Source organism: Ascaphus truei, chromosome 6 (assembly GCF_040206685.1).
Source record: "Ascaphus truei isolate aAscTru1 chromosome 6, aAscTru1.hap1, whole genome shotgun sequence".
In the NCBI taxonomy this organism is placed as follows: domain Eukaryota; kingdom Metazoa; phylum Chordata; class Amphibia; order Anura; family Ascaphidae; genus Ascaphus; species Ascaphus truei.
The window spans coordinates 34,133,585-34,277,763 of record NC_134488.1 but is presented as its reverse complement, the minus strand read 5'-3'; the positions used below and the strand labels follow the sequence as shown (position 1 = coordinate 34,277,763).

At 48.7% G+C, this 144,179-nt stretch overlaps 3 protein-coding genes across 4 annotated transcripts; all 3 read left to right on the top strand.

Annotated features, from left to right (window-relative positions):
• Positions 1-26,458: 26,458 nt before the first annotated feature.
• LIN28A (lin-28 RNA binding posttranscriptional regulator A) lies at positions 26,459-39,171 on the top strand. The gene is made up of 4 exons (XM_075603117.1): positions 26,459-26,489; positions 27,125-27,303; positions 37,456-37,640; positions 38,979-39,171. The coding sequence occupies exons 1-4, from the start codon at positions 26,459-26,461 to the stop codon at positions 39,169-39,171; spliced, it is 588 nt and encodes a 195-aa protein (XP_075459232.1).
• Positions 39,172-69,619: 30,448 nt separating this feature from the next.
• On the top strand, positions 69,620-126,559 carry DHDDS (dehydrodolichyl diphosphate synthase subunit). Of its 2 annotated transcripts, none has more exons than XM_075603935.1 (9): positions 69,620-69,776; positions 72,317-72,400; positions 72,832-72,948; positions 73,041-73,183; positions 73,642-73,758; positions 76,469-76,570; positions 124,050-124,164; positions 124,291-124,398; positions 125,139-126,558. In XM_075603935.1, exons 2-9 carry the CDS (start codon positions 72,338-72,340, stop codon positions 125,367-125,369), a joined length of 996 nt encoding a protein of 331 aa, XP_075460050.1. In that variant the 5' UTR covers positions 69,620-69,776; positions 72,317-72,337; the 3' UTR covers positions 125,370-126,558. The 2 variants fall into 2 exon arrangements, with proteins under 2 accessions (XP_075460050.1, XP_075460051.1); XM_075603936.1 differs by lacking the exon at positions 69,620-69,776 and adding an exon at positions 69,800-69,818 and having other exon boundaries at positions 125,139-126,559.
• A 936-nt stretch (positions 126,560-127,495) lies between these two features.
• On the top strand, positions 127,496-130,977 carry HMGN2 (high mobility group nucleosomal binding domain 2). The gene is made up of 6 exons (XM_075603934.1): positions 127,496-127,649; positions 128,661-128,708; positions 128,830-128,859; positions 129,882-129,935; positions 130,019-130,117; positions 130,198-130,977. Exons 1-6 carry the CDS (start codon positions 127,635-127,637, stop codon positions 130,231-130,233), a joined length of 282 nt encoding a protein of 93 aa, XP_075460049.1. The 5' UTR covers positions 127,496-127,634; the 3' UTR covers positions 130,234-130,977.
• Positions 130,978-144,179: the final 13,202 nt, after the last annotated feature.

The following is a 144,179-nucleotide window of genomic DNA, read 5'->3' as shown; positions in this document are numbered from 1 at the left end:
GTGCTCCCCGGAGAGGGCGCGGTGCTCCCCAGAGAGAGCGCGGTGCTCCCCGGAGAGGGCGCGGTGCTTCCCGGAGAGGGCGCGGTGCTCCCCAGAGAGAGCGCGGTGCTCCCCGGAGAGGGCACGGTGCTCCCCGGAGAGGGCGCGGTGCTCCCCAGAGAGAGCGCGGTGCTCCCCGGAGAGGGCGCGGTGCTTCCCGGAGAGGGCGCGGTGCTCCCCAGAAGCACCGCACTCTCTACTCATTCTGGTAAAAGCACAAAAAAGCCGGAGAGCCTGTTTTTAATATAGTAAGCAGAGGAGGAGCCCCCCGGAACAGGAATGTGGTGCTGCTGCATTACATGGGAGACAGGAGTGATACCCCATACAGGATACTTGTGGTCATGCAGCTTCTTAAGGAATCCCCTTCTGGGAAAATGACACCCATTTGAAGACCTCTAAGCTATGGAGAGCATTCAGGGCGAGCCCCATCAGCAGGCCGGTTATAACGATCCTGTTTAGGAACAAAGCCATCCCAGAGGTGGTCTGCTGACTGCTCAGGTAATATGATGTGTGAGAATACCCAGAGAAAATCATTGATGGAGAAGGCTTCTGGTCAGGAGGATGGGCCTTGAAAAAAAAGGTTATTTCAACAAGACCATATCCATATGACTAAGCACCTCCCAAACTCCTTTTACATTGGGGTGTGAGAGAGGCACCGGCTTTTACCCAGGGCAGACGAAAGTGTGCCACAAATGTGGCTTCATACGTCACCTCAGTTATACCTGTGACATGATCCAGTGCAATGTATGCCAGAAGAAGTTGGGACATTGTATCATTACCTGCAGTGAAATTAGATGCCATCTTTGTGACATAAATGGGACATGCGTTTCAAAGCCATTCTGCACCCTCGCATACTATGGAGAGGAATATGGCCGACATGGCCAGAGAAGAGAGAATGAATGACCTCCTGTCTGGTGCGGAGGACGTGACACAGGGAGACCCCACAGTGGGGAATCAAGAGTCTGCTGCCCTCACTACACACACCAGGACGGAGGATACAGGCCGCGCTGCTGAACAAATGGACGATGCAGAGTGAAACTTCCAGTCCGTCTCACAGGAAGAAAAGCGATGCAAAGTGACGGAGGAGAAGGTAATATATCACACGTCCAAGAAGCAAAGAGGTGGGCGAAAAGCTGGTAGGACCTCAGAGGCTTTGAGGAAGAAGAACGTCCCTGGAGGACACCCGCAGCTGATCAGTACATGGGTGCTGTACCTACTCCGAACAGGTTCTCCCCATTAACGAGAGAGTAGGACCCAGTTTATAAAGAAGAGCAGCCCTTCCCTGAGAGAACCTCTCGGACACCAAGGTGTCTCCTCGCTCAGTGTCTATCAGAAGATGGGGCTCCCAGGAGCTCAATGGCAGGAATAATAAACGTGAAAGAGAAATGGGTCTGTAAGAATTCCAGTTCAGTTACATTATCATATTGTAATTTAGGTTTGAATCTGGTGTGCAAAAACAAGATGCCACGCATGATATTATTCTGATTTGCAACGATCCTTTTCTAATCCAGATTATGTTGCATACTTGCATTATTCTAATAAGGGAATTGGTATCTTCTGTAGAATCTGCTACATTAGGAGAAGGATCCGAAGTTATAATGGGGATTGCAGCTGTGTTGGGTTTTCTGAGCAAGAAGGGCCCTGTGGGTGACATTTGGAGTTACCATCGACAGACAGTTGCTATTGATAACTGATGGTGTGCTTGGGTAAGCAGGACTGATGATATAGGTTTATTCCCTCGTATGGAGGATGGCAGCTCCTTATCAGATATGACCTCAATTTTAAGCTGGAGGACACATATAAAAGCAATATTTGGTAATAGAATTAGTAGAAGGAAGTGCTGACTAAGGGATATTATCTGCATAAATACTGATAGATGTAGGTAAGGGAGAGGATAAGAGAAGGATTACATCGAGAAGGGTTAACATTGGGCGAGAAGATATACCACCAAGATCAGACAGAAGATTCCACTCCGGAACAGAATAATATGCAGCCATCTTTGAAGTTATAACTTATTTGATGTCACCGCCATTTTTGTACTATTCTTGTACGTGAGTATTTATCTTCAGAATAAACGTTTCTTTTGATGTGCTAAAACCAGACTGCTGAGGTCTGTGATGCTGGAGTGATTGTAAAAGAGACTTAAAGACATTGTACTGGGTCATCTCTGCCTGTTTAACTCAACAGATCGTTGTGCCCTGTGACCTGTGCCCTGTGACCTGTGCCCTGTGACCTGTGCCCTGTGACCTGTGCGGTCAGATAGGTTTGTACATCCAGATAAAATAAAAAGAGAAGCAAAAATGCGACAAAGTCCTGGAAGAGACAATGGACAAGGTTTCATCGAATGTGCGTATATTTTGTCTGCTGGGGATATACTGTGCATATAATGTATATGTTGTAATTTTGTTTTGTTTTTTCTATTTCTGTGATTTAAATGTATTGTAATTTTGTTTAATGTCACCAAATAAAAACAAACATCCAATATAACCCAGGGCAGTCTGAGCCTGTCCCTATAATCTGCAGTCAGGGGTCACCCCATATAACCCAGGACTGTGTGAACCTGTCCCTATAATCTGCAGTCAGGGTCTCACCCTATATAACCCAGGGCTGTCTGAGCCTGTCCCTATAATCTGTAGTGAGGGGGTCACCCTGTATAACCCAGGACTGTTTGAGCCTGTCCCTATAATCTGCAGTCAGGGGTCACCCTATATAACCCAGGACTGTCTGTGCCTGTCCCTATAATCTGCAGTCAGGGGGTCACCCTGTATAACCCAGGACTGTGTGAGCCTGTCCCCATAATCTGCAGTCAGGGTCTCATCCTATATAACCCAGGACGGTGTGAGCCTGTCCCTGCTAAATTGGAGCGAGCCTGGCTAACACAAACGTGTAGCAGAGCTTTCCTGCCTCAGTGATCCTCCCATGTGCTTGTGAAGCCTCCGTGTTTACTGTCACAGAACATGAAATGGGCTCTTCAAAGTAATCCCCCAAAGCTCAGCGCACAGAGCCGCTCTCATAATTACACCGTGGCTGAAGCACTCGGGTGTGACCGTGGCACTCGGACCCCTCCCTCCCGTCACAGCATCTCTGGGATTTGCTGGACACAGCAGAGATTCTAACAAGTTGCAGCAAATACCAATCACACTTGTGAGCACTCACACGTCTCAGCCAGGTCTGCCACGCTGCCTTTCCCCATTATCTCTCAGCTGTGCTTCCACTGCAGCAAGGGATTCTGGGTAATGGCATGCAACTGAGCGCACAGTGTCCCCCTTTTCTTCAAATCCATTTGAACACGGACCCCTACAAGCTTATGCCTACCGCATTACACAGCTTTTCAGCACAGCCTGGGTTAAAGAAGCGCAGAGCCAGTAACCCTGCTCACAGACAGTTGGTTGGACCTTTTGGGTCTCGGCAGTGTGCGGCGGGTTATACTGGCTCTGCAATGTGAAGCCATGGTAGGTTTCGCCACACATTAAATAAGTGATGGTGGGTAAAAATAAAATAGCAAGTTGCAAAACTTTCAAACAACGATCTATATCTCCGGGATTCCAGCTGCATTCTGCACTGACTGGCATTTTTATTTTCTACTTCCTCGGAGAGATCTATGAGATTTATTTTAGGGACCTGCCAGACAAAGGGTTCAAACCCCCACTTCAAGTTCGCCGTCTCATGACACCGGTAACGATGCTCTGTGGAAGGAATGGTGTTCGAGAGCAGGTCCCTCAATAGACGCCAGGTCAACACAGGAATCACACGCATGCTATATCCCTCATGTAAGGACCCCCGGGATGGAAAGGCTGGATTGGATTCCCACCCCTCCCCCCCCACCCCCCCAAAAAAGAGACCAGAAGCCACTCTTGTTGTCACAGCCTTTGTGACAGTGCAGTGACATCCAGGGGACTTCATGTCATGGCCTCTTATGCATGGAAGAGCCTGGCGGGGTTGGGACGATGAGCTGAGGGTGACATACAGGACTTCAGGACACGCGAGACTGACAACAAGGGGAGAGAAGTAAGGCAACTATATTTTCAAGCGACTATTTAACCCGGAACGCATCCTGTACAGGGTGCCAGGTGGCTTCTCCAAATATGCTGGACACAATGGTGAAAGGTGCGACGCGTTCGAGACACACACACACACACCTCTCTCCGTTCCACGCTGTTTCCTCATCTCCTTGGCCCCACCCCCAGGCTCTGACACCTCCTCCTGATTGGCTGCATTACCCAGCAGCAGCCATTCAGGGTGGAGGAAGCTGCGCAGCCCCCTACACATACACGTCATGTATTACCTCTAATCTTTTACTGGACAGATTGTCCAAATACAGGACAGTCCGGTTCAATACTGGATACCAGGCAACCCTAATCCTGTAAGAGAACTAGGAAATAATCAACCGTGTGTGACAAACAGGAAGGGACAGTGTCCGCTCTGATGATGGCGAGTGGCGGGTAGCAGCGGGTTGTGGGTGATGGGACCGGGGTGGTGGAGTCCCCTGGGGGTAGAGTCCTTGCAGCAGCTGACGCGCTGGTATTACCTCTTGTGCAGACTGAGGAGGTGTAGGGCCTGACACAGGCCGTCCTCATGTTACTGGCACTGCTCCTGCCACACCGGACGGGCCAGGCTAACTACATGGTGCTAACACTTAACGCGCTCCTGGGAGCTGAGACCTGTGGCCTATCGGTATCGCTGTCTGCATCCGTTTTCTCTCCTTCTTATTGTCTTTCAGATCCCTGTACTGCGCCGCGGAACATGTTGCTGCTTTTATTCTAAAAAACGATCAAAAGAAGGTGCTGATAACAACGCTGCTTAGTAGACACGGCCGGTGTGTGCCGAGGACACTCATTTTCGCAGGACCCTTCTGACAGCGAAGAGGTTCAACACCCCCCCCCCCTCCTAATCTGTACCCTATATACCCATTTAATTGCATTAGATCTTCACTCTTCCGTGTGGGGATCAGCCGTGTAATAAGTAATCGCGCTCATACACTGAGGATAATACTCCGAGTAATAAGTAATCGCGCTCATACACTGAGGATAATACTCCGTGTAATAAGTAATCGCGCTCATACACTGAGGATAATACTCCGTGTAATAAGTAATCGCGCTCATACACTGAGGATAATACTCCGTGTAATAAGTAATCGCGCTCATACACTGAGGATAATACTCCGTGTAATAAGTAATCGCGCTCATACACTGAGGATAATACTCCGTGTTTAACATGATTTTCAGGCAGCAAACACCCATCTACAAGGAATGTCTCCCGGGTTATAGGACGGTTAAGGGCACCACAGCTATAAAAGACACTATAAGCTGCTTTCTATACATACTCAGGGACCGTTTGTATCTGACAAGATCTTTCTTGTGTCCAACATAACTTGGGGAGGAAGTAGAAAGATTGTTAATGTAATATGGAACAAGTCCAAAATGCTTGGGAGGGGCACAACGGGATCCCTAATATGGATGAAGCGAGGTCGAAGGCTTCGCAGGACGTTGGAAAAAATGAAGATGAGCGGTTATTATTCTGCTGGCTATTTATGTTTCATATGTTCTGGGTAAACTGGAGGTCCCAGTTGGAAGGACTAAGGTTCTTGAGTTGCACTTTCCATACAGGCTATCAAAATGTGTCACATTTGGCCCCTGCTGGCACGAGTACGGTGCATGGGTGAGCTTTGTGGTGACTGGGTACTGGTGAGGCCTCTCCCCTGTATGGACCAGGAGATGCTTCTGTAGATGTGCCAGGTTGGTGAAGCTTCTCTTGCGGACAAAGCATCTGCAGTGTCTCTCTCCATTGTCAATCCACATAATGGGTCTGCTGGCTACTCGATAAGAGAGAGAGACCATAGGGCTTGTTGAGTACAGCGCTGATTCAGGTTATTAGGATTTTCCGTGCAGTAGCGCAAAATCGTCTCTCTCGCACTTTATTGAATAAGGCTGCAGCCAGGATGACGCTGAGCGGGCGTGCGCGCTCTTGCCACAATGAAACACATTGCTACAATGTGTGTGAATAGGTGAGCGCGCACCAGTGCATGCCCGTGAGCGCACGGCGCTCAGTTGCTTGCAGAGACAAGTATATTTGTTTCTGACGCGTCACGTGAGCAGTTCACCCAATGAGGGCGAACTTGCTCCGTGACATCATGGCTGTGCCCCCCGACACGCCCCCCTTCGCGCGCAACTAGCTGGGCAGGAATCGCACGGCCAAGCAGAGCGCATGATGTCACGGCGCTCGAGCACTCCCAGCCTGGCCACAGCCTAAGCCTCCATGAATCACCCCTGTACGCACCTCTGGGCTCACGCACATCTGAGCTCGCGTCTTTGAGCTCCCACCTCTGATCTTGCGCATTTGAGTTCGCGCATCTGAGCTCGCGTCTTTGAGCTCCCACCTCTGAGCTCGCGTCTTTGAGCTCCCACCTCTGAGCTCGCGTCTTTGAGCTCCCACCTCTGAGCTCGCGTCTTTGAGCTCCCACCTTTGAGCTCCTGCCTCTGAGCTTGGATTTCTGTGTCTGTTACAATACAATTCTTTGTACACCTGCCTCTGAGTGCTGCCTCTCTGTGCTGTTCCGCTGCCCTGCTGGATGGTAACGTACTCTTTACATTATTTATGGGACTTGCACCAGGCTTATTTGGATTTCAACGTTGGAGTGCTTGCTGTTTTCCTTACCCTTATATGCTTCAGGGATCAATATGTTGTGAAGGACTTCAGAGATGTTGTGCTTAAGTTTGGTGAAGTATGTGGGTGTCTTCTTAATGAAGGATATCTAGGTGGTCAATGGTAGATTGGATGATTATTGGGAAGGTCCTTCTGGGCACTGAGGTTGGAGAGTTATCCTTAGAATTTGGAACAGATGTTACACTTGTATTTCCTGTCACAGCTCAGCTTCTTCTGGACCTTGGGGGGAGCCCTCAGAGTGCAAGGAGGGACCCTGAGCTTTAGATGAAGCCTGGATGCTCAGACACAGGTACCCTGGGTTGGCTTGAAGTCCGGATAAAGTCTCTGTCTTTAGAGTGGTGTCTTCTGGTCTGGTTAGGAGTTTGTATGGAGGTTCTGTTCTCAGTGAGGTACTCCCAGGATTGGATGAAGTCTTAATGCACAGACACTGGTTTCTGGGTCAGACCTTCAGTCCTCTAAGCTGGGGGGTTATCTGGTGGAGGGCACAGAGGGGGCAAAGCTGGCTGTTGGGGTAAAGTCTACTCCTACATGTGGGCTTCACTGACATGGATAGGTAGGAGCAAAGACACGTGCGCAGATGTGGTTGATGTTATTGTAGAGTGGGCAGGGTCACCATACAGTGAGGTATGGGGGTGAGAGAATTTGACATTTGGATACAGGCCGTTTCGCAGTGACCAAATGACCACCGGCGTTCGTCCACAGAAGTACCCTCCACCGCAGCCAACCCTCCGCTGGAACATCCACTGCCGGCCGCTTCTACAATAAGGTATGTTTTAGGGGTTTTAGTGGTTGGGGTAGGGGGTTAACTTTAGGGGTTGTAGTGGTTAAGGTAGGGGAGTAATTTAAGGGGTTTAAGGTAAGAGATTAAGGTTTTTAGGGTAGGCGATAGCATTAGTATTAGGGGTTACCTAAGCGGCAAAGCAGAAAGTGGTGGAGGATCCCTGTGGCGAGGTCAGTTGCGGCCAAGCGCCGGCGGTCATTAGGTCTTCAAAACCTTTTTGGAGAAAAGTGAGAAATTTCCAATTAAACAAATAGAATTTTTAATAAAATGTATAGAATTTATTCTCCATAAGAATTTCTTCTGGTTCGATGACAATTTCTACTTACAATGGTGTGGGACCGCCATGGGGATCAAGTTCGCGCCCAGCTACGCTAACCTACTCATGGCCATGTGGGAAGATCAATACATATGGTCATGGGAGGGCCTAGACGCGAACTTGGTCACATGGCGGAGATATATAGATTACATCATCTTTGTTTGGAAGGGCACAAGACATGATCTCAACATGTTCCTTAATTATCTGGATGCCGTTATCTTGAATTTAAAATTTACATCTATGATCAGTGAATCTACTGTAAATTTCCTGGATCTGACAATCTACATAGAAGATAATCAAATGAAAACTAAAAATTTCTTTAAAGATGTAGATTCAAACAATTTAATTTTACAGTCCAGTTGCCATCTTAACAAATGGATTGCAAACATCCCATACGGTCAATACCGTAGATTGAAACGCAACTGTACTGATAACCATATCTTCGAAGAGCAATCAGCTGTGTTATCCAGGAAATTTGCAGAGAGACACTATGATCCCAATACAACGCATCAAGCATTGGCTAAAACCAAAATGACATCCAGGGAATCTGTGTTGATTTCAAGTAATAAAAATACATCAGAACAACGTATTTTAAAAGTGCCCTTCATCACACTATACAATAAAGATGCAAACAAAATAAACACAATTTTAAACACCCATTGGCACATAATAAAGAATGACCCAATTTTGGGTAAACATCTACCAGATAGAGTACAAATGGTTTACAAAAAGGCTCCAAATATCAAAAACAAGCTAGCACCTTGTGCATTAAGGAGAATACCTGTAACCAATCACTCTACCTGGTTAGATCCACCAAAGGGTTTTTTTGACTGCAAATCATGTACAGCCTGTCAATACAGTTCAAAAGTGGGTGATAGTTTCATATCTACCACCACAAAAAAAATCATATAAAATTAAGAAGCATCTTAACTGCAGATCTAATTTTGTAGTGTACCTTTTAGAGTGTAGTTGTGGTTTACAATATATAGGCAAAACCATACGCCCCCTCAGAACCCGTATTTTGGAACACCTCACAAACATTAAAAAGAAATTGACCACTCGTAGTGTTTCTAATCATTTTTTATTATTTCACAATGCTAATCCAAAAGGTCTTACATTTAAAGCCATAGAACAAATAATGCCTCATTGGAGAGGGGGAAATAGAAATTCCGCTCTTATCAAAAGAGAATCCTATTGGATGTTTGAACTTCAAACAATATCCCCCTCGGGTCTAAATCTAGAATTCGATGTTAAACCTTTTTTGTAATACATTATCATGATATCCAACTGAAGTCTCTTGTTCTCCCTCAGATTCCTTCATCAGTTATAAGAATAATTAGTTTTACCTATAGATCGCTATACTATGTGTTGCTATAATATTAATTGTATAAGCTCAACTTATACCGGTTTATTTGAATTTTAATTATATTTTAATTAAATTTTTAATAATGTTTTAATAATTTGTTTTAATCTGTTTATATTCTGAATAAATCATGTTACCATTTTCTTTGAACTTCATATATGTATGAAATGGAGGTAATATTATTGGCTATGACTTAGCCATGTCACTCCCTCAATTACCCAATTAAATATCAACCTATGTGTAACAAGCTTAGAGTATGTAAAGTTCACAATCACCAGTTAATGACACTCCTGAAGAAACCAAGGACGGTGAAACGCGTAGAGTGTCGCTAGCAACTGCATCTCACAGCTGACCGGAAACCTGGACCCTGCTGACGTCACTTCCGGTATCGCCGAAACGCATCCGTGAGACGCACTCCACAGCAGGAAGCAGAGCACAGGGGGAAGCAGAGAATCAATCTATCCTGCAGCCGAGATCCAGTAGTGAGATCTAAATGCCTGTATAATTCTTTTATCATGTGAGTGTAATACATCTTACCTCTTCCACATAAATGTTTGCATACAGTCTACACTATGTCCGGTTTTCCTTTAATTTTATAAGGTACCCGTGGGCAAACAGAAGTTTATATCCATATCATCACAACTAAAGATACCCTTACGTGCACGTATTCCATCTCACACTTGTGAGTATTTGATGGAGTGGAAACCACATACAGCATCACCTCTCTTGGTACCCATCTATACGGACACGATCACCTTCACTGGGCGTCTTTCTCAGACTCCCCCTTGTTATCCGAGGGTGCGTTGAGCCTCATCTTTTCCTCGGTGCCCTTTGTAGTACTGTCTGGGAGTTTCTCAACGTGGCGATGATCAACTTCCCTCGTGTCCTTGAGAAGAACAAGCCCAGGTGCCAGTCTGTCAGCAGAGATCATACTGTCAGTTACACAGCACATCCCAGAGATATTATACAGGACATCGTGCGGGGAGCAAGAAGACAATGAGGGTGAAAGTGGTTCCTGCCCCAAAGGGTTTACAATCTAACTGGCGTATTGAAGACGTACAGAAGGAGACCAAGTAACAGATGGCTTGTTATCAGTCTGGGGTTTTTTCACGTTATATTTACCTTATCTAGTCACGTTAAAATGAAAGCTGCAGGGTTCGTGGCCTCACGGAGGGATCGTGGCCTCACGGAGGGATCGTGGCCTCACGGAGGGATTGTGGCCTCACAGAGGGATCGTGGCTTCACGGTGGGATTGTGGCCTCACGGAGGGATTGTGGCTTCACGGAGGGATCGTGGCTTCACGGAGGGATCGTGGCTTCATGGAGGGTTTGTGGCCTCATGGAGGGATCGTGGCTTCACGGAGGGATCGTGGCTTCACGGAGGGTTCGTGGCCTCATGGAGGGATCGTGGCTTCACGGAGGGATCGTGGCTTCACGGAGGGATCGTGGCTTCACGGAGGGTTCGTGGCCTCACGGAGGGATCGTGGCTTCACGGAGGGATCGTGGCTTCACGGAGGGATCGGGCTTCACGAAGGGATCGTGGCCTCATGGAGGGATCGTGGCCTCACGGAGGGATCGTGGCTTCACGGAGGGATCGTGACTTCACAGAGCGATCGTGGCCTCACAGAGGGATCGTGGCCTCACGGTGGGATCGTGGCCTCACAGAGGGATCGTGGCCTCACAGAGGGATCGTGGCCTCACGGTGGGATCGTGGCCTCACGGAGGGATCGTGGCTTTACGGAGGGATCGTGACTTCACAGAGCGATCGTGGCCTCACAGAGGGATCTTGGCCTCACGGTGGGATCGTGGACTCATGGAGGGATCGTGACCTCACAGAGGGATTGTGGCCTCACAGAGCGATTGTGGCCTCACAGAGGGATCGTGGCCTCACGGAGGGATCGTGGCCTCATGGAGGGATCGTGGCCTCATGGAGGGATCGTCTGTTCTGTTAATCAAACCTTTGGCATAGGAGATGATCTGGTAAAGCAGTTATAGCCATTAACCTCATAATTATCAAACTGCAGCACATATTGTTGTAAAATCAGCTTTAAACTAAGGCGTTACAAGTAAAGTATTTATTTATGTATACACTTATTTATACGTGTTCCTATATTTACATGTTATGTATGTATAGCTTTATTTATATACCGCCCTCTATGTACACAGCGCGTCGCAGCAGTAATACTCGGGACATGATCATATAACACATTAAGGGAATAAGCGCTTCAGACATTAAAGTAACATTAGGAAAAGGAGTCCCTGCCCCGAAGAGCTTACAATCTTAAGTGATAAGCAGGAAGAGCATACAGAGACAGTTATACGTCACCTCCCTCTGTACTGCGCCTCAGAATATGTTGGCACCATCTGAATAAACTATAGTAACAGTATGATAACGTTGGCGTGATTCTTCAACAGAAGCTAAGCTGCTTCGCCGCCCCAGTTATTATTAATGCAGTCCCTCCTTCCGCCCCCTGAGTTATGAGACTTGTATATGGCCCGGGGGTACCTCCCCGTCCCAGCTGTTAATAGGGTGTCTCCCTCTTCCAGAATCTCTGTGTTTGGGTCACCGGCCCTTCACATAACATGGGTCTTCTTCCCATTCATGCTTTTATTTCTGTATAAAACCATTACCCCGGCAGTAACCAGTAACTCCGGGAGGCGGCTTACAATTCACTCAGTGTTGTTGATAGAAACTGTTAGAGAATTAGCTGGGGCTGTGGTAACATACATATACTCATTCCAAGTCTCTTTCTTAAATAAACAGGAGACAAACTCCTTGCCCGGAGGCTTTTCTTCTGCGTGTGAGTCGGAGCCGGATGGCGGATGATATTCCTGGCGCAGCGGGCGAGTGAGAGTGCGAGCCTCCGACCTGCAGAATCGGCTCAACAGACGGGGCTTCTGAGGTCACAAGGCCTGGGAGTGATGTCACACATTCCTCTGGCAGCGCCGGGGTTCATTGTTATTTTTAGTGAGCTAATCTTGTACAAAAATCCGCCACTTTTGTAAGTCCCGTGTTACCGTCAGTTTGTGAACACGATGCGCTGAGGCTTGGGACGGGTTTGATATCCTCTGTCTGCTCCCATGTGGGTGATATTACTGCACGCTAAAGAAGCGTTTCCACAGGCAAAGCCCCCCCCTGTTTATCGTGGCTCTGACAGTGCAGGCGTATATAGGACAATATAGGAGTATAATATATATATATGTATATATATATATATATATACACAAAATATGAGTATATAATATATATAAGTATACAAAATAGGAGTATATAATATATAGGTAGTCAATATAGGAGTATATAATATATATATAAGTATACAATAAATGAGTATATAATATATATATAAGTATACAATAAATGAGTATATAATATATAGAAGTATACAATATAGGTGTATATAATATTATGTATACTGTATACAATATAGGAGTATATAATATATAGAAGTATACAATATAGGAGTATATAATATTATATATACAATATAGGAGTATATAATATATATATAAGTATACAATAAATGAGTATATAATATATAGAAGTATACAATGTAGGTGTATATAATATTATGTATACTGTATACAATATAGGAGTACATAATATATAGAAGTATACAATATAGGAGTATATAATATTATATAAACAATATAGGAGTATATAATATATATATAAGTATACAATAAATGAGTATATAATATATAGAAGTATACAATGTAGGTGTATATAATATTATGTATACTGTATACAATATAGGAGTACATAATATATAGAAGTATACAATATAGGAGTATATAATATTATATAAACAATATAGGAGTATATAATATATAGAAGTATACAATATAGGAGTATATAATATTATATAAACAATATAGGAGTATTTAAGAAAAACACTGTTAAGTTCTTTTCAAAATGCTGCTTGTTTGCAAAGTAACACAGACTGCGCTTCTGGGATGCCGTGTGGGCCCTTCTGGCTCTCAAGGGGTTAAGTGAATTAGCCAGCCATGATCCGGCTAAGAAATCCTGTGATCTAACACTACAGCTGTGACCCCGACACCCTGAGGTCCACATGTCACCTTCCCAACTTCTACCGGGTGGGAACACAACACAAGGTCCCAGACTTCCAAACTCACACCTACAGAGGGGGGAAAGTGTCAGGGCTCGGTGTTACCAACCCCACACTAGGGGACCGAGGCCACCTCACATGCACATCTCTTTACCTCAATAGATCAGATGTCCGAAATGAGAACACACTCACCCTCCCAGCCAAGAACCAATGACATGATCCTGGCAGCCGCCCACACAAGCTCTCCCCCTAATGCTTTCATTTATATTCTGTGTGTGTATGTCTTTATTTATACAGCACCGCTCAGGTACACAGCGCGTCACAGCAGTGATACACGCGACGTAATATTCTAACACATCATGGGAATAAGCGCGTCAGACAGGAAACAATAGGAAAAGGAGTTCCCGCCTCAAACAGCGTACAATCTAAGAACGTATCCCAATCCTGTAACATTATTATTATTATTTGCATATATTATATAGGAGTGGCTCAGTGAGTAAAGACACTCACTCTGACAACACGGCGTTTGAAGCAGGGGAACCTGGTTCAATTCCTGCTGTTGGCTCCTTGTGACCTTGGGCAAGTCACTTTATCTCCCTGTGCCTCAGGCACCAAAACATAGATTGTAAGCTCCCCGGGGCCTGTAACATTCCTATGTGCTGCGTACCACACACTATACTGTAATTGTGATGAGCGCTGAGTCCCATTGGGAGTAAAGCGCTACATGAAATAAAGTTGTTATTATGTTTTATGTACTATCTGTATAGAGGGCTGAGTACACATGTATATAAAGTAAGATACTCAGGGAGAGTACGTGAGTTCTCCGGGGTTTAGAAGGCGCATTCCCATCACCTGAATTCTGTGGCAGACCTCAAAGCTTTTGTATTGAGAGGTTGGGAATCAAAGTCTCCCAGCTGAAAGACTAGGGCAGTTTTATCAGGGGAAAGATCCTATAGCAGGAATGGCCAACTCCAGTCCTCAAGGGTCACCAACTGGTCAGGTTTTAAGGATATCCCTGCTTCAGCACAGGTGGCTCAATCAAAGACTGAGCCACTGATTGAGCCACCTGTGCTGAATCAGGGGCTAATTGAGCCCCCTGTGCTGAAGCAGGGGCTGATTCAGCCACCTGTGCTGAAGCAGAGATATCCTTAAAACCTGACTGGTTGGTGTCCTTTGTGGACTGGAGTTGCCCACCCTTGTCCTATAGGATACAACAGGATTTTTCGCTTGAATAAATATGGTGTCGGTTTTTGCCCCAGTTTCCCAGCCGGGGGAACAAACCCCCCATATGTTTATGACAGAGACTCTGGACCTGATTAGGTTTCCTTATCACCTGAGATCTGACTCCAAAAGACTGTTCGTGGTCCCAAGGTTCAGCAAAGTATCCGGCCGTTCCTCCTTCTCTTACCGTGCACCCCAAAACTGGAACAATCTACTGGAAACTCTCACAGCCCACACCAGTTTAAGTTCTTTCAAATCTAAAGCTGTCACATTTTAATCTGGTCTGTAACTGTTACATACGCCCATAATATATATTATCTCTTACTGTGCATGCAATGACTTGTATATAATGTATAACCTGCTCACTTATGTATGTATGTCTTTTTTTATATAGCGCCATTAATGTACATAGCGCTTCACAGTAGTAATACACTTGACAATCATATAAATAACAAATAACACAAATAACAGATCATGGGAATAAGTGCTTCAGACATAAATGTAACATTGTGGAAGAGGAGTCCCTGCTCCGAGGAGCTTACAATCTAATTGGATTGAAGAACGTACAGAGACAATAGGAGGGCATTCTGGTAAGTGCCTCTGCAGGGGGCCAAGCTTTATGTATCATGTGTATAGTATTAGCCATGTAACTATGTAACTATGTAACTATGTATTTGTAACCGTGTATTATTTGTCATCATAACTCTATGCCCAGGACATACTTGAAAATGGCTGTGACCCATCTTAAGTGGCCCAGTTAAAGTGTGTGGCAGAGTTAATTTTGGAGTTGAAATTGGAGGTGAAGATTGGAGGAAGATCGTGACTCTGCACAACAACTTTGCAACTGTGAGAACTTGACATTCGAAAAGCTGTGATTCTGTGTACTCTTTCTATCCTCCATTACCTGGACTGCCTCCTCCTGTATCTCACTATGCCCTCCCTACTGCTTTTTTTGCTTACTGTTTCCTCACTTCTTGGTGAACGTCTCTGTTCTCTCCAACTTCCCCACTCCCCACTGCACCATTATTTATACACCTCTCTCCCAACAACTTCTTTACCCCTCAATAAAAAAACACCCACACAAATCCTCTATTCACACCCTCTATCTACTCATTCCTGCTGTTGGGGATCTCCCCTAAGCCTGACGCCAGCCATACACACCTGATCTCACCCACGCCTCCCTGCCATCTCTTTCCCTGTAAATGGTGTTAAACCTTTAGTTATTTGACTAACCTTAAAACATGCCCCACAAATCTAGGATCCCAATAGTCTGCACACGTTGTTACTGTCCCACTCTGTCACTCCTACCACCCATTGTGACCAAGCACTGCCATCTACAGCACTTATTCCCTCACCTGCTGTCTCTGTAAGTTCCCCATCAAACCTTCTAGATTGTAAGCTCTTCGGGGCAGGGATTTCCTTTCCTATTGTCTGATTTTTGCTGCACTTATTGTATTATTATAATTCCCCGTACTGTATTCTTTGTGACGTGCTGAGTACACTTTTGGCGCTATATAAATAAAGACATACAATACAATACAAGAGGTAACTCTCAATGTATTACTTCCTGGTAAAACATTTTATGAATGAATAAATAAATTATTCCCAAATAAATAAGGCGGAATACCTGGAGTCTGCTGTGAACTCCTTGTGATCAGCACCCTCTGGTGGTGAGAGTCAGCACTGCAGCCCAGTGAATATATCCTAATGTTCTCTCAATGACAAAGCCAGGGATACTTCTGACAAAGTAAAGTAGGGCTCTGTGACAATGACATTCTGCTGTCACGTGTATCTTGTTTTCCGTTGTTAACCAGACAGATTCTGACACCAAATAAAACCTTTTTTTCCCCCCATTTACCAATTTCTGCTAACCGTGTGGAATAAATTATATTCCATGATAGAAGAACCGGAGTGGGGTTTAGAGTCCTTCTCAGCTACCACCCACCTGGAGATGGGAAGGTATTTATGCAGGGAATTGCAGACCCCATTGGCAGCCTAGTCTTGGAGCACCCCGGATGGCTTATCTTGGGGGATTTAAATGGCTGGGGCGATGATAAACTCTCAATTTGGTCAAGACCTCCCCCAAACAATGAATGCTCTGGGCTTCATACAACTTGTTTGTTCTTCTACCCCTAGAAGGGGACACACACTTGATCTTGTTTCCCAGACCAGTTTAGAAATCTCTGACCTAACAATAGACCCAGTAGTCTGGTCAAGCCACCACTCAATTTTGTCCTCAATCCCAGCTCTCCCCCCCCCCCCCTTTCCAAAATAGGCCCTCTCCCATGGAGGTGATCAGGTGTAGACCATTGAGGGGTGTGACTCTCCCCAGGGCCTTATGTCAAACCTGGATTGCTCCAACATATTAAGTGCCTGCGTGGATCCCTGTGCTCTTGTCCATTACTACAATAGAGATGGATACTATCACTGCTGTTCGCATACGGTCCCTCGCCTCACACCACCATACCCCATGGTTTGACAGGCCTGTTAGGGAGTTAAAGAATAAGGGTCGCAGGCTGGAATGGCGATGGCGGAGGTCTCGCATGGTTCAGGGCAAGCTGAAACTTATTGACCACATCTCAAAATACCAGACCACAATTACTAGTAAGAAGTCAGAGTTCCTGTCACGTGAGATCAAGACCAGCTCATCTTTTCCGCACCGTGGAGAGGATCTGCAAACCAGCGCGTCTGCGGCCTGGTGAAGGCTTTTTATTGTCCCGCTGTGATGATTTCGCTCTATTCTTCTCTTATAAAGTAACCTCCATCCGGGCTGGGGTCCCGCCTGTGCTATCATATTGGCATTCGTCGCCTGTGAACCACTTCCAGGTCCGCCCTCCATCTGTTGACATCAGCTTACAGCTTGTCCCACTATGTGAGCGTGTGTCCTGGTGACTACTCTCTGTTCTAAATACATGTTGTATATAGAATTGTGCTATGGAGCTGGCGCTTCTTTTCTTTTTTGTTTTGTAGGTATCCATGTGATCAGGTTAGATCACTCAAGAAGCTACAGCCTACTCCATAACAGACTGTCTTCTGGATCTGGACATTTCGGCATACATTTTTATTGGGACTGGTTTGATTATTTATATTCACTTTCTACACGTTATATTATTATTAATAATTATTATTAACATCTATTATATATATATATATATATATGTTACATATTGTACGAACACACTTGATTACCATATAATCCCCACTCATATTGTTATCACATTAGGTTAGCGCTACTCTTTTTTGTGTTTATGTTCGATATATTTATACAGGGCCGCCAAAAGGGTGGGTCTGCCGGGGTTGGCGTCCCGGGCCCGGTGAGTCGGGTGGGCCCGGCCGGCACTGCAAGTTGGGCCCGACCTCTGGCCAGGACCATCTGCCGGTTCTCTCGCGGCTGGGCCCCGGCTCTACCTTAGCAGCAGCCTGCATGACTCTATCCCTCTGTCCTACGCCGCCGGGCCTCCCTGACATCAGCGCCCTCTGCTTCCGGCATGTTACGGCATGAGAGCGAGGCCTGTCGGAAGCTCGGCGTGGGACAGAGGGATAGAGGCATGCAGGCTGCAGCTGAGGGGAGAGTCGGGTCCGGCCTCGAGATCACCGTCAGCTGGGCCTGGCCAGAGGTCGAGCCCAACTTGCCATGCTGGCCGCCGAGCCCCCACATCCACTGGATCCCGTCTGATCATCCACAAGGTAAGTGTTTTTTATATATGTATTGTGGAGGTCTTTTTAATATGTATGGGGGGTCTTTTTAATATGTATGGGGGGTCTTTTTTATATGTATTGGGGCTTGGGGGTCTTTTTATATGTATTGGGGGTTTGGGGGAAAATATATGTATTTGGGGCTTGGGGGAAGTTTTATATGTATTGTGGGGCATGGGGGAAGTTGTATATGTATTGGGGGGCCTGGGGGTATTTTTATATGTATTGGGGGGTTTGGGGGTATGTTTATATGTATTGGGGGGCCTGGGGGAAGTTTTATAAGTATTGGAGGGGCTTGGGTAAAGTTTTATATGTATTGGGGGCTTGGGATAATTTGTATATTGATTGGGGGGCTTGGGGGTATTTTTATATGTATTGGGGGAATTTTAATATGTATTCGGGGCTTGGGGGTATTTTTATATGTATTGGGGGGCTTTGGGGAATTTGTATATGGATTTGTATATGTATTGGGGGTTTGGGGGTATTTTTATATGTATTGGGGAGCTTGGAGGAAATTATATATGTTTTGGGGGCTTGGGTGTATTTTTATATGTATTGGGGGTCTTGCGAAAATGCTATATGTATTGGGGGGCTTTGGGGTATTTTTATATTTATTGGGGGCTTGGGTGTATTTTTATATGTATTGGGGGTCTTGGCGAAAATGCTATATGTATTGGGGGGCTTTGGGGTATTTTTATATGTATTCGGGGCTTTGGGGAATTTGTATATGTATTGGGGGGTTTGGGGGTATTTTTATATGTATTGGGGGGCCTGGGGGAAGTTTTATATTTATTGGGGGGGCTTGGGGAATTTGTATATGAATTTGTATATGTATTGGGGGGCTTGGGGGTATTTTTATATTTATTGGAGTTTGGGAGAATTTGTATATGTATTCGGGGGCTTGGGGGAATTTGTATATGTATTGGGGGGCTGGAGGGAAGTTTTATATGTATTGAGGGGCTTGGGGGAAGTTTTATACGTATTGGGGGCCTTGGGGGAAGTTTTATATATATTGGGGGCCTTGGGGGAAGTTTTATATGGGTTGGGGTATTTTTTTATATGTATTGGGGAGTTTTTTTTTATATGATGTATGTGTATATATATATATATATATATATATATATATATATATATATATATATATATATATATATATATATATATATATACACATGTATGTATGTATGTATGTATGTATGTATGGGGGGGGTTATATCTATTGTTTTTTTATATGTATTGGGTAGATTGATTTTTTGTATGCATTTGGGAGAGGTGGGGGAGGTTGTATATATTTGGGGTGGGGGATTTTTTTTGTATGTATTTGGGGGTGGGAAGTTTTTTGCATTGGGGGTGGGAAGTTTTTTGGTATATATCTTGGGGGAATTGTGTGAGGGGGAGGGAATGCAATATTCGTAATATTAAGAGGGAATGCATGAGCGTGGGGTAATTGACGGAGGGAGAAGAAGGAGTTGGCTCGTGAGGAAAAGAGGGAGTAAGAGTGAGACGCAGGGGAGAGAAATACATGCAGGCGGGAGAGTGAGAGGGGGTGAGACGGAAGGGAGAGAAATACATGGGGAGAGATGGCTCGTGAGGTGTGAAATGGGGGGGGGACGGCTCACAATACCGCCAACGGGTGGGGGCCTGCTTAAAATGTTTGTCATATATATATAGAATTTTCTTTTCTCTCTCTCCTCTTTCCTCACTCAATCTCACTCTCCATTCATTCTCGGTATATCAGGTTCCCTGCCTGAGCTGTGCTGAGCTGTTCAGGACCCTGGACAGAGCCTCTCTGCTTTTCCTCAACTTTTGATTGTCTTGATGCAGCAAACAAATGTTTAATGTCAGTCCCCAAAGAGCCCCTGAAACATCCCATAATCTACAGCTGCCCATGTCTCTGAGTCAGGATGTGGGGATGGGGAGGGGGGGATGAATGAACTGGGCAATGTATTGTGTGGAAATAAGCAAGTCATTCATCTAATTAATATTACAAATTATTATTATTATTATCAGTTGCAGATGTAAATAACCCCAACATAATTACAGTGGGAGATACTTTTTTTTTTTGTTACTTAAATTTTTATTGAAACTTTTTTTATTGGACTAATCAAACATACACAAGACTGTATATTAACATTTATATATACACACACATTTGCATTAAATAAATATATATATCATCACATTTTAAGTTACGATGGGGCCTTACATACATTGACTACGTTATATATATGTAGGTCTTGTATTGTATGTCTTTATTTATATAGCGCCATAAATGTACATAGCGCTTCACAGCAGTAATACATGTGGTAATCATATAAATAACAAATAATATAAATAACAGATCATGGGAATAAGTTCTTCAGACTTAAAAGTAACATTAAAGAAGAGGAGTCCCTGCTCCGAGGAGCTTACAATCTAATTAGTAGGTAGGGAGAACGTACAGAGACAGTAGGAGGGAGTTCTGGTAAGTGTGTCTGCAGGGAGCCAAGCTTTATGTATCATGTGTTCAGAATATCCACAGTGCTATTCATATGGTTCTTTAAGCAAGTGTGTCTTAAGGTGGGTCTTAAAGGTGGATAGAGAGGGTGCAAGTCGGGTATTGAGGGGAAGGGCATTCCAGAGGTGTGGGGCAGAAAGTGAGAAAGGTTTAAGGCGGGAGAGAGCTTTAGATACAAAGGGGGTAGAAAGTAGACATCCTTGAGAAGAATGCAAGAGTCGGGATGGTGCATAGCGAGAAATTAGGGCTGAGATGTAAGGAGGGGCAGAAGAATATAAAGCTTTAAAAGTGAGGAGGAGAATTGAGTGTGAGATACGGGATTTGATCGGAAGCCAGGAGAGGGATTTCAGGAGGGGAGATGCGGAGACAGATTTAGGAAAGAGTAGAGTGATTCTGGCAGCAGCGTTTAGGATAGATTGTAGGGAAGACAGGTGAGAGGCAGGAAGGCCGGACAGCAGGAGGTTGCAGTAATCGAGACTTGAGAGAATGAGGGCCTGAGTCAGAGTTTTAGCAGTCGAGTAACAGAGGAAAGGGCGTATCTTTGTGATATTATGGAGGAAAAAGCGACAAGTTTTAGAAACGTTTTGAATATGAGAGGAGAATGAGAGAGAGGAATCAAGTGTAACCCCTAGGCAGCGTGCTGGGCTACTGGGTGAATGATCGTATTTCCAATAGCAATGTGGAAGGAGGTACTAGGGCCAGGTTTGGGAGGAAGTATAAGGAGCTCTGTTTTTGCCATGTTAAGTTTTCAGTGAAAAGGTGACTAAAAACCCGGCACCGTATAGCATATAGCATTTAAAAATATTACTTGTGAGCACATTCACATGTCATAGACAGGTCTGCAACCCTGATTCTCACCATTATCACCTAGCATGCATTGGCTTAAGGGTTTTCCATGTAATGTGGGCTTGAGACAAAAGGTGGCAGTGTGCTCATTTGCATGTCATTTCCCAGATTCCCTTGCTGCAGTGGGAACACTGTATGCTAGGTGATAATGGTTGAAAGGCAGGGTTGCAGACCTGTCTAAGACATGTGAATGTGCTCACAAATCATATTTCTATATGCTATATATGTATAGTTTTAATTATATAGCGCTGTCAATCTATGTAAGGCTTTACAAAAGGTGTGTATATGTGTATGTATATATATATATATATATATATATATATATATATATATATATAGATATAGATATAGATATAGATATAGATATACCATAATACTGAGTTAAGTTATGGTGAGTAAAAAAAGTGACAAAAACCCTCCACAGGAAAGCAAATATGCAAATACAACTGTATGCTCATCTGCATGTCTTAGGCAGGTCTGCAACCCCGCCTTTCCCCATTATCACCCAGCATACACCCACTGTCTGTGGGTGGTTTTCTGGGTATGCACGTTAACCCTGGCTGTGCTCAAAGCTGTGACCATGCAGCATGCTTAAGCCTATAGGGAACCATGTTAAAAATGGTTTTTGAGGCAAAAAGTGACACTGTGTGCTCATTTGCATGTCATTTCCCAGAATCCCTTGCTGCAGTGGAAGTGCTGTATGCTGGGTGATAATGGGGAAAGGCGGGGTTGGAGACCTGCCTAAGACATGCAGATGAGCATACAGTTGTATTTGCATATATAGATATATATATATAGATATATATAGATATATATGTGTGTGTGTGTATATAGATAGATAGATAGATAGATAGATAGATAGATAGATAGATAGATAGATAGATAGATAGATAGATAGATAGATAGATAGGTAGATAGATAGATAGATAGATAGATAGATAGGTAGATAGATAGATAGATAGATAGATAGATAGATAGATAGATAGATAGATAGATAGATAGATAGATAGATAGATACAGATATAGATATAAATAGATATATATGTGTGTGTGTGTGTGTGTGTGTGTATATATATATGTGTGTGTGTGTGTGTGTGTATATATATATGTGTGTATATATATATACATACATACACACACACACACACACACACACACACACACACACACACACACACAGGGCCCTCTGCGTATTTTGCTGTTATAGATCATCCAGGATGTATACTGTCCAGGTGTCAGAAAAGTAGCAGACATGTATAGGAAAAACAGGACTAGCCTCCAAAGTCTCCAATAGCTGAACTATATTCCTCTACGTTTCGGCTCCCAGTGGCTGATGACAAAGGCTCTTTTGTGAGCCGAAACGTAGAGGAATAAATATCACCTATTTGCAACCTTGGAGTTTTCTGAAGTTTTGCTCTTGCCACTTTTCTGAGCCGCCTTTAAATATAACTCAGCATAATTAAAGTGGGTGTGTTGTATAGAAAATAGAATAGTATAAAAAAAAAATATGAATACTAAGACCCCCCTCCCCCCATCTATGAATGGGATATTGATTATGTGATAGATGTATTGCTAGGGGAAATAACATGGCATTATAACATTGTTCTCCGCTCTGAAGAAGGGTGCAGAAATGTGATAACCCTCCCACCCCCCAGGCTCTGGCTAAGACCACCCATCACCTCCCCCCTGTGGGAGATCCTGGCCACTCTGGATCTGCCATGGGAAGTGCAGCCAATCCCTTCAAATTGCCAGGAATCCCAGCTATGCCATCGGTATATTTATCTTCCTTTCTGCCATCCGGCCCTCTGCTTTCCGCTGCCTAAAAAGGTGAAAGCAATCGGAAATACCCCCCTCCCTCTGTGAGAGGTGATCCGAATTCCTGACCCCCACCCCCCAGGGCAACACACACCACGTGATCAATACAAAGCATCCCCCACTAACATAAACCCAATACAGCAGAGGTCACCCTATAATGCCATTAGCTTGGGATTAATTAATGCATTCACTTGTATATTATAGGAAAGTATATAACCAATTAAATATGTAAATCCCACTATAATATCCCATACACTTAGACTGTAATACATATTCCCCCCATAACATGAGCCCAATACAGCAGGAGTAACCCTATAATGTCATTAGTTTGGGATTAATGAATTAATGCCATACATGTAATATCATTTTAGATAATATATACACTATAATTTCCCATACACTTACACTATTATATATATTTCCCACAAACATGATACACCAGTGATCACCCTATATTTTATCAGTTTGATATTTCAGTCATTCGCTTGTATTGTATTGTTAAGTAAACGACTTATTATTATGTATCACACTTCAGTATAATATCCCAGTTATTGACACTATAATATAAGTGCCTCACTGACACACACCCAATGGTTGCCCTACACGTCCATTAGCTTGGGGTCTATTTAATTAATTCACGTGTATTTTATGGTAAACAGATGACCTAATATATATCTAACTCCCGCCACTATATACCCTGCACTTATACTATAACGCAACCCCCTCAACATGCACCCAACATGTCCCAACAAAACCACATATGTAACCCTTTCATTAGCTTGTGATCTACTTAATTAGTTGACTTGTATCTTATAGTAAATGACATGATAGGTGGTAAATGTAACACCCACAGTGATATCCTCCCATGCATTCAGACTATAGTACACCATACACTACATCATACATCTACATCACATATCCCGGTGTCACACTGAATTGTTCTCCATATTGGGATTGTGGGGTTCCCTTGGAGTGGTTTGTTCTGCATATGTATGTATGCTACCCTTCCCATGGCAGTGCTGGGGGAATCCTTCCCCAGAACCGCTCAGATCTGTTATCCTGTTGGCAGGGAAACGGTTAAAGGTTTCAATTAGCTCCCGTGGCTGGGACCAGTTTAAACTGACCACCGGAAATTGAGGCTGAGTAGACAGGCTGGTGACACAGCCTTTGTCCCCCCTGCATGGGTGTGACACACAAAGATGGCCTTTTATTTTCCTCTCTGGGGGGGAGGCAAATCCGTGAATAATTAGCACCTTCTAGCAGAGGCTTCCCATTCTCAGGGCTCTGGCCAGAGAGAAGAAGTAACACTGATTCACAAAGGGGCTGAAGACCCTCTAAACAAAGCAGTGAAATCTCCTCCAGGACCCCATAGATTAAGCCCCCAGGTCCCCGCAATAAAGCACTTACCTCTACAACATCACTCAGTAACCACCACCAGTACCACAGCGCCCCCCTCACCCATGCTGTACCCCTCACTGGCATTGAGCTGATGACTCTCCATCAACCCTTTGGGTAAAACTGCTCCCTGGCACTGATAAGGTTAAAGTGGGCTAAGGGAGGAATGGGTCCTTATGGGCAGCTGTGGCTTGTGGGGTGAATTCAGAAAATCAATTGGGGGGGGGGGTGTTAGGAAGAAGGTTGAAGAGACATTTCTAATGTATTTAAACATATCAACGTTTCGGCTCCCTCTTGTGCAGTGAGCCGTAAAGATGATGTTTAAATAAATCTGATATTATTTCCTCAACGCCTGACACCTTTTTGTACTTACCTGGCACCCAGGCAGTTAAATTAACTTTAGTAAAGTGACATATATATATATTTTATATATATATATATATATATATATATATATATATAATCAAAAATTAATAGACAATATCTCAAAAGCTTGCACAAATAAAAGCATTTAGTTAGCCACAGAACGTATCATCTATTCATTTTTTTATTTTAAATATATATATATATATACACACACACACACACACACACACACACACACACACATCTCTTGTCTGGTTCTGCCGGATTTCATTGTGTGTGTGTGTGTGTGTGTGTGTGTGTGTGTGTGTGTGTGTGTGTGTGTGTGTGTGTGTGTGTGTGTGTGTGTGTGTGTGTGTGTGTGTGTGTGTGTGTGTGTGTGTGTGTGTGTGTGTGTGTGTGTGTGTGTGTGTGTGTGTGTGTGTGTGTGTGTGTGTGTGTGTGTGTGTGTGGCCCTACAGTCCCGGTGAATTTTCCCTGCCCCTCTCCAGTCAGGTATTCAGACAAGATAATTCATGGGCAGCAGCTGAGGGGGTGTCTTGGAGCCTCAATGTTAATGGGCCCCTCACCAGGAGGTCCTAACAGTAAACATTTCATCTGCAAATGTCCCGTCCCCCCTCCTCTCTCTCCACTGGGGGGGGGGGAGGGGTCCACATGGAATAAGTAAAGAACTCCAGGTCAGCGCAGCTCCGCATGGTCATCTTTCCACCACATTGTCCAGGGAGGTGGGATCCATTGGGGAGGTCCTCATCGTGTGTCTTAGGGTGCTGTTCATTGAATCCGGCTCTGACAGGTGGTCCTAGCCCCTGATTGGTCAGCTGGAGACCCCCAAACTCCTGGAGTGAGTAATTATTTCTCAGGGAGAGTTGTGATTGAATGTCCCGTGGATCTGACCACGGAAGGGAAACATGTGAGTGTAGGAAAGGGGGATATGACCATTTACAGCCATGGAGACCTGCGTGGGAGCTCAACCTGATCCCAGATAGAAGGCACAGGAGTCCTAGCCAGTACCCGCCACCCATACTCCAGGCTCAGCATGGCAGAAGGTGACTCAATTCATGGAGGGCTGGGGGAGGGTCTTGTGAATCCAATCTGAAAGGTGATTTTGCTGTGAGATTTCAAGGAGTGTTGAGGAGGAGGAGGAGGAGGGGGGTAGGGGGAGGCTTGTCTTGTGGGGACTGTCATTGTCTTGCAGAATTTGGGATCCTTTGAAAGGCAGCAGCCCTCCCACCTCTATTGTTGAGTGAAGATGTAGCAAACCTTATTTCCCCTTTCTGTCGGTTTAATCTCTTTGGATTGGGGGGAGGGGGAGTGTTGAGAAGCTGTAAGATCCCACGGTGCTGGGTGCAGCAGAGGCCTTCAGCTGTGTTACGACTTCCAGAGGGACCCTTAGAATGGGCTCTGTCTCCAACCAGGAGTTCACAGGTGAATAGTAATTCATTTTGGAGGGTTCTGCCCTGAAGTTTGATCAAGAGATGGGGCATTGCGTGGTGGTGGGGTGTGTGTGTGTGGGCTGGGGTTGGGTTGGGTGACACCAGTTGTACTGAACTAGTTGTGAGATATAAAGATCCCTTCTTGGAAGCATCTCCCATGGGTGTGGGAAAGACCTCCAGCAAACCGACGCACATTGTATTCTTCTGGCTTCCTCTTGGTATAAGAGTTGAAGAAGCACATGAGCTCAGGGCTTTTCTTGCTGAGGAAACCCCTGTATCCGGAGCTGACTCCCCCTCCCCACCCCCCATGTATTAGGATGGTCCTATAGACATGTGTAGGTGGAATATCACATGCATAGAGGTTGTGGTTTGGGGTGCTTTACAATTGTGATGTTACACACTCCTGATACTCAATTGTGCTCATTCATTTCTGCACCTTTCTATATCTGTCGGATGGAGTGACCCCGTTTTGGACTCTTGGGTTCTTATTCTTTAGGTCTTTTATTTCTTACATGTCCCCCTCCCGCTCCCCGTGATCTGCTCTGGAGTTCCCCTCTACTATCCGGATGAGACCCTGAGATCTTAACTGTTTGTGGGGTGACTCGGTTTTTTGTTTTGTTTGTACAGGACTTGTCCCTAAGCCAATAGGGGACTCCGTGGACTCCCCCAAGCCAGGGGAGCCTCAGATCCTCCAGGGATCCGGAGTCTGCAAGTGGTTCAACGTCAGAATGGGGTTTGGGTTCCTCACCATGACCAGGAGGGATGGAGCGGACTTGGAGCCCCCCGTGGATGTCTTTGTACACCAGGTGAGGGGTGCAGGGAGTTATTTGTCTGTGGGGGGGGGGGTGATTACCAGATGCCTTATTGCCTCCATGTTTGGGAATGCGGCGTTTAAGCCTTTGCAGGTGATTAATCCGGAGTCTTTGTGACCTAAGCATCTGAAACCCCTACAGATCAGTGTGTTGGTGAGAAGGTGAGGGAGAACTGGAAGAGTGGTGGCCACAATGAGCAGCCTCCCAGCAGAGGTGGGGATAAAGGAATCGAAACCGGTTGGGGACAGACAAGGAGGGGATCACCGAACAGCCACTTTCCCGTGTGTGTGTGTGTGTGTGTGTGTGTGTGTGTGTGTGTGTGTGTGTGTGTGTGTGTGTGTGTGTGTGTGTGTGTGTGTGTGTGTGTGTGTGTGTGTGTGTGTGTGTGTGTGTGTGTGTGTATATATATATATAATTATAATTATCACAGAACAGTTAATGTGATTAAGGTTTGAAGGCATATCCTTATATGGCATCTATGATCACCTTCAAAATAAATATCTCTTCTCTGACAATCTAAAGATAGAATATCACAAGGAAATGGGCACTTGGATTTCTTCCCCTTCAAGGCTATGCACTCAATGATTTTATATATATATATATATATATATATATATATATATATATATATATATACATACATACATACATACATACATACATACATACATACATACATACATACATACATACATACATACATACATACATACATATACATACATACATACATACATACACACACACACACACACACACACACACACACACACACACACACACATACATACATACATACATATACATACATACATACATACATACATACACACATATATATATATATATACATACATACATACACATATATATATATATAGATATATATAGATATATAGATGAACAGCCGGCACACCAATGAAGCACAATATGGTAGGTGCATGTCCCATAATAAGTAGATAAACATACGATACCGTTCGCACGGGAAGCAGCAGACAGCACTCAGGTTAAGATTTGTAGAATATATATTGTAGAAAAGACACAAATCACCAACGTTTCAGATCCACAAACCTGAGTGCTGTCTGCCGATTCCTGTGCGAACGGTATCGTATGTACTATATATATATATATACACTCATATGCTTATATATATGTTGTGGTTATTTTGGGGGTTCAATAGGAGCTTGTTAGGTGTCCAGTATACTATATATATATATACACACACACATGTATGTAGTTATGTAATCTCCCTTCTAATAATTATTTATATATACACACACGTCTGCTCCTATATGTAATGTCATGTGTATAATTAATTTCACACACTACACAATGCTGAGGTGTGAGCAGCATCCTCAGTATTAGAGATAATTCTGCACAGAGCTGTTAGTGGAGTGTGGGGGTTTTAATGTTTTCTGTCTATAACATTGTGTCATGGGAGACACAGACTGCCTGGGTCATAGGTCCCCAATGTTGGTGTCACCCTGAGGTGGGAGAGACTGCCTCCAAGGGCCATTGGTCCCCTCTGTCTGTGTCACCTTGCTCAGAGTCAGGGACAGTGTCCTTTTGTGGAGTGTCACTCACCCTCTCATAGTTGTGTATGTTTGTAGTGCTGATCACTGCCCCAGACACAGTTTTGTGACATTTTACAATGTAAATAGTCTCTGAAGACCCCCTGGTGACAGCCATGGGTGGGACCGAACCCTGAGTACCAATAGACAGGACATCTGAGAGGAGACCCCCATGGGAGAGGGGAATTGAGCCAGTTGTGATGGAACCTGTGCAATAGGGTCCTTCCTGGATAACCTCTGCCTGACCCAGTCACTCCCAAGGGATTCTGGGAGCGGGTGGGTGGGATGTTGGAGATATCTCTGAGGGGGGGGGGGAGGTTTATTGCCCTAACTGTCTAATTTCCTTATGGCAGCCACTAACATTCCTACATCAAAAGGCTGGTACTCTGTCCCTCACCTCCCACCGTGTGGGGTCACATTATTTCCTATCCTAATATCTTCAGCGTCCACAGGCCAGGGGCTGAGATAAGAAATGCTGCCAGTAACAGGGAGATAAGATACCACTTGCATTGTGTGTAATGGGACAGTGTGTAACTATATATTTATTATATAGCGCCAGCAACAAAAGGCAGAGCTTCACCAAATTACTGCGGGATGTAAATAATAAGGCAAAGCAAAGGGAGACCCTGAGCCGAAGAGCTTACAATCTATGACTTGCAAGCACAGGAGTAGAAATGCAAGTCAGGGAGGGAGAGCGCATCTGGAGTCGGTTGTACAGGCGCAGGTCATTTAACGAGATGCTTTCATAAGAGGCGAGTTTCCAGCTGGGTGTTACAAATGGAAAGAGAAGGATCTTAATGAATATTGAGTAGAAGAGAGGGGAGGAGGGTCCAAGATCGTTAATTGTGAGTGGAAGGATCCCTGAGGGTCTAACCCCTTCAGGGGGGAAACTCCCAGCAGTGCAGGGGTTAATACAGACACACAATATTGAGTGGAAGAGAGGTCCATATGTTAGGACAGAGGAAACCGGTTTAAGACGGGTGAAAGGTGCAAAGATGAGTCGTCCTCAGGTGGAGCGTGAGAGGAGTCGGGGCGTAACGAGAGATCAGTGGTGAGATATAAGGAGGTGAAGATGGGCGTAACGAGAGATCAGGGGTGAGATATAAGGAGGTGCAGAGGGGTGTAACGAGAGATCAGAGGTGAGATATATGGAGGTGCAGAGGGGTGTAACGAGAGATCAGTGGTGAGATATAAGGAGGTGAAGATGGGCGTAACGAGAGATCAGGGGTGAGATATATGGAGGTGCAGAGGGGTGTAATGAGAGATATGGGGTGAGATATATGGAGGTGCAGAGGGGTGTAACGAGAGATCAGGGGTGAGATATATGGAGGTGCAGAGGGGCGTAACGAGAGATCAGAGGTGAGATATATGGAGGTGCAGAGGGCATAACGAGAGATCAGAGGTGAGATATATGGAGGTGCAGAGGAGTGTAACGAGAGATCAGAGGAGATATATGGAGGTGCAGAGGGGTGTAACGAGAGATCAGACGTGAGATATATGGAGGTGCAGAGGGGTGTAACGAGAGATCAGAGGTGAGATATATGGAGGTGCAGAGGGGTGTAACGAGAGATCAGAGGTGAGATATATGGAGGTGCAGAGGGGTGTAACGAGAGATCAGAGGTGAGATATATATGGAGATGCAGATGGGTGAACGAGAGATCAGAGGTGAGATATATATGGAGGTGCAGATGGGTGTAACGAAAGATCAGAGGTGAGATATATGGAGGTGCAGAGGGGTGTAACGAGAGATCAGAGGTGAGATATATGGAGGTGCAGAGGGGTGTAACGAGAGATCAGGGGTGAGATATATGGAGGTGCAGAGGGGTGTAACGAGAGATCACAGGTGAGATATATGGAGGTGCAGAGGAGTGTAACGAGAGATCACAGGTGAGATATATGGAGGTGCAGAGGAGTGTAACGAGAGATCAGGGGTGAGATATATGGAGGTGCAGAGGGGTGTAACGAGACATCAGAGGTGAGATATATGGAGGTGCAGAGGAGTGTAACGAGAAATCAGGGGTGAGATATATGGAGGTGCAGAGGGGTGTAACGAGACATCAGAGGTGAGATATATGGAGGTGCAGAGGAGTGTAACGTGAGATATATGGAGGTGTGGAGGAGTGTAACGTGAGATATATGGAGGTGCAGAGGGGTGTAACGTGGGAGGTGTGGAGGAGTGTAGAGCCTTAAATGAAAAGAGGAGAATTGTGTCGTTTATACGCAGATTAATCAGAATACAGTGGATTCAGTGAGCTATGTATATATGCAGAAACAGGGATAAAGGAATCTCACAGCCTACACTAACTTACAGAATATCATATATACATTTGTACAATGACACAATTCCCACTCTGTGTGGAGAAACATCTTCCCCGCTTTGGAGAAGAGATCAGCGCTGTTCAGATGAATGGAACTGAACTCTTCCCCAGCTCAGGGGAGAGATCTCACAGCATATTGTATAAAGGCAGAACTCTTCGTATAGGATTAGTTAGGACACCTCAAACGCCCCTCTCTGCTGTTCTTCAAGCTACAGCCTCCGTGTGGACATACCCCCCCACCACACCTGTGTCTCGCCTGGACCCCTTACATTGCAAGCTTTGCGGGGCAGGGACCCATCTCTAGACTTTCCTCCCCAAAGTGTCATAGCCATTATCATCAGTAGAAGTCCAGGTGTGCGCTCGCCAATGGCTTAGTTTGTATGTGTGACACGTATCCCTGTATTGTCATTGTACACCTCTTTATTAACAATATACTGTAAGTCTGAGGTTTCACGTATATTTTATTAACTTTGTTAAGCTTTTAATGTTTCCAAATGCATCAGTGGGGTTTTACGATCTTTCCCTAATCTCTTCTGTCATCAGACTTTGATCTCCTTCTTATTCCCAGATTCACTATAGGGTGCTTAGGGTGGCACAGCTAACCTCCGTTTCAAATGAAAGGGCTAAAGTCTTAGCACCATTTAATGCATGTGGGCCTCTGTGCCAACGCGTTTTGCTGCCCCTTATTATTCCATGTTTATATTACAATGATTCCGGCCTTTCCTTGTCATACTGCACTCTGTAGCTTTCAGCTTTAATTGGTAGAAAAATGTATCTTGCGGATTTAATTAACCCCTTCATTGCCCCGTGCTGGTTTGCTGTTGGGCTTTTTTCGTGCGTGCGGGAGAACTAAAAAAAAAAAAAAAAAAAACCTGCACAGGGCCCTGTGCACTTCCACTTTTGCAGGACCCTTGCCGGGGCTGCCTGTGTGAAGGAGGGAAGTGTGCTGCTATAGAGGGGAAGGGTCACTCTGGCTGCTGTGCAGTTCATTCACAAAGATCTCCCCTTCCCATCCATCACTCAGCCCCCTCCCCCTTGCTGCAGTTTGAGGAAGTCCCCAGACTCAATGGGCATTTAGGTAAGAGGGAGAAAGGGGGGGGGTGATTCCCATTTTAGTATATGGGGGGAGGTGATCCCCTTCTCTTTAATCTCTCTGAAGGGACAAAGGAGCAACCTAACATGTAAATTAGATTGTATGCTCTCAGGGGGCCCTTTCATTGTATTTATTCCAAAGAGCTTGCAATCTAAACGCAGGCGGTATAGACGCAGTTCTGTATTGGGAGCAGCAATGGTAATAATAATTGTCACCAGAAGAGGATCCCAGAGATGAACAACTTGGTTCGAGTAACTTTATGGGAGCTAAGTGAGCCTCCCCCAGAGAGAGGCCGTCTGAGGGATAGACAGAGGGATGGGTGGGTGTGTGGGTGCTGATACACATACTGCGGCATAGGTGGATATATACAGATAGATTATATATAGATTAATGGATAGATAGATACACATACAGAGGCCCAGATGGATAGATACAGATAGATACACATAGAGAGAACCGGATAGATAGATAGATAGATAGATAGATAGATAGATAGATAGATAGATAGATAGATAGATAGATAGATAGATAGATAGATAGATAGATAGATAGATAGAGGTATGGATACATAGACAGAGCCATGGAACATAGATGGATAGCTATGGATACATAGACAGAGATTTGGATACATAGACAGATATATGGTTAGATAGACAGATATATTGTTAGATAGGCAGAGATATGGATACATAGACAGATATATTGTTAGATAGGCAGAGATATGGATACATAGACAGAGATATGGTTAGACAGGCAGATATATGGATACATAGACAGAGATATGGTTAGATAGGCAGAGATATTGATACATAGACAGAGATATGGTTAGATAGGCAGAGATATGGATACATAGACAGAGATATGGTTAGATAGGCAGAGATATGGATACATAGGGCCAGATACATGAAGCAGTGATAAGGAAAACTGGAGATGCAAGTTGACCAAAAATGTGCACGTTTGTGGAGATGACATCTGCAGTTTAACTTACCACGGCTTGTATTTGGGCCATAGATGGATAGATATTGATACACAGATAAATAGATATAGTTAGAAACATAGACAGGCAAAGATGGATTGATACAGTTAAATAGATAGGTGGGTACATAAATAGATACACACAGAGATAGCTACAAAGATAGCTACAAAGATAGATAGATAGATAGATAGATAGATAGATAGATAGATAGATAGATAGATAGATAGATACAAAGATAGATACAAAGATAGATACAAAGATAGATACAAAGATAGATACAAAGATAGATACAGAGATACAGAGATACAGAGAGAGATAGTTTTCCTTACCACTGCTTGATGTATCTGGGCCATAGATGGATACATATTGATACATAGATAAAGGTATAGATAAATATATATATAGAAACATAGACAGGTACAGATGATTGATACAGACACATTGATAGGTGGGTACATAGATAGATACACACACACACACAGAGATAGATACGCACACACACAGATAGACACTTCTGCGTGGAGCCTTTCATTCACCTCCAGCATGGGGGAGGGGCCGGGACACCCTTCACCTCTCCAATCTGCCTGCACAGCGGGATCAATACCAATTATTGACTGATTATTGGAAAATAATTTGATATATAAATACACTGAGATAGCAGGGCCTGCTGACACACACCTCCTTCCTAAGCAAACAGATAAGAGCAGAGCTTTGTCCCCATTGCAAATACTCACTATCCAGTCTCCTGTTACCTGGGTCTGTGTGCTCCTAATCGCATGTTATCATTGTTCTGGCACTTTATCTGTTTGGCCAATAACCGCAGCAGAATTAGTTAGTCTGGATCAGAGGTGGCCAACTCCAGTCCTCAAGAGCTACCAATAGTTCAGGTTTTCAGGATATCCCTGCTTCAGTGCAGGCGGCTCAATCGAAAACTCAGTCACTGATTGAGCCACCAGGTGCTGAAGCATGCACTGAGCCACCTGTGTGGCAGCAGGGACGGATTGAGCCACCTGTGCTGAAGCAGGGATATCCTGAAAACCTGACCTGTTGGTGGCTCTTGTGAACCGGACTTAGCCACCCTTGGTCTACATGAACAATCTCAGCCCACACCCCATGTTCAGGAGAAAAGGGACCTCTTCCATTGTTCACCATATCTTATATATTTCTTGTTCGATCCCCATGACAATGTGCACAATTGTAGCTGTTATGTAGATTAACACTATTAGAAGAAGCACAGTGTAGACAATCAACTGATGTGCACTAAATTGATGTCACTGTATTATGTTAACAAGTGCCAGACACACTGCAGGGGGCCGGGTCATTAGACGAGAAATAGGAGTTTTTCCTCCGTAGCGAGAAGATGTGTCAAACTGTTGTGATCTGAAACACGAAGATTACTATAAAGTTTGAGGTCAAAGCGTGTGTTCGTAATGTCCTCCTCCTGCTGCTGAAAGGCCCGGAGACGAGAGCACCGCTGAATGGTTGCATCATCGATCCCGCGCTGATCCAGCGCCTCCCGCTCCTGAACGATACATCGTTCCTCCCAGCGACCGTCCTTTATCAGGGAGCATTTTATGTCGGCGTTTTGGACCGTAATTCTTCCTCTGTCTCAAGCACTTTATAACGGGGGGGGGGGGGCTTATCTTCGCTAAACACCGTTGTGTAACTACGCAGTTGATGAGGTCATCGCGCCGTCACCAATTTCCAAAGAATATTTATTAGATGAGATCACTGTTAAATGTAATAATCTGCTGTGACACACCTATCATTGCATACATTGTCATGATAATGTGTGTGTGTGTGGGGGAGGGGAGAGTTAGCAAGATATGCCGAAAAATAAAAAGGGTCCGGTTTGTTCTGATCGGAGTGTATATAACTGCTTCATTCTGGTTGCAAAAGAGATTAGGTAAAGATTGTTGAAACCATTCAAAGTGTATTACAGAGACATGGAAAGTTTAACAGAATAACTTCAAAACACTTGTCTGGTTTCTTTAAAACACGTTGTCATCCATCACTTACATTTAAACCTGATAAACATGTCTCTGCCATTAGTCTGGTCCTAGGAGGGACTGACCCTATAATAAATATTTATTGCCCTATATATGAAGTCTTGCAAATCGGGGCTTTTAAAGCATCCAAACACATTTTGAATCCCAGTTCCAGCTCTGTGTGACCGCAAGCATTAATTTCATTTGTATAATTACGTTGTGAATGATTATCCTAAAACCCCATATACCGTGTAGTGTTGCGTGGAGTCGCTATCACTGTTAAGGTGACAGGCAGGCTGGAAACACAGATCCCACCACAGAGACCAGCACCTCAAGCACATGGCTACCTCTCGCCCCTCCCCCTCCCCTCTCTGGATCGCCAGGAATGTGCATGGCATTGAGTAGGAACCTCTGAGGTTCCTTTGTTCCTCTAACTAAAAGCAGAGAGAGAGGGCAGCCTGTCAGTGTTCCTCTCAGGCCAGGAATCTAATCCCCCCTCCTCCCAATCTGAGAAGGGAGGGGGCTTCACACACACATTAGCATCATGTTGATAAGAGGGGAAGCCCAGCTTTGTCAGTTCTCACAACTAACATCCATAAGAGAGAAAGGGAGGAGGTGGGAAGATACCTTTTTTTTGGACCCACACGTAGTTGATACGTTACAAGCTTTCCAACCTCTCGGTATACAACAAAATACGGAAATACCCAATGCTGCATCCAATGTGACAAAATATATATTAACTGGTAGTCCTCGTTATCCAACGTTTCACTTTGCAATGGATGGCATATCCAACGCTTTACAATGCAAAACTAAGGGCCGTTTTTCGACTCCGGAATGTTTTATCCAACGCTCACCGCCACTGATTAACATGGGACTCACTTTAAAATGGTTTCACTCTTCAACGTAGCGTTAGATGCTAGATGCATTGAATGGAAACCTAACCCTCTCTAATAGCGCGTCTGAGATCAGATGCATTGTAAGGAACCCCGACCCTCTCTAATAGCGCGTCTGAGATCAGATGCATTGTAAGGAACCCCAACTCTCTCTAATAGCGTGTCTGAGATCAGATGCATTGTAAGGAACCCCAACCCTCTCTAATAGCGCGTCTGAGATCAGATGCATTGTAAGGAACCCCAACCCTCTCTAATAGCGCGTCTGAGATCCGATGCATTGTAAGGAACCCCAACTCTCTCTAATAGCACGTCTGAGATCAGATGCATTGTAAAGAACCCCAACCCTTTCTAATAGCGCGTCTGAGATCAGACGCATTGTAAGGAACCCCAACCCTCTCTAATAGCGCGTCTGAGATCAGACGCATTGTAAGGAACCCCAACCCTCTCTAATAGCGCGTCTGAGATCAGATGCAGTATAAGGAACACCAACCCACTCTAATAGCGCGTCTGAGATCAGATGCATTGTAAGGAACCCCGACCCTCTCTAATAGCGCGTCTGAGATCAGATGCATTGTAAGGAACCCCGACCCTCTCTAATAGCGCGTCTGAGATCAGATGCATTGTAAGGAACCCCGACCCTCTCTAATAGCGCGTCTGAGATCAGATGCATTGTAAGGAACCCCAACCCTCTCTAATAGCGTGTCTGAGATCAGATGCATTGTAAGGAACCCCAACCCTCTCTAATAGCGCGTCTGAGATCAGATGCATTGTAAAGAACCCCAACCCTTTCTAATAGCGCGTCTGAGATCAGACGCATTGTAAGGAACCCCAACCCTCTCTAATAGCGCGTCTGAGATCAGATGCATTGTAAGGAACCCCAACCCTCTCTAATAGCGCGTCTGAGATCAGATGCAGTATATGGAACACCAACCCACTCTAATAGCGCGTCTCAGCTGAGATGCATTGTAAATTCTTCTGTGTTTGGTATAATTTCCAAATGACCTGACTATTGCAGGGAACTCAAGGGCTCCTAGGAACTCCTGTTGAAAAACACTGAGATAGACAGACAAACAAACATCAATGTTCCCAGGTGAAAAAGTGGTGACGGCAAGTTCTAATGACTTTTGTATATAGATTTTTCCAACGCCAGCTAATTGGGAATGTGTGTAGACCCTGTAATCTCCGTCCTCTGTATATACTAAGGGGGTTTCTGTTGGTTGATACCACCTTCAGGTTTGGGGTGACTCCCTGTCCCGGCCTCCCCCGCCTCTATAACATACCCTTCCCCCTTCTCTCCCGTACCCCAGAGCAAGGTGCACATGGAGGGTTTCCGCAGCCTGAAGGAAGGGGAGACGGTGGAGTTCACCTTCAAGAAATCTTCCAAGGGCTTAGAATCGACGCGCGTTACTGGACCCGGGGGCGCCGCCTGCACGGGGAGCGAGAGGAGACCCAAACCCAAGGGGCCGCAGAAGAGGAGGTCCAAAGGAGACCGGTAAATGGGGTGGCTGTCATTTTGGTTGTGATGTGGTGGACAAGAGGGCAATTAAAGATGACCAGCTATAAAAAGATACATTTTAAAAAGTTGATGATTTAATAATGGCTGCATGCTTACCGACATGTATGGGGGTATTGGGGGGGAGCTAGCACCCCAGGGAGAAGGTTAGGCAGGGGGGGGGGGGAGGGGGTCATATACAGATCTGCTCAGGGTTATTATTATATAGGAAGAAGTGTGTATTAGGGAGGCTTGGAGCCCCCTGGTGTTAGAACTGAGAACTGCAGCTGATTGCACTTTATTTTCAATGCTTATTCATAAATCATTCACTTCTATGGTTGGTATTAACACTTCTATGCAATTAACAATAATACACATGTTTAAATCGAGCTAATGTTTCTGATATCATAGGGATTAAATGAAGGTGTTGTTGTTGCCCCTGTGGCATCGATAGGGTTAAGTCTGGGCTAGTTTGCAAGTTAATTTCCCGCCTCGCACACACTGACCTCAGGCACAGCGCTGGGTATAATATAATCACTTCCAAATAAAACTGATCTGTGTAAATCTGATATCAATGTCATTGCATAACTTTAGAGCCGGCTGTGCTAAGGAGCGGCTGGAACTCCACCCCAGAGGCGGCTGCACACAATGCTTATTCCCAATCACTCTGGGATCAAAACCATTCATTACAAATAACTTTATATGATTAGCTCTGTAGCCAGATAAAAGTATTAATAATAAATATAATATACTCGTAACTAGGATGCTCTGTGTGGGGTGAGGTCCCTCTCCTAACCTAGTGTAAATTGCAGACCCTACGTCCCCCTGTTAGACTGCGACCCTCCCTCATGCATCCAGGTACTATATTCATTCCACAATGATTATATATATATATATATATATATATATATCTATATATATATATATATATATATATATATATATATCTCACATGGAAATATTACTGTATGCTCATTTGCATGTCTCAGGCAGGTCTGCAACCCCGCCTTTCACCATTATCATCCAGCACCCAGCACTTCCACTGCAGCAAGGGATTCTGGGAAATGACATGCAAATGACCACACAGTGCCACTTTTTTAGCTTCAAATCCATTTTGACATGGACCCCTATAAGCTTATGCTTGCTGCATTTCACAGCTTTGAGCACAGCCAGGGTTAAGATGCATAGCCAGTAAACCCACCCACACACAGACAGCCTGTTTCGGCCATTTGGTTATATGTATAGCTGCATGCAGTGCAGCAGTAAGTCTCTCATGTGTACTGCGCCGCAGTCTATGTTGGTGCCTTATCCTAACGAGATCACTCTCTCTGCCTGCAGGTGCTATAACTGCGGAGGGTTAGACCATCACGCCAAGGAGTGCAAGCTGCCTCCACAGCCCAAGAAATGCCACTTTTGCCAGAGCGCCAGCCACATGGTGGCTCTCTGCCCGGTCAGAGGACAGCAGCCCCCCAACTCGCAGGGGAAACCTGCCTCGGAGGAGCAGGAGATGAGCTCGGAGACCCTGGAATAAACCCTATGGGGAGGGTTGGGGGGAGCAGGGCGGGACCCGGGGTTACGGCACTAACTGAGAGCTAGGTCCACCAAGAGTGGAGTTTCGATCATGAGCATGCTGCGATGCAGAGTGGTACCGGGTATGATGGTGCAGTTAATCGCCGTGTCTAGATCAGAAACCTGGAAGACTTCACGGTCAATTTCAGGTGTTTTTTATTTTTTTAATGAGCCCGGAAGTGTATACTCGGCATCGCTGTGCAGTGTAGCATGTTCATTTAGCAGAGGATGCGTGTGTATGTGGAGATAGATGCTCAGCGTTACTATACGATGCTGCTTTCCTTAAACATCACATTCTGGTTGGACACCACGTTTATCCACGCAATATCGCACAAGTCATCTGAAATGCTTCACGTGTAAATGCCCCGGTTACTGTAACTGCCCCCAACTTCTGCCCCCGCAACAATCACAGATACTCCTTTTCATCTCAATCTTTTGGGTGGGGGGGTTTACATATATATATATATATATATTTTCCGCCCTCGCCCTTCTTCCCTCCTTTATTTTGTACATTTTAAGCTATAATTTTTTTTTATCGGCGACGCGTTCCGGGTTAAAGTTGATTTCTATTTTATTTTTTTATACGGCTGCTCTGATCGAAGTGAAATGCGTGGGTGGTTATTTCTCTCCACACCATCTCTTTCCTCAGCTTTTCCAGCAGGATATCCCATTCAGGTCCCTATTTATTTAGTGGCGCGCTGTTTAGTTCATTTGGGCCTAAGTGCACCGTTTTGGGTGTTTTTTTTTATTTTAGTTATAAAAGCCAAAAAAGAGAGGGGGGCGGAAAATGAATGGCCAATGAATAATGAACCCTTTGACCAATGAATAATTAACCCCTTTGTTGCTAGCGAGGCCTGCACCGCCATCACCCAGAGCACACTCCCAACGCGTTGCAGGCGGCTCTGGCAGTGAACTAGTGGAAAAAAGCTGCTGGTGAGGACTGGCAGATACATGCATAACATATTAATACACATTATATATATATATATATATATATATATATATATATATATATATATATATATATATATATATATATATATATATATATATATATATATATATACACACACACACACACACAGGGCTCGAGAAATGCACTCACCCCCTCGCCTGCGGTGATTGAATTTTACCTGCTCGCGAGTGTTAACAGCGACGGGATGCAGTGTCTCCCGGCATTCTCCCGATTCCTCCCCAGCATATTCCGTGTCTCCGCTATTTTTTTTTTTATTATTATTATTTTCCATGCGTTTCAGGCCTCACTGGCAGGGAGGGAGTTAAATAGTCTTGGGTCCTGGTGTCCTTTTCAGGACCTGAAGCTCTGGGTTTGTTATCTGTTTAAGAGAAGTGATAAGAAGTGCCCACATAAATATACATCATTCTGACCCCGGGCGCCAGTCGCATGTTTTATTAGTGGAGTGAAACATCCAGGGGGGTGTGGGGTCTGAATAAGGAGCGGTGTGTGTGACCACATCTCCTGGATGTGTGATAATGCCCCTCCAGCTGAGCGCCTCCTACAGGTAAGAGGGCGCCTAACACGGGGGGGGCTTCATCCCTCGTCCCACAGCGGCGGTCACATGCAGACTGCTGCAGGCCGACTGCGGCCTCCATCTCGGGGATGCACCCCCAGTTTCTGACTGCACTGAAAGGGTTGATGGCCGCAGCCCAGGGCCCCTCCCGCCTGTGTCTGCGCGGCCATCTTTAAAGTACGCGTCTGTCCGGGACAATGCACACTTCCTCCGACTTTGATGATGTCATAGGAAGTGAGAGTCTGCTGCTGATTGTCAGGTGTTGCAGAGAGAGAGTGTGTGTGTGTGTGTATATGCATGCGTGTGTGTTTGTGTGTGTCCGTCCCCGCAGTTTTAGCCTGGTGTGCTTTGCGTCGGGATATTTTAACTACTATACATACATAAGAAATCTACCTCAGGGATATCTGGCTGTGTATTGTACCCAGGCAGCTGCTGGGCTCAGAGGAGAGCTTCCTGTTCAGCTTCTCACAAGTTATAAGGATTTTAGCCTTTCTGTTGCCAGAGAGACCAGCAACACATTGCAGTAATAAACAAGTAATAATGACACGTAGCGCCAGATAATAACACGCAGCGCCACATAACATGCATATAGATATAATTACTCACAGAGATATATAACAATATGCAGAGCCTTATAATAACAGCAATATAGATATAATAGCATGCATAGAGATATATAATCTGCATAAATATAGTAACATTGGAAAGTATAAGAAACGGCTCCACGGAATTTTCAAGATAAATTTATTGCCAACAAATTGACTGACGTTTCGGCCACAATTGGCCTTTCTCAAAGCAGAATGGCATCTGCCATAGATATAGGAACATGCCATGCAAAGTGTCGAGGTGGCTTCTGGCAACAGAAAAGGTGAAAATCAGGGCTGCGGCACTAACCAATCAGACACCTCCACTGCACTGGACCTTAAACCTCTGACCTCGCGGTCTGCTTTGTCCTTCTGTAACTAACGGGGAGCGGGAGAGACAATCAAATGTCTACTACACATATTTACGTCAAAATATTTATCAGAGTGAGTGTCACTGTCCAGTCTCCAGGGCTAAGATCCGACCCCCCCCCCTCCCCCTAGTAGCACGGCCGAGCGAGTACGTGATCATCTTATTATAGGTTCGGGTGGTGCTTATAGTGGGGGAAGTTTAGTGATTATCTGAGATCCCCCGGGACATGTAGATATGTGCCTCTTTAAATATCTGTACAGGAGGGTCTCGCTGTATGGGATAAGGTGTCCTCTCTGAATAAAGCAGTGTTCTGATTGGTTAATGTCCCACCCTCGTGTAAGGATGCACAGTATGTGTATATGTGTGTGTATGCAGGATAGGATATATCCTAAATCTCAGGGACCCCCTTCCCCAGTGCCGCCTCTCTCCGCTCACCCCAGACACTGTTCGGCCTTATAACTGTACAGAAATTCTGTTTAGTTTAATATTCATTTTATTTTTTTTACAGCATGAAAACCAGGGCATCCTACGGACCTGCCCCTTAAGATCCCAATCAAAATGGCTGCCAAATCTCGCCAAACAATAGGAAGCCGCAATGCGATTGGTTGAGGCTTCCTATTGGATGACCATTTAAATTCCTTTAAAGAAAAACAGGAAGTAACACCGGCGAGTATCTCGGGAACCAGGAGCTGTAAATAACAGATCCCACAGATCCCATAACAGATCCCACACGGTACAAACCAACATGGGGGTGTGGGAGGGCTTCATTACTTTTCAATTTGCCACATTACTGCCCCCACCCCTAGGGCCCTTGGATTCACCAGTAGAAAGGCTGTGAGGTTTGCAGGAGTGGGGCGTACAGCGGCTAAGACTCTGCGGCCGCTGACGCCATCTTTTCCTGACCAGCGCCTATTCACAGTCCTTGCTTTTATTAGGTCTGAACTTTGTATATTGTAAGGTTTTTTTTTTTAATTATTATTATTATCATTACCATTATTTCACACGACTCTGAGGGCGCGCGCATTCCCAGAGCACGGAGAGAGAGGGGCAGAAAGAAATGGAGGCGGGGTAATATTTTATTAATGATATTTTTAACCCCTTCCCTGCCGGGGGATGCCCCGCCGAGCAGGGAAGTGGTGACGGATGCAAGAAATGTATACGGCGAGACTTGTACAGTGTAGACACGCGAATGTATGGGGTATTTACTGTTAAAGCCGGTCCAGTAAAGAAGGGGGCCAGCCCGCCCCCACTGGCGCCCCGAATAATCGCCTGATCCTGTTTGTTATAAAGAGTTCCCTTTACCTTTATTACCAATAAAAATGTATTGATCAGAACTCGTGTCCTGTCTCCTAAAGGCCCGTATACACAGGGAAACTATATATGTGCTTGTATTTATTTATTTATATATATATATATAAAATAAAGAGCACAAAATGGCCTCACGCGCGCACTGCGGAATCGGATATTTGGATGCGGCCATCTCGCTGCGACCGGGTCTCCGCCGTTTATTTAAGGGTTAATTTAGTGGGGAGGGGATCAAGGATAGAGGTTTTTAGCGTAAGAGATTAAGGTTTTTAGGATGGGGGATTAGGGTAAGGGGTTAAGGGTGGGAGATTAATGTAGAGGGTAGCATTAGTATTAGGGTTTAAGGGTAGGGGTTTTTAGGGTGAGGATAGGGAATTACCTTGGTGGCGAGGTGAGTAGTAGCTAAATTCAAGCGGAGATTTGGCCGTGGCAAAATGACCATGTCCTAGACCGCACAGCCTTAGTAGACTGGCATCGTGCTCGGTAGCATACAGCCCTGAAGAAGGTCCCTCTGGGGGGCGAAACGGGCTATCTATGTGTCCTATGGAGCAATAAAAATATAACTTTATACTTTGTCTTGTGCCGTTAACCACCTCTTGCTTTATGAGATATATATATATATATATATATATATATATATATATATATATATATATATATATACACACAATTCAAAGGTATCATACAATTTAAAGAAGTATGCTGGGTATCAATTGAAGAAAGAGGGAAATAATGAATGGGTTCGAAACACAACAGAACTCTGACATCATCCCTCGGGTGACGGAAATGAGATGGCGGTGGGCGGGACATTTCGCAAGAAGAAATGATCATCGTTGGACAAAGATGGTGATCGACTGGATGCCAAGAGAAATGAAAAGACCAAAAGTAAGATGGGAGGATGAGATCAGAAAAAGTGTTGGAGAAGAGAGACTGCATCCGCAGCACCTGTGAGATCCTGGGGGAGGCTGCCTCTTACAAGTGGCGGTACAAATCGGGCGGTAGATGGGGGTGCGGAAAACCCCAGGTCACAATGTTCCCCACGATACAAGAGATAGTGGTCTGCGATATCTCTAACTATACTCCCAGTTTACAGAACTGTCCTCCAGCGGGGGCTGTCACCCTGACCTTTAGGCCAGTGGTGAGTTCCAGTTCTCAAGATACCCCCAACAGCTCCGGTTTTAAGGATCTCCCAGCTTCACTGAGCTTCATCTTCGACTGGGCCTCTGAGCCATCTGTGCTGAAGCTAGGATATCCTTAAAACTTGACCTGTAGGGGGGTCTTGGGTGGAGTTGAGCACCCCTGCATTATGTCATCTAAGTAGAACTGTTGCGACTCTTGTAAAGACAAACATACTAGACCCCCTAATCCATTCCATTTGAAAAGTAATTTTGACCCTATTAGTACTAATCCATCTATGTTCATATAACGCCTGGTCACCAAAGACGGCATGTGGGGTATATACTATTAAAAAAAACAACAATTACTTCAAAGTACAAGTCTCCTTTGGGACAGAGATTGTATTGTATGTCTTTATTTATATAGCGCCAAAAGTGTACTCAGTACTTCACAAAGAATACAGTACAGGGAATTATAATAATACAATAAGAACAGCAAAGTCAGACAATAGGAAAGGAAATTCCTGCCCCGAAGAGCTTACAATACACAGTGCAGGTCTCCTCTGGGACAGAGTTACAACGTGCAGGTCTCCTCTGGGACAGAGATACAAAGTACAGGTCTCCGCTGGGACACAGATACAAAGTGCAGGTCTCCTCTGGGACAGAGATACAAAGTACAGGTCTCCTCTGGGACAGACATACAAAGTACAGGTCTCCTCTGGGACAGAGATACAAAGTACAGGTCTCCGCTGGGACACAGATACAAAGTGCAGGTCTCCTCTGGGACAGAGATACAAAGTACAGGTCTCCTCTGGGACAGAGATACAAAGTACAGGTCTCCTCTGGGACAGAGATACAAAGTACAGGTCTCCTCTGGGACAGACATACAAAGTACAGGCCTCCTCTGGGACAGAGATACAAAGTACAGGTCTCCTCTGGGACAGAGACACAAAGTGCAGGTCTCCTCTGGGACAGAGATACAAAGTACAGGCCTCCTCTGGGACAGAGATACAAAGTACAGGTATCCTCTGGGACAGAGATACAAAGTGCAGGTCTGCTCTGGGACAGAGATACAAAGTGCAGGTCTCCTCTGGGACAGAGATACAAAGTACAGGTCTCCTCTGGGACAGACATACAAAGTACAGGTCTCCGCTGGGACAGAGATACAAAGTACAGGTCTCCTCTGGGACAGACATACAAAGTACAGGTCTCCGCTGGGACAGAGATACAAAGTGCAGGTCTCCTCTGGGACAGAGATACAAAGTACAGGTCCCCTCTGGGGCAGACATACAAAGTACAGGTCTCCTCTGGGATAGGGATACAAAGTACAGGTCTCCTCTGGGACAGAGATACAAAGTACAGGTCTCCTCTGGGACAGAGACACAAAGTGCAGGTCTCCTCTGGGACAGAGATACAAAGTACAGGTCTCCTCTGGGACAGAGATACAAAGTACAGGTCTCCTCTGGGACAGATACAAAGTGCAGGTCTCCTCTGGGACAGAGATACAAAGTGCAGGTCTCCTCTGGGACAGAGATACAAAGTACAGGTCTTCTCTGGGACAGATACACAAAGTACAGGTCTCCTCTGGGACAGAGATATAAAGTACAGGTCCCCTCTGGGGAAGACATACAAAGTACAGGTCTCCTCTGGGATAGGGATACAAAGTACAGGTCTCCTCTGGGACAGAGATACAAAGTACAGGTCTCCTCTGGGACAGAGATACAAAGTACAGGTCTCCTCTGGGACAGAGATACAAAGTACAGGCCTCCTCTGGGACAGAGATACAAAGTACAGGTCTCCTCTGGGACAGATACAAAGTGCAGGTCTCCTCTGGGACAGAGATACAAAGTGCAGGTCTCCTCTGGGACAGAGATACAAAGTACAGGTCTCCTCTGGGACAGAGATACAAAGTACAGGTCTTCTCTGGGACAGATACACAAAGTACAGGTCTCCTCTGGGACAGATACAAAGTACAGGTCTCCTCTGGGACAGAGTTACAACGTGCAGGTCTCCTCTGGGACAGAGATACAAAGTACAGGTCTCCGCTGGGACAGAGATACAAAGTACAGGTCTCCTCTGGGACAGAGTTACAACGTGCAGGTCTCCTCTGGGACAGAGATACAAAGTACAGGTCTCCTCTGGGACAGAGATACAAAGTACAGGTCTCCTCTGGGACAGACATACAAAGTACAGGCCTCCTCTGGGACACAGATACAAAGTACAGGTCTCCTCTGGGACAGAGACACAAAGTGCAGGTCTCCTCTGGGATAGAGATACAAAGTACAGGCCTCCTCTGGGACAGAGATACAAAGTACAGGTATCCTCTGGGACAGATACAAAGTACAGGTCTGCTCTGGGACAGAGATACAAAGTGCAGGTCTCCTCTGGGACAGAGATACAAAGTACAGGTCTCCTCTGGGACAGACATACAAAGTACAGGTCTCCGCTGGGACAGAGATACAAAGTACAGGTCTCCTCTGGGACAGACATACAAAGTACAGGTCTCCGCTGGGACAGAGATACAAAGTGCAGGTCTCCTCTGGGACAGAGATACAAAGTACAGGTCCCCTCTGGGGCAGACATACAAAGTACAGGCCTCCTCTGGGACAGAGATACAAAGTACAGGTCTCCTCTGGGACAGAGACACAAAGTACAGGTCTCCTCTGGGACAGAGATACAAAGTACAGGTCTCCTCTGGGACAGAGATACAAAGTACAGGCCTCCTCTGGGACAGAGATACAAAGTGCAGGTCTCCTCTGGAACAGAAATACAAAGTACAGGTCTCCTCTGGGACAGAGATACAAAGTACAGGTCTTCTCTGGGACAGATACACAAAGTACAGGTCTCCTCTGGGACAGAGATACAAAGTACAGGTCTCCACTGGGACAGAGATACAAAGTGCAGGTCCCCTCTGGGGCAGACATACAAAGTACAGGTCTCCTCTGGGATAGGGATACAAAGTACAGGTCTCCTCTGGGACAGAGATACAAAGTACAGGTCTCCTCTGGGACAGAGACAAAGTGCAGGTCTCCTCTGGGACAGAGATACAAAGTACAGGTCTCCTCTGGGACAGAGATACAAAGTACAGGCCTCCTCTGGGACAGAGATACAAAGTACAGGTCTCCTCTGGGACAGATACAAAGTGCAGGTCTCCTCTGGGACAGAGATACAAAGTGCAGGTCTCCTCTGGGACAGAGATACAAAGTACAGGTCTCCTCTGGGACAGAGATACAAAGTACAGGTCTTCGCTGGGACAGATACACAAAGTACAGGTCTCCTCTGGGACAGACATACAAAGTACAGGTCTCCTCTGGGACAGAGATACAAAGTACAGGTCTCCTCTGGGACAGACATACAAAGTACAGGCCTCCTCTGGGACAGAGATACAAAGTACAGGTCTCCTCTGGGACAGAGACACAAAGTGCAGGCCTCCTCTGGGACAGAGATACAAAGTACAGGTATCCTCTGGGACAAAGATACAAAGTGCAGGTCTGCTCTGGGACAGAGATACAAAGTGCAGGTCTCCTCTGGGACAGAGATACAAAGTACAGGTCTCCTCTGGGACAGACATACAAAGTACAGGTCTCCGCTGGGACAGAGATACAAAGTACAGGTCTCCTCTGGGACAGACATACAAAGTACAGGTCTCCGCTGGGACAGAGATACAAAGTGCAGGTCTCCTCTGGGACAGAGATATAAAGTACAGGTCCCCTCTGGGGCAGACATACAAAGTACAGGTCTCCTCTGGGATAGGGATACAAAGTACAGGTCTCCTCTGGGACAGAGATACAAAGTACAGGTCTCCTCTGGGACAGAGACACAAAGTGCAGGTCTCCTCTGGGACAGAGATACAAAGTACAGGTCTCCTCTGGGACAGAGATACAAAGTACAGGCCTCCTCTGGGACAGAGATACAAAGTACAGGTCTCCTCTGGGACAGATACAAAGTGCAGGTCTCCTCTGGGACAGAGATACAAAGTGCAGGTCTCCTCTGGGACAGAGATACAAAGTACAGGTCTCCTCTGGGACAGAGATACAAAGTACAGGTCTTCTCTGGGACAGATACACAAAGTACAGGTCTCCTCTGGGACAGATACAAAGTACAGGTCTCCTCTGGGACAGAGTTACAACGTGCAGGTCTCCTCTGGGACAGAGATACAAAGTACAGGTCTCCGCTGGGACAGAGATACAAAGTACAGGTCTCCTCTGGGACAGAGTTACAACGTGCAGGTCTCCTCTGGGACAGAGATACAAAGTACAGGTCTCCTCTGGGACAGAGATACAAAGTACAGGTCTCCTCTGGGACAGACATACAAAGTACAGGCCTCCTCTGGGACACAGATACAAAGTACAGGTCTCCTCTGGGACAGAGACACAAAGTGCAGGTCTCCTCTGGGACAGAGATACAAAGTACAGGCCTCCTCTGGGACAGAGATACAAAGTACAGGTATCCTCTGGGACAGATACAAAGTACAGGTCTGCTCTGGGACAGAGATACAAAGTGCAGGTCTCCTCTGGGACAGAGATACAAAGTACAGGTCTCCTCTGGGACAGACATACAAAGTACAGGTCTCCGCTGGGACAAAGATACAAAGTACAGGTCTCCTCTGGGACAGACATACAAAGTACAGGTCTCCGCTGGGACAGAGATACAAAGTGCAGGTCTCCTCTGGGACAGAGATACAAAGTACAGGTCCCCTCTGGGGCAGACATACAAAGTACAGGCCTCCTCTGGGACAGAGATACAAAGTACAGGTCTCCTCTGGGACAGAGACACAAAGTGCAGGTCTCCTCTGGGACAGAGATACAAAGTACAGGTCTCCTCTGGGACAGAGATACAAAGTACAGGCCTCCTCTGGGACAGAGATACAAAGTGCAGGTCTCCTCTGGGACAGAGATACAAAGTACAGGTCTTCTCTGGGACAGATACACAAAGTACAGGTCTCCTCTGGGACAGAGATACAAAGTACAGGTCTCCACTGGGACAGAGATACAAAGTGCAGGTCTCCTCTGGGACAGAGATACAAAGTACAGGCCTCCTCTGGGACAGAGATAAAAAGTGCAGGTCTCCTCTGGGACAGATACAAAGTGCAGGTCTCCTCTGGGACAGAGATTGTATTGTATGTCTTTATTTATATAGCGCCAAAAGTGTACTCAGTACTTCACAAAGAATACAGTACAGGGAATTATAATAATAAAATAAGAACAGCAAAGTCAGACAATAGGAAAGGAAATTCCTGCCCCGAAGAGCTTACAATACAAAGTACAGGTCTCCTCTGGGACAGAGTTACAACGTGCAGGTCTCCTCTGGGACAGACATACAAAGTACAGGTCTCCGCTGGGACAGAGATACAAAGTGCAGGTCTCCTCTGGGACAGAGATACAAAGTACAGGTCTCCTCTGGGACAGACATACAAAGTACAGGCCTCCTCTGGGACAGAGATACAAAGTACAGGTCTCCTCTGGGACAGAGATACAAAGTACAGGCCTCCTCTGGGACAGAGATACAAAGTACAGGTCTCCTCTGGGACAGATACAAAGTGCAGGTCTCTGGGACAGAGATACAAAGTGCAGGTCTCCTCTGGGACAGAGAGATAACGTGCAGATCTCCTCTGGGACAGAGGTACAAAGTGCAGGTCTCCTCTGGGACAGAGATACAAAGTACAGGTCTCCTCTGGGACAGATACAAAGTACAGGTCTCCTCTGGGACAGACATACAAAGTACAGGTCTCCTCGGGACAGAGATACAAAGTACAGGTCTCCTCTGGGACAGAGATACAAAGTACAGGCCTCCTCTGGGACAGAGATACAAAGTACAGCTCTCCTCTGGGACAGAGATACAAAGTGCAGGTCTCCTCTGGAACAGAAATACAAAGTACAGGTCTCCTCTGGGACAGAGATACAAAGTACAGGTCTTCTCTGGGACAGATACACAAAGTACAGGTCTCCTCTGGGACAGAGATACAAAGTACAGGTCTCCTCTGGGACAGAGATACAAAGTGCAGGTCTCCTCTGGGACAGAGATACAAAGTACAGGCCTCCTCTGGGACAGAGATACAAAGTGCAGGTCTCCTCTGGAACAGAAATACAAAGTACAGGTCTCCTCTGGGACAGAGATACAAAGTACAGGTCTCCTCTGGGACAGAGATACAAAGTACAGGTCTCCTCTGGGACAGAGATACAAAGTGCAGGTCTCCTCTGAAACAGAAATACAAAGTACAGGTCTCCTCTGGGACAGAGATACAAAGTACAGGTCTTCTCTGGGACAGATACACAAAGTACAGGTCTCTTCTGGGACAGAGATACAAAGTACAGGTCTCCTCTGGGACAGAGATACAAAGTACAGGTCTCCTCTGGGACAGACATACAAAGTACAGGCCTCCTCTGGGACAGAGATAAAAAGTGCAGGTCTCCTCTGGGACAGATACAAAGTGCAGGTCTCCTCTGGGACAGAGATTGTATTGTATGTCTTTATTTATATAGCGCCAAAAGTGTACTCAGTACTTCACAAAGAATACAGTACAGGGAATTATAATAATAAAATAAGAACAGCAAAGTCAGACAATAGGAAAGGAAATTCCTGCCCCGAAGAGCTTACAATACACAGTGCAGGTCTCCTCTGGGACAGAGTTACAACGTGCAGGTCTCCTCTGGGACAGACATACAAAGTACAGGTCTCCGCTGGGACAGAGATACAAAGTGCAGGTCTCCTCTGGGACAGAGATACAAAGTACAGGTCTCCTCTGGGACAGACATACAAAGTACAGGCCTCCTCTGGGACAGAGATACAAAGTACAGGTCTCCTCTGGGACAGAGATACAAAGTACAGGCCTCCTCTGGGACAGAGATACAAAGTACAGGTCTCCTCTGGGACAGATACAAAGTGCAGGTCTCTGGGACAGAGATACAAAGTGCAGGTCTCCTCTGGGACAGAGATACAAAGTACAGGCCTCCTCTGGGACAGAGATACAAAGTACAGGTCTCCTCTGGGACAGATACAAAGTGCAGGTCTCCTCTGGGACAGAGATACAAAGTGCAGGTCTCCTCTGGGACAGAGATACAAAGTGCAGGTCTCCTCTGGGACAGAGATACAAAGTACAGGCCTCCTCTGGGACAGAGATACAAAGTACAGGTCTCCTCTGGGACAGATACAAAGTGCAGGTCTCCTCTGGGACAGAGATACAAAGTGCAGGTCTCCTCTGGGACAGAGATACAAAGTGCAGGTCTCCTCTGGGACAGAGATACAAAGTGCAGGTCTCATCTGGGACAGAGATACAAAGTACAGGCCTCCTCTGGGACAGAGATACAAAGTACAGGTCTCCTCTAGGACAGAGATACAAAGTACAGGTCTCCTCTGGGACAGAGATACAAAGTACAGGTCTCCTCTGGGACAGAGATACAAAGTACAGGTCTCCTCTGGGACAGAGATACAAAGTGCAGGTCTCCTCTGGGACAAAGATACAAAGAGCAGGTCTCCTCTGGGACAGAGATACAAAGTGCAGGTCTCCTCTGGGACAGAGATACAACGTACAGGTCTCCTCTGGGACAGAGATACAAAGAGCAGGTCTCCTCTGGGACAGAGATACAAAGTGCAGGTCTCCTCTGGGACAGAGATACAACGTACAGGTCTCCTCTGGGACAGAGATACAAAGTACAGGTCTCCTCTGGGACAGAGATACAAAGTACAGGTCTCCTCTGGGACAGAGATACAAAGTACAGGCCTCCTCTGGGACAGAGATACAAAGTACAGGTCTCCTCTGGGACAGATACAAAGTACAGGCCTCCTTTGGGACAGAGATACAAAGTACAGGTCTCCTCTGGGACAGAGATACAAAGTACAGGTCTCCTCTGGGACAGAGATACAAAGTACAGGTCTCCTCTGGGACAGAGATACAAAGTACAGGCCTCCTTTGGGACAGAATTACAAAGTACAGGTCTCCTCTGGGACAGAGATACAAAGTACAGGTCTCCTCTGGGACAGAGATACAAAGTACAGGTCTCCTCTGGGACAGAGATACAAAGTACAGGTCTCCTCTGGGACAGAGATACAAAGTACAGGTCTCCTCTGGGACAGAGATACAAAGAACAGGCCTCCTCTGGGACAGAGATACAAAGTACAGGTCTCGTCTGGGACAGAGATACAAAGTACAGGCCTCCTCTGGGACAGAGATACAAAGTACAGCTCTCCTCTGGGACAGAGATACAAAGTACAGGCCTCCTCTGGGACAGAGATACAAAGTACAGGTCTCCTCTGGGACAGATACAAAGTGCAGGTCTCCTCTGGGACAGAGATACAAAGTGCAGGTCTCCTCTGGGACAGAGATACAAAGTGCAGGCCTCCTCTGGGACAGAGATACAAAGTACAGGTCTCCTCTGGGACAGAGATACAAAGTGCAGGTCTCCTCTGGGACAGAGATACAAAGTGCAGGTCTCCTCTGGGACAGAGATACAAAGTGCAGGTCTCCTCTGGGACAGAGATACAAAGTACAGGTCTCATCTGGGACAGAGATACAAAGTACAGGCCTCCTCTGGGACAGAGATACAAAGTACAGGTCTCCTCTGGGACAGAGATACAAAGTACAGGTCTCCTCTGGGACAGAGATACAAAGTACAGGTCTCCTCTGGGACAGAGATACAAAGTACAGGTCTCCTCTGGGACAAAGATACAAAGAGCAGGTCTCCTCTGGGACAGAGATACAAAGTGCAGGTCTCCTCTGGGACAGAGATACAACGTACAGGTCTCCTCTGGGACAGAGATACAAAGTACAGGTCTCCTCTGGGACAGAGATACAAAGTACAGGTCTCCTCTGGGACAGAGATACAAAGTACAGGCCTCCTCTGGGACAGAGATACAAAGTACAGGTCTCCTCTGGGACAGAGATACAAAGTACAGGTCTCCTCTGGGACAGAGATACAAAGTACAGGTCTCCTCTGGGACAGAGATACAAAGTACAGGCCTCCTTTGGGACAGAATTACAAAGTACAGGTCTCCTCTGGGACAGAGATACAAAGTACAGGTCTCCTCTGGGACAGAGATACAAAGTACAGGTCTCCTCTGGGACAGAGATACAAAGTACAGGTCTCCTCTGGGACAAAGATACAAAGAACAGGTCTCCTCTGGGACAAAGATACAAAGTACAGGTCTCCTCTGGGACAGATACAAAGTGCAGGTCTCCTCTGGGACAGAGATACAAAGTGCAGGTCTCCTCTGGGACAGAGATACAAAGAGCAGGTTTCCTCTGGGACAGAGATACAAAGTACAGGTCTCCTCTGGGACAGAGATACATAGTACAGGTCTCCTCTGGGACAGAGATACAAAGTACAGGTCTCCTCTTGGACAGAGATACAAAGTACAGGTCTCCTCTGGGACAGAGACACAAAGTACAGGTCTCCTCTGGGACAGAGTTACAAAGTACAGGTCTCCCCTGGGACAGAGACACAAAGTACAGGTCTCCTCTGGGACAGAGATACAAAGTACAGGTCTCCCCTGGGACAGTGATACAAAGTGCAGGTCTCCTCTGGGACAGAGATACAAAGTACAGGTCTCCTCTGGGACAGAGATACAAAGTACAGGTCTCCTCTGGGACAGAGATACAAAGTACAGGTCTCCTCTGGGACAGAGATACAAAGTACAGGTCTCCTCTGGGACAGAGATACAAAGTACAGGTACATATATACTTTGTATCTCTATCCCAGAGGAGACCTGTACTTTGTACCTCTGTCCCAGAGGAGACCTGCACTTTGAAGAAATTGTTTGCACAACAATATGTTCTGTTGGCTACACAAGCCGGATTCTCCTCGCCTGAAACAGTTTCCCTGCACTTTGGAACGGGTACATACTATACCCCCAATGCAAATTTCAACAAAACCTTACCCCACCTAAAAGACTTGCGATCACGTCTCCTTCTAATAATCCTCCAATTATCATACGCCCAACAGAGAAAGGTGGAGCCATCACGGTCCTCAATTATAGTGACTAGATAAGAGAGATTCTTCACCAGCTCAGTGACGACACCTGCTGTAAATTATTCTCACAACAATACAGTTTAAACAAGAGATTAACTCTGTAATACAGATGGGATTTATTGGCTAATGGATAGATGAGCCCACATTGTCCTTCCTTACTCGACCATCCCATCAGACCAATCATCTATACATTACACAATATACACAAAAAACTCACAGATCCACATGGGAGACCGATTATATGCACTAGGGGGTCATTATGTCAGCCCATTTCACAATATATTGACTATTATCTCTTAACAATGCACTACATCCCTTAATAGCAACCTAAAAGTCCCTACATCATTCCTCATACTGCACTAGGCCCCACACCTACTGAGGCTGTTTTAATCACTAGGAATATTTTCTAGTATCTATACCCCGTAATGGTGATATGGAAGACATCCGTGATCTAATAACCAATAACCCCTCATACAACACCCCCCCAGTCAACTTCCTCCTACTTCTGGTGCACATTATCCTCTGCAAGAATTGCTTTAAATCTGAAGCTCAGTTTTACTTGCAACAAACGGGCTGCTATGGTCCAGCACCGCCGCTGCCTACGCTAATACCTGCTCTCTGACCGACCCTATACATACTAGGGTACTGCCGCTATATTGATGATCTTTTTCTCTTGTCTGGACTGTTACTGTAGCAAATCTACAAAGCTTTAATGACTTGCTGAACTCACTACCTTTCCCCATCACACTTACCAGGATGTAACACTGCCTCTATAAAACTTCTGTGCTGTACACATTACCTGCTGCAAGATACATCCAAAACCTCCCTATATACTAAAAACCCTGACAAAATCACTCTACTGCACGCCAGCAGATCCCCCTACTTAAACATGGCGGGCCCTGCTCCCAGAGGGTGGATGTAGGCCGCATAGTGATTCTGAGAGATTATAGTCCGTGTGACGGCGCTCGTGTGACAAGAACAACAGGCAGAATCCCTGCGATGGTGCGACCGCGTTTGGAAAAGACTAAAAAATGTTGTCTGTTCAAGCGACGGCCGCGTCACGTGAGCGGTTCAGCCAATCACGGCAAAACAGCCGGGTGACGCGTCCGCCACGCCTCCCCAATTGCTGGAAGCAGAATTCACCCATCGCTCGTGCGAGAGGTGCACGCGTGTGACGGCATGAGCGGACTATAATCTCAGCCTATGGCTGGGGCTATGGTGCCGCAGACCGTGCCGAGGCATCCGCACGCTGAGCGATCAGACTGCAGTGATCGCGTCCATGCGGCGTGCGGACGTGTGCACGCGGGAGGAGGCGCGCGTTGCACAAGAAATCAGTTGAAACTGATTTCTTGGCGCGACAGGCCGGTCACGTGAGTGGTTCCAGCTCCGTGACGACCCTAGGCATGCCCCCCCCCCCCCCAGTCCATCCACCATGGCCAGGGAAAGCACCCGCTTCACGCGGGTCACTTCCCAGCCTCCGCGCGCCTCCGCATGGGCGAAGGCACCGTGGCTCCAGCCTTACACTGCACTTCAGCAATTGAATTCAATGGGATACAAATCCGTGCGGGGAGGTTACAGCCACTTGGAGGCCCAGGTGAGCATCCCTAAGGCTATGGACCTTAATAGAGATGAACTTATATCCCCTAAAATCAACCGGTGATACCAATATAACTGATTGATGCGTTCTAGTTAACAAATATAACGCTCTCTGCAGGATTTTAAAAGCCAGTACGCAAACACTGGCACAGTCTATTCAGTGAGGACTCACCTGGGGAAAGCTTCACGGCTAACACTCTATTCGGACCCAGAAGGGGTACAAGCCACAGGATATACCGGTATAAATGGATAAATATATGACCATGACGTACAGTATGGTTGTTGGTAAAGCAGGATATCGCAGGTGCCAGGTCTGTGTTACGTGTGTAACCCCCCCTTGCTCAGCTCCGCGGGGAGTTTACATCGGACAGACTACATGCGTTCCCCTGGGCCGGCCTCAGGCTTTGCGGGGCCCAAGGCGTCACGCTGCCAGCGGGCCCGCACCTGTAAAAAAAAAAAATAATGAGGGGCTAGCCTAGGCGAGCAGCCCTCCTTCGAGCCATGGCGTCATGTGCCATCACGTTGACATGGGCAACGCCACATCATATGACGCTGTAACAAAGGAGGCAGCCCGCTGCAGTGCTAGGTTGGCAGAGGGGTCACTTTAACTTGGGCCCCACCTTATACTCCCCTGCGAAGCTCACAGCAGGAGGAGGGTGTCCACGGACACAAGCCACTATTCTTTTCCTCTCTTTGCTAAGGAGATCTGGATCTCTGCTGCCCTGCTCATCCCATATGCATGCTGCAGTGCTAGGGTGGCAGGGGTAAATCCTTTTAAGGGTACCCCACCCATTATTCCCTGGGGATGCTCCCCACAGTTATGAGTCAAAAGAGTTCCATATTACTGCTTCTCTAGGCCAGTCCCAGGCCTACTATTTGGGTAACACCTAGGGACACAGGCCTTCCCTCTGGGAGCCTGTACTGCTCTGCTTCTCTTATTCTCAGGAGCCTAACTTCAGAGGGCATTTCCTTATCTGTAAAACAAAGAAGGGGGTGCCTACCCTATACTTCCTATTTACATTTCTATATGCAGGTGAGACCCTCCACTGTCTTTCCTGGGGTCGGAGAGTGGAGTTCATCTTCCTTCCTATTTATAACCTCTCTCCCACTCCTTGTTTCTAGGTAGAAAAGGAGTGGAGCTTAGTCTCTGTGGAGTCACCCTAGGCTAGGTGACCCATGCAGCATATTCCAGAAACAGGGGGAGGCCGTCCCTGCCTGGTTACTTTGCAACATACTATCTGAAGGGACAGGTGTTCAATATCTAACTCCATCAAACCCTTTAACCCCTTACACCCATATGGTAATCCCAAAGGGAGGTTACACTTGTAATAGCCTAATTCTGGGATCAACCTTCACACACCCACACTCGAGTAAAGTGTATAATATCTGACATAGACTTATCTGTAACTCTACCTATGTTGTGCACTTGATGAAATGCCTGTGCAGCCTATATTCTATGTTGGTAAGACACAGAGATAATTTAAGAAGCGAATGGCTGTGCACGGGTCAAGTATTAGGATTGCCCTTCTGCACCGGACATTCAGATCAACCAGGCACTAAGCATTTCCTTACAGCTGGACACCAGCTCTCTTCTCTACAGTGTATGTCCAACTATGGCTACACAGAGTGCTTCTGGATTCACAAATTTAGTACCATTCACCCTGGAGGATTTAATGTCCACCTAGTACTATTCTGCTTCTTAAACACCTGCTAGTCCATCCTCTGGACTATTGTTCTTTAAACTCTAACCTTACTGCCATAGTCACCTGCTGTGCTGTCACTACAACATCATGCTCCTGTCACAGGAGACCAATGCTTTTAACACAAAAATAGCTGTATCCTTTGATTGAGCAAAACGTGAGATAAAATAAATTATAATTTATTCACACAATGAACATACACAGCTTAATTGACAAAATAATACGAAAATACACTTACTTACTTACGATGTTGACTCTGGTTATAGGAAAGATCTTAGATGGAATCTCAGGTGAATCTTTTTACAGCATGTTGAATCTACCTCCTGACTGGCTGCACAGACTTTTAAAACCTCCCAAGTCCTATCTTTACACTTTGCAACCAATTGCAGCGTGGGAACAAAACATCCCACCTATTGGCAAGGTTCGTCCATACTTCAGGAAGCCTGGCAGAGGCTTCAAGGTATGCCACGGGCATGTGCGAACTTTGGACCTAAGCCGCTTAGCATACCTAGCCAAGCCCACTTCCCTGGGGACAGGTTGTTTCCCTGCCCCCTGACACCTGGACATCTGTCAGGGACAAGCTGTTTACCTCTCCCCCTCCCCATTTAGCACTTTAACCTGTCAAGTCCTTTGTTAACTCCGGACCTGGTCAGACATTCTGGGACCATCCCCACAGGGTGCTTTAGAAGTCTGGGGTTTAAATTATGCATGACTCACTTGCAGGGATGACCTGCCATTAACCTTTTGATCATGGTACTTGTGAATCAAGTGTTTCCGCTGCTCCGCCCGCTTGAATGTAAATGCCCTTGCTCTTATAATTTTAATACACCAAAAAGAGGGGGACTTTCATTCATGACTTTTTATGAAAGTTTAAAATATAGAAACCATAATCGTTTTAATGATTACCCCATAGCCCTATGCATAGCAAAAATCAGAGCGCTCGGACATTCCTATACAAAGTGAACTTGCTGCTTATATGCTATGCACCAAGCTGCCTTGTTTTAAAACCTCTTTTCCTTTCTACTGGACCCTCTGATGGGGCTGGTCCAACCATGTCTCGGAACTAAAACCTGTTGAGTTCAGTCTGGATATAGGCTGCCTCTCCATGAACCTTTAATAGTGTAGGGAGCCACCTCGGTGGGACGTTACCAAACCAGGGTACCCTCCCTTACTATAAAACAATAAAAGGGACTTTTCACACTATACTCTCATATGAATGATACACTATTCACAATGAGATCCCACTACTCCTGGGGTCTGGCTTCCAGAACTGTCTCTGTCTCTGTCTCTCTGTCTCTGTCTCTCTCTCTCTCTCCTCTCTCCTCGAAAGAGGACAGAGCTTAACCCAGGAGTGCGCAAACTTTTCTCAGTTCGGCGTCAAATGACGTCGCGGGGTTGTGTGATGTCCCGTTCCCATGACAATGGGTCATGTGGCATGACATCACATGACGTCCTGAGCCGGCTGAATCTCGGTAAGTAGAGGTTGCAGAGGCCTCGCACTGTTCCCCGGCATTTAATTTAAATGCCTTGGGGAAAAGAGCGGGACCTCTGCAACTGCTCGCGCCCCACCAAAAAAATCTCATGCCCCCCTGGCTAAACCTATGCTGAATCACTCCAGCACATGGAAGGGGCATTATTCTGTGTGGGCCCATACAGTTAACCCCTTAAGACCATGGTAATCCCAAAGGGGGTTACATATAAATCAGAATGCAGTTGATTAAACTATGGATATGATTGTTAACATTAAGGTACTTGCTGTAAGGTACTTAGTTACGGATACTTTGATTCCTTTACTAGCTACTGTCATTTGGCGGGGAACCTCCAGAACTGTCATTGTCAGTGGTTTCCAAACTTTTTTTGGTTAAGGCAAGGGTGCGCATTCTTTCCCTGCTGTGCCCCTGCCCTTACCTTGTCTCCGGCTCACGGCATTATTCGTCACGTGACCCCGCGGCGTCATTTGACGACACGTCGCCAAAGACAAGGTAAGTAAAGTTGCAGAGGCCTCACACAATCCCCCGGCATTAATTTAAATGCCTTGGGGGGAGAGCGCGGGGGCGCTGCAACCGCCGAGCCACTCCTGAAAAATCTTACGCACCCCTGGATTAAGGAACCCTAAATGAAATTCTGAGGAACCCCAAACCCTCTCTAATTGCGCGTCTGTGATCAGATGCATTGTAAGGAACCCCAACCCTCTCTAATAGCGTGTCTGAGATCAGATGCATAGTAAGGAACCCCAACCCTCTCAGTGCGTCTGAGATCAGATGCATTGTAAGGAACCCCAACACTGTCTAATAGCGCGTCTGAGATCAGATGCTTAGTAAGGAACCCCAACCCTCTCAGTGCGTCTGAGATCAGATGCATTGTAAGGAACCCCAACACTGTCTAATAGCGCGTCTGAGATCAGATACATTGTAAGGAACCCCAACCCTCTCTAATAGCGCGTCTGAGATCAGATGCATGGTAAGGAACCCCGACCCTCTCTAATAGCGCGTCTGGGATCAGATACATTGTAAGGAACCCCAACCCTCTCTAATAGCGCGTCTGAGATCAGATACATTGTAAGGAACCCCGACCCTCTCTAATAGCGCGTCTGGGATCAGATACATTGTAAGGAACCCCAACCCTCTCTAATAGCGCGTCTGAGATCAGATACATTGTAAAGAACCCCTACCCTCTCTAATAGCGCGTCTGGGATCAGATACATTGTAAGGAACCCCAACCCTGTCTAATAGCGCGTCTGAGATCAGATACATTGTAAATTCTACTGTATTTGATACAATTTTTAAATGACCAGAAAATTGCAGGGACTCCTTTAGGGGTGCCAGAGAACCAAAGGGTTCCTAGGAGCCCGGGTTGAAAAACACTGTGCTAGTGCATAAAAACCCTACATAATACACACTGGATCTCACTATGTCACTGCGATACACACGTGCCTGATCCGTTTTACTACTGACAAGAGACAAGAGACCCAGGGAAAGGAGGGCACGGACGCTGCTGTGCCTTAATTTATGTGGAATCAATCATCTTATTTATCCCACTGATGAGTACTATATACACGTGTGAAACTCAGTTCTGTATTTGCACATAATTCATACTGTCCCCGGCACCATAAGCGCAGCCTGACGTCCCCGGCACTATAAGCGCAGCCTGACGTCCCCGGCACCATAAGCGCAGCCTGACGTCCCCGGCACCATAAGCGCAGCCTGACGTCCCCGGCACCATAAGCGCAGCCTGACGTCCCCGGCACCATAAGCGCAGCCTGACGTCCCCGGCACCATAAGCGCAGCCTGACGTCCCCGGCACCATAAGCGCAGCCTGACGTCCCCGGCACCATAAGCGCAGCCTGACGTCCCCGGCACTATAAGCGCAGCCTGACGTCCCCGGCACTATAACCGCAGCCTGACGTCCCCGGCACTATAACCGCAGCCTGACGTCCCCGGCACTATAAGCGCAGCCTGACGTCCCCGGCACTATAAGCGCAGCCTGACGTCCCCGGCACTATAAGCGCAGCCTGACGTCCCCGGCACTATAAGCGCAGCCTGACGTCCCCGGCACTATAACCGCAGCCTGACGTCCCCGGCACTATAAGCGCAGCCTGACGTCCCCGGCACTATAAGCGCAGCCTGACGTCCCCGGCACTATAAGCGCAGCCTGACGTCCCCGGCACTATAAGCGCAGCCTGACGTCCCCGGCACTATAAGCGCAGCCTGACGTCCCCGGCACTATAAGCGCAGCCTGACGTCCCCGGCACTATAAGCGCAGCCTGACGTCCCCGGCACTATAAGCGCAGCCTGACGTCCCCGGCACTATAAGCGCAGCCTGACGTCCCCGGCACTATAAGCGCAGCCTGACGTCCCCGGCACTATAAGCGCAGCCTGACGTCCCCGGCACTATAAGCGCAGCCTGACGTCCCCGGCACTATAAGCGCAGCCTGACGTCCCCGGCACTATAAGCGCAGCCTGACGTCCCCGGCACTATAACCGCAGCCTGACGTCCCCGGCACTATAAGCGCAGCCTGACGTCCCCGGCACTATAAGCGCAGCCTGACGTCCCCGGCACTATAAGCGCAGCCTGACGTCCCCGGCACTATAAGCGCAGCCTGACGTCCCCGGCACTATAAGCGCAGCCTGACGTCCCCGGCACTATAAGCGCAGCCTGACGTCCCCGGCACTATAAGCGCAGCCTGACGTCCCCGGCACTATAAGCGCAGCCTGACGTCCCCGGCACTATAAGCGCAGCCTGACGTCCCCGGCACTATAAGCGCAGCCTGACGTCCCCGGCACTATAACCGCAGCCTGACGTCCCCGGCACTATAACCGCAGCCTGACGTCCCCGGCACTATAACCGCAGCCTGACGTCCCCGGCACTATAACCGCAGCCTGACGTCCCCGGCACTATAAGCGCAGCCTGACGTCCCCGGCACTATAAGCGCAGCCTGACGTCCCCGGCACTATAAGCGCAGCCTGACGTCCCCGGCACTATAAGCGCAGCCTGACGTCCCCGGCACTATAAGCGCAGCCTGACGTCCCCGGCACTATAAGCGCAGCCTGACGTCCCCGGCACTATAAGCGCAGCCTGACGTCCCCGGCACTATAAGCGCAGCCTGACGTCCCCGGCACTATAAGCGCAGCCTGACGTCCCCGGCACTATAAGCGCAGCCTGACGTCCCCGGCACTATAAGCGCAGCCTGACGTCCCCGGCACTATAAGCGCAGCCTGACGTCCCCGGCACTATAAGCGCAGCCTGACGTCCCCGGCACTATAAGCGCAGCCTGACGTCCCCGGCACTATAACCGCAGCCTGACGTCCCCGTCACTATAAGCGCAGCCTGACGTCCCCGTCACTATAAGCGCAGCCTGACGTCCCCGTCACTATAAGCGCAGCCTGACGTCCCCGTCACTATAAGCGCAGCCTGACGTCCCCGGCACTATAAGCGCAGCCTGACGTCCCCGGCACTATAAGCGCAGCCTGACGTCCCCGGCACTATAAGCGCAGCCTGACGTCCCCGGCACTATAAGCGTGTCAGGGTTCTGCTCGCCACAAACCAGGGTCGGACCGCGAGGCTGAGGTGGGGTTGTAAAAGCACCGACCTGAGACCGCGCAGGCTGATCCGGATTGCGCAGTTCGTAGTCATATGTCGCAGGATCAGGATTGGAGAAGACAGCGTCGTCGTTGTACAAGCCAGGGTCAGAACAGGAGACGTCAGGATAAACATTGTCCATGCAAGAGTTCGGCAATAAGGAGATAGGAGAGACCCGCTTCAGCTTAGGAGCGCGGGTTTGGCCTTTGCGCGAGCGACGACCATGGCCCATGGTGCTGGTCACAGGAGATGGTAGGCAGACCAGAATAGCACACCGTCTTGCTGCACGGGTGCACCAGTGCTACAACGCAAAAGTCCTGAGCGGGCAAGGGAATCCACTGTTACAGCGCAGGAACCAGGACACGGCCTCTCTATATTAGGGAAAGAGTAGGCCCCAGGAACCAGGAAGCTGTAGATACAGGGAAACCTCCGCTTCAGTGCAGGAATCCAGGAGGCTGAAGGACGCAGGGACGAAACCTCTGCTTCAGCACAGGGGAACAGAAGCTGAAGGACGCAGGGAATACCTCCGTATCAGCATAAGGGAACAAGCGGCTTGAAGGGAGCTGAAGGATGCAGGACGTAACCTGGAATCAGCATTGGAGAACAAACGGCTTGAAGGAAGCTGAAGGACGCAGGGCGTGACCTGGTATCAGCAAAGGGGAACAAGCGAGAGCTTGTGGCAAAACAGTTGACATCCAGTAAGGACTATGCTCGGCCAGGAGCATTATGGGCAAGCAATACTTAAAGGCCAGCGGGCCAATCCCCGGCGGGGGTGTGAAGGTCCTGCCCCTAATGAGTGAATGCAAGTATAGTTTGCAATGAAAGGCTGCACAGCTGCAGTAGATACCAGAGGGAGTGTGTATAGCTTTGAGTGAATCCAGGCTGCAGCAAACCTCAGGAAAGCTGTTCCAGGACTGCACCGGTCTGCAAGGTAAGGTAACCAGTAAACCGTGGAGCGGATTCCTTACAAAGCGCAGCCTGACGTCCCCGGCACTATAAGCGCAGCCTGACGTCCCCGGCACTATAAGCGCAGCCTGACGTCCCCGGCACTATAAGCGCAGCCTGACGTCCCCGGCACTATAAGCGCAGCCTGACGTCCCCGGCACTATAAGCGCAGCCTGACGTCCCCGGCACTATAAGCGCAGCCTGACGTCCCCGGCACTATAAGCGCAGCCTGACGTCCCCGGCACTATAAGCGCAGCCTGACGTCCCCGGCACTATAAGCGCAGCCTGACGTCCCCGGCACTATAAGCGCAGCCTGACGTCCCCGGCACTATAAGCGCAGCCTGACGTCCCCGGCACTATAAGCGCAGCCTGACGTCCCCGGCACTATAAGCGCAGCCTGACGTCCCCGGCACTATAAGCGCAGCCTGACGTCCCCGGCACTATAAGCGCAGCCTGACGTCCCCGGCACTATAACCGCAGCCTGACGTCCCCGGCACTATAACCGCAGCCTGACGTCCCCGGCACTATAAGCGCAGCCTGACGTCCCCGGCACTATAAGCGCAGCCTGACGTCCCCGGCACTATAAGCGCAGCCTGACGTCCCCGGCACTATAAGCGCAGCCTGACGTCCCCGGCACTATAAGCGCAGCCTGACGTCCCCGGCACTATAAGCGCAGCCTGACGTCCCCGGCACTATAAGCGCAGCCTGACGTCCCCGGCACTATAAGCGCAGCCTGACGTCCCCGGCACTATAAGCGCAGCCTGACGTCCCCGGCACTATAAGCGCAGCCTGACGTCCCCGGCACTATAAGCGCAGCCTGACGTCCCCGGCACTATAACCGCAGCCTGACGTCCCCGGCACTATAAGCGCAGCCTGACGTCCCCGGCACTATAAGCGCAGCCTGACGTCCCCGGCACTATAAGCGTGTCAGGGTTCTGCTCGCCACAAACCAGGGTCGGACCGCGAGGCTGAGGTGGGGTTGTAAAAGCACCGACCTGAGACCGCGCAGGCTGATCCGGATTGCGCAGTTCGTAGTCATATGTCGCAGGATCAGGATTGGAGAAGACAGCGTCGTCGTTGTACAAGCCAGGGTCAGAACAGGAGACGTCAGGATAAACATTGTCCATGCAGGAGTTCGGCAATAAGGAGATAGGAGAGACCCGCTTCAGCTTAGGAGCGCGGGGTTGGCCTTTGCGCGAGCGACGACCATGGCCCATGGTGCTGGTCACAGGAGATGGTAGGCAGACCAGAATAGCACACCGTCTTGCTGCACGGGTGCACCAGTGCTACAACGCAAAAGTCCTGAGCGGGCAAGGGAATCCACTGTTACAGCGCAGGAACCAGGACACGGCCTCTCTATATTAGGGAAAGAGTAGGCCCCAGGAACCAGGAAGCTGTAGATACAGGGAAACCTCCGCTTCAGTGCAGGAATCCAGGAGGCTGAAGGACGCAGGGACGAAACCTCTGCTTCAGCACAGGGGAACAGAAGCTGAAGGACGCAGGGAATACCTCCGTATCAGCATAAGGGAACAAGCGGCTTGAAGGGAGCTGAAGGATGCAGGACGTAACCTGGAATCAGCATTGGAGAACAAACGGCTTGAAGGAAGCTGAAGGACGCAGGGCGTGACCTGGTATCAGCAAAGGGGAACAAGCGAGAGCTTGTGGCAAAACAGTTGACATCCAGTAAGGACTATGCTCGGCCAGGAGCATTATGGGCAAGCAATACTTAAAGGCCAGCGGGCCAATCCCCGGCGGGGGTGTGAAGGTCCTGCCCCTAATGAGTGAATGCAAGTATAGTTTGCAATGAAAGGCTGCACAGCTGCAGTAGATACCAGAGGGAGTGTGTATAGCTTTGAGTGAATCCAGGCTGCAGCAAACCTCAGGAAAGCTGTTCCAGGACTGCACCGGTCTGCAAGGTAAGGTAACCAGTAAACCGTGGAGCGGATTCCTTACAAAGCGCAGCCTGACGTCACCGTCACTATAAGCGCAGCCTGACGTCCCCGGCACTATAAGCGCAGCCTGACATCCCCGGCACTATAAGCGCAGCCTGACGTTCCCGGCACTATAAGCGCAGCCTGACGTCCCCGGCACTATAAGCGCAGCCTGACGTCCCCGGCACTATAAGCGCAGCCTGACGTCCCCGGCACTATAACCGCAGCCTGACGTCCCCGGCACTATAAGCGCAGCCTGACGTCCCCGGCACTATAAGCGCAGCCTGACGTCCCCGGCACTATAAGCGCAGCCTGACGTCCCCGGCACTATAAGCGCAGCCTGACGTTCCCGGCACTATAAGCGCAGCCTGACGTCCCCGGCACTATAAGCGCAGCCTGACGTCCCCGGCACTATAAGCGCAGCCTGACGTCCCCGGCACTATAAGCGCAGCCTGACGTCCCCGGCACTATAAGCGCAGCCTGACGTCCCCGGCACTATAACCGCAGCCTGACGTCCCCGGCACTATAAGCGCAGCCTGACGTCCCCGGCACTATAACCGCAGCCTGACGTCCCCGGCACTATAAGCGCAGCCTGACGTCCCCGGCACTATAAGCGCAGCCTGACGTCCCCGGCACTATAAGCGCAGCCTGACGTCCCCGGCACTATAAGCGCAGCCTGACGTCCCCGGCACTATAAGCGCAGCCTGACGTCCCCGGCACTATAACCGCAGCCTGACGTCCCCGGCACTATAAGCGCAGCCTGACGTCCCCGGCACTATAAGCGCAGCCTGACGTCCCCGGCACTATAACCGCAGCCTGACGTCCCCGGCACTATAAGCGCAGCCTGACGTCCCCGGCACTATAAGCGCAGCCTGACGTCACCGTCACTATAAGCGCAGCCTGACGTCCCCGGCACTATAAGCGCAGCCTGACGTCCCCGGCACTATAAGCGCAGCCTGACGTCCCCGGCACTATAAGCGCAGCCTGACGTCCCCGGCACTATAAGCGCAGCCCGACGTCCCCGGCACTATAAGCGCAGCCCGACGTCCCCGGCACTATAAGCGCAGCCTGACGTCCCCGGCACTATAAGCGCAGCCCGACATCCCCGGCACTATAAGCGCAGCCCGACGTCCCCGGCACTATAAGCGCAGCCTGACGTCCCCGGCACTATAAGCGCAGCCTGACGTCCCCGGCACTATAAGCGCAGCCTGACGTCCCCGGCACTATAAGCGCAGCCTGACGTCGCCGGCACTATAACCGCAGCCTGACGTCCCCGGCACTATAAGCGCAGCCTGACGTCCCCGGCACTATAAGCGCAGCCTGACGTCCCCGTCACTATAAGCGCAGCCTGACGTCCCCGTCACTATAAGCGCAGCCTGACGTCCCCGGCACTATAACCGCAGCCTGACGTCCCCGGCACTATAAGCGCAGCCTGACGTCCCCGGCACTATAAGCGCAGCCTGACGTCCCCGGCACTATAACCGCAGCCTGACGTCCCCGTCACTATAAGCGCAGCCTGACGTCCCCGTCACTATAAGCGCAGCCTGACGTCCCCGGCACTATAACCGCAGCCTGACGTCCCCGGCACTATAAGCGCAGCCTGACGTCCCCGGCACTATAAGCGCAGCCTGACGTCCCCGTCACTATAAGCGCAGCCTGACGTCCCCGGCACTATAACCGCAGCCTGACGTCCCCGTCACTATAAGCGCAGCCTGACGTCCCCGTCACTATAAGCGCAGCCTGACGTCCCCGGCACTATAACCGCAGCCTGACGTCCCCGGCACTATAAGCGCAGCCTGACGTCCCCGGCACTATAAGCGCAGCCTGACGTCCCCGGCACTATAAGCGCAGCCTGACGTCCCCGGCACTATAAGCGCAGCCTGACGTCCCCGGCACTATAACCGCAGCCTGACGTCCCCGGCACTATAAGCGCAGCCTGACGTCCCCGGCACTATAAGCGCAGCCTGACGTCCTCGGCACTATAACCGCAGCCTGACGTCCCCGGCACTATAAGCGCAGCCTGACGTCCCCGGCACTATAAGCGCAGCCTGACGTCCCCGGCACTATAACCGCAGCCTGACGTCCCCGGCACTATAACCGCAGCCTGACGTCCCCGGCACTATAAGCGCAGCCTGACGTCCCCGGCACTATAAGCGCAGCCTGACGTCCCCGGCACTATAAGCGCAGCCTGACGTCCCCGGCACTATAAGCGCAGCCTGACGTCCCCGGCACTATAAGCGCAGCCTGACGTCCCCGGCACTATAAGCGCAGCCTGACGTCCCCGGCACTATAAGCGCAGCCTGACGTCCCCGGCACTATAAGCGCAGCCTGACGTCCCCGGCACTATAAGCGCAGCCTGACGTCGCCGGCACTATAAGCGCAGCCTGACGTCCCCGGCACTATAAGCGCAGCCTGACGTCGCCGGCACTATAAGCGCAGCCTGACGTCCCCGGCACTATAAGCGCAGCCTGACGTCCCCGGCACTATAAGCGCAGCCTGACGTCCCCGGCACTATAAGCGCAGCCTGACGTCCCCGGCACTATAAGCGCAGCCTGACGTCCCCGGCACTATAAGCGCAGCCTGACGTCCCCGGCACTATAAGCGCAGCCTGACGTCCCCGGCACTATAAGCGCAGCCTGACGTCCCCGGCACTATAAGCGCAGCCTGACGTCCCCGGCACTATAAGCGCAGCCTGACGTCCCCGGCACTATAAGCGCAGCCTGACGTCCCCGGCACTATAAGCGCAGCCTGACGTCCCCGGCACTATAAGCGCAGCCTGACGTCCCCGGCACTATAACCGCAGCCTGACGTCCCCGGCACTATAACCGCAGCCTGACGTCCCCGGCACTATAACCGCAGCCTGACGTCCCCGGCACTATAAGCGCAGCCTGACGTCCCCGGCACTATAAGCGCAGCCTGACGTCCCCGGCACTATAAGCGCAGCCTGACGTCCCCGGCACTATAAGCGCAGCCTGACGTCCCCGGCACCATAAGCGCAGCCTGACGTCCCCGGCACTATAAGCGCAGCCTGACGTCCCCGGCACTATAACCGCAGCCTGACGTCCCCGGCACTATAACCGCAGCCTGACGTCCCCGGCACTATAAGCGCAGCCTGACGTCCCCGGCACTATAACCGCAGCCTGACGTCCCCGGCACTATAACCGCAGCCTGACGTCCCCGGCACTATAAGCGCAGCCTGACGTCCCCGGCACTATAAGCGCAGCCTGACGTCCCCGGCACTATAAGCGCAGCCTGACGTCCCCGGCACTATAAGCGCAGCCTGACGTCCCCGGCACTATAAGCGCAGCCTGACGTCCCCGGCACTATAAGCGCAGCCTGACGTCCCCGGCACTATAAGCGCAGCCTGACGTCCCCGGCACTATAACCGCAGCCTGACGTCCCCGGCACTATAAGCGCAGCCTGACGTCCCCGGCACTATAACCGCAGCCTGACGTCCCCGGCACTATAAGCGCAGCCTGACGTCCCCGGCACTATAAGCGCAGCCTGACGTCCCCGGCACTATAAGCGTAGCCTTAATTACCGATTTTCATCTGTCGATTGGTATACCAACCACCTACATTATATAGCGTTTACGGTTACCACTACTTCCGACATGACACAATGTTGCACTATATTCTGCCACAATTTCATGAGCCTTGTTAGTTATGCTGCTTACTTATACTCTGCGGTCTTTTTGTAAATTGATATGTACCACCAATGATGATATATTGATTTGTTTGACCGTTTCCACTTTATTCTCAAATAGTGACATCATGATGAATTTTAAAAAATTGCACCATTTTCACTTGGTTTTTTTTTTTGTTGCAATTTTTTCTGGTGTTCATTTTTTTCCCCCTTCTTCTTAAACTAGAGACCTGTGTGTATATATAAAGGTCACTACAGTGTTCTGGACAAAGGCTCTGTCAGGAGCCGAAACCTTAAATAAACCCACAATACGAAGATATGGAATGCTCTGCTTCCTTTGTTCTATATTCAATACTCACAGTATTGAGGCAGATAGCAAGCTCAATTCACACTATTATCCCTAAAGCAGAGAACACACACACACACACAGTGACACACTGTGACTGACACACACACACAGTGACACGCTGTGACTGACACTGGCACACACAGTGACTGACACACACGCACACACAGTGACTGACACACACACACACACAGTGACACACACACACACAGTGACACACACACACAGTGACACACACACACAGTGACACACACACACAGTGACACACACACACACACACACACACACACACACACACACACACACACACACACACACACACACACACACACACACACACACACACACACACACACACACACACACCGGCGCTTCGGCTGACGTCACACCTGCGCGCCGCCGGCTGCCTGTGTATGCGGAAGTGCCTGTCACCCCTGTGTGTAGTGAAGGAGAGGAGGTAACTGGGATAACCGGAGGGGGGCAACAAGAGGGCATAAGGGTAACTACAAAGGGAGAGGAGTTATAGGGGATGACATGGGCAGCATGGAGTATTAAGGAGAGGGGTCATGGGGAGATAATGAGGCACTGGGAGTAAGTATTAAGGCGAGAGGGCATGGGGAGATAGTGAGGCACTGTGGGGGTATTAAGGCGAGAGGGCATGGGGAGATAGTGAGGCACTGTGGGGGTATTAAGGCGAGAGGGCGTGGGGAGATAGTGAGGCACTGTGGGGGTATTAAGGAGAGGGCATGGGGAGATAGTGAGGTACTGTGGAGGTATTAAGGAGAGGGGGCATGGGGAGATAGTGAGGCACTGTGGAGGTATTAAGGAGAGGGGACATGGGGAGATAGTGAGGCACTGTGGAGGTATTAAGGAGAGGGGACATGGGGAGATAGTGAGGCACTGTGGGGGTATTAAGGAGAGGGGGCATGGGGAGATAGTGAGGCACTGTGGGGGTATTAAGGAGAGGGGCATGGGGAGATAGTGAGGCACTGTGGGGGTATTAAGGAGAGGGGGCATGGGGAGATAGTGAGGCACTGTGGGGGTATTAAGGAGAGGGGGCATGGGGAGATAGTGAGGCACTGTGGGGGTATTAAGGAGAGGGGGCATGGGGAGATAATGAGGTATTGTGGGGTATTAAGGAGAGGGGGCAGGGGGAGATAATGAGGTATTGTGGTGGTATTAAGGAGAGGGGGCATGGGGAGATAGTGAGGCACTGTGGGGGTATTAAGGAGAGGTGGCTTGGGGAGATAGTGAGGCACTGTGGGGGTACTAAGGAGAGGGAGCATGGGGAGATAGTGAGGCACTGTGGGGGTATTAAGGAGAGGGAGCATGGGGAGATAGTGAGGCACTGTGGGGGTATTAAGGAGAGGGAGCATGGGGAGATAGTGAGGCACTGTGTGGGGTATTAAGGAGAGGGTATGGGGAGATAGTGAGGCACTGTGGGGGTATTAAGGAGAGGGTATGGGGAGATAGTGAGGCACTATGGGGGTATTAAGGAGAGGGCATGGGGAGATAGTGAGGCACTGTGGGGGTATTAAGGAGAGGTGGCTTGGGGAGATAGTGAGGCACTGTGGGGGTATTAAGGAGAGGGGGCATGGGGAGATAGTGAGGCACTGTGGGGTATTAAGGAGAGGGGGCATGGGGAGATAGTGAGGCACTGTGGGGGTATTAAGGAGAGGGGGCATGGGGAGATAGTGAGGCACTGTGGGGGATATTAAGGAGAGGGGGCATGGGGAGATAGTGAGGCACTGTGGGGGTATTAAGGAGAGGGGGCATGGGGAGATAGTGAGGCACTGTGGGGGTATTAAGGAGAGGGGGCATGGGGAGATAGTGAGGCACTGTGGGGGATATTAAGGAGAGGGGGCATGGGGAGATAGTGAGGCACTGTGGGGGTATTAAGGAGAGGGGGCATGGGGAGATAGTGAGGCACTGTGGGGGTATTAAGGAGAGGGGGCATGAGGAGATAATGAGGTATTGTGGGGTATTAAGGAGAGGGGGCATGGGGAGATAGTGAGGCACTGTGGGATATTAAGGAGAGGGCATGGGGAGATAGTGAGGCACTGTGGGGGTATTAAGGAGAGGGGGCATGGGGAGATAGTGAGGCACTGTGGGGGTATTAAGGAGAGGGGGCATGGGGAGATAATGAGGTATTGTGGGGTATTAAGGAGAGGGGGCATGGGGAGATAATGAGGTATTGTGGGGTATTAAGGAGAGGGGGCATGGGGAGATAGTGAGGCACTGTGGGGGTATTAAGGAGAGGGGGCATGGGGAGATAGTGAGGCACTGTGGGGGTATTAAGGAGAGGGGGCATGGGGAGATAGTGAGGCACTGTGGGGGTATTAAGGAGAGGGGGCATGGGGAGATAGTGAGGCACTGTGGGGGTATTAAGGAGAGCGGGCATGGGGAGATAGTGAGGCACTGTGGGGGTATTAAGGAGAGGGGGCATGGGGAGATAGTGAGGCACTGTGGGGGTATTAAGGAGAGGGGGCATGGGGAGATAATGAGGCAATTTTGGGGTATTAAGGAGAGGGGACATGGGAGATAATGAGGCACTGTGGGGGTATTAAGGAGAGGAGGATCATTGAGTAACAAGAAATGACAAGTGGGCATTATGGAGTAACAAGGAGCAAATTTAGGGTAATAAAAAGGGAACAGTAACAACGTGAGGGTAATCTGAATGTGCCTGGGGTAAATAGAAGAGGGTGAAGGGACTGCTTACATGTGTAAATGACATGTACCAGAAGGCCCTGAATATCAGTGAGATAAGAACATGGGAGCAGGATTACACGCTGGTGCTCCCGTGGGGGGCGGTGAATGTAGGGGTGATGGGAGAGGGCGCAGAATTTACACACACAGCCTCCAGCAGAGCAGGGGATTTGGGGATAATGGACAAGTGGGCATGATTCACATACAGCCCCTGTGGAGTGCTGGGATGTGGGGTGATAAGGGGGGCTGGAGGACGCCGGATTCCTCCTCATGGGTGGTGTTGTTTTCCAGCTCCTGCCACAGCATCACACAATGTCGTGGATTCGTGAGAAGGAGCTGTCCCTGATCGAGCGTCTGTGCGCCAACGTGCTGAAGGTCGGGGCCATCTGTCACAGGCTCAGGGACCGCGGATTTACCTGACCCTAATACAGGCAATCAGCTCTGACAGCCAAAGAGTTCTGGCCTGTATTTACTAAGCAGTGTCATGCCATAAAGACACCTTATTGTCCATTTACTTGTAAGGTGTCTTCTTGAAGGTCTCTTATGGAATAGCACCGTGTTGCTATATATTAATATTATATATATATATATATATATATATATATTATGAACACATAACTATTATTTACAGTCAAACACCAGGTGCTAAAGTGACAATGGAAAATTATGTTTTCCAACCGATTCTCCCACTTCAGAGACCAGCATCTCGCCCAGATCTTGCTCTCACAGACTGATGACATACATTTATAATGAGTGTGATCAGGTTCTGGCAGGGGAGGTTAACGTGAGGCCTTGTCTTACTCCAGGCTGGCCCAATGCCCAAGCATGTTGCGTTCATCATGGACGGGAACCGGCGCTACGCTCAGAAGTGCCACGTGGAGCGCCAGGAGGGGCACTCGCAGGGCTTTGAAAAGCTGGCAGAGGTGAGAGGGAGCGCTGGGTGAGTGTCGCCACACGCAGGAGGCGGGGAAGTCTCCCCTGGGTCGCTTGACACTGTGCCCCTCCCTCTCCGCAGACCCTACGCTGGTGCCTGAACCTGGGGATCTGTGAGGTGACCGTCTACGCCTTCAGCATAGAGAACTTCAAGCGCTCAGCAGAGGAGGTGGAGGGGCTGATGGAGCTGGCGCGGCAGAAGTTCAGCCGGCTGCTGGAGGAGAGGTGAGGAGCTCCAGAGTTCTGAGCGTACCCAGCTAAGGACATTCGGGTGGGGGAGGAGCACACGCAAGGAGGAGGTGCAGAAGGCTGTACGTTTAGTACAAGTAGCTGATACATATGATTCAGAGAAGTCAAATGTTCGTCCTGTGTTACACGGGGAGACAAGGGGTGGTTGGCGAGCAGTGCGGTGGTGCGCAGGGAGTGAGGGCGGGGGCGGGCAAGTCCTGAGGGGGGGTTGAGCGGTGCGGGGGGTGGATGGGGAGCAGTGTGGGTGCGGGTTGGTGGGGAGCAGTGGGTGCAGGGGGGTGGGGAGAAGTGTGAGTGCAGGAGGATGGGGAGCAGTACGAGGGGGGTATGGAGGGGAGCAGAGCGATGCAGGGGGGCGAGGGGGGGCATGACCAGCAGTGTGGGGGGGGTGACGAGGGTTACTGTGAGACACTGACGGTGGTGTCTGTGCACAGGGACAAGCTGGAGAAGCATGGCGTGTGTATTCGCGTGCTGGGGGATCTGACCCTGCTCCCTTTGGACATCCAGAAGCTGATCGCACAGGCCGTGCTTGAGACTAGGAACTACTCCACGTGAGTGTGTGCGGGGAGGGGGATCTCACACAAGGTTGTATCCAGGTCTCACATAGTAGGGGGGGGGGTCATACGCCTCTGTCGCACACGGGGGGTAGAGCACACTCCTGTCACACACGGGGGGGAGATCACACACCTGTCACACAGGGGGGGAGATCACACACCTGTCACACACGGGGGGGGGAGATCACACGCCTCTCGCACGGGGGGGGGGGGGGAGATCACACGCCTGTCACACACGGGTGGGGATCACACGCCTGTCACACACTGGTGGGGGGGAGATCACACGCCTCTCGCACACTGGGGGGGGGGGGAGATCACACGCCTCTCGCACACGGGTGGGGGGGAGATCACAAGCCTCTCGCACACGGGTGGGGGGGAGATCACACGCCTCTCGCACACGGGTGGGGGGGAGATCACACGCCTCTTGCACACGGGTGGGGGGAGAGATCACACGCCTCTCTCGCACACGGGTGGGGGGGAGATCACACGCCTCTCTCACACACGTGGGGGGGAGATCACACGCCTCTCTCGCACATGGGGGGGAGATCACACGCCTCTCTCGCACACGGGGGGAGGGAGACCTCGAGCCTCTCGCACACTTGGAAGGGGGGAGGGAGACCTCACGCCTCTCTCGCACACTTGGAAGGGGGAGGGAGACCTCACGCCTCTCTTGCACACAGGGAAGGGGGGGAGGGAGACCTCACGCCTCTCGCTCATGGGGAAGGGGGGGAGAGAGACCTCACGCCTCTCGCACATGGGGAAGGGGGGAGGGAGACCTCACGCCTCGCACATGGGGAAGGGGGGGAGGGAGACCTCACGACTCTTGCACACGGGGAAAGGGGGGAGGCCTCTCGCAGACGGGCAAGGGGGGGGAGGGAGACCTCACGCCTCTCTCGCACACGGGGAAGAGAAGCAGGGAGACCTCACGCCTCTCTCGCACACGGGGAAGGGGGGGAGGGAGACCTCACGCACACACAGAAGGGGGGGAGACCTCACGCCTCTCTTGAACACAGGGAAGGGGGGGAGATCTCGCGCCTCTCTTGCACACAGGGAAGGGGGGGAGATCTCGCGCCTCTCTTGCACACAGGGAAGGGGGGGAGACCTCGCGCCTCTCTTGCACACAGGGAAGGGGGGGTGACCTCGCGCCTCTCTTGCACACGGGGAAGGGGGGAGATCTCGCGCCTCTCTTGCACACAGGGAAGGGAGATCTCGCGCCTCTCTTGCACACAGGGAAGGGGGGGAGACCTTGCGCCTCTCTTGCACACAGGGAAGGGGGGAGATCTCGCGCCTCTCTTGCACACGGGGAAGGGAGGGAGACCTCGCGCCTCTCTTGCACACAGGGAAGGGGGGGGGGAGATCTCGCGCCTCTCTTGCACACAGGGAAGGGGGGGGAGATCTCACGCCTCCCTTGCACACAGGGAAGGGGGGGGAGATCTCGCGCCTCTCTTGCACACAGGGACGGGGGGGAGGGAGATCTCGCGCCTCTCTTGCACACAGGGAAGGGGGGGAGACCTCACGCCTCTCTTGCACACGGGGAAGGGAGGGAGACCTCATGCCTCTCTTGCACACAGGGAAGGGAGGGAGACCTCACGCCTCTCTTGCACACAGCGAAGGGGGGGAGACCTCACGCCTCTTTTGCACACAGGGAAGGGGGGGAGACCTCACGCCTCTCTTGCACACAGGGAAGGGGGGGAGACCTCACGCCTCTCTTGCACACGGGGAAGGGAGGGAGACCTCACGCCTCTCTTGCACACAGGGACGGGGGGGAGATCTCGCGCCTCTCTTGCACACAGGGACGGGGGGGAGATCTCGCGCCTCTCTTGCACACAGGGAAGGGGGGGAGATCTCACGCCTCCCTTGCACACAGGGACGGGGGGGAGATCTCGCGCCTCTCTTGCACACGGGGAAGGGGGGGAGATCTCACGCCTCTCTTGCACACGGGGAAGGGGGGGAGATCTCGCGCCTCTCTTGCACACGGGGAAGGGGGGGAGACCTCGCGCCTCTCTTGCACACGGGGAAGGGGGGGAGACCTCACGCCTCTCTTGCACACGGGGAAGGGGGGGGGAGATCTCGCGCCTCTCTTGCACACGGGGAAGGGGGGGAGACCTCACGCCTCTCTTGCACACGGGGAAGGGGGGGGGGAGATCTCACGCCTCTCTTGCACACGGGGAAGGGGGGGAGATCTCACGCCTCTCTTGCACACGGGGAAGGGGGGGGGAGATCTCGCGCCTCTCTTGCACACGGGGAAGGGGGGGAGACCTCACGCCTCTCTTGCACACGGGGAAGGGGGGGGAGATCTCACGCCTCTCTTGCACACGGGGAAGGGGGGGAGACCTCACGCCTCTCTTGCACACAGGGAAGGGGGGGAGACCTCACACCTCTCTTGCACACAGGGAAGTGGGGGAGATCTCGCGCCTCTCTTGCACACAGGGAAGGGGGGAGATCTCACGCCTCTCTTGCACACAGGGAAGGGGGGGAGATCTCGCGCCTCTCTTGCACACAGGGAAGGGGGGGAGACCTCGCGCTTCTCTTGCACACAGGGAAGGGGGGGAGACCTCGCGCCTCTCTTGCACACAGGGAAGGGGGGGAGATCTCGCGCCTCTCTTGCACACGGGGAAGAGATTTTGCGCCTCTCTCGCACTTGGGTGGGGAGAGCCCTCGTGTCTCTCGCTCTCACACATGCATTGTACGGTCTCCTGCTCTTCAGGTGTTTTCTCAATGTCTGCTTTGCTTACACGTCCCGGCATGAGATCAGTAACGCAGTGAGAGAGGTGGCCTGGGGAGTGGAAGAAGGCCTGCTTGAACCCAGGTAATATGCACAACGACGCGTGTCTCTGCCTGTGGGTATCTCTGCCTGTGGGTATCTCTGCCTGTGGGTATCTCTGCCTGTGGGTATCTCTGCCTGTGGGTATCTCTGCTTGCGTGTATCTCTGCCTGTGGGTATCTCTGCCTGTGGGTATCTCTGGGTATCTCTGCCTGTGGGTATCTCTGGGTATCTCTGCCTGTGGGTATCTCTGGGTATCTCTGCCTGTGGGTATCTCTGGGTATCTCTGCCTGTGGGTATCTCTGGGTATCTCTGCCTGTGGGTATCTCTGGGTATCTCTGCCTATGGGTATCTCTGCCTGTGGGTATCTCTGCCTGTGGGTATCTCTTGGTATCTCTGCCTATGGGTATCTCTGCCTGTGGGTATCTCTGCCTGTGGGTATCTCTGCCTGTGTGTTTTTTCATATATCTGCGTACCTCTGCCTGTGTGTCTTTGTGTATCTCTGCCTGTGTGTCTTTGTGTATCTCTGCCTGTGTGTCTTTGTGTATCTCTGCCTGTGTGTCTTTGTGTATCTCTGCCTGTGTGTCTGCCTGTGTTTCTTCATGTATCTGCGTACCTCTGCCTTTGTGTCTTTGTGTGTCTCTGCCTGTGTGTGTCTCTGCGTGTATCTGTCTCTGTGTGTAGCTCTATATCTCGGCCTGTGTGTATCGCTATATCTCCGCCTGTGTGTATCGCTATATCTCGGCCTGTGTGTGTATCGCTATATCTCGGCCTGTGGGTGTATCGCTATATCTCGGCCTGTGGGTGTATCGCTATATCTCGGGCCTGTGGGTGTAGCGCTATTTCTCGGGCCTGTGTGTATCGCTATATCTCGGCCTGTGTGTATCGCTATATCTCGGGCCTGTGTGTATCGCTATATCTCGGCCTGTGGGTGTATCGCTATATCTCGGCCTGTGGGTGTATCGCTATATCTCGGCCTGTGGGTGTATCGCTATATCTCGGGCCTGTGGGTGTAGCGCTATTTCTCGGGCCTGTGTGTATCGCTATATCTCGGCCTGTGTCTAGCGCTATATCTCGGACTGTGTGTATCGCTATATCTTGTCCTGTGTGTGCATCGCTATATCTCTGCCTGTGGGTGTATCGCTACATCTCGGCCTGTGTGTGTATCGCTATATCTCGGGCCTGTGTATCGCTATATCTCGGGCCTGTGTGTATCGCTATATCTCGGGCCTGTGTGTATCGCTATATCTCTGGCCTGTGGGTGTATCGCTATATCTCGGCCTGTGTGTGTATCGCTATATCTCGGCCTGTGTGTGTATCGCTATATCTCGGGACTGTGTGTATCGCTATATCTCGGCCTGTGGGTGTATCGCTACATCTCGGCCTGTGTGTGTATCGCTATATCTCGGGCCTGTGTATCGCTATATCTCGGGCCTGTGTGTATCGCTATATCTCGGGCCTGTGTGTATCGCTATATCTCTGGCCTGTGGGTGTATCGCTATATCTCGGCCTGTGTGTGTATCGCTATATCTCGGCCTGTGTGTGTATCGCTATATCTCGGGACTGTGTGTATCGCTATATCTCGGCCTGTGGGTGTATCGCTACATCTCGGCCTGTGTGTGTATCGCTATATCTCGGGCCTGTGTATCGCTATATCTCGGGCCTGTGTGTATCGCTATATCTCTGGCCTGTGGGTGTATCGCTATATCTCTGGCCTGTGGGTGTAGCGCTATATCTCGGCCTGTGTGTGTATCGCTATATCTCGGCCTGTGTGTGTATCGCTATATCTCGGCCTGTGTGTGTATCGCTATATCTCGGCCTGTGTGTGTATCGCTACATCTCGGCCTGTGGGTGTGTGTGTGTATCGCTATATCTCAGCCCTGTGTGTATCGCTATATCTCGGGCCTGTGTGTATCGCTATAACTCGGGCCTGTGTGTATCGCTATTTCCCGGGCCTGTGTGTGTATCGCTATTTCTCGGGCCTGTGCGTGTATTGCTATATCTCGGGCCTGTGAGTATCGCTATATCTCGGCCTGTGGGTGTATCGCTATATCTCGGCCTGTGTGTGTATCGCTATATGTCGGGCCTGTGTGTGTATCGCTATATCTCGGCCTGTGTGTATCGCTATATCTCGTCGTGTGTGTATCGCTATATGTCGGGCCTGTGTGTTTCGCTATATGTCGGGCCTGTGTGTATCACTATATGTCGGGCCTGTGTGTATCGCTATATGTCGGGCCTGTGTGTATCGCTATACGTCGGGCCTGTGTGTATCGCTATAACTCGGACCTGTGTGTGTCGCTATAACTCGGGTCTGTGGGTGTTTCGATATATCTCTCGCCTGTGTGTATCGCTATATCTCGGGCCTGTGGGTGTATCGCTATTTCTCGGGCCTGTGGGTGTATCGCTATTTCTCGGGCCTGTGTGTATCGCTATATCTCGGGCCCGTGGGTGTATCGTGATATCTCGGGCCTGTGTGTAGCGCTATATCTCGGGCCTGTGTGTAGCGCTATATCTCGGGGCTGTGTGTAGCGCTATATCTCGGGCCTGTGTGTATCGCTATATCTCGGGCCTTTGTATATCGCTATATCTCGGGCCTTTGTGTATCGCTATATCTCGGGCCTTTGTGTATCGCTATATCTCGGGCCTTTGTGTATCGCTATATTGCGGGCCTGTGTGTGTATTGCTATATCTCGTCCTGTGTGTATCGCTATATCTCGTGTATCGCTGTATCTCGACCTGTGGGTGTATCGCTATATCTCTGCCTGTGTGTATCGCTAGATCTCGATCTGTGGGTGTATCGCTAGATCTCGACCTGTGTGTATCGCTATATCTCGGCCTGTGGGTGTTTCGCTATATCTCGGGTGTGTGTGTGTGTGTGCGTGCGTGTGTGTATGTATCGCTATATTTCGGGCCTGTGTGTATCGCTATATTTCGGGCCTGTGTGTATCGCTATATTTTGGGCCTGTGGGTGTATCTCTATATCTGGGGTCTGTGTGTGTATCGCTATATGCAGTGGTTGACAAATCACCAAAAAATCTACTCGCCACACAAAAAAATCTACTCGCCACCTAGTACCAAACGTGTGCTGCTTGGGCCAATATTTACTCGCCCGGGGGTAAATCCACTCGCCCGGGGTGAGCAAATGTATAGGTTTGTCGAACACTGGCTATATGTCAGCCTGTGTGTGTATCGCTATATGTCGGCCTGTGTGTGTATCGCTATATCTCGGGCCTGTGTGTATCGCTATAACTCGGGCCTGTGTGTATCGCTATTTCTCGGGCCTGTGTGTATTGCTATATCTCGGGCCTGTGTGTATCGCTATATCTCAGGCCTGTGTGTATCGCTATATCTCGGCCTGTGGGTGTATCGCTATATCTCGGCCTGTGTGTGTATCGCTATATGTCGGGCCTGTGTGTGTATCGCTATATCTCGGCCTGTGTGTGTATCGCTATATCTCGGGCCTGTGTGTTTCGCTATATCTCGGGCCTGTGTGTTTCGCTATATGTCGGGCCTGTGTGTTTCGCTATATGTCGGGCCTGTGTGTATCGCTATATGTCGGGCCTGTGTGTATCGCTATATGTCGGGCTTGTGTGTATCGCTATACGTCGGGCCTGTGTGTATCGCTATAACTCGGACCTGTGTGTGTCGCTATAACTTGGGTCTGTGGGTGTTTCGATATATCTCTGGCCTGTGTGTATCGCTATATCTCGGGCCTGTGGGTGTATCGCTATTTCTCGGGCCTGTGGGTGTATCGCTATTTCTCGGGCCTGTGGGTGTATCGCTATTTCTCGGGCCTGTGTGTATCGCTATATCTCGGGCCCGTGGGTGTATCGTGATATCTCGGGCCTGTGTGTAGCGCTATATCTCGGGCCTGTGTGTATCGCTATATCTCGGCCTTTGTGTATCGCTATGTCTCGGGCCTGTGTGTATCGCTATATCTCGGCCTTTGTGTATCGCTATGTCTCGGGCCTTTGTGTATCGCTATATTGCGGGCCTGTGTGTGTATCGCTATATCTCGTCCTGTGTGTATCGCTATATCTCGATCTGTGGGTGTATCGCTATATCTCTGCCTGTGTGTATCGCTATATCTCGATCTGTGGGTGTATCGCTAGATCTCGACCTGTGGGTGTTTCGCTATATCTCGGGTGTGTGTGTATCGCTATATTTCGGGCCTGTGTGTATCGCTATATTTCGGGCCTGTGTGTATCGCTATATTTCGGGCCTGTGGGTGTATCTCTATATCTGGGGCCTGTGTGTGTATCGCTATATGCAGTGGTTGACAAATCACCAAAAAATCTACTCACCACACAAAAAAATCTACTCGCCACCTAGTACCAAACATGTGCTGCTTGGGCCAATATTTACTCGCCCGGGGGTTAAAGCCACTCGCCCGGGGCGAGCAAATGTATAGGTTTGTCGAACACTGGCTATATGTCAGCCTGTGTGTGTATCGCTATATGTCGGCCTGTGTGTGTATCGCTATATCTCAGCCTGTGTGTATCGCTATATCTCGGGCCTTTGTGTATCGCAATATCTCGTCCTGTGTGTATCGCTATATCTCGGGCGTGTGTGTGTGTATCGCTATATCTCGGCCAGTGGGTGTATGGCGATATCTCGGGCCTGTGTGTATCGCTATATCTCGGGCCTGTATGTATCGCTATATCTCGGCCTGTGGGTGTATCGCTATATCTCGGCCTGTGGGTGTATCGCTATATCTCGGCCTGTGGGTGTATAGCTATATCTCGGGCCTGTGTGTATCGCTATATCTCGGGCCGGTGTGTATCGCTATATCTCGGGCCTGTGGGTGTATCGCTATATCTCGAGCCTGTGGGTATATCGCTATATCTCGGGCCTGTGGGTGTATTGCTATATCTCGGGCCTGTGGGTGTATCGCTATATCTCGGCCTGTGGGTGTATCGCTATATCTCGGGCCCGTGGGTGTATCGCTATATCTCGGGCCTGTGGGTGTATCGCTATATCTCGGGCCTGTGGGTGTATGGCTATATCTCGGCCTGTGGGTGTATCGCTATATCTCGGACCCGTGGGTGTATCTTTATATCTCGGTGTGTGTGTGTATGTGTGTATGTGTGTATAGCTATATCTCGGGCCTGGGTGTATCGCTATATCTCGGGCCTGTGTGTATCTCTATATCTCGGCCTGTGTGTATCGCTATATCTCGGGCGCGTGTGTGTGTGTGTGTATCGCTATTTCTCGGCCTGTGGGTGTTTCGCTATATCTCGGGCCTGTGTGTATCGCTATATCTCGGCCAGTGGGTGTATAGCTATATCTCTGGCCTGTGTGTATCGCTATATCTCGGGCGTGTGTGTGTGTGTGTGTATCGCTATATCTGGGCCTGTGGGTGTATCGCTATATCTCGTGCCGGTGTGTATCGCTATATCTCGGGCCTGTGTGTATCGCTATATCTCGGGTCTGTGGGTGTATCGCTATATCTCGAGCCTGTGGGTGTATCGCTATATCTCGGGCCTGTGGGTGTATCGCTATATCTCGGCCTGTGGGTGTATCGCTATATCTCGGGCCTGTGGGTGTATCGCTATATCTCGGGCCTGTGGGTGTATCGCTATATCTCGGGCCTGTGGGTGTATCGCTATATCTTGGGCCTGTGGGTGTATCGCTATATCTCGGGCCTGTGGGTGTATGGCTATATCTCGGCGTGTGTGTGTGTGTGTGTGTGTGTGTATAGCTATATCTCGGGCCTGGGTGTATCGCTATATCTCGGGCCTGTGTGTATCGCTATATCTCGGCCTGTGTGTATTGCTATATCTCGGGCGTGTGTGTGTGTGTGTGTGTTTCGCTATATCTCGACCTGTGTGTGTATCTTTATATCTCGGCCTGTGTGTATCGCTATATATCTCGTGTGTGTGTGTGTGTGTGTGTGTGTGTGTGTGTGTGTGTGTGTGTGTGTGTGTGTGTGTGTGTGTGTGTGTGTGTGTGTGTGTGTGTGTGTGTGTATCGCTATAACTCGACCTGTGGGTGTATCGCTATATTTCGGGCCTGTGTGTAGCTCTATATTTCGAGCCTGTGGGTTTATCGCTATATCTCGGGCCCGTGGGTGTATCGTGATATTTCGGGCCCGTGTGTGTATCGCTATATCTCGTCCTGTGTGTATCGCTATATCTCGTGTATCGCTGTATCTCGACCTGTGGGTGTATCGCTATATCTCGTCCTGTGTGTATCGCTATATCTCGTGTATCGCTGTATCTCGACCTGTGGGTGTATCGCTATACCTCGACCTGTGTGTATCGCTATATCTCGGCCTGTGGGTGTATCGCTATATCTCGACCTGTGTGTATCACTATATCTCGGCCAGTGGGTGTATCGCTGTATCTCGAGCATGTGCGTGTGTGTGTGTTTGTTTCGCTATATCTCGTGCCTGTGGGTGTATCGCTATATCTCGGGCCTGTGGGTGTATCGCTATATCTCGGCCTGTGGGTGTATCGCTATTTCTCGGGCCTGTGGGTGTATCGCTATATCTCGGGCCTGTGTGTATCGCTATATCTCGGCCTGTGGGGGTATCGCTATATCTCGGGCCTGTGGGTGTATCGCTATATCTCGGGCCTGTGGGTGTATCGCTATATCTCGGGCCTGTGTGTGTATCGCTGTATTTCGACCTGTGGGTGTATCTTTATATCTCGGCCTGTGTGTTTCGCTAGATCTCGACCTGTGTGTATCGCTATATGTCGGCCTGTGTGTATTTCGCTATATCTCGGCCTGTTGGTGTATCGCTAGATCTCGACCTGTGGGTGTATTGCTATATCTCGGGCCTGTGTGTGTATCGCTGTATTTCGACCTGTGGGTGTATCTTTATATCTCGGCCTGTGTGTGTATTTCGCTAGATCTCGACCTGTGTGTATCGCTATATGTCGGCCTGTGTGTATTTCGCTATATCTCGGCCTGTTGGTGTATCGCTAGATCTCGACCTGTGGGTGTATCGCTATATCTCGTCCTGTGTGTATCGCTATATCTCGTGTATCGCTGTATCTCAGCCTGTGGGTGTATCGCTATACCTCGGGCGTGTGTATGTATCGCTATATTTCGGGCCTGTGTGTATCGCTATATTTCGGGCCTGTGTGTATCGCTATATTTCGGGCCTGTGTGTATCGCTATATTTCGGGCCTGTGGGTGTATCTCTATATCTGGGGCCTCTGTGTGTATCGCTATATGTCGGCCTCTGTGTGTATCGCTATATCTCGGGCCTTTGTGTATCGTAATATCTCGTCCTGTGTGTATCGCTATATCTCGGGCCTGTGTGTGTGTGTGTGTATCGCTATATCTCGGCCTGTGGGTGTATCGCTATATCTCGGCCTGTGGGTGTATTGCTATATCTCGGGCCTGTGTGTATCGCTATATCTCGGCCTGTGGGTGTATCGCTATATCTCGACCTGTGTGTATCACTATATCTCGACCAGTGGGTGTATCGCTATATCTCGGGCCTGTGTGTATAGCTATATCTCGGCCTATGTGTATCGCTATATCTCGGCCTGTGTGTATCGCTATATCTCGGGCCTGTGTGTATCGCTATATCTCGGCCTGTGTGTATCGCTATATCTCGGGCCTGTGTGTATCGCTATATCTCGGCCTGTGTGTGTATCGCTATATCTCGGCCTGTGGGTGTATCGCTATATCTCGGGCCTGTGGGTGTATGGCTATACCTCGGGCCTGTGGGTGTATCGCTATATCTCGGCCTGTGGGTGTATCGCTATATCTCGGACCAGTGTGTGTATCGCTATATCTCGGGCCTATGTGTATCGCTATATCTCGGGCCTGTGTGTATCGCTATATCTCGACCTGTGGGTGTATCGCTATATCTCGGGCCTGGGTGTATCGCTATATCTCGACCTGTGGGTGTATCGCTATATCTCGGGCCTGTGGGTGTATGGCTATACCTCGGGCCTGTGGGTGTATCGCTATATCTCGGCCTGTGGGTGTATCGCTATATCTCGGACCAGTGGGTGTATCGCTATATCTCGGGCCTATGTGTATCGCTATATCTCGGGCCTGTGTGTATCACTATATGTCGGCCTGTGTGTGTTTCGCTATATCTCGGCCTGTTGGTGTATCGCTAGATCTCGACCTGTGTGTATCGCTATATCTCGGGCGTGCGTGTGTGTGCGTCTGTGTATGTATCGCTATATCTCGGCCTGTGTGTATCGCTATATTTCGGGCCTGTGTGTATCGCTATATTTCGGGCCTGTGGGTGTATCTCTATATCTGGGGCCTGTATGTGTATCGCTATATGTCGGCCTGTGTGTGTATCGCAATATCTCGTCCTGTGTGTATCGCTATATCTCGGGCCTGTGTGTGTATCGCTATATCTCGAGCCTGTGTGTATCGCTATATCTCGGGCCTGTGTGTATCGCTATATCTCAGCCTTATGTGTATCGCTATATCTCGTCCTGTGTGTGTATCACTATATCTCGGCCTCTGGGTGTATCGGTATAATTAGACCTGTGTGTATCACTATATCTCGGGCGCGCGTGCGCGTGTGTGTGTGTGTTTATGTATCGCTATATCTCAGGCTTGTGGGTGTATCGCTATATCTCGAGCCTGTGGGTGTATCGCTATATCTCGAGCCTGTGTAGCGCTATATTTCGAGCCTGTGTGTATCGCTATATCTCGTGCCACTGGGTGTATCGCTATATCTCGGCCTGTGTGTGTATCGCTATATCTCGGCCTGTGGGTTGTATCGCTATATCTCGGCATGTGTGTATCGCTATATCTCCGGCCTGTGGGTTTATAGCTATATTTCGGGCCTGTGTGTATCGCTATATTTCGGGCCTGTGTGTATCGCTATATCTCGGGCCTGTGGGTGTATCGCTATATCTCGGGCCTGTGGGAGTATCGCTATATTTCGGGCCTGTGTGTATCGCTATATCTCGGGCCTGTGGGAGTATCGCTATATTTCGGGCCTGTGTGTATCGCTATATCTCGGGCCTGTGGGTGTATCGCTATATCTCGGGCCTGTGGGTGTATCGCTATATCTCGGGCCTGTGGGTGTATCGCTATATCTCGGGCCTGTGGGTGTATCGCTATATCTCGGGCCTGTGGGTGTATCGCTATATCTCGGGCCTGTGGGTGTATCGCTATATCTCGGGCCTGTGGGTATATCGCTATATCTCGGGCCTGTGGGTGTATCGCTATATATCTTGGGCCTGTGGGTGTATCGCTATATCTCGGGCCTGTATCGCTATATCTCGGGCCTGTGTGTGTCGCTATATCTCGATCTGTGGGTTTATTGCTATATCTCGGCCTGTGTGTGTGTGTGTGTGTGTGTGTGTGTGTGTGTGTGTGTGTGTGTGTGTGTGTGTGTGTGTGTGTGTGTGTGTGTCTGTGTGTGTATTTATCGCTATATCTCGACCTGTGGGTGTAACGATATATTTCGGGCCTGTGTGTAGCGCTATATTTCGAGCCTGTGTATATCGCTATATCTCGGGCCTGTGGGTGTATCGCTATTTCTCGGGCCTGTGGGTGTATCGCTATATCTCGGGCCTGTGTGTATCGCTATATCTCGGGCCTGTGGGTGTATCGCTATCTCGGGCCTGTGTGTGTATCTTTATATCTCGGCCTGTGTGTATCGCTATATCTCGGCCTGTGGGTATGTCGCTATATCTCGACCTGTTTGTATCGCGATATCTCGGCCTGTGGGTGTATCGCTATATCTCGGCCTGTGTGTGTATCGCTATATCTCGCCTGTGTGTGTATCGCTATATGTCGGGCCTGTGTGTATCGCTATATCTCGGCCTGTGTGTATCGCTAAATCTCGGCTTTTGTTTGTATCACTATATCTCGGCCTGTGCGTGTATGTATCGCTATATCTCGACCTGTGGGTGTATCGCTATATCTCGACCTGTGGGTGTATCGCTATATCTCGGCCTGTGGGTGTATCGCTATATCTCAACCTGTGTGTATCACTATATCTCGGCCAGTGGGTGTATCGCTGTATCTCGAGCACGTGCGTGTGTGTGTGTTTGTTTCACTATATCTCGTGCCTGTGGGTGTATCGCTATATCTCGGCCTGTGGGTGTATCGCTATATCTCGGCCTGTGGGTGTATCGCTATATCTCGGCCTGTGGGTGTATCGCTATATCTCGGCCTGTGGGTGTATCGCTATATCTCGGGCCTGTGGGTGTATCGCTATATCTCGGGCCTGCGGGTGTATCGCTATATCTCGGGCCTGCGGGTGTATCGCTATATCTCGGGCCTGTGGGTGTATCGCTATATCTCGGACCTGTGGGTGTATCGCTATATCTCGGGCCTGTGTGTATCGCTATATCTCGACCTGTGGGTGTATCGCTATATCTCGGGCCTGTGTGTGTATCGCTATATCTCGAGCCTGTGTGTATCGCTATATCTCGGGCCTGGGTGTATCGCTATTTCTCGTCCTGTGTGTGTATCACTATATCTCGGCCTCTGGGTGTATCGCTATAATTAGACCTGTGTGTATCACTATATCTCGGGCACGCGTGCGTGTTTATGTATCGCTATATCTCGGGCCTGTGGGTGTATCGCTATATCTCGAGCCTGTGGGTGTATCGCTATATCTCGAGCCTGTGTAGCGCTATACAGGCATACCCCGGTTTAAGGACACTCACTTTAAGTACACTCGCGAGTAAGTACATCTCGCTTAGTAGGCAAACGGCAACTCACGCATGCGCGTGTCAGCACGTCCTGAACAGCAATACTGGCTCCCTACCTGTACCGAAGCTGTGCGCATGCAGGGAGACTATAGAGCCTGTTACAAATGCGTTATTTACATGAGTTAATCACGTATATGACGATTGCAGTACAGTACAAGCCTCGATAAGTGGGAAAAAGGTAGTGCTTCACTTTAGGTACATTTTCGCTTTACATACATGCTCCGGTCCCATTGCGTACGTTAATGCGGGGTATGCCTGTATTTCGAGCCTGTGTGTATCGCTATATCTCGTGCCAGTGGGTGTATCGCTATATCTCGTGCCAGTGGGTGTATCGCTATGTCTCGTGCCAGTGGGTGTATCGCTATGTCTCGGCCTGTGTGTATCGCTATATCTCGGCCTGTGGGTGTATCGCTATATCTCGGCCTTTGGGTGTATCGCTATATCTCGGGCATGTGTGTATCGCTATATCTCGGGCCTGTGGGTGTATCGCTATATTTCGGGCCTGTGTGTATCGCTATATCTCGGGCCTGTGGGTGTATCGCTATATCTCGGGCCTGTGGGTGTATCGCTATATCTCGGGCCTGTGGGTGTATCGCTATATCTCGGGCCTGTGGGTGTATCGCTATATCTCGGGCCTGTGGGTGTATCGCTATATCTCGGGCCTGTGGGTGTATCGCTATATCTCGGGCCTGTGGGTGTATCGCTATATCTCGGGCCTGTGGGTGTATCGCTATATCTCGGGCCTGTGGGTGTATCGCTATATCTCGGGCCTGTGGGTGTATCGCTATATCTCGGGCCTGTGGGTGTATCGCTATATCTCGGGCCTGTGGGTGTATCGCTATATTTCGGGCCTGTGGGTGTATCGCTATATCTCGGGCCTGTGGGTGTATCGCTATATCTCGGGCCTGTGTGTGTATCTTTATATCTCGGCCTGTGTGTATCGCTATATCTCGGCCTGTGGGTATGTCGCTATATCTCGACCTGTTTGTATCGCGATATCTCGGCCTGTGGGTGTATCGCTATATCTCGGCCTGTGTGTGTGTCGCTATATCTCGGCCTGTGGGTGTATCGCTATATCTCGGCCTGTGTGTATCGCTATATCTCGACCTGTGGGTGTATCGCTATATCTCGGCCGGTGTGTGTATCTTTATATCTCGGCATGTGTATCGCTATATCTCGGGTGTGTGTGTGTGTGTGTGTGTGTGTGTATGTGTATGTATGTATGTATGTATCTCTATATCTCGACCCGTGGGTATAACGCTATATTTCGGGCCTGTGTGTAGCACTAGACAGCTTTCCACGAAGGAGAGTTAGAGCACTACTACACAAAAAATTAATTGCTAGAGAGTGTGTCCCAAAAATAAAGGTGTGAATCGCTATATCTCGCCTGTGTATGTATCGCTATATGTCGGGCCTGTGTGTATCGCTATATCTCGGCCTGTGTGTATCGCTAAATCTCGGCTTTTGTGTGTATCGCTATATCTCGGCCTGTGTGTGCGTGTATCGCTATATCTCGACCTGTGGGTGTATCGCTATATCTCGACCTGTGGGTGTTTCGCTATATCTCGGCCTGTGGGTGTATTGCTATATCTCGACCTGTGTGTATCACTATATCTCGGCCAGTGGGTGTATCGCTATATCTCGGGTGCGTGCGTGTGTGTGTTTGTTTCACTATATCTCGTGCCTGTGGGTGTATCGCTATATCTAGGCCTGTGGGTGTATCTCTGTATCTCAGCCTGTGGGTGTATCGCTATATCTCGGGCCTGTGGGTGTATCGCTATATCTCGGGCCTGTGGGTGTATCGCTATATCTCGGGCCTGTGGGTATCGCTATATCTCGGCCTGTGGGTGTATCTTTATATCTCGGCATGTGTGTATCGCTATATCTCGGGCGTGTATGTGTGCTTGTGTGTGTGTGTGTGTATGTATGTATGTATGAATGTATCTCTATATCTCTACCTGTGGGTATAACGCTATATTTCGGGCCTGTGTGTAGCGCTATATTTCGAGCCTGTGTATATCGCTATATCTCGGGCATGTGGGTGTATCGCTATTTCTCAGGCCTGTGGGTGTATCGCTATTTCTCGGGCCTGTGGGTGTATCGCTATATCTCGGGCCTGTCTGTATCGCTATATCTCGGGCCTGTGGGTGTATCGTTATATTTCGAGCCTGTGTGTAGCGCTATATCTCGGCCTGTGTGTAGCGCTATATCTCGGCCTGTGTGTAGCGCTATATGTCGGCCTGTGTGTATCGCTATATTTCGGGCATGTGTGTGTGTGTATCGCTATATCTCGGGCATGTGTGTATCGCTATATTTCGGGCGTGTGTGTGTGTATCGCTATATCTCGGCCTGTGTGTATCGCTATATCTCGGGCATGTGAGTATGTGTGTGTGTGTGTGTATCGCTATATTTCGGGCATGTGTGTGTGTATCGCTATATCTCGGCCTGTGTGTATCGCTATATCTCGGGCATGTGTGTGTGTATCGCTATATTTCGGGCATGTGTGTGTGTGAATCGCTATATCTCGGGCATGTGTGTGTGTATCGCTATATCTCGGGCATGTGTGTGTGTGTATCGCTATATCTCGGGCATGTGTGTGTGTATCGCTATATCTCGAGCATGTGTGTGTGTGTATTGCTATATCTCGGCCTGTGTGTGTATCGCTATATCTCGGCCTGTGTGTGTATTGCTATATCTCGGCCTGTGTGTGTATCGCTATATCTCGGGCCTGTGTGTATCGCTATATCTCGGGCCTGTGTATATCGCTATATCTCGGCCTGTGTGTATATCTCTATATCTCGGCCTGTGTGTATATCTCTATATCTCGGCCTGTGTGTGTATCTCTATATCTCGGCCTGTGTGTGTATCGCTATATCTCGGCCTGTGTGTGTATCGCTATATCTCGGCCTGTGGGTGTATCGCTATTTCTCGGGCCTGTGTATATCTCGGGCCTGTGTATATCGCTATATCTCGGCCTGTGTGTATATCTCTATATCTCGGCCTGTGTGTATATCTCTATATCTCGGCCTGTGTGTGTATCGCTATATCTCGACCTGTGGGTGTATCGCTATATCTCGGGCCTGTGTGTATCGCTACATCTCGGCCTGTGTGTGTGTCTCTATATCTCGGCCTGTGTGTATCGCTATATCTCGGCCTGTGTGTATCGCTATATCTCGGGCATGTGTGTGTGTATCGCTATATCTCAGCCTGTGTGTATCGCTATATCTCGGGTATGTGTGTGTGTGTGTGTGTGTATCGCTATATTTCGGGCATGTGTGTGTGTATCGCTATATTTCGGGCATGTGTGTGTGTGTATCGCTATATCTCGGGCATGTGTGTGTGTATCGCTATATCTCGGGCATGTGTGTGTGTGTATCGCTATATCTCGGGCATGTGTGTGTGTATCTCTATATCTCGGGCATGTGTGTGTGTTTTGCTATATCTCGGCCTGTGTGTGTATCGCTATATCTCGGCCTGTGTGTGTATCGCTATATCTCAGCCTGTGTGTGTATCGCTATATCTCGGGCCTGTGTGTATCGCTATATCTCGGGCCTGTGTATATCGCTATATCTCGGCCTGTGTGTATATCTCTATATCTCGGCCTGTGTGTATATCTCTATATCTCGGCCTGTGTGTGTATCGCTATATCTCGACCTGTGTGTATATCGCTATATCTCGGCCTGTGTGTATATCTCTATATCTCGGCCTGTGTGTATATCTCTATATCTCGGCCTGTTTGTATCGCTATATCTCGGCCTGTGTGTGTATCGCTATATCTCGGCCTGTGTGTGTATCGCTATATCTCGGCCTGTGGGTGTATCGCTATTTCTCAGGCCTGTGTGTATCGCTATATCTCGGGCCTGTGTGTATCGCTATATCTCGACCTGTGGGTGTATCGCTATATCTCGGGCCTGTGTATATCGCTATATCTCGGCCTGTGTGTATATCTCTATATCTCGGCCTGTGTGTGTATCGCTACATCTCGACCTGTGGGTGTATCGCTATATCTCGGCCTGTGTGTATCGCTATATCTCGGCCTGTGGGTGTATCGCTATATCCCGGGCCTGTGGGTGTATCGCTATATCTCGGGCCTGTGGGTGTATGGCTATATCTCGGCCTGTGGGTGTATCGCTATATCTTGGACCTGTGGGTGTATCGCTATATTTCGGGCCTGTGTTTATCGCTATATTTCGGCCTGTGTGTATCGCTATATCTTGGGCCTGTGTGTATCGCTATATCTCGGGCCTGTGGGTGTATCGCTATATCTCGGGCCTGTGGGTGTATCGCTATATCTCGGGCCTGTGGGTGTATCGCTATATCTCGGGCCTGTGGGTGTATCGCTATATCTCTGGCCTGTATCGCTATATCTCGGGCCTGTGGGTGTATCGCTATATCTCGGGCCTGTGTGTATCGCTATATCTCGGGCCTATGTGTATCGCTATATCTCGGGCCTGTGTGTATCGCTATATCTCGGGCCTGTGTGTGTATCTTTATATCTCGGGCCTGTGTGTATCGCTATATCTCGGCCTGTGGGTATGTCGCTAGATCTCGACCTGTTTGTATCGCGATATCTCGGCCTGTGGGTGTATCGCTATATGTCGGGCCTGTGTGTATCGCTATATCTCGGCCTGTGTGTATCGCTAAATCTCGGCTTTTGTGTGTATCGCTATATCTCGACCTGTGGGTGTATCGCTATATCTCGACCTGTGGGTGTATCGCTATATCTCGACCTGTGGGTGTATCGCTATATCTCGACCTGTGGGTGTATCGCTATATCTCGACCTGTGGGTGTATCGCTATATCTCGACCTCTGTGTATCACTATATCTCGGCCAGTGGGTGTATCGCTGTATCTCGAGCACGTGCGTGTGTGTTTGTTTCGCTATATCTCGGCCTGTGGGTGTATCGCTATATCTCGGCCTGTGGGTGTATCGCTATATCTCGGGCCTGCCTGTATCGCTATATCTCGGGCCTGTGGGTGTATCGTTATATTTTGGGCCTGTGTGTAGCGCTATATTTCGAGCCTGTGTATATCTCTATATCTCGGGCCTGTGGGTGTATCGCTATTTCTCGGGCTTGTGGGTGTATCGCTATATCTCGGGCCTGTCTGTATCGCTATATCTCGGGCCTGTGGGTGTATCGTTATATTTCGGGCCTGTGTGTAGCGCTATATCTCGGCCTGTGTGTATCGCTATATCTCGACCTGTGGGTGTATCGCTATATCTCGGCCTGTGGGTGTATCGCTATATCTCGACCTGTGTGTATCATTATATCCCGTCAGTGGGTGTATCGCTATATCTCGGACACGTGCGTGTGTGTGTGTGTTTGTTTCGCTATATCTCGTGCCTGTGTGTGTATCTTTACATCTCGGCCTGTGTGAATCGCTATATCTCGGCCTGTGGGTATGTCGCTATATCTCGACCTGTTTGTATCGCGATATCTCGGCCTGTGGGTGTATCGCTATATCTCGGCCTGTGTGTGAATCGCTATATCTCGCCTGTGTATGTATCGCTATATGTCGGGCCTGTGTGTATCGCTATATCTCGACCTGTGTGTATCACTATATCTCGGCAGTGGGTGTATCGCTATATCTAGGCCTGTGGGTGTATCGCTATATCTCGGCCTGGGGGTGTATCGCTATATCTCGGGCCTGTGGGTGTATCACTATATCGCGGGCCTGTGGGTGTATCGCTATTTCTCGGCCTGTGTGTGTATCGCTATATCTCGGGCCTGTGTGTATCGCTATATCTCGGGCATTTGTGTATCGCTGTATCTCGACCTGGTGGTGTATCGCTATATCTCGGCCTGTGTGTTTATCTTTATATCTCGGCATGTGTGTATCGCTATATCTCGGGCGTGTGTGTGTGCTTGTGTGTGTGTGTATGTATGTATGTATCTCTATATCTCGACCTGTGGGTATAACGCTATATTTCGGGCCTGTGTGTAGCGCTATATTTCAAGCCTGTGTATATCGCTATATCTCGGGCCTGTGGGTGTATCGCTATTTCTCGGGCCTGTGGGTGTATCGCTGTTTCTCGGGCCTGTGGGTATCGCTATATCTCGGGCCTGTCTGTATCGCTATTTCTCGGGCCTGTGGGTGTATCGCTATTTCTCGGGTCTGTGTGTATCGCTATATCTCGGGCCTGTGTGTATCGCTATATCTCGGGCCTGTGTGTATCGCTACATCTCGGCCTGTGTGTATATCTCTATATCTCGGCCTGTGTGTATATCTCTATATCTCTGCCTGTTTGTATCGCTATATCTCGGCCTGTGTGTGTATCGCTATATCTCGGCCTGTGTGTGTATCGCTATATCTCGGCCTGTTGGTGTATCGCTATTTCTCGGGCCTGTGTGTATCGCTATATCTCGGGCCTGTGTGTATCGCTATATCTCGACCTTTGGGTGTATCGCTATATCTCGGGCCTGTGTGTATCGCTACATCTCGACCTGTGGGTGTATCGCTATATCTCGGCCTGTGTGTATCGCTATATCTCGGCCTGTGGGTGTATTGCTATATCTCGGGCCTGTGGGTTTATGGCTATACCTCGGGCTTGTGGGTGTATGGCTATATCTCGGACCTGTGGGTGTATCGCTATATTTCGGGCCTGTGTGTATCGCTATATTTCGGGCCTGTGTGTATCACTATATCTCGGGCCTGTGTGTATCGCTATATCTCGGGCCTGTGTGTATCGCTATATCTCGGCCTGTGTGTATCCCTATATTTCGGGCCTGTGGGTGTATCTCTATATCTGTGGCCTGTGTGTGTATCGCAATATCCCGTCCTGTGTGTATCGCTATATCTCGGGCGCGTGTGTGTGTGTGTATTGGTGTATCGCTATATCTCGGCCTGTGTGTATCGCTATATCTCGGCCTGTGTGTATCGCTATATCTCGGCCTGTGTGTATCGCTATATCTCGGGCCTGTGTGTGTCGCTATATCTCAGCCTTGTGTGTATCGCTATATCTCGTCCTGTGTGTGTATCACTATATCTCGGCCACTGGGTGTATCGCTATAATTCGACCTGTGTGTATCACTATATCTTGGCCAGTGGGTGTATCGCTATATCTCGGGCATGTGTGTGTGTGCATGTGCGTGTGTGTGTGTGTGTTTATGTATCGCTATATCTCGGGCCTATGGGTGTATCGCTATATCTCGGGCCTGTGGGTGTATCGCTATATCTCGAGCCTGTGTAGCGCTATATTTCGAGCCTGTGTGTATCGCTATATCTCGTGCCTGTGGGTGTATCGCTATAACTCGTGCCTGTGGGTGTATCGCTATATCTCGGCCTGTGTGTATCGCTATATCTCAGCCTGTGGGTGTATCGCTATATCTCGGGCCTGTGGGTGTATCGCTATATCTATCTCGGCCTGTGGGTGTATCGCTATATCTCGGCCTGTTTGTATCGCTATATCTCGGCCTGTGTGTGTATCGCTATATCTCGGCCTGTGTGTGTATCGCTATATCTCGGCCTGTGGGTTTATCGCTATTTCTCGGGCCTGTGTGTATCGCTATATCTCGGGCCTGTGTGTATCGCTATATCTCGGCCTGTGTGTATCACTATATCTCGGCCTGTGGGTGTATCGCTATATCTCAGGCCTGTGGGTGTATCGCTATATCTCGGGCCTATGGGTGTATGGCTATACCTCGGGCCTGTGGGTGTATGGCTATATCTCGGCCTGTGGGTGTATCGCTATATCTCGGACCTGTGGGTGTATCGCTATATCTCGGACCTGTGGGTGTATCGCTATATTTCGGGCCTGTGTGTATCGCTATATTTCGGGCCTGTGTGTATCGCTATATCTCGGGCCTGTGTGTATCGCTATATCTCGGCCTGTGTGTATCGCTATATTTCGGGCCTGTGGGTGTATCTCTATATCTGGGGCCTGTGTGTATCACTATATGTCGGCCTGTGTGTGTATCACAATATCCCGTCCTGTGTGTATCGCAATATCCCGTCCTGTGTGTATCGCTATATCTCGGGCGCGTGTGTGTGTGTGTGTGTGTATTGGTGTATCGCTATATCTCGGGCCTGTGTGTGTATCGGTATATCTCGGCCTGTGTGTATCGCTATATCTCGGCCTGTGTGTATCGCTATATCTCGGCCTGTGTGTATCGCTATATCTCGGGCCTGTGTGTATCGCTATATCTCAGCCTCTGGGTGTATCGCTATAATTCGACCTGTGTGTATCACTATATCTTGGCCAGTGGGTGTATCGCTATATCTCGGGCGCGTGCGTGTGTGTGCGTGTGTTTATGTATCGCTATATCTCGGGCCTGTGGGTGTATCGCTATATCTCGCGCCTGTGGGTGTATCGCTATATCTCGAGTCTGTGTAGCGCTTTATTTCGAGCCTGTGTGTATCGCTATATCTCGTGAATGTGAGTGTATCGCTATATCTCGGCCTGTGTGTATCGCTATATCTCGGCCTGTGGGTGTATCGCTATATCTATCTCGGCCTTTGGGTGTATCGCTATATCTCGGCCTCTGTGTATCGCTATATCTCGGGCCTGTGTGTATCGCTATATCTCGGGCCTGTGGGTGTATCGCTATATTTCGGGCCTGTGGGTGTATCGCTATATTTCGGGCCTGTGGGTGTATCGCTATATCTCGGGCCTGTGGGTGTATAGCTAAATCTGGGGCCTGTGGGTGTATCGCTATATCTCGGGCCTGTGGGTGTATCGCTATATCTCGGACCTGTGGGTGTATCGCTATATCTCGGACCTGTGTGTATCTCTATATCTCGTGTGTGTGTGTGTGTGTGTGTGTGTGTCGCTATATCTCGACCTGTGGGTTTATTGCTATATCTCGGCCTGTGTGTGTGTGTGTGTGTGTGTGTGTGTGTGTGTGTGTGTGTGTGTGTGTGTGTGTGTGTATCGCTATATCTCGACCTGTGGGTGTATCGCTATATCTCGACCTGTGGGTGTATCGCTATATCTCGACCTGTGGGTGTATCGCTATATCTCGACCTGTGTGTGTATCGCTATATCTCGACCTGTGGGTGTATCGCTATATCTCGACCTGTGGGTGTATCGCTATATCTCGACCTGTGGGTGTATCGCTATATCTCGACCTGTGGGTGTATCGCTATATCTCGACCTGTGGGTGTATCGCTATATCTCGACCTGTGGGTGTATCGCTATATCTCGACCTGTGGGTGTATCGCTATATCTCGACCTGTGGGTGTATCGCTATATCTCGACCTGTGTGTATCACTATATCTCGGCCAGTGGGTGTGTCGCTATATCTCGGGCGCGTGCGTGTGTGTTTGTTTCGCTATATCTCGTGCCTGTGGGTGTATCGCTATATCTCGGGCCTGTGTGTATCGCTATATCTCGGGCCTGTGGGTGTATCGCTATATCTCGGGCCTGTGTGTATCGCTATGTCTCGGGCCTGTGGGTGTATCGCTATATCTCGGGCCTGTGGGTGTATCGCTATATCTCGGGCCTGTGGGTGTATCGCTATATCTCGGGCCTGTGGGTGTATCGCTATATCTCGGACCTGTGGGTGTATCGCTATATCTCGGGCCTGTGTGTATCGCTATATCTCGACCTGTGGGTGTATCGCTATATCTCGGCCTGTGTGTATCGCTATATCTCGGCCTGTGTGTATCGCTATATCTCGACCTGTGGGTGTATCGCTATATCTCGACCTGTGTGTGTATCTTTATATCTCGGCATGTGTGTATCGCCAAATCTCAGGCTTGTGTATGTGTGTGTGTGTGTGTGTGTGTGTGTGTGTGTGTGTGTATATGTATGTATGTATCTCTATATCTCGACCTGTGGGTATAACGCTATATTTCGAGCCTTTGTATATCGCTATATCTCGGGCCTGTGGGTATCGCTATATCTCGGGCCTTTGTGTATCGCTATATCTCGGGCCTTTGTGTATCGCTATATCTCGGCCTGTGTGTGTATCGCTATATCTCGGACTGTGTGTGGATCGCTATATCTCGGCCTGTGTTTGTATCTCTATATCTCGGCCTGTGTGTGTATCGCTATATCTCGGCCTGTGTGTGTATCGCTATATCTCGGCCTGTGTGTATATATCGCTATATCTTGGCCTGTGTGTATATCTCTATATCTCGGCCTGTGTGTATATCTCTATATCTCGGCCTCTGTGTGTTTCTCTATATCTCGGCCTCTGTGTGTATCGCTATATCTCGGCCTGTGGGTGTATCGCTATTTCTCGGGCCTGTGTGTATCGCTATATCTCGGCCTGTGTGTATCGCTCTATCTCGGCCTGTGTGTGTATCGCTATATGTCGGGCATGTGTGTGTGTGTGTGTGTCGCTATATCTCCGGCATGTGTGTGTGTATCGCTATATCTCGGCCTGTGTGTGTGTATTGCTATATCTCGGCCTGTGTGTATCGCTATATCTCGGGCATTTGTGTGTGTATCGCTATATCTCGGGCATGTGTGTGTGTGTATCGCTATATCTCGGCCTGTGTGTATCGTTATATCTCGGGTGTGTGTGTGTGTGTGTATCGCTATATTTCGGGCATGTGTGTGTGTGTGTATCGCTATATCTCGGCCTGTGTGTATCGCTATATCTCAGGCATATGTGTGTGTATCGCTATATCTCGGGCATGTGTGTGTGTATCGCTATATCTCGGGCATGTGTGTGTGTGTGTATCGTTATATCTCGGGCATGTGTGTTTCTGTGCATATATCGCTATATCTCGGGCATGTGTGTGTGTATCGCTATATCTCGGGCATGTGTGTGTTTATCGCTATATCTCGACCTGTGTGTGTTTATCGCTATATCTCGGCCTCTGTGTGTTTATCGCTATATCTCGGCCTTTGTGTGTATCGCTATATCTCGGGCATGTGTGTGTATCACTATATCTCGGCCTGTGTGTCTATCGCTATATCTCGGCCTATGTGTGTATCGCTATATCTCGGCCTGTGTGTGTATCGCTATATCTCGGCCTGTGTGTGTATCGCTATATCTCGGGCCTGTGTGTGTATCTTTATATCTCGGCCTGTGTGTATCGCGATATCTCAGCCTGTGGGTGTATCGCTATATCTCGGCCTGTGTGTGTATAGCTATATCTCGCCTGTGTATGTATCGCTATATGTCGGGCCTGTGTGTATCGCTATATCTCGGCCTGTGTGTATCGCTAAATCTCGGCTTTTGTGTGTATCGCTATATCTCGGCCTGTGGGTGTATCGCTATATCTCAAGCTGTGGGTGTATCGCTATATCTCGGCCTATGGGTGTATCGCTATATCTCGAGCCTGTGTGTATCGCTATATCTCGACCTGTGGGTGTATCGCTATATCTCGGCCTGTGGGTGTATCGCTATATCTCGGCCAGTGGGTGTATCTCTATATATCTGGTGCGTACGTGTGTGTGTTTATGTTTCGCTATATCTCGTGCCTGTGTGTGTATCGCTATATCTCGGGCCTGTGTGTAGCGCTATATTTCGGGCCTGTGTGTATCGCTATATCTCGGGCCTGTGGGTGTATCGCTATATCTCGGGCCTGTGGGTGTATCGCTATATCTCGGGCCTGTGTGTATCGCTATATCTCGGACCTGTGGGTGTATCGCTATATCTCGGGCCTGTGTGTATCGCTATATCTCGGGCCTGTGTGTATCGCTATATCTCGGACCTGTGGGTGTATCGCTATGTCTCGGGCCTGTGGGTGTATCGCTATATCTCGGGCCTGTGTGTATCGCTATATCTCGGGCCTGTGTGTATCGCTATGTCTCGGGCCTGTGGGTGTATCGCTATATCTCGGGCCTGTGTGTATCGCTATATCTCGGACCTGTGGGTGTATCGCTATATCTCGGGCCTGTGGGTGTATCGCTATTTCTCGGGCCTGTGTGTATCGCTATATCTCGGGCCTGTGTGTATCGCTATGTCTCGGACCTGTGTGTATCGCTATATCTCGGACCTGTGGGTGTATCGCTATATCTCGGGCCTGTGGGTGTATCGCTATGTCTCGGGCCTGTGGGTGTATCGCTATATCTCGGCCTGTGGGTGTATCGCTATGTCTCGGGCCTGTGTGTGTATCGCTATATCTCGGCTGTGTGTGTATCGCTATATCTCGGGCCTGTGGGTGTATCTCTATATCTCGGGCCTGTGTGTATCGCTATGTCTCGACCTGTGGGTGTATCGCTATATCTCGGCCTGTGGGTGTATCGCTATATCTCAACCTGTGGGTGTATCGCTATATCTCGGACCTGTGTGTATCGCTATGTCTCGACCTGTGGGTGTATCGCTATATCTCAACCTGTGGGTGTATCGCTATATCTCGGACCTGTGGGTGTATCTCTATATCTCGGGCCTGTGTGTATCGCTATATCTCGACCTGTGGGTGTGTCGCTATATCTCGGACCTGTGAGTGTATCGCTATATCTCGGGCCTGTGTGTATCGCTATATCTCGACCTGTGGGTGTATCGCTATATCTCGGCCTGTGTGTATCGCTATATCTCGACCTGTGGGTGTATCGCTATATCTCGGGCCTGTGTGTATCGCTATATCTCGACCTGTGGGTGTATCGCTATATCTCAACCTGTGGGTGTATCGCTATATCTCGGGCCTGTGGGTGTATCGCTATATCTCGGGCCTGTGGGTGTATCGCTATATCTCGGGCCTGTGGGTGTATCGCTATATCTCGGGCCTGTGGGTGTATCGCTATATCTCGGACCTGTGGGTGTATCGCTATATCTCGGGCCTGTGTGTATCGCTATATCTCGACCTGTGGGTGTATCTCTATATCTCGGGCCTGTGTGTATCGCTATATCTCGGGCCTGTGTGTATCGCTATATCTCGGACCTGTGGGTGTATCTCTATATCTCGGGCCTGTGTGTATCGCTATATCTCGACCTGTGGGTGTATCGCTATATCTCAACCTGTGGGTGTATCGCTATATCTCGGACCTGTGGGTGTATCTCTATATCTCGGGCCTGTGTGTATCGCTATATCTCGACCTGTGGGTGTATCGCTATATCTCGGACCTGTGGGTGTATCGCTATATCTCGGGCCTGTGTGTATCGCTATATCTCGACCTGTGGGTGTATCGCTATATCTCGGCCTGTGTGTATCGCTATATCTCGACCTGTGGGTGTATCGCTATATCTCGGGCCTGTGTGTATCGCTATATCTCGACCTGTGGGTGTATCGCTATATCTCAACCTGTGGGTGTATCGCTATATCTCGGGCCTGTGGGTGTATCGCTATATCTCGGACCTGTGGGTGTATCGCTATATCTCGGGCCTGTGGGTGTATCGCTATATCTCGGGCCTGTGGGTGTATCGCTATATCTCGGACCTGTGGGTGTATCGCTATATCTCGGACCTGTGTGTATCGCTATATCTCGACCTGTGGGTGTATCGCTATATCTCGGCCTGTGTGTATCGCTATATCTCGACCTGTGGGTGTATCGCTATATCTCGGCCTGTGTGTGTATCTTTATATCTCGGCATGTGTGTATCGCTATATCTCGGGCGTGTGTGTGTGTGTGTGTGTGTGTGTGTGTGTGTGTATGTATCTCTATATCTCGACCTGTGGGTATAACGCCATATCTCGGGCCTGTGTGTAGCGCTATATTTCGAGCCTGTGTATATCGCTATATCTCGGGCCTGTGGGTGTATTGCTATATCTCGGGCCTGTGGGTGTATCGCTATATTTCGGGCCTGTGTGTATCGCTATATCTCGGGCCTTTGTGTATCGCTATATCTCGGGCCTTTGTGTATCACTATATCTCGGCCTGTGTGTGTATCGCTATATCTCGGCCTGTGTGTGTATCTCTATATCTCGGCCTGTGTGTGTATCGCTATATCTCGGCCTGTGTGTGTGTATCGCTATATCTCGGCCTGTGTGTGTATATCGCTATATCTCGGCCTGTGTGTGTTTATCGCTATATCTCGGCCTGTGTGTATATCTCTATATCTCGGCCTGTGTGTGTATCGCTATATGTCGGGCATGTGTGTGTGTGTATCGCTATATCTCGGCCTGTGTGTATCGCTATATCTCGGGCATGTGTGTGTTTATCGCTATATCTCGGGCATGTGTGTGTGTGTGTCGCTATATCTCGGGCATGTGTGTTTGTGTGTATATCGCTATATCTCGGGCGTGTGTGTGTGTTTGTATCGCTATATCTCGGGCATGTGTGTTTGTGTGTATATCGCTATATCTCGGGCGTGTGTGTGTGTATCGCTATATCTCGGCCTGTGTGCGTTTATCGCTATATCTCGGCCTGTGTGTGTTTATCGCTATATCTCGGCCTGTGTGTGTATCGCTATATCTCGGCCTGTGTGTGTATCGCTATATCTCGGCCTGTGTGTGTATCGCTATATCTCGGCCTGTGTGTGTATCGCAATATCTCGGTCTGTGTGTGTATCGCTATATCTCGGGCCTGTGGGTGTATCGCTATATATCGGTCCTGTGGGTGTATCGCTATATCTCGGACCTGTGGGTGTATCGCTATATCTCGGGCTTGTGTGTATCGCTATATCTCGACCTGTGGGTGTATCGCTATATCTCGGCCTGTGTGTGTATCTTTATATCTCGGCATGTGTGTATCGCTATATCTCGGGCGTGTGTGTGTGTGTGTGTGTGTGTATGTATCTCTATATCTCGACCTGTGGGTATAACGCTATATCTCGGGCCTGTGTGTAGCGCTATATTTCGAGCCTGTGTATATCGCTATATCTCGGGCCTGTGGGTGTATCGCTATATCTCGGGCCTGTGGGTGTATCGCTATATTTCGGGCCTGTGTGTATCGCTATATCTCGGGCCTTTGTGTATCGCTATATCTCGGGCCTTTGTGTATCGCTATATCTCGGCCTGTGTGTGTATCGCTATATCTCGGCCTGTGTGTGTATCGCTATATCTCGGCCTGTGTGTGTATCTCTATATCTCGGCCTGTGTGTGTATCGCTATATCTCGGCCTGTGTGTGTGTATCGCTATATCTCGGCCTGTGTGTATCGCTATATCTCGGGCATGTGTGTGTTTATCGCTATATCTCGGGCATGTGTGTGTGTGTATCGCTATATCTCGGGCATGTGTGTGTGTATCGCTATATCTCGGGCGTGTGTGTGTGTGTGTATCGCTATATCTCGGCCTGTGTGCGTTTATCGCTATATCTCGGCCTGTGTGTGTTTATCGCTATATCTCGGCCTGTGTGTGTATCGCTATATCTCGGCCTGTGTGTGTATCGCTATATCTCGGCCTGTGTGTGTATCGCTATATCTCGGCCTGTGTGTGTATCGCTATATCTCGGCCTGTGTGTGTATCGCAATATCTCGGTCTGTGTGTGTATCGCTATATCTCGGCCTGTGTGTCTATCGCTATATCTCGGCCTGTGTGTGTATCGCTATATCTCGGCCTGTGTGTGTATCGCTATATCTCGGGCCTGTGTGTGTATGTCTATATCTCGGCCTGTGTGTATCACGATATCTCGGCCTGTGGGTGTATCACTATATCTCGGCCTGTGTGTGTATCGCTATATCTCGCCTGTGTATGTATCGCTATATGTCGGGCCTGTGTGTATCGCTATATCTCGGCCTGTGTGTATCGCTATATCTCGGCCTGTGTGTATCGCTATATCTCGGCCTGTGTGTGTGTGTATCGCTATATCTCGACCTGTGGGTGTATCGCTATATCTCGGCCTGTGTGTATCGCTATATCTCGGCCTGTGTGTGTGTGTATCGCTATATCTCGACCTGTGGGTGTATCGCTATATCTCGACCTGTGGGTGTATCGCTATATCTCGGCCTGTGGGTGTATCGCTATATCTCGGCCTGTGGGTGTATCGCTATATCTCGGCCTGTGGGTGTATCGCTATATCTCGGCCTGTGGGTGTATCGCTATATCTCGACCTGTGTGTATCACTATATCTCGGCCAGTGGGTGTATCGCTATATATCAGGCGCGTGCGTGTGTGTGTTTATGTTTCGCTATATCTCGTGCCTGTGGGTGTATCGCTATATCTCGGGCCTTTGTGTTTCGCTATATCTCGGGCCTGTGGGTGTATCGCTATATCTCGGGCCTGTGTGTATCGCTATATCTCGGGCCTGTGGGTGTATCGCTATATCTCGGACCTGTGGGTGTATCGCTATATCTCGGGCCTGTGTGTATCGCTATATCTCGACCTGTGGGTGTATCGCTATATCTCGGCCTGTGTGTATCGCTATATCTCGACCTGTGGGTGTATCGCTATATCTCGGCCTGTGTGTGTATCTTTATATCTCGGCCTGTGTGTGTATCTTTATATCTCGTCATGTGTGTATCGCTATATCTCGTGTGTGTGTGTGTGTGTGTGTGTGTGTGTGTGTGTGTGTGTGTGTGTGTGTATGTATCTCTATATCTCGACTTGAAGGTATAACGCTATATCTCGGGCCTGTGTGTAGCGCTATATTTCGAGCCTGTGTATATCGCTATATCTCGGGCCTGTGAGTGTATCGCTATATCTCGGGCTTGTGGGTGTATCGCTATATTTCGGGCCTGTGTGTATCGCTATATCTCGGGCCTTTGTGTATCGCTATATCTCGGGCCTTTGTGTATCGCTATATCTCGGGCCTTTGTGTATCGCTATATCTCGGCCTGTGTGTGTATCGCTATATCTCGGCCTGTGTGTGTATCGCTATATCTCGGCCTGTGTGTGTGTCTCTATATCTCGGCCTGTGTGTGTATCGCTATATCTCGGCCTGTGTGTGTATATCGCTATATCTCGGCCTGTGTGTATATCTCTATATCTCGGCCTGTATGTATATCTCTATATCTCGGCCTCTGTGTGTATCGCTATATCTCGGCCTGTGGGTGTATCGCTATTTCTCGGGCCTATGTGTATCGCTATATTTCGGCCTGTGTGTATCGCTATATCTCGGCCTGTGTGTGTATCGCTATATGTCGGGCATGTGTGTGTGTATCGCTATATCTCCGGCATGTGTGTGTGTATCGCTATATCTCGGCCTGTGTGTATCGCTATATCTCGGGCATGTGTGTGTGTATCGCTATATCTCGGGCATGTGTGTGTGTGTATCGCTATATCTCGGCCTGTGTGTATCGCTATATCTCGGGTGTGTGTGTGTGTGTGTGTGTGTATCGCTATATCTCGGCCTGTGTGTATCGCTATATCTCGGGCATGTGTGTGTTTATCGCTATATCTCGGGCATGTGTGTGTGTATCGCTATATCTCGGGCATGTGTGTGTGTATCGCTATATCTCGGGCATGTGTGTGTGTATCGCTATAACTCGGGCATGTGTGTTTGTGTGTATATCGCTACATCTGGGGCATGTGTGTGTTTATCGCTATATCTCGGCCTGTGTATGTTTATCGCTATATCTCGGCCTGTGTGTGTTTATCGCTATATCTCGGCCTGTGTGTGTTTATCGCTATATCTCGGCCTGTGTGTGTTTATCGCTATATCTCGGCCTGTGTGTGTATCGCTATATCTCGGCCTGTGTGTGTATCGCTATATCTCGGCCTGTGTGTGTTTATCGCTATATCTCGGCCTGTGTGTGTTTATCGCTATATCTCGGCCTGTGTGTGTATCGCTATATCTCGGCCTGTGTGTGTATCGCTATATCTCGGCCTGTGTGTGTATCGCTATATCTCGGCCTGTGTGTGTATCGCTATATCTCGGCCTGTGTGTGTATCGCTATATCTCGGCCTGTGTGTGTATCGCTATATCTCGGCCTGTGTGTGTATCGCTATATCTCGGCCTGTGGGTGTATCGCTATATCTCGGGCCTGTGTGTGTATCGCTATATCTCGGCCTGTGGGTGTATCGCTATGTCTCGGGCCTGTGGGTGTATCGCTATATCTCGGGCCTGTGTGTGTAGCGCTATATCTTGGCCTGTGTGTGTATCGCTATATCTCGGCCTGTGTGTGTATCGCTATATCTCGGCCTGTGTGTGTATCGCTATATCTCGGGCCTGTGTGTATCGCTAGATCTCGGGCCTGTGTGTGTCGCTATATGTCGTCCTGTGTGTATCGCTATATGTCGGCCTGTGTGTATCGCTATATGTCGGCCTGTGTGTGTATCGCTATATCTCGGGTTTGTGTGTATCACTATATGTCGGGCCTGTGTGTATCGCTATATCTCGGGCCTGGTTTTAGCGCTATATCTCGGGCCTGGGTGTATCGCTATATCTTGTCCTGTGTGTGTATCACTACATCTCGGCCTGTGTGTGTAGCGCTATATCTCGGCCTGTGTGTCTCTCTCATCTCTATCTTTCATCTCTTCACTCTGTATATCGATCTGTGTGTCTTTGTGTATCTCTGCCTGTGTGTATAGCGGCCTTTGTGTCTCTCTGTATATCTCTGCCTGTTTTATTTCCTGTGTCTATGTACCTCTGCCGGTGTGTCTCTGTGTGTGTCTGTGTATCTCGTTTTGTATATCTCTGCTTGTCTATCTCCTATATGTCTGCCTGTGTATCTCTATATCTTTACCTGTGTGTGTCTGTGTCTCCATGTATATCGGCCTGTGTGTGTATCTTATATTTTTGCCTGTGTGTCTCGGTCTCAGTCTCTCTCTCTCAGTATCTCTATCTCTCTCGGTATCTCTATCTCTCTCGGTCTCAGTCTCTCTCTCTCGGTCTCTCTCTCTCGGTATCTCTATCTCTCTCGGTCTCAGTCTCTCTCTCTCTCGGTATCTCTATCTCTCTCGGTATCTCTATCTCTCTCGGTATCTCTCTCTCTCGGTATCTCTCTATCTCTCTCTCTCTCTGTATCTCTCTCTCCGTATCTCTCTCTCTCCGTATCTCTCTCTCTCCGTATCTCTCTCTCTCCGTATCTCTCTCTCTCCGTATCTCTCTCTTTCCGTATCTCTCTCGGCCTGTGTGTCTCTGTGTCTCTCGGCCTGTGTGTCTCTGTGTCTCTCGGCCTGTGTATCACGCCTGTGTGTCTCTGTGTCTCTCGGCCTGTGTGTCTGTGTCTCTCGGCCTGTGTATCACGCCTGTGTGTCTCTGTGTCTCTCGGCCTGTGTGTCTCTGTGTCTCTCGGCCTGTGTGTCTCTGTGTCTCTCGGCCTGTGTGTCCCTGTGTCTCTCGGCCTGTGTGTCTCTGTGTCTCTCGGCCTGTGTGTCTCTGTGTCTCTCGGCCTGTGTATCACGCCTGTGTGTCTCTGTGTCTCTCGGCCTGTGTGTCTCTGTGTCTCTCGGCCTGTGTGTCCCTGTGTCTCTCGGCCTGTGTGTCTCTGTGTCTCTCGGCCTGTGTGTCTCTGTGTCTCTCGGCCTGTGTATCACGCCTGTGTGTCTCTGTGTCTCTCGGTCTGTGCATCTTTGTCTCTCGGCCTGTGCATCTTTGTCTCTCGGCCTGTGTCTCTGTATCACTGCTGTATATTTCTGCCTGTGTGTCTCTCTCTGTATATTTTTGCTGTGTGTGTATCTGTATATCTCTTGCTGTGTATCTCGACTTGTGTGTCTTTGTGCATCACTGATGTAGATCTGTGCCTGCGTGTCTCTCGGCCTGCGTGTCTCGTGTCTCTCAGCGTCTCTCGGCCTGCGTGTCGTGTCTCTCGGCCTGCGTGTGTCGTGTCTCTCGGCCTGCGTGTGTCGTGTCTCTCGGCCTGCGTGTGTCGTGTCTCTCGGCCTGCGTGTCTCGGAGTCTCTCGGCCTGCGTGTTGCATGTCTCTCGGCCTGCGTGTCTCTCGGCCTGCGTGTCTCGTGTCTCTCAGCGTCTCTTGGCCTGCGTGTCTCACAGCGTCTCTCGGCCTGCGTGTCGTGTCTCTCGGCCTGCGTGTCTCGGAGTCTCTCGGCCTGCGTGTTGCATGTCTCTCGGCCTGCGTGTCTCGTGTCTCTCGGCGTCTCTCGGCCTGGGTGTCTCTCGGCATCTCTTGGCCTGCATGTCTCGGCGTCTCTCGGCCTGCATGTCTCTCGGCATCTCTTGGCCTGCATGTCTCGGCGTCTCTCGGCCTGCGTGTCTCTCGGCGTCTCTCGGCCTGCGTGTCTCTGTGTCTCTCGGCCTGTGTGTCTCTGTGTCTCTCGGCCTGTGTGTCTCTGTGTCTCTCAGCCTGCGTGTATCTTGGCATCTCTCGGCCTGCATGTCTCGGCGTCTCTCGGCCTGTGTGTCTCTGTGTCTCTCGGCCTGTGTGTCACTGTGTCTCTCGGCCTGTGTGTCTCTCGGCCTGTGTGTCTCTGTGTCTCTCGGCCTGTGTATCACGCCTGTGTCTCTCTGTGTCTCTCGGTCTGTGCATCTTTGTCTCTCGGCCTGTGTCTTTGTATCACTGCTGTATATTTCTGCCTGTGTGTCTCTCTCTGTATATTTTTGCTGTGTGTGTATCTGTATATCTCTGGCTGTGTATCTCGACTTGTGTGTCTTTGTGCATCACTGATGTAGATCTGTGCCTGCGTGTCTCTCGGCCTGCGTGTCTCGTGTCTCTCGGCGTCTCTTGGCCTGCGTGTCTCTGGGCCTGCGTGCCCCATGTCTCTCTGCGTCTCTCGGCCTGCGTGTCTCGTGTCTCTCGGCGTCTCTTGGCCTGCGTGTCTCTCGGCGTCCCTCGGCCTGTGTGTCTCTCTTGGCGTCCCTCGTCCTGCGTGTCTCGTGTCTCTCGGCCTGCGTCTCTCGGCGTCTCTCGACCTGCGTGTGTCGTTTCTCTCGGCCTGCGTGTCTCGTGTCTCTCGGCGTCTCTCGGCCTGCGTGTCTCGTGTCTCTCGGTCTGCGTGTTGCGTGTCTCTCGGCCTGCGTGTCTCTCGGCGTCTCTCGGCCTGCGTGTCTCTCGGCCTGCGTGTCTCTCGCCGTCTCTCGGCCTGCGTGTATCTTGGCATCTCTCGGCCTGCATGTCTCATGTCTCTCGGCGTCTCTCGGCCTGCGTGTCTCTCGGCTTCTCTCGGCCTGCGTGTCTCTCTCGGCCTGCGTGTCTCTCTCGGCCTGCGTGTCTCTCTCGGCCTGCGTGTCTCTCTCGGCCTGCGTGTCTCTCTCGGCCTGCGTGTCTCTTGGCTTGGGTGTGTGTGTCTCTGTATGTCGGCGTGTGTATGTCGGCCTGTGTTTGTGTCTCTGTATGTCGGTGTGTGTGTGTGTATCTGTATGTCGGCCTGTATGTGTATCTCTGTATCTCGGCCTGTGTGTGTGTGTATGTATATCTCTATATCTCTGCCTGTGTGTGTGTGTATCTGCATGTCGGCCTGTGTGTGTCTCTCTCTATGTTGGTCTGTGTGTGTGTGTGTGTGTGTGTGTGTGTGTGTGTGTGTGTGTGTGTGTGTGTGTGTGTGTGTGTGTGTGTGTGTGTATCTGTATCTCTCGGTGTGCAGAGGTACGCAATAGAGACCATTTAAAGTTAAATCGCTATATCTTGGGCCTGTGTGTAGCGCTATATCTCGGCCTGTGTGTATCGCTATATCTCGGCCTGTGTGTGTATCGCTATATCTCGGCCTGTGTGTGTATCGCTATATCTCGGCCTGTGTGTATCGCTATATCTCGGCCTGTGTGTATCGCTATATCTCGGCCTGTGTGTATCGCTATATCTCGGCCTGTGGGTGTATCACTATATCTCGGGCCTGTGTGTGTATCGCTATATGTCGGGCCTGTGTGTGTATCGCTATATGTCGGGCCTGTGTGTATCGCTATATATCGGGCCTGTGTGTATCGCTATATGTCGGCCTGTGTGTATCGCTATATGTCGGCCTGTGTGTATCGCTATATCTCGGCCTGTGTGTATCGCTATATCTCGGCCTGTGTGTATCGCTATATCTCGGCCTGTGTGTATCGCTATATCTCGGCCTGTGTGTGTATCACTATATCTCGGCCTGTGTGTGTATCGCTATATCTCGGCCTATGTGTGTATCGCTATATCTCGGCCTGTGGGTGTATCGCTATATCTCGGCCTGTGTGTGTATCGCTATATCTCGGCCTGTGTGTGTATCTGTGTCTCTCGGCCTGTGTGTCTCTGTGTCTCTCGGCCTGTGTGTCCCTGTGTCTCTCGGCCTGTGTGTCTCTGTGTCTCTCGGCCTGTGTGTCTCTGTGTCTCTCGGCCTGTGTGTCCCTGTGTCTCTCGGCCTGTGTGTCTCTGTGTCTCTCGGCCTGTGTGTCTCTGTGTCTCTCGGCCTGTGTAACACGCCTGTGTGTCTCTGTGTCTCTCGGTCTGTGCATCTTTGTCTCTCGGCCTGTGTCTCTGTATCACTGCTGTATATTTCTGCCTGTGTGTCTCTCTCTGTATATTTTTGCTGTGTGTGTATCTGTATATCTCTGGCTGTGTATCTCGACTTGTGTGTCTTTGTGCATCACTGATGTAGATCTGTGCCTGCGTGTCTCTCGGCCTGCGTGTCTCGTGTCTCTCAGCGTCTCTCGGCCTGCGTGTCTCACAGCGTCTCTCGGCCTGCGTGTCGTGTCTCTCGGCCTGCGTGTGTCGTGTCTCTCGGCCTGCGTGTGTCGTGTCTCTCGGCCTGCGTGTGTCGTGTCTCTCGGCCTGCGTGTGTCGTGTCTCTCGGCCTGCGTGTCTCGGAGTCTCTCGGCCTGCGTGTTGCATGTCTCTCGGCCTGCGTGTCTCTCGGCCTGCGTGTCTCGTGTCTCTCAGCGTCTCTCGGCCTGCGTGTCTCACAGCGTCTCTCGGCCTGCGTGTCGTGTCTCTCGGCCTGCGTGTCTCGTGTCTCTCGGCGTCTCTCGGCCTGGGTGTCTCTCGGCATCTCTTGGCCTGCATGTCTCGGCGTCTCTCGGCCATGCGTGTCTCTCGGCATCTCTTGGCCTGCATGTCTCGGCGTCTCTCGGCCTGCGTGTCTCTCGGCGTCTCTCGGCCTGCGTGTCTCTGTGTCTCTCGGCCTGTGTGTCTCTGTGTCTCTCGGCCTGTGTGTCTCTGTGTCTCTCGGCCTGCGTGTATCTTGGCATCTCTCGGCCTGCATGTCTCGGCGTCTCTCGGCCTGTGTATCTCTGTGTCTCTCGGCCTGTGTGTCACTGTGTCTCTCGGCCTGTGTGTCTCTCGGCCTGTGTGTCTCTGTGTCTCTCAGCCTGTGTATCACGCCTGTGTGTCTCTGTGTCTCTCGGTCTGTGCATCTTTGTCTCTCGGCCTGTGTCTCTGTATCACTGCTGTATATTTCTGCCTGTGTGTCTCTCTCTGTATATTTTTGCTGTGTGTGTATCTGTATATCTCTGGCTGTGTATCTCGACTTGTGTGTCTTTGTGCATCACTGATGTAGATCTGTGCCTGCGTGTCTCGTGTCTCTCAGCGTCTCTCGGCCTGCGTGTCTCGTGTCTCTCGGCCTGCGTGTCTCTCGGCGTCCCTCGGCCTGCGTGTCTCTCGGCGTCCCTCGGCCTGCGTGTCTCGTGTCTCTCGGCCTGCGTCTCTCGGCGTCTCTCGACCTGCGTGTGTCGTTTCTCTCGGCCTGCGTGTCTCGTGTCTCTCGGCGTCTCTCGGCCTGCGTGTCTCGTGTCTCTCGGTCTGCGTGTTGCGTGTCTCTCGGCCTGCGTGTCTCTCGGCGTCTCTCGGCCTGCGTGTCTCTCGGCCTGCGTATCTCTCGCCGTCTCTCGGCCTGCGTGTATCTTGGCATCTCTCGGCCTGCATGTCTCATGTCTCTCGGCGTCTCTCGGCCTGCGTGTCTCTCGGCTTCTCTCGTCCTGCGTGTCTCTCTCGGCCTGCGTGTCTCTCTCGGCCTGCGTGTCTCTCTCGGCCTGCGTGTCTCTCTCGGCCTGCGTGTCTCTCTCGGCCTGCGTGTCTCTCTCGGCCTGCGTGTCTCTCTCGGCCTGCGTGTCTCTCTCGGCCTGCGTGTCTCTCTCGGCCTGCGTGTCTCTCTCGGCCTGCGTGTCTCTCTCGGCCTGCGTGTCTCTTGGCTTGGGTGTGTGTGTCTCTGTATGTCGGCGTGTGTATGTCGGCCTGTGTTTGTGTCTCTGTATGTCGGTGTGTGTGTGTGTATCTGTATGTCGGCCTGTATGTGTATCTCTGTATCTCGGCCTGTGTGTGTGTGTGTGTATGTATATCTCTATATCTCTGCCTGTGTGTGTGTGTATCTGCATGTCGGCCTGTGTGTGTCTCTCTCTATGTTGGTCTGTGTGTGTGTGTGTGTGTGTGTGTGTGTGTGTGTGTGTGTGTGTGTGTATCTGTATCTCTCGGTGTGCAGAGGTACGCAATAGAGACCATTTAAAGTTAAATCGCTATATCTTGGGCCTGTGTGTAGCGCTATATCTCGGCCTGTGTGTATCGCTATATCTCGACCTGTGTGTGTATCGCTATATCTCGGCCTGTGTGTATCACTATATCTCGGCCTGTGTGTATCGCTATATCTCGGCCTGTGTGTATCGCTATATCTCGGCCTGTGTGTATCGCTATATGTCGGGCCTGTGTGTGTATCGCTATATGTCGGGCCTGTGTGTATCGCTATATATCGGGCCTGTGTGTATCGCTATATGTCGGCCTGTGTGTATCGCTATATGTCGGCATGTGTGTATCGCTATATCTCGGGCCTGTGTGTGTGTGTGTATATCTCTATATCTCTGCCAGTGTGTGTGTCTGCATGTCGGCCATTGTGTGTGTGTGTGTGTATCTGCATGTCGGCCTGTGTGTGTCTCTCTCTATGTTGGTCTGTGTGTGTGTGTGTGTGTGTGTGTGTGTGTCTCTCTCTCTCGGTGTACAGAGGTACGCAATAGAGACCATTTAAAGTTAAATCGCTATATCTTGGGCCTGTTTGTAGCGCTATATCTCGGCCTGTGTGTGTATCGCTATATCTCGGCCTGTGTGTGTATCGCTATATCTCGGCCTGTGTGTGTATCGCTATATCTCGGCCTGTGTGTATCGTTATATCTCGGCCTGTGTGTATCGCTATATCTCAGGTGTGTGTGTGTGTGTGTGTGTGTGTGTGTGTGTGTGTGTGTGTGTGTGTGTGTGTGTGTATCGCTATATGTCGGGCCTGTGTGTATCGCTATATGTCGGGCCTGTGTGTATCGCTATATGTCGGCCTGTGTGTGTATCACTATATCTCGGGCCTGTGTGTGTATCGCTATATCTCGGGCCTGTGTGTGTATCCCTATATCTCGGGCCTGTGTGTGTATCGCTATATCTCGGGCCTTTGTGTGTATCGCTATATCTCGGGCCTGTGTGTATCGCTATATGTCGGGCCTGTGTGTATCGCTATATGTCGGGCCTGTGTGTATCGCTATATGTCGGCCTGTGTGTATCGCTACATGTCGGCCTGTGTGTGTATCACTATATCTCGGGCCTGTGTGTGTATCGCTATATCTCAGGCCTGTGTGTGTATCGCTATATCTCGGGCCTTTGTGTGTATAGCTATATCTCGGGCCTGTGTGTGTATCTCTATATCTCGGGCCTGGGTGTATCGCTATATCTCGGGCCTGTGTGTGTATCGCTATATCTCGGGCCTGTGTGTGTATCGCTATATCTCGGCCTGTGTGTGTATCGCTATATCTCGGGCCTGGGTGTGTATCGCTATATCTCGTCCTGTGTGTGTATCGCTATATCTCGGGCTGTGTGTGTGTATCGCTATATCTCGGCCTGTGTGTGTGTGTATCGCTATATCTCTGCCTGTGTGTGTATCGCTACATCTCGGGCCTGTGTGTATCGCTATATCTCGCCCCGTGGGTGTATCGCTATATCTCGGGCTGTGTGCGTGTATCGCTATATCTCGGGCCTGTGTGTATCGCTATATCTCGGGCCTGTGTGTGTATCGCTATATCTCGGCCTGTGTGTGTATCACTATATCTCGGGCCTGTGTGTGTATCGCTATATCTCGGGCCTGTGTGTGTATCGCTATATCTCGGGCCTGTGTGTGTATCGCTATATCTCGGGCCTTTGTGTGTATCGCTATATCTCGGGCCTGTGTGTATCGCTATATGTCGGGCCTGTGTGTATCGCTATATGTCGGGCCTGTGTGTATCGCTATATGTCGGCCTGTGTGTATCGCTACATGTCGGCCTGTGTGTGTATCACTATATCTCGGGCCTGTGTGTGTATCGCTATATCTCAGGCCTGTGTGTGTATCGCTATATCTCGGGCCTTTGTGTGTATAGCTATATCTCGGGCCTGTGTGTGTATCTCTATATCTCGGGCCTGGGTGTATCGCTATATCTCGGGCCTGTGTGTGTATCGCTATATCTCGGGCCTGTGTGTGTATCGCTATATCTCGGCCTGTGTGTGTATCGCTATATCTCGGGCCTGGGTGTGTATCGCTATATCTCGTCCTGTGTGTGTATCGCTATATCTCGGGCTGTGTGTGTGTATCGCTATATCTCGGCCTGTGTGTGTGTGTATCGCTATATCTCTGCCTGTGTGTGTATCGCTACATCTCGGGCCTGTGTGTATCGCTATATCTCGCCCCGTGGGTGTATCGCTATATCTCGGGCTGTGTGCGTGTATCGCTATATCTCGGGCCTGTGTGTATCGCTATATCTCGGGCCTGTGTGTGTATCGCTATATCTCGGCCTGTGTGTGTATCGCTATATCTCGGGCCTGTGTGTGTATCGCTATATCTCGGGCCTGTGTGTATCGCTATATCTCGGGCTGTGGGCGTGTATCGCTATATCTCGGGCCTGTGTGTATCGCTATATCTCGGGCCTGTGTGTGTATCGCTATATCTCGGCCTGTGTGTGTATCGCTATATCTCGGGCCTGTGTGTGTATCACTATATCTCGGGCCTGTGTGTATCGCTATATCTCGGCCTGTGGGTGTATCACTATATGTCGGGCCTGTGTGTATCGCTATATCTCTGGCCTGTGGGTATATCGCTATATCTCGGGCTGTGTGTGTGTATCGCTACATCTTGGCCTGTGTGTGTATCGCTACATCTCGGCCTGTGTGTGTATCGCTACATCTCGGCCTGTGTGTGTATTGCTATATCTCGGGCCTGTGTGTATCGCTATATCTCGGCCTGTGTGTGTATCGCTACATCTCGGGCCTGTGTGTATCGCTATATCTCGGGCCTGTGGGTATCGCTATATCTCGGGCCTGTGTGTATCGCTATATCTCGGGCCTGTGTGTATCGCTATATCTCGGCCTGTGTGTGTATCGCTACATCTCGGGCCTGTGTGTATCGCTATATCTCGGAGTGGGTGTATCGCTATATCTCGGCCTGTGTGTATCGCTATATCTCGGCCTGTGTGTATCGCTATATCTCGGCCTGTGTGTATCGCTATATCTCGGCCTGTGTGTATCGCTATATCTCTGGCCTGTGTGTGTATCGCTATATCTCTGCCTGTGTGTGTGTATCGCTATATCTCTGCCTGTGTGTATGTATGGCTATATCTCGGGCCTGTGTGTATCGCTATATTTCGGCCTGTGGGTATATCGCTATATCTCGGGCATGTGTGTGTATCGCTATATCTCGGGCCTGTGTGTATCGCTATATCTCGGCCTGTGTGTCTCTCTCATCTCTGTATCTCTCATCTCTTCATCTCTGTATATCGATCTGTGTGTCTTTGTGTATCTCTGCCTGTGTGTGTCTCTGTATATCTGCCTGTGTGTCTCGGTATATCTCTGCCTGTGTGTGTCTCTGTATATCTCTGCCTGTGTCTCTGTATCTCTGCCTGTGTGTCTCTGTATATCTCTGCCTGTGTGTATAGCGGCCTTTGTGTCTCTCTGTATATCTCTGCCTGTTTTATTTCGACCTGTGTCTCTGTATACCTCTGCCGGTGTGTCTCTGTGTGTCTCGATTTGTATATCTCTGCTTGTCTATCTCCTATATGTCTGCCTGTGTATCTCTATATCTTTGCCTGTGTGTGTATCTTATATTTTTGTGTGTGTATCTGTATATCTCTGCCTGTGTGTTTCTCTCTCTCTCCCTCTCTCTCCCTGTGTCTCTCGGCCTGTGTATCACGCCTGTGTGTCTCTGTGTCTCTCGGCCTGTGCATCTGTGTGTCTCGGCCTGTGTCTCTGTATCACTGCTGTATATTTCTGCCTGTGTGTCTCTCTGTATATTTTTGGTGTGTGTGTGTGTATCTGTATATCTCTGGCTGTGTATCTCGGCTTGTGTGTCTTTGTGCATCACTGATGTAGATCTGTGCCTGCGTGTCTCTCGGCTTGCGTGTCTCTCGGCCTGCGTGTCTTGTGTCTCCCGGCGTCTCTCGGCCTGTGTGTCTCTCGGCCTGTGTGTCTCTTGTCTCTCGGCGTCTCTCAGCCTGCGTGTCTCGTGTCTCTCGGCATCTCCCGGCCGGCGTGTCTCGTGTCTCTCGGCGTCTCTCGGCCGGCGTGTGTCTCGGCGTCTCTCGGCCTGCGTGTCTCATGTCTCTCGGCCTGCGTGTCGCGTGTCTCTCGGCTTGCGTGTCTCTCGGCGTCTCTCGTCCTGCGTGTCTCGTGTCTCTCGGCGTCTCTCGGCCTGCGTGTCTCTCTCGGCCTGCGTGTCTCTCTCGGCCTGCGTGTCTCTCTCGGCCTGCGTGTCTCTCTCGGCCTGCGTGTCTCTCTCGGCCTGCGTGTCTCTCTCGGCCTGCGTGTCTCTCTCGGCCTGCGTGTCTCTCTCGGCCTGCGTGTCTCTTGGCTTGGGTGTATGTCGGCCTGTGTTTGTGTCTCTGTATGTCGGTGTGTGTGTATCTTTATGTCGGCCTATCATACGAACCAGCCCAAAGACCAGTAAAGAGACAGCAACCAGCGAGGTGTAATCCAAAATAATCTGTATTGAAATTAACAGATACACGAAAGCCAACGTTTCGGTCTCAGGGAGACCTTCCTCAGGGCCGTGTCGGCCTATGTATCTTTATGTCGGCCTTTATGTGTATCTCTATATCTCGGCGTGTGTGTGTGTGTCTGCATGTCGGCCAGTGTGTGTGTGTTTGTTTCTGCATGTGTGTCTGTGTGTGTCTGTCTGTGTGTCTGTGTGTGTCTGTGTGTGTGTGTCTGTGTGTGTGTGTCTGTGTGTGTCTGTGTCTGCATGTCGGCCAGTGTGTGTGTGTCTATCTGTATGTCGGCCTGTGTGTGTGTGTGTGTGTGTGTGTGTCTCTCTGTATGTTGGTCTCTGTGTGTGTGTGTGTGTGTGTGTGTGTGTGTGTGTGTGTGTGTGTGTGTGTATATCTGTATCTCTCAGTGTGCAGAGGTATGCAATGGAGACCATTTAAAGTGAAACTAAAATGAGGCTTTATTGCGCCTGTCCCTTTAACACAGCAAAACATTCAAAATAAGCCAAAGAAAAACCTGCTCCACTTTGGAGGATATCTACACATGTAGTCCAGCCCTCTCTAACTGGGTGGTTAGCTAAGCTAATTACCAGCCCCAAATATATATACAGATATATACAGATATATAACAGTCCCATAAAAAAAAGTCTTATCTGTTTCTTGTAGCTGTGGGGGAACGCCGCTCTGCTCTCCTGGGTCAGCACCCTTGTGTGCTAAGGCAATGTCTGTCCAGGTATAGTCTTGTCTTGCTGTCAGCATACAGTCCAGTCCTTCTCTGGTCCTCTGGTCAATCCAGTGTGGACTAAGGAAAAATCTGGTCTGTCTTTCCTTGGAAGGGTACAGGAACAGGGCTCCACGGATTTCTAAACAAACTAATTTATTGCCAACAAGATAACTTGACGTTTCAGCCACACTTGGCCTTTCTCAAAAGCAGAATGCTTTGAGAAAGGCCAAGGGTGGCCGAAACGTCAAGTTATCTTGTTGGCAATAAATGAGTTTGTTTAGAAATCCGTGGAGCCCTGTTCCTTTACCCTTCATTATACTTTGGATTATCACAGAGAGTCCTGAACCAGGAGCACCGGTATTTGTATCCTTTATTCATTTTTTTTGACAGTGTGCAGCATTTTCCCTTTATTTACTGTCTTTCCTTGCTTCAGCCCCCATTGTGAGACTAAGGAATCCTCCCTCCTGTCTCAGAACAGGCTATTTCTGAGAGAGCTCTAATCAGCCAGGTGGAGTTGGTTAATTGCTGGTATGCAATTAACCAGCACACTGCTGGATTAGAGGCAAGTTTCTTTAACCGGGATAAGTCCCTGTTACATACCTCCGCTGTTTGTGGGAAGCTCGGGCTTACCACGGCCGAAGCCCATCCTTCCAATCTCATTTGAGATATCTGAGACTCGAATGAGAGTGGATAGAGGAAGAAAACCCTCAGTCCCGCTGGGTTTGGAGCCCTTTCTCCAGTTTATTTGTGTCTCCTCCCGAAGGTGCTTGAGATCAGCACTCCTCAGTCGCTCGAGGAGGACTTTTTCAAGTATAGTCTTTTTCCTGAGTTCGTGGTCATGAGATTTCCCCTCCGTTCGGCGCTCCTCTTTTTGTAGGCAGACTGTATGGCAGCAGTTGCAGAGTGTTTGAGACTAACCCTTTGAGTTTTCTGCTCTTGAACCAGTCCTTCTGCACTTTTTTCACTCCATGGAGTTGCCAGTTCAGCTTCTTTGGGATTGAGTTGCAATTTCACCTCCACTTCCAGAGAACATCCCATCTTTTCAGCTTCATCAGCTAAGGATTCTTCTGGTTTTGAATCTGTACGTATACCTTTTTTTGTTGCCATTTTTGGTGGCTGAAAGTTTAGCTAGTGCTTGTTTAAGCGGTTCAAACTTTGCAACCTTGTTTTTCAGATGAGCGGTGTTCCCAGCTCTCACTGTACCCTTTTCTTCATGGGTTTTAGTTGCTGTGGGATACTGATGCTTGGGCAGAGTCAATACCTTTTCTTGTAGTACTGTAATATCATCCGCGAGAGATCCCTGTTTCTTGAGTGTATCCTGCAATTCTCCTCTCAGGGTCTTCATCTCCTCACCGTACTTTCTCTGAGCTTGTTTCCACATTTTCATTATATTGTGAAGCACTGCGAATTTCTTTGCTCGGGCCGAGGCTAGTTGTCTGTTTCTGGACCTTCTTGTGCTCCCTCTTGTACCGAGTCACCTGGTCTCTAAGCTTGACCTTTAGCGATGCTCTGGTGATGCTCAGGGTAGCCTTCAGTTTCTCATGCTGCTTTGCGGGGACACACTGGGTAATCAGATGTTCCTGCAGCACTTGTACTTCTTTATGAGCCTGCAGATTCTCTTCCTGCAGAGTTCGCTGCTTCTCCTCTGCGTTCTGGGGGGGTGTATGCAGACCTTGCAGTTGGTTCTGCAGTTGGTTCTGCAGTCGGTGCTCTGCAGTCGGTGCTCTGCAGTCGGTGCTCTGCAGTCGGTGCTCTGCTTCAAACTTTTCATCTTCCAAAAGTTTCTTTATTTTTTCAAGCTCGTTCAGCTTTTCATTCTTTTCATTGACGTGGTCTGTCAAATCATCATTTTCTTCTTTCAGTCTTACATTTTCTCTTTTTGCAGTCTCTGTAATATTCAGGGCCTCCTTGGAGTCCTCCTTCCATTTACGCACTTCTGCTTTGAGACTGAGGATAGTTTTTTGAGAGAGATTTTTTTGAGAGATGTCCAGCTGCTCAGCGAGCTTGTGAAGTTCCTTTTTAGAGACTTCCAGTTCTGTGCGGCAACTGCTGATCTCTTGGGTTGAGGCATCCAGTGCTGTGCGGATAGTATGAACCTCCTTCTGGGGTATGTCCCCCTCTGTCTGGACACTGTTGACCTCCTGGTGTGAGGCATTCAGTTCTATGCGGGAGAGTGTGAACCTCATTCTGAGAGACTTCCACCTCTCTATGGCACTTGTGAACCTCTTGCTGAAAGACTGTAATCTCTTTCAGTGCCTCCTCATACTTCTGCTTCAGATTAGCAATCATTCTATCAGACTTGCTCTGTTTTTCCACCATGGTGGCATTAGTAGTGTTTGCTGTAGCTAGCTCACTCTTGAGATCCTCCAATTTGGTCTTGGCCGCAGAGTAAATTGCGAGCACAGTCTTTTGTAGCTCAGCATTATTTTCTCTCTCCATTTCCAATTCTTCACAGAGCAGATCACAGTTATGCCTGGCAGCTTGCAGTGCATCTTCAGGGCTGGTCAAGGGATCGTCACTCAATGGTTTCGGCTCCGCTACCCTGGTATGGTTGGTTGAGGGTTCTTCACTGTTGGCACCGGACAGACACTACTTTGGGTTACACGACTTCTGCCTTGGGCCCTCTGGATATTCGGTCATCCGCATGACAAATGCTCCATTTTCTCTAGGCTGCAGGGCATCTCGGACCACCTTTTTCTCCACGGGATCTGCAGACGTGTCTGTTCCTTCCACGATAAGTGAAGAACCACTTTTCTTTTTCCGCTTTTTTGTTTTGGACGACTCCGTCCCATCAGAGATACTGGGGTCTCCGTCTTTATTTGAAACTTCAGAAGCTTCGCTGTATCCGCCAGGCTTTTCTTGCGTTAGCTGGCAGGAATATTCGGGGTCATAGAGACCTGTTTGTTCAGTGCGTACAGAGTTTGGGCACCTCCACCATTCTTGGGGTGTTTTTGTGGGTATGACTCGGTTCGGGTTCCCCATAAGAGATGTCTTCCTCCTTATCGGACTGGAAGGGCCACTCTTCCGTGGGGTAGGGTTCATTACAGGAACGCCACATCTTGTCCTCCATTTTGGGGCTATCCGGTGTATTTTTCTTCCTGACCTTAGGAGGCGCTATTGCAACTGTTGTCACTGTATTTGCTAGAACCCCAAATTGTGGTAGCCCTACAGGTGGGCAGACTTTGCTTGTAGAGTTCATAGCTCTCACAGGCGTCTCTGTAGACTTTTTCTTCTTCTTTACTTTGGTATGTTTTACAACATCAGCAGTACTAGGCACACATTCTTTCTCATTAGTGATACTGGATGTGCACTTGCTAAGTAAAACTTCTGTACCTTGCTTGGGTCCACAGCGCACTGCTTGCTGCTGCAGTTCCTTGGCTCGTTGAAAAAAATAGTCCTCTGGCTGCTGCCCTTTTTCTGGGGCCACGTAGGGGCCATCCTCATCGTCAGAATAAGGCCTGAAGGGGACACTGCTCCGTGTGGCCGGGCTCTTTACACCAGGAACACATTTTCTTCCCCATTCTTGCAGAGTCTGTATTTGACTTCAGCTGGGCGGCCATTTAAAATTCCCAGTGTTTTATTTTATTTTTTTCCCCTTTCACCAGTGGTGGGATGGACTCTGGCCACAGCATCAGTCACTTGTGTGGGTCACCGTCTGTCGCAGTCTTCCCAATCCAACTGTGGCTTGTGGCTTTCTTCAGTGCAGTGTTGTTTTCCTGCCTGGATGTGTAGCCCTTTAATTCTGGTCACTGTTCTTTGTTCATTCTTTGTTTTGTTGCTCAGACTGTTGCAGGAACTGTATGCAGGCAAAGGCACAAAAGTTTTCACAGGCAGTCTCCGGGGCCCCTTTAAACTTCAAGGCCCACCTCTCATCCCAACTTCTGACACCATATGTAAAGACGTGTGCAGAGGTATGCAATGTAGACCGTTTAAAGTGAAACTAAAATGAGGCTTTATTGCGCCTGTCCCTTTTACACAGCAAAACATTCAAAATAAGCCAAAGAAAAACCTACTCCGCTTTGGAGGATATCTACACATGTAGTCCAGCCCTCTCTAATTGGGTGGTTAGCTAAGCTAATTACCATCCCATATATATATATATATATATATATATATATATATATATATATATATCTAGTCTTATCTGTTTCTTGTAGCTGATGGGGAAGGCCGCTCTGCTCTCCTGGGTCAGCACTCTTGTGTGCTAAGCTAATGTCTGTCCAGGTATAGAGGGTCTGGTCCCCTTTGTCTTGCTGTCGGCATACAGTCCAGTCCTTCTGCAGCTCAAGGCATCTGTTCCTCTGGTCAGTCCACACTGTGGACAGTGTGGACTAAGGAAAAATCTGGTCTGTCTTTCCTTGCTTCAGCCCCCATTGTGAGACTAAGGAATCCTCCCTCCTGTCTCAGAACAGGCTATTTCTGAGAGAGCTCTAATCAGCCAGGTGGAGTTGGTTAATTGCTGGTATGCAATTAACCAGCACACTGCTGGATTAGAGGCAAGTTTCTTTAACAGGGAGAAGTCCCTGTTACACTCGGCCTGTGTATGTATCTGTATATCTCGCCTTTGTGTGTCTGTATATCTCAGCCTGTGTGTGTGTGTGTGCATCTATGCATCTATATATCTCGGCCGGCGCACCAGTGTGTGTCTCGGCCTGCGCGCCTGTGTGCCTCTCGACCTGCGCACCTGTGTGTCTCTCGGCCTGCGCTCCTGTGTGCCTCTCGGCCTGCGCACCTGTGTGCCTCTCGGCCTGCGCGCCTGTGTGCCTCTCGGCCTGCGCACCTGTGTGTCTCTCGGCCTGCGCACCTGTGTGTCTCTCGGCCTGCGCGCCTGTGTGTCTCTCGGCCTGCGCGCCTGTGTGTCTCTCGGCCTGCGCGCCTGTGTGCCTCTCGGCCTGCGCGCCTGTGTGCCTCTCGGCCTGCGCACCTGTGTGTCTCTCGGCCTGCGCTCCTGTGTGTCTCTCGGCCTGCGCACATGTGTGTCTCTCGGCCTGCGCACCTGTGTGCCTCTCGGCCTGCGCACCTGTGTGCCTCTCAGCCTGCGCACCTGTGTGTCTCTCGGCCTGCGCGCCTGTGTGCCTCTCGGCCTGCGCACCTGTGTGCCTCTCGGCCTGCGCACCTGTGTGCCTCTCGGCCTGCGCGCCTGTGTGCCTCTCGGCCTGCGCGCCTGTGTGCCTCTCGGCCTGCGCGCCTGTGTGTCTCTCGGCCTGCGCGCCTGTGTGTCTCTCGGCCTGTATAGCTGTTTCCATGTTCTGTTTCTCTCTTTTCCTCCTTTGGCTCTTTATTTCCCTCTTTCTTTCTCCTCTTCTTACTGTGACACTTTCTCTATCCCAGTGGAGCGCAATCTTTTTCTCCTGCGCCCCCCTGCTGGCTGTCCCCCTCTCCGCGCCCCCCCCCCCCCCACCTTGGTTCCGGCGTCATGATGTCACGTCGTCATAGCAACGCGGCGTCACATGACCCTGTAGCGTCATTTGACGCCGTGTTGCCTTAAGACGCCTGAACCAAGGTAAGTGAAGTTTACAGAGGCCTTCGCCGCTTCCCCGGCATTTAATGTAAGTGCCTTCGGGAAGCGCGCGGGCCCTCTGTAAACATCAATGTTGATTACATACACCGAATGACATACAAATAAGCACAAATAGATACAGAAGGTAATGAAGGCCCTGATCCTGAAAGCTTACAATCTAGAGGGGATAAGTGGCAGTGTGGAAACAAAAGGTCAAGTAGATGCTCATTGTTGCGGGGAGTATACGTCAGGATGGAGTATGGTCCAGCTGCACTGCTGGAACTATTAAGCTTGGGGGGGAGGGGGGGATGTTGGATAGCATCATGGAGTTTGGTCCAACCGCACAATAGGGTTGATGGGTGGATGTTGGGTAGGCCGGATAGGCTTCCTTAAAAAGGTGAATCTCTTTTGAATGGCTAGAAGCTGGGGGAGAGTCTGGTGATGCATGGTAGGGAATTCCAGAGAGAGGGGGCAGCTCGGGAGAAGTTTTGCAGGTGGGAGTGAGAGGAGGTAATAAGGCAGGAGGAGAGACGGATGTCGTGGGCAGAGCGGAGCGGGTGTTTAGGGATATATTTGGGGGTGAGGGCAGAGATGTAAGGGAGGGGCAGCATTGTTGGGAGCTGGGGTTTTAAATGATAGAGGATACAGGAAGTGAATTGGGATTTCAGTTGTGTCATAAGTGAGAAAAGGGCGTATCCAAGCGACATTTTGGAGGTGGAGGCGGCAGGACTTGGTAAGGGAATGAAGGAGAGGGCAGAGTCGAGGATGACCTCTAGGCATTGGGTTTTTGTGCGTTAATGAGATTGTAATATTATTTGACAGTGAGGGAGAGTTTGGGTGTAGGTGTGATAATGGAAGGAGGAAAGATTATTTAGACATGTTAAGCTTCAGGTAACGGTGGGACATCCAGGAGGAGGTTGAAGAGCAGACGGTTGGTGTCATGAGACGAGAGAGGGGGAGAGGTCAGTGGAGGAGAGGTAGATTTGGGTATCATCAGCACAGTGAGGGTACTGAAAGCCAAAAGATTGTGTTTGTTCACCAAGAGAAGAGATGTAGAGTGAGACGAGCAGAGGGCCGAGCAGAGGGCCAAGGACAGTGCCTTGTGGGACCCAGAAAGAAAGGGAGGGAGAGAGGGAGGAGGAGACACCAGAGAGGGAAACACTGAAAGAGCAGCTGGATAGGTAGGACGTGAGCCAGGAGGGGGCTGTGTAACGGGGCTAATTGAGTGAGTGCGGAGTGTACAGGAGAAGGGGGTGATCAACTGTGTCGAAGGCAGCAGGGAGATCCAGGAGAATTAGTAAGGAGAAGTAACCCTTAGACTTAGCTGTGAGTAGGTCATTGGCCACTTTTGTGGAGTGTAGAGGACGGAAACCAGATTGCAAAGAATCAAGCACGGCGTTGGAGGAGAGAAAGTGATTCGGGCGGTTGTACACCAACTGCTCCAGTAGCTTGGAGGCAAAGGGGAGAAGAGGGAGAGGGAGGTTGGGTCAAGAGAAGGCTTCTTTAGAATGGGCGTGATGAGTGCATGTTTGAAGGAAGATGGGAATGGGTCAGAGATGAGAGGTTAAAAAGGTAAATTAGGGTACGGCTTAATGCGCTAGGGGGGGAGCAGAGGAGATGAGGGAATAGGATTAAGGGGGCAGGTTGTACGGTGGGATGGTGAGAAAGGAAACCTCATCCTCAGTCACAGGGGAACATGAGCTGAGGGTGGATTTAGGTGTGCAAAGGGCGGTAGGTGTTGCACATGGAGCATGACCTGAACAGATGTCATGTCTGATGGACTCAATCTTATCTGTGAAGTAGGTGGCATAGGCTTATCTATGGGGTGGAAGGGGGTGAAGGTGCGGTTGGGAGGAGAAGGGAGTTAAAGGTGGCGAATAGGTGTTGAGGGTTAGAGGACAGAATTAGTATGAGAGAAGAAAAGTAGGTTTTCTTGGTAAGGGAAAGGGCAGTGTTATAGGAGGGGAGTTTGAATTTGTAATGTAGTCAGCTGTCCCATCTTGGGCCCTTCTCTCTCCCTCTCGGGCCCTTCTTTCTCCCTCTCGGGCCCTTCTCTCTCCCTCTCGGGCCCTTCTCTCTCCCTCTCGGGCCCTTCTGTGTGTGTGTGTGTGTGTGTGTGTGTCTCTCTCTCAGCCCTTGTCTCTCCCTCTCACAGTGACGTGTCAGAGCCCCTCCTGGACCGGTGTCTTTACACCTGTAAGTCTCCAGATCCCGACCTCCTCATTCGTACATCTGGTGAGATCCGACTAAGCGACTTCCTCCTGTGGCAGGTGAGTCTCGCACACGACCCCAAAATCTGCCACCTCCTGGGGCTTAAAGTAAACATACAGGCCCTGTCCCTACATAAGAAGAGCGGTGTGTCTTTATCTTAACCGCTTTGCCGCCCCTTCCCCCAGACGTCTCACTCCTGCCTGGTCTTCCAGTCCGTGCTGTGGCCGGAATATTCCTTCTGGAACCTGTGTGAGGCCGTCCTACAGTACCAGCTCAACCACAGCTCCATTCAGGTGAGTCCCCGCACGCTGCATATGCCCCCACGCAGTGTCACCAAGATGCTCCCCCTCCTCCCACCGAGCGAGAGAGAGGAGAATCTGAGAGAGTCCGAAAACACTTTGCATGTCTGTTTCTGCTGAGAGAAATTGCAGCCATCTTGTTCTTTTGTTGGAATTTCGATATGGGATCCATTAATGGAGCAATTCACTCTTAAGGGCTCTATTCACTAAAGTTTCCCGGCTGCAAAAGGAGAGCAAAACCAGGGTAAAAAAACAGAGCCATATACATCAAAGAAAAGAAATCCGATTGAAAGCAGTTTTGCAGCTGGGAGATTTAAGTAAATAACCTCGATTGGCAGGGGGCGGGGGGGTCCTCCAGGGCTGAACTGCCCTATTTTTATACAAACGATACTTACTGGTGAAGATACCAGTATTACTTGTTTTCAAAAGGAAGTTAAATGGCCACCTTAGTAGGAAGCCAAAAAAAGATGATGTTGCAGCTTCCTATTGGCCCTAGATTTGGCGGCCATTTTGTGTCACCAGTAAGTATCTTGGTGACGATCAGCGGAGATGAAAATAGTGGTGTTGATGTGTGGGGGGGGGGGGACCCGGTTACCACCCTATATAAAGAGTAGGAGGAACTTCCCCTTTTAATAGGGTGCTCACTTTCCAGGATTTATATAACCCACCACTTTTTCTGGTTCCGTTGTAATCCCACTGACTATCCCCTCCCCCCCGGGGTCTTTTCTCCACAGAAGGCCAGGGAGCAGCACCTGCAGGAGAGCAGGAGGCTGCAGCAGGAGAGTGACCAGGCCTGGGTGAGGGGGCAGCTGCAGGGCGCAGCGCGCAGGGAAGATGCGCAGCTCCGCCGGAGGCTCCTGCAGCAGTGCTGCGCGCGGAGGGAAGAGAGGACGCAGAGTTTCCTGCGGGCCCTGGAGAGCAAGAGAGGTGACTTCCTGTGGGGGCTCTGCACGGTGCCATCCTAAAAGGAATGACATGGACAGGCAGAGGGCTCTGTCTGCAAAGTGCAGGACACGCACAGCCACCTTCTAAGGACTGGAAGCAGCAGCAGCAGAGACACGGCACAGGGCCCTGGAGTCTGAAAGGGGGGTGGGGGGAGATTTAAACCTTTCAGGACTAATCAGGACAGCAACACATTGCTCTGTTACTGCGGCGCATACGACGTACGTGTGCTCTGTGAATTACAGACAATCGCTGATGTGCACACAATACATATACTGTATATTGTGTGTGCTCTGTGCATTACAAGTGCATATTACACACCTGCGTGTGCAATGCAGATATGCCCTGACGGCCTTGCCTTCAAAATGTAGAAGACGCACGCGGCTCTGCGTTGCGATCCACACCCTTCCCTCTCCAATCCCCTATAACGGGTGGACAACTCAAGGGCCACCAACAGGTCAGGTTTTAAGGATATCCCTGCTTCAGCACAGGTGGCTCAGTCGAAGGCTGAAGTTGAAAACGGAGCCACCTGTGCTGAAGTAGGGATATCCTTAAAACGTGTCCTGTTGGTGGCCCTTGAGGCCAGGAAATTGCCTACCCGTCCTATAAGATCCTTCGTTATTCTCAATTAAATTAGTATTCTATTTCCTTTTTAATGAAATACAATAAAAATGAAAAAGTTAGAATTAAAAATATATATTTATTTACAAACTGCCATCATCTCTGTGTCTTGCACGTGTGTAAGAGCCGGTATAATCCCTTGGTAACCTTACTCCTCTAGCGTAACAGCTGCTTTTACGGCTCTCTATTCTTATGAATTGAAGGGGGGAATCCTGAATTATTAACCCATTTGCTGCACAATACATTGCAGGCCCCTTTTGGTGAAGGGGGAGCCCCAGTTTCCACACTGCCATTTCTGGGAGGGTGGGGGGTTTTTGTCTGCAGATCATCCAGAGGGAAGGTGTGTTGTCGCCCGCATCTTGCAGCCAAAGTCGGGGAGTCCCTGCGCTGCTGGGTTGTAAACAGGAAGGAGGATCATGTGACCAGAAGGCATGGAGTGTCAGCTCCTGCGGTTACCTTTTGGTATGTACCCAGGAGGGCAGCAATGCATGAATATTAATGTGTTAAGCCATGTGGGATCACAAGAAGTGATCTATTCGAATGTAAAGTACAGTTAGGGTGTCACGCTATATATATATTCACACGTAAAGCAATGCGATGCAAGCTCTGATGGGTTAACTTTGCCATCTGCTGCAAATGAACACGAGGCAGCTGCCAACTGTCCCTTCTGTGTCACCCTGTTAGGGACACAGATAATGAGCAACTGCACGCGTTACATTGGCAAAACAAGCACATTTGAGGGGGAGTAGGCCTCCGTCAGGTGGCAGGGGCTGCCCCCATAAACGTTGTGCACCCATCATTGTGTGAGGTTACACTGCAAGGCCCCTTTTTTATTTATTTTTTTGCACACACGTGTGCAGTTTGCTCTTTATTTGCGCAGTCTCTGCACATTACTTTGACCCCTTTTGGTAGAGGCATCAAATGTGTTTCTCACATCCCAATTCACCCAGGTGTTGGAGGGGACAGGCGGCATGGAGCCACCGACCCCCACTTTTGTGTCACTGGTTAGGGGGACACAAGTGCTCTTATGTCTCCCACCCTGCAGTGGGAGGGACACACCATCTCCCTTCTGTCTGTGTCTCTGGGGGGGACAGGGGACATACTCCATGTACCAAACCGCCGATTTTTTCCCCCTCCATTCCGGTAATACCCCGGCTAGGGGGGGGGGCAGTTTGCAGCGGTTACCTCCCACAAACACACGCGCCGGGGCATTTACTTGTATTTTAATTCGGACTATTTAGCACAGTACTTTGAAACCATCTGTAATAAATACAAGCATTTTGTGTGGTTTTTTATTGCACCTCTACGGTGTACTTTGCGTGGCTCTAGGTGATAAATGCCAAGGCGGTGGGTCGGAGGGGCAGTTAGCGGGGTATTTTTTCTCTCTCACAACACACAGCCCTGCGCGCCCTTTTTTTTTTTTTTTTCCCCTCGAGCGCGCGCCACCCCCCTTCTCCCTCCCCTGCCGCGCGCTCCCGCCCAGAAGTGGCCGCCCCACGTGACGGGCTGCCGGCCAATCAGAGCGCGGCGGAGAGCGGGATCCGGTTCTAACCGGTTAGGCTCCTGGGTTTTGTGTATAAAAACTTTGAGCGGAGCCCGGACCGGTCATTGCTCGGGAGACAACCGCGTGTCCTTCTCCGTCCACACAACACACGAGAGATATCATAATGCCCAAGAGAAAGGTAATGAGCGCGCCAAAAGAGTTAGAGTAGATCTGGCTCTGTGCTTGTCCTCCCCAGGCGTGGAGGAGAAGGCTTGAGGAGCCATATTGGATGGGTTGAAGGAGGGAGGGAGAAAACAGCCACCATGATGGCGGAGGGAAGTGACAGGGCAAGGGGGGGGGAGAGTGGCTCACACGGAGGTTGCGCTGGATCCCGGCGTTGTGGGGGGTTAACGACGCGACGGCAAGTTCGGTTGAGGCGGCCGGCATGACGCCTCATTATTTATTACTATTATTATTTATTACTATTATTTATTTTAAGGTTATGTATGAAACCGGGTGTTAGCACAGCATTTATTGGGAGGGGGATTTGGTGATTTTTTTTAATTTTTTTTTTGTAATTATATATATATATTTATATCCCTAATTAATTATGAGGTGGGTTAATTAAGGCGGTCTTTTTAAACTGTAAAGCGCGGGAAGTCTCGGGGGAGGAGCCTCCGCCAAAACAAGGGCGCGAATCCAGTCTGGGATAGGGGCGGGGCCAACCGTCAATTGCGCCCGCCCCCCAGCGGCCTTGCGCGCGCCTCCGGAAGCCCTGCCCCTCTTATTTCGCGCTGCTTCCGCGTGCCACTGCTGTGGGCGGGGCCTGCAGGGAGGGGCCGCGTGTCCTCCGTGTTAACCCCTTGCGGCGCCGGAGCAAATTGCGGCGCACGGGGGGCGTGGTGTCCCACCTCCCCAAGGGTTTGAATAAACAGGCCGCCCTGGTAAGGCGTGTCATCTGCCCCATTTTGGCACCTCCCATGCAGCCTCTTGCTAGTTATAGTACTAATGCCTGTCACCGGTGTTATTGAGACCACGCGCCATATTGTTTAGCGCGGGAGTGCAGTGTTTGCGAGATACTGGGATGGTGATCTCTCCCCAAGAGCTTACAATCCAAAAAGTTACATGGGGTAGAGAGGACCCCTTCAGTGTGGGCAGTTGTGGTGTTTTAAACAGATGTTTAATTGTATTTCTTTTCTTTCTTTTCCAGGCTGGAGAAGGAGAGTCCAAGGGGGACAGAACCAAAGTAAAGGATGAGGTAACTTTTGGATAAAGCTAATGGGATTTATGTAGCGGGCAGGATGGGCTTCGGCCCAGGAGATTACTTGGTAAATGTATGGTTTGGCTGTTCTCTTAAGGTGTTTGTTTTTGTTTTTCAGCCCCAGAGAAGATCTGCCCGGTTATCTGCTGTGAGTATCTAACACGGGGAGGTTTCAATCTTTTCTTTCTTAATCTGTGTTTTTAATGGTCTTTGTTCTACGTAGTTCACAATTTTCACAGCCCTGTCATGTAGTTCATGACAAACTGCGACCTTCCAAATAAGAGGTCGCGGTGCAGGTTCTTTTGTTGTTTCCGGTAGCTCTTTACAGCAAAGGAATTGTTTAATTAATTATTGTTCCATCATCAACTAACAGAACAAATGTTAGAAACTGAGGTTTGCCACTAATATTCGTGGATTAATTCACTTGAAGGGCAAGCTCAAATTATTGTTTATTTTTCATTTTATCGATTACATTTCTTTCAATATCATTTGAGATGTCAGAATTTTTCTAACTGCGCTCCTTCTCCAAACATTGTCTTTATTATTGCTGTGCAAGCGGGTAAAATGAAGGTCTCGGTAATAGTATGTGCTTTCATTTCTCTAGCAGCCAGCTCTGCCACCAAATAACTAGCTACTTACGCTTTGTCGCTTATTTTTACTGTGTTTAGTAGTAAAATGCCACTTCAGATTGGCAGGCACCATGGCTGCTTTAAGAGCTTTTCACCCGCACACAATACATTCTGGTACAGTACTGTTCACATCTCCAATCCAAGTAAAGGCCATGGCAAGATAGCTATGATTTATAACTAATGTGACAAATTTTGTTAGGTCGTACTGCATTTAGTATGTATGAATATGTATACTCAGTAGGTGATCAAAGTACTAGCAGGACACAGGTAATGCAAAAAATAATTTATTGATCCATCGGGTGAACATACCCCAGCGTTTCGGTCCTCTGAGTTTTTTCTACGTTAGAACTACCTTCTCCAATCTATTGAGGTGTATGACGGCATCAAGCCTGATTAACGTGATGTGTCTGGGTAGTGGGAGAGCTCTTGTAACCCTTTAGACATCCTTGAAGGCCCCGATTGAAAACCACTGATCTTAACACCTGACGGTTCATTGCTTTCTCTGGTCTTGCATTGTTAATAACATTTATTTTAATTTTAGAAGCCCGCCCCTCCCAAGGCAGAGGCCAAACCCAAAAAGGCAGCACCTCCAAAGGTGAGTAACATAGGTTTGGCATTGATAGGCACGAAAGGCTCAATGCCCTGTATGTATTCACTGACATGTCTCTGCACTTCCAGAAGGCTGAGAAAGCACCCAAAGGAAAAGGGAAGGGAAAGGCTGACGCAGGCAAAGACAGCAGCAACGCCGCTGAAAACGGAGAGGCAAAATCAGACCAGGTGTGTATGCGGCTTGGTCTGACCTCAGGAAGTCTGCTTATCACACCCATTGCTAACACCACCATGTCTTTTCATTCCAGGCACAGAAGGCTGAGGGTGCCGGTGACACCAAGTGAGCAGTGTGAATTTTTGATAACTGTGTACTTCTGGTGACTGTACAGTTTGAAATACTATTTTTTATCAAGTTTTATAACGATGCAAATTTTTTGTTTACTTTTTTTTTTTTTTTTTTTTTAAGCTATGTTAGCACAGGATGCTTTGCGTTTTAGGGCAGAGGGAGTCCGATAACTGTTTCACAACCCATATTATAATGTCCATTTTCTTTCCCTCAATCTCTGTTGAGGGAGCACTCACTGGTTTTCCCTCCAGTAAATTGGCACATCTCCCTATTATAACTTTTAACACACCATGAAATTTAATTGACTCCCCTTTTGGGGGTGAGGGGGGTGCAGAGGTCCCGGGCCTTTCCCGACCTCTGTTGTAATCATTGAAACAGGCAGCTATTTTGTGTAAGCTCCGTCTCTGATCCCTGGCCTATCTGCAGGGGCAGAGCAGTCTCTGTTACAGACCATGGTGCATAGGACACGTGCAGTTTTATCCAGTTCTCCTGTCGGGGTAGGCTCGTGAATCGTTGTCAGACAACACATTCAATGTGAAAGAGTCTGCCCTCGCTCTCTAAAGCGTAACCTGAATATTAATTTTATGGGTTTTAGTGATTTGCCGTCTTGGGGGGGGGGGGAGGGAGGGGGGAGTTAAGAAGTTGTTTTAAAATGTTGCGAATTGTAACCCATGTCCTGCCTGATTTGCCATGATTGTTAATGAAAAGCATCTTCAATAAAGCTGGAAACTGTTTGGCTTGAGCGGACTCTGGATCATTATTGGACGCTGAAGCTGTTTGACGCCCCTGTGTTTCCTTCAACCAGTTGGCACCAAAGTGGTTAAAGCTGCTGGTACTAGGCACACTTATGTTTTAGGAAATCCCCTGTTTTAGAGAGGGTTTGGGACATTCAAGTAGGGTACATACCTTAACTGTTCTGGGCATTGGTGTTATTTACATATACATAAAACACTTTCCTGTCTGGTTTCATGTGTTGCCATGGAAACAACTGCATGTGTATCTTTATATAGCGCCATCCATGTACATAGTGCTTCACAGCAGTAATACACCTAACAATGTTATAACACTGAATTAGTGCTACAGACCTGAAAGTAACCATAGGAAAAGGAGTCCCTTCCCCTGAAGAGCTTGCAATCTTAAGTGGTAAGTAAAGTGAACAGTAGGTGGGTGTTCGTGGCCCCTTGCAGACACACTTACCCAGTCAGTCCATATAAGATGTATAGTATCAGCCACGCAACTGTCCATATGCTGTTAGGGAGGCGTGTTTTAAGAAAGGACCTATAAGTTGATGAGAGTGCCGGTCTGGGTATTGAGGGGCAGGGCAAAGGTGTGTAACTGAGGTTTAGGCAGGAGAGGGCTTAAGATACAAAATGGGTAGACCGAAGACATAATTGAGCAGAACTCGGGTCAGACAGGTGTAGAGTGACAAATTAGGGGTGAGCTGTAAGGAGGGGCAGAATAGTGCCTTAAAAGGAGAATGTAAGTAATATGGTATTTAATAGGAAGATAGGAAAGAGAGAGTAAAGTGATTCTAGCAGCAGCGTTTAGGGTAGATTGTAGGGAGAGGCAGGCAGGCCGGACAGTAGAAGGTTACAATAGTCGAGATGGGAGAGAATGAGGGCCTGTGTAAACGTTTTAGCAGTGAAATGACGGATGAAAGGGCGTATTTGCAATGTTAGAGGAAATACAGGTTTTAGCTACATTGTGAATGAGGGAGGACTCAAATGTGACCACTAGGCAGCGTGCGTGTGATGGGTATATGATTGCACTGCCAACAGTAATGTAGAAGGTGGCAGTAGGGCCAGGCTTGAGAGGGAATTTGAGGACCTCCATCCTTGACAGTTTAAGTCTAAGTTGGGTCATCCAGATATAGTAGGTGTAAGGTTGGGTTGAAAGGTGGTACATTTTGTGTCCGCATAGAGGTGAAAAAGTCAGAGAGTGTAAAGAGAAGAGATTCCAGAATATTATCCACATGATAATAATTTGTACTGCCTATGAAACAAGTTTGTGTTGGTACAGCATGAAGACCTGCAGTGTGATCAGTAACAGCAGAGGGTTCCCTGGCTGGAAATCTGCTGTAGGTTGCACTGTAAGGCATCTGGTAAGGTCCCATACCCTGGCAGAGGGTGGAGGCTGCAAATTTGCCCAGCTTGCTATTTACTGCCATGCGTACACCCGATTCTTATAAACCCACGCACGATGCAGTAGTGAGAATCCATGCAGACTGCGTGAAGTCCCTCTGACTCGAGGGTTAATCGTTACATTTTATATATATTTTTAGGACTAACAATTGATATCACGTTCAAGAGTTCTCTCTTCAGGACAAACGATGCCGATTTACAGAGATCCCAGAAGTTTAACACAGGTGTAAAATCCAAGATAAATGGAGATAGAGAAGGAAAGAAAGACAGAGGGTATTGTAAATAAACAGGAAGGGCAATACATGGATAGTGAGATGTGGAGAGCATGTAAGCCCATAAATCCATCAGCAGTGGGAGGGGATGGGGGGTTGTAAAATGAACTGAGGCAGGGAGAAGCTTAACAAATGAAATATTTCTAACCTGGATCCCTATAAACTAATGCTTGGCTCTGCTCTTCCTTAAACCAGGCTGTGCTGAAAAGCTGTGTAATGTGTCGGGTACAAGCTTATAGGGGGTCACTATTAAAATTCAGACGTAAAGTCTCACCGTGAAACTCATTTGCATGTAATTGCCCAGAATCCCTGGCTGCAGTGGAAGCATTGTTTTCTAAGCGATAATGGGGAAAGACAGGGTTGCAGACTAGTGGTGTACAGAGTACCCAGAAATTACCCGGTGCCCAGCGCTTTTCTAGCTACCCGGCGCTGGGTAATGGTGTATAAAACAAATTAAATTAACTTCTGCAACAGTGGGAGATTATGATGAAACAATAGTTTTTCAGTATTTTGCGGAAGGAGTTTATTCCTCCGCTCTTTGTATATGATTCCTGCCTCCCTAAACATCCTATCACTGGGCATGCTGCTTGGAGCTGCTGACGGGTAACGTCTTGACAATTCGGGAAAGATAGCGTCATTTTTTGCCAATCATGTTAAAGGATTTTCCTTATGAGGGATGTTAGTACATTTAATAAAATGTTCAAATTGCCTCTTTCGAATAAGATTTATTATCATCCGCAGTTGGAACATCTTGTTGGCTTTCATTTTCAAATGAAACGTAATTTAAGCAAGACCACACATCTTTCATTTTTCCTTCATCATTTTTATCTTCTGTTGCTTCTCGTTCATCACTTTGTTTTGCATTATTTGCACATATTGGAGACAGAATTTTCATTTCTTCTATTATCCAAGTTTTAGCAAGAACGCGTACATTGGCTTTTAAAAATGTAAGTTTGTAACGTGGATCCAAAACCGAGGCAATCACATACAATGTATTAAATTCCACATTATGAAATCTAGTTTGCAAAGATTGCAGCAGTTCTGTTTGCATAGTTTCTGTGCCGTTGCGGGTTTTGGTTTTTCTGAGAAAGCGCTCTAAAGCAAAATTGTTCTGTACAACTAAATTTTCAAATCGGCTTAAAACTGTTAGCAGTCAAATTAGGTATGTTGTGATCTGATGGGTATAATGTGATGGCCTGCTTTTGGTCAAATATCCTCTTCAGCATGATATGTAGAATTCCACCTCGTTGCTACATCTTGTACCAGCTTGTGCTATGGAAGGAAAAAGTTAGTTTGTATTTCCTTCAGCCTCGTACAAGCTACTTTCGAGTGATTAAAATGAGTTACAATATTGCGGCACTTTGATATTAAGCATGCAATAGATTTCTCAGAAAATATGCTATCATGGAGCACCAATTGTAGACAATGGATGAAGCAGGTCATACTGGTCATATTTAGCCCACTTTTCATATTACGTGCGTTGTGCCGAAGCAATACGTGTATTTTTTTTCAGGACTTCCGCAGTTGTTTCATCTTACCTAAGGCTGCGTCCACGCTGCAGCTGACCGTGCTTGGCGCTTAACGTGGTCAGCACAATCAATTTTAATCTGTCGGGCCACGCTCGCAGGCGCTAGACGCTTGTCGAGACAGATAATACTTGGCACGCTGAAAGGTCACATGACCTCGGTCAATCGGCTCCAGTCACTGCTTGGCAACGCCCCCGGCCATGGCCCCCTACTCGCACTTACCAAAAAAGTTGCCAGACAGCCGAACTCTCATGCTTGGAGAGTTGTTGATGTCGCCACTCAAGCATGAGTGCGGTTAGAGTCACGGGGGACGCAGTCTAATGCATCACTAACGGCAATACTTATGTGCCTTCCAGGAAAATGGAGAGCATTTAAAACAAAGCATATTTTCTTAAATTCCTCAGTGATCCAATGCCCACTAAGGCTTAAAAAAAACTTTTGTTAGTCTCTGAACAGGTCCATATGTCGGATGTCAAGGAGATGGAATTGTTCGGTTAATTGTCAGTGTTCATCAAATCCTGAATTTTTGTCCAACATTTATTGTAAATTGTTGGAATAATATGTGTAAAAAAAAATCTGGAAGGTATTTTGTATCGCTGCCCCAATGATTGGACAAGATGAATAAATCCTACATTTTCAACAATAGAAAAGGCTGGTTGTCCACAGCTATAATTTCTCCAATTTTATAATGAATTGCAGTGGCTTTAAGATGATTTATGTCCCATGACTTGATTTTTGTCCAAACACCACTGTTCCAATGTGTCCTTTATCTAGATGCGACGGTCCCACACTGAGGTCATCTAATTTCCTCTTCTTATCCATTCTACTGACTTCGTTATAATGTTTGAAATGTAAATGTTTCCTTAACGTTGATGTTCCGAAGGTTCTGGTACTTATACCTCCTCGTGATAAAACGGAATGACATCATTTGCTCACTGCTTTCGTCTCGTCGTCGGGTGACACTTGAAATTTTCAAATGAGTACAGAGTCAGACAGAGAAGAAGTAATACAACAAAGTACAAACTGGATCGAGGTTAAAGTGAAACAGGATGTATGATAGAAAACAAGTAGCCACTAGTGTAGAAGTCAGGGGGTTCACAGGGCAACCATTTACTTTACAAACTTCTTTTTAGGAGCACTGCTTATTCTCAAAGCCTAAAACTAGCCCCTGTAGGAAAACCTAACATTTTATTTAGTAGGTTTATATTGCACTATTGATATAACATGAGCACAAGAATTGTTAATATTAATATACAGTTAGGTCCGGAAATAATTGAACACTGATACAAGTTTTGTTATTTCGGCTGTGTACCAAAATAAATTCAAGTTACAGTTAAATAATGAATATGGGCTTCAAGTGCAGTCTATCAGCTTTAATTTGAGGGTATTCACATCCAAATTGGAGGAAAGGTTTAGAAATTACATCTCTTTGATATGTAGCCCCCTCTTTTTCAAGGGACCAAAAGTAATTGGACAATTGACTCATAAGCTGTTTCATGGACAGGTGTGGCTATTCCTTCGATATTTCATCATATATTAAGCAGGTAAAAGGTCTGGAGTTGATTCCAGGTGTGGCATTCAAATTTGGAAGCTGTTGCTGTAAACCCACAACATGCGGTCAAAGGAGCTCTCAATGCAAGTGAAACGGCATCCTTAGGCTGCAAAGAAAATCCATCAGAGAGATAGCAGGCGCATTAGGAGTGGCCAAATCAACAGTTTGGTACATTCTGAGAAAAAAAACGCACTGGTGAGCTCTGCAACACAAAAAGACATGGACGTCCACGGAAGACAACAGTGGTGGATGATCGTAGGATCCTTTCCATGGTAAAGAAAAACCCCTTCACAACATCCAGTCAACTAAAGAACACTCTCCACGAGGTAAGCATATCATTATCCAAGTCTACCATAAAGAGAAGACTTCAAGAGAGCAAATACAGAAGGTTCACACAAGGTGCAAACCATTCATAAGTCTCAAGAATAGAAAGGCCAGATTAGACTTTACCAAGCAATATCTAAAAAAGCCAGCCCAGTTCTGGAACAGCTTTCTTTGGACAGATGAAACTAAGATCAACCTGTACCAGAATGATGGGAAGAAGAAAGAGTGGAGAAGGCTTGGAACGGCTCATGACCCGAAGCATACCACATCATCTGTAAAACACGGTGGAGGCAGTGTGATGGCATGGGCATGCATGGCTTACAATGGCACTGGGTCACTTGTGTTTATTGATGATGTGACAGAAGCAGCCGGATGAATTCTGAAGTGTATAGGGATATATTGTCTGCTCAGATTCAGCCAAATTCAGCGAAGTTGATTGGACGGCACTTCACTTTACAGATAGACAATTACCCAAAACATACTGCAAAAGCAACCCAGGAGTTTTTTAAGGCAAAGAAGTGGAATATTCTGCATTGGCCGAGTCAATCACCTGATCTCAACCCGATCGAGCATGCATTTCACTTGCTGAAGACAAAACGTAAGGCAGAAAGACCCACGAACAAATAACAACTGAAGACTGCTTCAGTAAAGGCCTGGCAGAGCATCACAAAGGAGGAAACCCAGGGTTTGGTGATGTCCATGCGTTCCAGACTTCAAGCAGTCATTGCCTGCAAAGGATTCCCGACAAAGTATTAAAAATTAAGATTTTATTTATGATTGTGTTAATTTGTCCAATTACATTTGAGCCCCTGAAATAAGGGGACTGTATATGAAAATGGTTGTAATTCCTAAACGTTTCATGCTATATTTTTGTTCAACCCCTTGAATTAAAGCTGAATGTCTGCACTTCTATTGCATCTCGATTGTTTCATTTCAAATCCATTGTGGTGGCGTACAGAGCCAAAATGATGAAAATTGTGTCAGTGTTCAATTATTTCCGGACCCAACTGTATATGTCGTTGACTGTTTCTAACAAATTGGTTTTACCTAGCCGACTGGGTAGCCGAGTATAATCATACCCGTTACCCGGATTTCGGAAAATGTAGGACTCGGTACAACACTATTGCAGACCTGTCTCAGAAATGCAGATGCACCACAAGTAGTATTTTTATTTGCCGATAGTGTGTAAGAAACTCCATATCTGCATTAAGTTCTCTTTCATGTCCAAGAGCATTATTTATTTTGAGTTCAAATGTTTTCAGTTCTTGAGTGCTTTTAAACATTTCGTTGCGTATTTGAATTTTAAGTCATTTACTTTTTTACCCACCATAACTCATATAATGTGCGGTTGAAACCTATTCCAGCTTCACATTACAAGGCTAGTATAACTAACCTCACACGGAGGAGACCCAAGAGGTCGCTTCTCGGCCCCTTGGCTAAGATGACGTGTGGTGCCCTTTCTGCCTGTGGAAGAGGTAGGACAGGTAGTGGCACACACTTGGTCGCCTGGCCAAGAGGCAGGACTGAAAGCTCGAGATTTGTTTGTGGCTGACAAACTAGGGGAGGGGTGACTTAGTAGGACACCGACTGTGAAGAGCTGACCAGGGGGAAAGGTAGCCCTGGAGCAGCAGCACAATCGTCTCATGGACCAGTTCCCAGCATGGATGGATTTTAATTCATGGACTATCATTTCCTCCACCCTGGGCCTTCTGGCTACGAGGTGCACGTGAATTCTTTAAAACATCTGGACAATTTGGCATTGGCAGCACTCATGCACTGGCACAAAGCACTTATTATTTGTGTTTTGATGCACGTTTTTGTATTTGTTTTCAGTCACGGTCTTTCGCAGAGAGAAAAACACGTTGTTGGTGAGTAGGCGTCGGCAGGAAACCGCGGCCTGGGTTTTAATTCCTGGCTGAAGAAACTCCAGTATGGACATTCGGAAGGCGTCAAGACCCTGAGGATCTTCCTGGCCTTATGGCGGAAGAGAATTGTGGGTTCGGTTGGACCCCTGGGGAAGACGATCACAAGTAGAAGCACCCAGGTCACATGCACAATGTGACTTGCGTACGGGCACATTTGGGCTCTAAAACCTGTCTGTGAGTAGGTTTACTGGCTCTGCACTTCTTTTACCCAGCTTATAGGGGGTCCATGTTAGCATGGATTTGAAGCAAAAGGTGACACTGAGTGTTCATTTGCATGTTATTACCCAGAATCCCTGGCTGCAGTGGAAGCACTGTGTTAGCCATGCCTTGTTTTGGCTACTAATCTGCCCTCCCTGACATGGAAGCCCTGGTAACAGTGCAGGATCAAACCTGGGGTTTCCCCAGCAGCAGCAGCTCCCTTGAGTGACAGGGGAGGAGGTGGGCTAAGGCCGGTGTTCTGCCCAATAAGGGGCTCAGACCTTGGACCTTCCTCGGTATCACAAAAACATTGTGTAATGCTCATAACACATAGGCAAGTAGCTTAATCAGCACAGAGGTTATGAAATCCTTTGATGGAGTACCCCTTAGGTATCGGACTGTATGGAAATGGATCAAATCTCAAATTAAATCAACTCAAGCTGGAGACATCCCACTTAGCACTGTAGTAAGGAGTCCACACAATAAAGTGTCCAGGCATATATACATTGATATAGTATAATATCATAAGATGTATCTCAAGGACTCACATGTGGTGTAGCATCCTTGGGTGATGATCCCACGTCCTAGGGTACAGGTGTGCTTCTGTCTCTCATCAGATGCAAAAACAAGGAAAAAAAGACACAGCACTACTTCCATGCAGGGTGAAAACAGATCAAAAACGAGAGCGTTCCCAGAGTGGAGAAAAATGAACTAATTTAATGGATCATAAAAAGCATACACAGGCAGGAGGCCCACACCTACGCGTTTCAAGCCTTAGCTCTTTATCAAGGTGATAACATTTTTCTCCACTTTGGGAACGCTCTCGTTTTTGATGTTTTCACCCTGCATGGAAGTAGTGCTGTGTCTTTTTTTTCCTTGTTCTTCCTCCTTGGTACTTAAGGGGCTGCTCTTCCTGCATTTAGGCAGTGTCTCGCCCCCTTGAGAGAGACAGGAGAGAGAGCGCGAGAGAGCTAATAAAGTGTTCCTGATCAACTATACTCCTGCCTGGTGTGCAATCTATCAGCAGGGAGTAGTGTAAGTTCCCTGCAGGAATTGCCTTCATCTCCCTGGAGCCTGCAAGGGATGGAGGCGCTGACACACATGAGCTAAAGAGCAAGTATCTACCCCAAAAGCCTGTCCTGGTGTCCCCATTACCACCGGCGGACGACTCAGCATCCTTTGAGCCAGCAGGTATCCAGCACTATACGTGATTAGAAAGAAAAGTGATCTGCGCTCATAAATTGTGATATTGTGTTAAGGTGATTAAATAACCATAACCTTGTGATATATAATTCAAAAAATTAAACCTGTTAATAAATTTAGAGGTGATGCCGCTGCCTTGTGGTGTAGCTCCACAAACCAAACTAGTGCAAAAACAGAAAAAGACAGCGCAAAAAAACCTCATTGTGTAGTATAAATAACAATATTGTATTAATAATCAGGTGAGTATTGCACGTACATCAATATAGTAATATCAAGCAGGACATGTTAGGGACATGTTGCCACTCTGTGCTCAGATGGGGGTCACCAGAAACAGCTCTCCTCCACAGAAGGGAATTCCCTCTGGATCAGGTGTAGCTGATGGAGTCGCCGCCACGGGTACACACTCCTCTCCGGTTCACAACACTGGCTTATCTCACCGCAGAGGGGGCTTCCCTCTGTCCCTGCTGGGTCAGGTGCAGCCGATGCGATCACCACCACAAGCACACGCTCCTCTCCGGTCCACAGTGCCCACTTGGCTCACCACAGAGGGGGATTCCCTCTGTCCCAGCTAGGTCAGGTGTAACCGATGTAATCACCGCCGCGGGTGCACGCTCCTCTCCGATCCACAGCGCTGGATCACAGGACGCTCGCCAGTGACGTCATCAAGCGGCGCCAAGCGTCACCAGGCACAAACACAGACCGCGTGTGTATGAGTGGTATGCGAGTGAAGAAGTCCCAAATAGACAATCCAGAACCACAATGTGGTAAAAAAGTACAAAGGCAATAAAGGCAATATAGAACCTCTTTTTGATGTAAGGGGAATGCGCCCTCATTCAGTCCAACGCGTTTCGTGTATCAAACACTTCGTCAGGGAATAGAGGAAATGGTGAGGGGGCGCTTATTATACCCACAATTCTCTAGTGATTGGCTAATTACAAATGAAGTTCAGCCTCACACATTAGAGGTAAAGCATACATATTGGAAATACACATATTACTTTTAACATAATTAAACATTACTATTATAAAATCCTTTAATAAAATTAACATAAAAAACATGAAAAAAGCATAAAATTTATGATGATGCTAAAAAATAAAGAGACATATGTTAGTCATCCGTTTATAAACAGTTGAATTTTATCAGTGAGCTAACCTTTGGTGTTCTAATAAAGAAAAGGAAAGTGTAAAGAATATAGATAGGATTAATCAGTGGAGATCAGATATTAATGGAATTATATTAAAACATATTTAATAATTTAATATAAAAATCAGTAAAAAGACTCAATACAAAGACCATACATCGAGTTCTTCATTTAACCCTAAAGGAGACATGGTCTGCAGCTTATAAATCCACAAGCTTTCTTGTTTAGAGAGCATCTTGTCTCTGTCACCACCACGTCTCCCAACATTAACAGTTTGAATACCTATATACTTCAGAAGGTTAGGGTCGCAATTGTGTTTTAGTTTAAAACGTCTTTTAACACTATGGTGTTCTAAACCTAACCTAATATTTCTAGCATGTTCTAAAATGCGAATCCTAAGATATCTCTTAGTGCGTCCCACATATTGGTACCCGCATGGACACTGAAGTAAATAGACTACATAAGTAGTTTTACACGATATACAATCTTTAACCGTAAAATGCTCCTTAGTAGTATTTGAAATAAATTGTTTACGGTCTGCATGAAGCATTTTGCAAGCTTTACATTTACCGCAGCTAAAATTCCCATTGGGTTTTTTGGGGAGCCATGTTGTTCCTGATATAGGGTCATTAGAAGGCCCTATGTCACTAGGTGCTAAATAGTGTTTCAAATTTTTTGCTTTGCGGCAAATGAAACTCGGTGTAGGCTCTAGGGAGGGACCAAGGACAGGATCATTACACAGAATTTTCCAATTATCACTAATGATTTTCTGGATATTTCGACTTACTGAGTTATATTCTGTGATGAACGGGACTTTGATCTTTTTATCTATCGGATTGTCCTCTATACTTAGTTGGACCTTCTTTTGTACTAGAAGAGAATCCCTGTCCATATTATGAACCTTCATTAAAGATTTAGTAAGAAGGGTCCTATCATACCCTCGATCAATAAATTTATCAAACAGAAGCATTGATTGACTTTCAAAGTCAGACATTAAACTACAATTGCGTCTAATACGCATAAATTGACTTTGAGGGATGTTGTCAATCCAAGACCTTTTATGGTTACTTGTGGACAGTATAAAGCTATTTGAATCCACTTTTTTAAAAAAAGTTTTTGTGTTAATATTTAGACCTGTTCTTGACTCCAGATGTAGGTCAAGAAAATGAATTTCATTTACATCAGTCTCAGCTGTAAACCTCAAATTAAAAGTGTTCTTATTCAAGTACAGTTTGAATAGGTCAAGAGTGCACTCATCACCCTCCCAAATACACAAAATATCGTCAATATATCTCTTCCAGACAATTACGTTGTTGGAAAAAGGATTATTTTGCCAGATGTGTTGGTTTTCCCACATTCCCATATAAATATTGGCATAGCTAGGGGCAAAGCGTGTCCCCATAGCCGTACCACATAGCTGGACATAATACTGGTTTAAAAAGAGAAAATAATTGTGTGATAATATAAATTTTATCGCATTGACGATAAATTCACAATTTAATGGATGTAGGTCCGTGTCCTGTAATAGGACCTCACTGATAGCCTCTAAACCCTTGTCATGGGGAATACAGGTGTATAACGACTGAACGTCGAAAGTGGCCCATCTGTAGGTGTCTTGCCATTTAATTGTTTTCACTAAATTTAGAACGGCCGTAGTATCTTTTATATATGATGGTAACACTTTTACATACTTCTGTAAAAAAAAGTCTACATACTGTGACGGATTGGCTGTCAGTGAGCTAATGCCGGAAATAATCGGCCTACCCGGTGGATCGATCAATGATTTGTGTATTTTCGGAAGGTGATAGTACACTGGTATTCTGGGATACTGTACAAACAGAAACTGGAACTCTGCTTTAGTAATTACGGTGCTTTCAATTGTTCTCAGACTTACATAAGTTTACGAGAAACTTGACTTTAAAAAGGCATTTTCTTAAAAAAGATATATGTGTAGATCATTCTACAGTAATGATAGAGCAAGATTCTATAGATGAGGAGATTAATGATACACTATGCCAGCATACAAATTTTAAACCATCGTCGAGATTTTATCCTGCCAATAGTAAAGGCAGTTTTATAGACTCATTTTTTAATGTAGTTAACAACGAGTTCATTACAATGGTTAAGAATTTTAAAATAACTGATATTAAAAACAATCTTAAATATGATGAATATTTGGCTCTAAAGGAGTTACAAGATAACAATGAAGTAATCATAAGACAGGCAGACAAAGGGGGAGGAGTAGTACTCCAAGATAGACGGGACTATGAGAATGAGGCATCTTGGATACTCAATGATCCGACCTATTATGGTAAACTCCCTCTAGACCCTACAAATAACTTTCTACAAGAATTAAAAGACCTCCTTGAGGAAGCTATGGAATCCACCGTAATTACTAAAGCAGAGTTCCAGTTTCTGTTTGTACAGTATCCCAGAATACCAGTGTACTATCACCTTCCGAAAATACACAAATCATTGATCGATCCACCGGGTAGGCCGATTATTTCCGGCATTAGCTCACTGACAGCCAATCTGTCACAGTATGTAGACTTTTTTTTACAGAAGTATGTACAAGTGTTACCATCATATATAAAAGATACTACGGCCGTTCTAAATTTAGTGAAAACAATTAAATGGCAAGACACCTACAGATGGCCACTTTCGACGTTCAGTCGTTATACACCTGTATTCCCCATGACAAGGGTTTAGAGGCTATCAGTGAGGTCCTATTACAGGACACGGACCTACATCCATTAAATTGTGAATTTATCGTCAATGCGATAAAATTTATATTATCACACAATTATTTTCTCTTTTTAAACCAGTATTATGTCCAGCTATGTGGTACGGCTATGGGGACACGCTTTGCCCCTAGCTATGCCAATATTTATATGGGAATGTGGGAAAACCAACACATCTGGCAAAATAATCCTTTTTCCAACAACGTAATTGTCTGGAAGAGATATATTGACGATATTTTGTGTATTTGGGAGGGTGATGAGTGCACTCTTGACCTATTCAAACTGTACTTGAATAAGAACACTTTTAATTTGAGGTTTACAGCTGAGACTGATGTAAATGAAATTCATTTTCTTGACCTACATCTGGAGTCAAGAACAGGTCTAAATATTAACACAAAAACTTTTTTTAAAAAAGTGGATTCAAATAGCTTTATACTGTCCACAAGTCACCATAAAAGGTCTTGGATTGACAACATCCCTCAAAGTCAATTTATGCGTATTAGACGCAATTGTAGTTTAATGTCTGACTTTGAAAGTCAATCAATGCTTCTGTTTGATAAATTTATTGATCGAGGGTATGATAGGACCCTTCTTACTAAATCTTTAATGAAGGTTCATAATATGGACAGGGATTCTCTTCTAGTACAAAAGAAGGTCCAACTAAGTATAGAGGACAATCCGATAGATAAAAAGATCAAAGTCCCGTTCATCACAGAATATAACTCAGTAAGTCGAAATATCCAGAAAATCATTAGTGATAATTGGAAAATTCTGTGTAATGATCCTGTCCTTGGTCCCTCCCTAGAGCCTACACCGAGTTTCATTTACCGCAAAGCAAAAAATTTGAAACACTATTTAGCACCTAGTGACATAGGGCCTTCAATTGACCCTATATCAGGAACAACATGGCTCCCCAAAAAA

Bases quoted from the DNA above. Each gene is read 5' to 3' on its own strand.
- HMGN2 (XM_075603934.1), top strand. The intron at 128,709-128,829 runs GTAACTTTTGGA...TTTGTTTTTCAG, and splicing joins GAACCAAAGTAAAGGATGAG to CCCCAGAGAAGATCTGCCCG. The intron at 128,860-129,881 runs GTGAGTATCTAA...TTTTAATTTTAG, and splicing joins GATCTGCCCGGTTATCTGCT to AAGCCCGCCCCTCCCAAGGC.
- DHDDS (XM_075603936.1), top strand. From the start codon at position 72,338: ATGTCGTGGATTCGTGAGAAGGAGCTGTCCCTGATCGAGCGTCTGTGC. The intron at 76,571-124,049 runs GTAATATGCACA...TCCCTCTCACAG, and splicing joins GAAGGCCTGCTTGAACCCAG to TGACGTGTCAGAGCCCCTCC. The intron at 124,165-124,290 runs GTGAGTCTCGCA...CCCTTCCCCCAG, and splicing joins GCGACTTCCTCCTGTGGCAG to ACGTCTCACTCCTGCCTGGT.
- LIN28A (XM_075603117.1), top strand. From the start codon at position 26,459: ATGGGCTCTGTCTCCAACCAGGAGTTCACAG. The intron at 27,304-37,455 runs GTGAGGGGTGCA...CCCGTACCCCAG, and splicing joins TGGATGTCTTTGTACACCAG to AGCAAGGTGCACATGGAGGG. The intron at 37,641-38,978 runs GTAAATGGGGTG...CTCTGCCTGCAG, and splicing joins AGGAGGTCCAAAGGAGACCG to GTGCTATAACTGCGGAGGGT.